This window comes from Pholis gunnellus (assembly GCF_910591455.1).
Source record: "Pholis gunnellus genome assembly, chromosome: 22".
Lineage (NCBI taxonomy): Eukaryota > Metazoa > Chordata > Actinopteri > Perciformes > Pholidae > Pholis > Pholis gunnellus.
The window spans coordinates 6,677,425-6,799,320 of record NC_136549.1 but is presented as its reverse complement, the minus strand read 5'-3'; the positions used below and the strand labels follow the sequence as shown (position 1 = coordinate 6,799,320).

At 44.7% G+C, this 121,896-nt stretch overlaps 4 protein-coding genes across 4 annotated transcripts; 1 reads left to right on the top strand and 3 right to left on the bottom strand.

Moving 5' to 3' along the window:
* Positions 1–252: 252 nt before the first annotated feature.
* Positions 253–29,048, bottom strand: LOC306714078 (kinesin-like protein KIF21A). Its single transcript, XM_079184023.1, is given in 36 exon segments — positions 253–2,762; positions 2,897–3,108; positions 3,269–3,439; positions 3,542–3,659; positions 3,752–3,910; positions 3,998–4,087; positions 4,199–4,283; positions 4,366–4,493; positions 4,668–4,700; positions 4,860–5,033; positions 5,227–5,441; positions 5,662–5,716; positions 5,862–5,919; positions 6,823–6,988; positions 7,608–7,709; positions 8,931–9,125; positions 9,266–9,410; positions 9,504–9,518; positions 9,520–9,653; positions 9,787–9,855; positions 9,960–10,067; positions 10,178–10,377; positions 10,486–10,674; positions 10,790–10,901; positions 10,997–11,054; positions 12,266–12,472; positions 12,603–12,666; positions 13,398–13,587; positions 13,691–13,886; positions 14,155–14,270; positions 14,559–14,723; positions 14,894–15,028; positions 15,271–15,420; positions 16,477–16,659; positions 17,817–18,039; positions 28,783–29,048. Coding segments are annotated over 36 exon segments (4,722 nt in total). The 5' UTR covers positions 28,827–29,048; the 3' UTR covers positions 253–2,704.
* Positions 29,049–29,917: 869 nt separating this feature from the next.
* abcd2 (ATP-binding cassette, sub-family D (ALD), member 2) lies at positions 29,918–45,616 on the bottom strand. The gene is made up of 10 exons (XM_079183848.1): positions 44,533–45,616; positions 43,844–44,024; positions 43,323–43,444; positions 39,058–39,220; positions 38,253–38,347; positions 37,390–37,535; positions 36,021–36,166; positions 34,838–34,922; positions 34,477–34,602; positions 29,918–34,251 (listed from the first exon to the last, which is right to left on the bottom strand). Exons 1-10 carry the CDS (start codon positions 45,475–45,477, stop codon positions 34,047–34,049), a joined length of 2,214 nt encoding a protein of 737 aa, XP_079039974.1. The 5' UTR covers positions 45,478–45,616; the 3' UTR covers positions 29,918–34,046.
* Positions 45,617–52,802: 7,186 nt separating this feature from the next.
* Positions 52,803–103,294, bottom strand: LOC306713739 (proton myo-inositol cotransporter-like; the record flags this gene model as incomplete). Its single annotated transcript, XM_079183555.1, has 10 exons — positions 52,803–53,029; positions 53,950–54,102; positions 54,297–54,415; positions 54,576–54,701; positions 56,899–57,019; positions 57,116–57,279; positions 72,321–72,429; positions 93,242–93,447; positions 94,841–95,000; positions 102,712–103,294. 10 exons carry the CDS (start codon positions 103,292–103,294, stop codon positions 52,803–52,805), a joined length of 1,968 nt encoding a protein of 655 aa, XP_079039681.1.
* Positions 103,295–107,269: 3,975 nt separating this feature from the next.
* LOC306713849 (mucin-19) lies at positions 107,270–117,155 on the top strand (the record flags this gene model as incomplete). The annotated part of the gene is given in 23 exon segments (XM_079183688.1): positions 107,270–107,318; positions 108,539–108,764; positions 109,691–109,820; positions 109,943–110,006; positions 111,264–111,389; positions 111,497–111,617; positions 111,757–111,892; positions 112,150–112,219; positions 112,375–112,512; positions 112,685–112,834; positions 113,433–113,527; positions 113,625–113,757; positions 114,118–114,364; positions 114,555–114,595; positions 114,738–114,826; positions 115,117–115,271; positions 115,384–115,522; positions 115,705–115,809; positions 115,939–116,133; positions 116,515–116,587; positions 116,671–116,837; positions 117,023–117,130; positions 117,132–117,155. Coding segments are annotated over 23 exon segments (2,781 nt in total).
* Positions 117,156–121,896: the final 4,741 nt, after the last annotated feature.

Below are 121,896 nucleotides of genomic sequence, written 5' to 3'. Positions count from 1 at the left end.
GTCTATGATTAATACATGGTTACAGAAGATGAAAAATAAAGACAGTACTTGCAAAACCATCTATTTAAAAATTTATTTTCACACTGCACCTGATATTCAACCATTTCAAATTGTGCACAAGAGAATCAGCAGGAAGAAAACAGTCGTATTTGATTATTCTAATCCAACCCTGTCTATTTACACAAGTACTTTTACCGTCAAATTTCAACTACAACTAGAAGGATGATTAATTACAATGAACAATTGTAAGCAGCCTATCTGATTCATTGTAAATTAGGAAAACTTACAGCTCGTAGTTTTTTTTTTTTAATCTCTTAATTTAGCAATTCAGGGTTAAGTCATGAGAACCAATTTCTGTAACCAATCTATTTCACTTAGCAGAGTATTTAACTACGTTTTGAGACAATGGGGAAATACTGAGTTAAAAGTTGCAAACAAATATGTATTGTATTCAGTGCATTTATTTGAGTCCCGTTTACTTTTCCTTGCTAACATACAACACCCAAACCAGAGCAAGAAGTGTTTTTAATAGATTTAAAAGGATATTTTTAACAAGGGACAGTCCACATTTATCATGTAGTGATTCTACAGTCACTATCCACAGTTTAGAATTTGCTGCAGGCACCGGCAATACACCTCCGATTATGCAGAAACCCACCGCTTCTGTTCCGCGCAGTGCTAAGATAGGAGAGGCATTAGACGGTAATTGGTGAAAAATCTCTTGATTGATAAGGAAGACACGACAGCAACATCAAAAAATCAAATAAAACAATAAATAAATAGCAGTATTTTAGACTCACATTTAAAAAGATTGAATGTTTGATGTGTTTGTGTGTGTGTCTCATGTGTGATCGGAAACATATAGATGCCGCAACTAAGCTGCACACTCGCTCAGCAGTGACGGCTTTGTGCGATGAAAAGGTGAGAAGACCTTTGTTCGTTACTAGGAAGAAGTGTGTCCCAGTTCCATAAAATATACTCCGGAAACAAAAGGTAAACTCTGCACTAACGTTGAAGGTGCACAGTTTTTTGCAGTTACAAGAAATGAATTCATTTGGTAGATACAGGAAATCACAGGCAGCACACTTCACAGGACCCTCCGGCCTCGTCGTCGCACTCAATTTGGCCATGGGACAAAAAAAAAAACCTTCACAGCAAAAACCCTTTGGACGGGAAAAAAAACGAAATAAAAATCAATCTTTGGAAGAGCTGTACGACAAAAGAAGACACTACCGAACAGCAAGCTTTTCAAAAGTGTGTTCTGTGTCTCGTCTTCCAGCCTCACTGACCTCATATTCATGGCTCCAGAGCTAAGTCGACCGATTTAGGGGAAGACTAAAGGCACCGCTACGGCCCAAGAAGAGAGAAAGCTCTTACTGTTACGGTCTTCACTTCAACCGAAGTAAAATACGTTGTACCACACATTTTTTACAGAGACATAATATTGGTCAGCAGTTGATTTAATGAACACTGACTGAAACACAAGAACTAAATACTGAAATTTGAAGGGGAAATGTGAAAGGAGCCTGTCAACGGAGCGCGGTGCGTGTTTATTCAGAGGGCTTTCCTGGTTTACTTTTTGGGGTTTCGCTCAATTGCTGGATGCCTATGGGATCATTTTGATATTATTTGATCCCATAGACACTTAGCGATTGAGGCCAGGTAGCCTAATATTTGCTGTTAGACATAACTTCAGACAACACCAAACGCATGAAAAAGGTCTGTCCTAAGGCATTCATTAGCTCTCTCTTAACTCTGAGAAAAACGAGGACAATTTCCAAGAACTACTGCAGCTTCTCTCCTAAACCGAATCACACATATTTAGGCTATTCTATGTGATCTTCTTTTGATAACTGACCTAATAACTAGTGTAATATGTTTTCACTTCCATTCACTGAGCCTCCCCCGAAACCCAGAGGAGGCCCCGCCTCCCATTCTGAAAAACCTCTGCGCTGTGAGGTTTGGCAGTAAAAGCTGAAGAATAAGACCATACGCAGTTTCAGTAGTTATTTGGTCCTTGCTTACAGTGAACACACACACCCACACACACACACACACACACTGACCCAAAATGAGCTGGAGAGCAATGACACAACACATCACACATAATGTGAACACACAGGATGGACTCACAGTTATTGCTGGTGAGCAGGAGAGAGAGATCCAATGTCTTGTTTTGGGACACAGACTCTTTCAGCAATCAACAATTGGTGCAAGGAAGCAAAGCCCTTCACCAAAACCTGTTTGTTTTTTTTCTCAGCAGCTTGGGGTAAAATTCACTTTAAGCTTATGCATAGAAGGTATCCATGTTGTCGAGCGCTGAGCTGACGAGAGGAATGTTGAAAGCACAGGAGAGACTTCCTGGATCGATTGAGACAGAGGTCCATGTTTGTACTTTGATTCTGCACTTCAAGAGAGGCTGTCCACCGCAGCTGCTGGTGCAGTCGGCAGAGCTCGACAGGAGACTCGAGAGGCTCCACTTTTGATTCGTCTTGACCATAAAATACCATCTTGAAAGGCCGAGAGCTGTCGCATCTAATTAGGCTTCCCCTGAAACTGATCCCAGTGGAGCAGTCAGTGAAGGATTCAGTGTTGTTTAAGGATTCTTCTTCAGTGGGACCCACACTTTGGGCTCCCATCCAACACTTCGTCAAGTCATGTAGGCCAGTAAGACGGTCCTCCATTCCACATCCGGAAGCAAGCGTCAGTGGACTCCTTCCTCCAGAGAACCTTTGGCTTCCCAAATCTTCACTGTGCGGTCACTGCCAAAAAACAACAACACATGTACACAATTCATAATCCCATTTCAGTGTGTTTCATGAAATCGCTTCACTGCACACTTGACAGTAATGGGGGAAAAGCATCAGAATTCAGACGAGCACGTTTTGTGACTCACTCTGAGGCGGTGAACAGTTGGCCGCCGTTAGTGGCCAGGCCGTTGATGGGACTGTCGTGTCCCCGGACCTCGCCGAGGGGCGCCAGCGAGTCGGCGTGCCAGAGGCGCAGCAGCCCTCCTCTGCATCCGCTGAGGAGCACCGGGGAGCCCGGCCACTGGCCTGGCATCACGCCCAGAGCGCTCACCCAGTCCGCCTGGACACTGACAGACTGCTAGAGGAAACGACAGTTAGATTTATTCTGGTATCTCACGTCACACTCTAGTTTTTAGAAACTTTTTTTTTTTCCCCCAAAAGTTTTTCCAGCTCATGTAAATTGAAATCTGGTCGGGCATAAAAGCCTCTGGCTCCACTATGGTATGCGGTCAGCGTACCTGAAGCAGCCGTTTACTGCCGAGGTCCCACTTCTTGATGTGATAGTCTCTGGAGCCGCTGTAGAAAACATCCCCGTGCACGGCCAGAGACTCCACGCCGTCCTGATGGGCGGGTTCGAACGTCTGGCTGGAGCTGATGCTACCCTGAGCACCTTCTGCCACCTCGAACATCTGGGGGAAAAAAAAACCGCGTATAACGGCCGAGCATTTTTATTCTCGTAGTTTGTGGCGTAAACACACAGAAATGGGGACGCCGATTTCAGTTCCTCTTACTTTAACGTGATGGTCTTTGGAGCCAGTGAGGACGACGTCCTGCCCGTGACCTAATTTGTCAACGGTCAGACACATTACAGGTCCCAAATGGCCAGTGAGCTTCCCCGTGGATACAAATCTAGCGAAGGAAAGGAAAGGAGAATGAGTTCTGTTTCAGTCTGCTTTGTAAAAAAAAAAGAAAGAAAACTCTTATCTGTGCTTTGGACTCACTTGCGGAGGTCCCACATGCGCACAGCATTGCCAGCGGCGGCGTAGAGGAAGGAGCCGGAGGGGTTGAGGGCGATCTGGTTGATCTGACTCTCTCCTGGTGGGATGGACAAACTCCGGACAGACGAGCAGATGTCCCCTGAACCCACCTGGCCTGACGACCTGAGTGCAAAAATACGGCCTTTTTTAGGGGCATTGTACTGAAAACAATGGAAGCTGCAAAGACATCAGAAGAACAAATGAACTCACGTGAGCGTGCGGATACACTTGGCAGAGTCTCGTATGTCCCACACTTTGATGTAAGCAGTGGAAACGGTGAAGACGAGACTTGAAGTGTACCTGAAATAAAAACAACAAAAACAAGGAAAGATGACTTGCGTGCCACTATGTACTGCTACTAAATACTCCTATTACTGCTGCTGAATTTGTACTATTGCTGTCTTCTAGTACCTGACTGAGACCACACTGCTGGGATGATCTGCCAGAGACATGATCTCCTGACCCGTCACCAAGTTCCAGACTTTACACGTACGGTCTGACAACACGAAACCCATGTTAGAGAATAGAAAAATACAATTTTAAGATTTTCTGAGTTGCAAACAATTAGTTTTTTCTACCTTTGGATCCCGTGAAGAGCAGATCATCCGTGGCATCCACGCAGAGAACAGGCTTGGTGTGGCCCTCTGCTACGTAGACACACTGAAGTTTGGCCCCGCGGCTGTTCTTCAAAGGGTTGATCACACCTCTACAATACACACGACATGATGAAAGATATACCGAGTGACTGGTGCTACTACAGTGGATGTGATACACGGAAATAACAGGGTTGGAACTAGAGGTACTTTTTCAGTTTGTATTTGAAAAGAAGAGGCTCAATGGACTAAAACAGACTTGTGGGACACATTAAGAGGAGCATCACCTGTGGCCTTCAAATACAGGTGACTCCTCCAACCTGAATGAGGAAACAAAGTAACAAAGGAAAATGTAAAAATCATTTCAAAAAGCATATTATAATATTTGACTGTCTTTCAAGGGGGTCTTCAGCACTAACACAGCTGAAATGACAATTCCAAGTTTAAAGAAAAGTCTATTGATGATGCTTTTCACTTACAGCGGTTTGTGGTCGCTGCCTTTAGTTTTAGCCTCTGCCGTGCTGAGCGGAGGCGTGTGTGTGGGTGCTGGGATGTGCGTCGCCGTGGCGCCTTTCTCCTGCACCCTCCTGCGGCTGAGGGGCGAGCGCTCGGGGGGCCTTCTCTCCGTTCCTGTGGGTGACCTGGTTCCACAACTGCAGACGGTAAGCAATGGAAGAGTAACACTTCAGCAGGGTGGAAATGTGGATTCAACAATCTCCAATACTATACACGACAAGGACAAAAAGAATGTATCCGTGATAATGATCCCCCGCCAAAATAAAAATGGCAGACAAAGAGAATTATCTTGAGGTATCCGCTGAGAAAAGTTGTGCCCAAAACACTTACATGCCAGCTGGCCTGGCAGACAGCGCAGATGGGGAGACGGTTTGCTCGCGGTCAGGGATTTGAGCAAGTGTTTGACCCTGGATGTCTGTCGACCCTTCCAGGCGCTCCAAGAGGGGCAGCAGAGGGGCCGAGAAGTCTCCGGTGGGGGACTCGCAGGACGGGTCCCCGCTGCCGGCATACAGCAGCTCCATCTGGGTGGTGGTGCGTCTGCGAGCCTGAGGGAGGAGAACGGTTTGGCAGACTCACAAGTCAATGGACCGGTTTGTGATTATTTCAAGCCCTATAAATAGCTAACGTGGAATGGAAGAAGTTGTACTTGTAGGAAGTAGAATAGGATGTCAAAACAGGACAATGGACTTGAACAGCGTATTGGACATGGCTCTACTAATACACTTTGTTTTACAGGTTATCACATGACCATAAACAGTACAGTACCTTGCTTCTGGGTCTGGTTTCACCACACAACTTCATGAGATCTGATGCCAGTGTGCTGAAAAATGGACAGAAAAGACCCATTTATTGTAAAAGTTAAACATGACACACTACTCATTTTTTCTGCACATGTGGTTTGAGCATTAACAAGTGCTGTTGGACTGTGAATGTGAACAGAAGGCCCACTGTGTGTCTGTATTTACCTGCCCTCCGCAGCCGGACTGGTGGTGGACTCGTCACTGCTGCTGCCGTCTCCATTCTCTGCGAAAAATCAAGATTTCTCACTTAATTGGCAAAGCATGGCAAGCATGTGCAGTACATCTCCTCACAAACTGTATTTTCAAGGAATTTTGCAGAAGACAACGTCCTAAATATTACAGCACGACAACAATTAAGGCTTCAGCAGCTCATGACAAGGTCAGGGGTTGTTTAGTTTTAGATAAAAGGAGGGACAGAAGGGTGTTATTAGTTAATGCGACTGGAAGCTACAGTGTTGGGAGTGTTTTGGAAGGTACGAACACAAAGACAAAAGGCAGACACACAAACTGCCGCGTACACTTTGTCTCTCGGTCTTGCAGCAGCGTTGGATCTTTACTGCCGTTTAGGTTTTAGTGATCTGAGTAAGTGGGACTTGCTAGCAGGTGATGTAACGAGGGGAAACTTGACACAACATGCACGTCACAAGTTATTTCAACTGGGTTAGTGTTTTAAAAAGGAGGACTGATGCACACTACAGGATGTCTTAATGTAGTTTAGAAATATAATTATCAAAAGCACATTAAACTAATTTTAGTTTAATTCCATATTTGCCTTTAATTTGGGTAAATCTTGTAGTGTGCATGTGCCACGCTCTCTCAATCACAGTCACATTGCTACGCAACTCAGACGTACTCACCCGGTGAGAGGTAACCTAACTCTGAGTTCACACCGACACAACAGAGAAAAACAAACGAACCAAATCAAAATCAAACCCAAAGATGAGGAAAAAAAAGAGGGGCTACTCTTTATTTTACAGGCCAGGATTTTTTATATTTCAAGCATCAATTGTCTTCGCACGGCCTACAAAATAAAATGTAGCCATAATGGTGAAAGAGGAAAAAAAGAAGGTTGATTGTGATTGGCATGCTCGGACCGGGGGAAAGGATTTCGTTGCCGTTTCCCTACCTTGCAGAGCGCTGCCCAGCAGAGCGTCCAGCTCCGGGTTGATCTCCGCTTTCTCCTTTAGCATGTGGAAGAGCAGCTGGTTCTGGGTGGCGCTGTTGATCTCTGTCTGCTTCAAAGTGCCCTCCATCACCTTCATCTGGGAATCCTTCTGGGCCGCCAGCAGACCCTGACACATGACGACACAGAGGTTGGCGGAGGCTATAGGAGCAGCATCTTCTCAAGCAGGCAGACCTAACGCACGCTCCGCATCTCTACGCCGTTGTAATTACTCCAGCCTCTTTATTTGTTCTATCCGTCTTCTGGGTTGAATGCATTACCTCACCGAACCAATTAGGTTGCATCACAGCTAATCACATCTTATCTAATTGAAACTTAATTTAATCAAGTTTTTCCATCTAAAGTTCTCATTGAATTCAATTGTATAAAAAGGAGCCACGGCTACAAAAGCAGAGGAATTGTGTACAAGTTGCCACCAACAAACCAACAGTATACACCAGCAATCACAATGCTATCAAAGTCATGCAGTCCATTTATTTAGACAGATATGGGCATCATATACAAATATAAGGAATGCTTGATGTCTTATTTGATCTGTGCTGGGGTGGGGTTGCATAATACATCATATAAAGGTCAAAGTGAAGGGTTCGTATCAGGTTAAATAAGTTATACCTAAATATAAAATACAGGGACCGGACTTCACCTGTTGTGAGGGAGTGAATGCAAACAAAGACACACTGATGACATCAAGACTGAAATAGCATTACGTCAGCGAGCGCGGTAGGTACCTTACTGATGGCCATATTCATGAAATGATCCAGAAGGAAGCGGGCTTCTGATAAATTACAGGAGCTGATCACAGCGGTAACGTCCACCGTGTCTCCTTCCTCCTGTAGCAGAACAAAAACACGTTCAATTAAAGGGCAAGCGAGTCAGACGAGAAGATTGATGGATTCTTATATCTGTTTTATATCAGATATAAGAATACATCAATATATACAATATGTATATTTTAAAATTACATCTCCCAAAAATAACACAATATAGCTTTGGCTATATGCTAATAGCCTAAACAGCCAAACAATGTCAGCTCGGTTAGTTTCATGAGATAATTGCTCAGAGAATCATACCTAACTGCACTTATTAAAGGACGGTCAGTTAGCTTTAATAGGACATTTTGCATCCTAAAACTGTAATTCGCTGTACAATGACTTCCTGTTTACATCGGAGGCTTTTGCCTTGGCGGCAGCGCTACCAATATACCCCATTTACACATTACTAAAGTCTTTACGAGCCAACTCTTACGTTTTAATGGTGCAGCCCAGTTTAGTAACGCACGGTAGTTTGAAACCAGCTAATAAGTTAGCAACACAATCCTAAACCTGTACCAGTTCAACAGTTTTCTGTCACCAAGGCCTGCGCCCACAGGTATTGAACATATCCACTTCCACATCATTATAGCAGCGCTCCCAAAGCTAACACTGTAGCCCTCGGGCTTTACAGCGGCTACATAATTGCACGGTTTTGGCACCAGTGACAGCTGCCACAGGGTTTTGGAAGGCACTTTCCACCCTGTTGTAACCTCTGATTGCTCGTTGTTGTAACCTCCGATTGCTCGTTCTTTAAGCTCAATAATCATTCATTTGAAACGTTTTCTGGAGCGCCGCGAGAGTGGCCGTGTCGCCTGAACCTGTGGGGGCCCATACGGAGCGAAAAGCTCCTCGAATAACACTTGTAAACTGCATTTATGAACGGCTGTTTTGGTATGACTCCGCTATGTTTTGGGCTGTTTTAATGGGCTGCACTGCCGGCGGCTCTTGTTTTATTGAGCCATTGTTTCTCCGACAACATAGGCGCCTGATGCTTATTTGTCTAAAATGCTCTGGGAGCCGTCAGTAGTACTGAACTGTGCAATTATTTCTAAATTGTTTGCCTGAGGGCTCCAGTCCAGTACAAGCATATACTAGCTAATGAGGTAGTGATACACGTCACTGTGGTCCCCTGTATCCTGACTTTTCCTTCAATTATTAGGCATCTAAACTGCAGGCATCGTGACCCCCCCCCCTCCCCAATGAATGAATAAGATGCCTGGGAGTCCCCCACCACCTCACCTTGGCCTCCTCCATCTGCATGATGTTGGCCTGGCACTCGGCGATGCTGTCGTTTATGTAGTCGATGTTGGCGCTCAGAGACTCCAGCTCCTCGCTCAGGGAGGCCAGGGAGCGGTCGGCGTCGGCGCCCTCCACCGCCACCTTTTCTCTCTTCCTGGACACTCGCTCCCTCCGCCGGGTCAGCTCCTCCCGTTGCTAATGTGGTTGGCGAGGAGTTTAGGGAGAGGGAATTGAGAGAGGAGATTTATTTTACAGGATCGGAAAAAAAACACAATTTCTTCTCTTCTTGCTTCATTTTTCCGCGACCGTCTTGAATCGGACGGCCTCATGCGTACCTTCAGCAGCCTGTTCATATCCGTCTCCATGTTGGAGATGGTCATCCTCTGCATGATGATGTCGGTGACACGTCTCTCCAGTGACTGCCATTTGGCCCTGGCAGTCCTGTTGAGGTAGGTGCTTCCCATCCGCACCGGGGAACTCCTGAGGGGAGAGGCAAGGCCCTCTTAAAAACTGTTCAAACACGCACTCAAAACTGTGCAATACACCACGCATGAACGCGCTCAGATGCCGCACCTGGCTCCATTGGCCGGGGATGCTCCAGGTGTCTGCGGCCTTCCTGGGGGGGGCGGCTCTATAAGACGACTCCTGGGGAGGCTCAGGGAAGCTCACCTTCCTGCTCACCTTCCCAGACACGGGCCTCACCTGCCGCCTGAGGGCTGTCACCTGATTAAAGGTTCACAAAAGAGTCATTTTGCGTACAAGGGTGAAACAATGGCGGAAGCGCAGTCCCAGCGATATTCTCCGTACCCCCCCCCCCCCCCCCCCCCCCCCCCCTCCCCACGTGGCTGTGTCTCACCTCTTCGTTCTTCCTGCGAAGAATCAACTCCTGTTGTCTTTTCTGGGCCTCCATCTGCCTCAGTTGGTGCTGTAAGAAGAATTGAATGTTAGGAAATGTGACTAGATGTTTGCTTGTGTGTAAAATAAAACCGAACAAAAAGGTACAATGATGCACGTCTCCGTCCCTCTCACCTCGGCTTTGCGCTGGTCTTTCTTCAGAGAGGCAATCTCCCGGTTCCTCCTGCACTCTGAGGCTCTGTTTCTCTCCTGCTGCTCCTTCATCTGACGCATCAGCACCACCTGGTGGAAGACAAATAATACGACACATCAGGAGAAAAATCGGCACCGCCACAAGACTAGAGTGAAGGTGGAAACGAAATTTTGAAAAAAAACAGAACCTATTCCTTTACCTTGGTCTTCTTCATCTCGGTCACGTCCAGCTGGAGCTTCTTGAGCTGCTTCTCGTACTGCGTCTGGTTCTTCAGCAGGCGGGCGTGCTGCTTCTGAGCTGACTGGAGCTTCTGCAGCTCTTTGTTCATGGAGCTCAGCTTCCTCTCGTACTCCGTTTTGACCTTCTTCGCCTTCTCCTCCGTACCCGACTCCACTGACCCTGGAGACGAGCAAGGGAACGATGAAGATTCCTTTATCCCATCCGCTTCAGAGACGTATTTAGGTACCAGTTTCTGAAGTCAAGTGTCTGTTTGCACGCGTCTCTTACCCATGTTATGCAGCACCTTGTCCCGCTCCAGCTGCGTGTCTCGGATCTTGTTGTGCAGCATCGTCAGCTTCTGCTCGTACTGCTGCTTGAGAGTGTGCAGACGCCGCTGGCTGTTCTCCAGCTCGTCTATCAGCTTCTGCTTGATGGCGATCTCGCAGGTGATGTTGGCCAGGTCGGCCTGGACGTTTTCTGCCCAGCACAAAACACGTCGTTAAGAGCCTGATGCCTCTTCCACGTTATCCCCCCTACTGTGGCTCCAGAAAAGAAGCTGCACATAACACGGCTCGTCTAAAGCTCATTTTACCTTTCTCCTCCAGTTCTTCGGAGTCGGAGTCGTCGGAGGTCTCGTCTCCCGCCATGTCAAAGTCCTCCTCCTCTCCATCTGCTTCCTCTCCATCTTCGTGGTCGCTGCCCTCCTGGTCAACATAAAGAAAGATGCATGAAATAAACAAGAAAAACACTCTTAGAAATGTGTCATCTTTAAATAGCGATCTTAAAAGTTATTCTCCACCTCTGCCTCCTCGTTGCCCCGCTCGTGGTCGTTGTCTGGGCCTTCCTCTTTGATAACGCTGAAAGAGGAAAAAGAACTTATTCTGTGGGTCGGATCTGGAATCAACAGTTACGAAGGAGGATGTGTGAAGTGCACATGCAAATGATTGTACACTCGATCAGATCAGGAGCACATGTGGGGGGTGAGTGTGTTAATGAACGATTTCACTGTGATTGCATGGGTGGAGACATTAATGACACACTGGGAAAGACAATTTGATGAACTGATCACTACTAAGAACATTACAAGCTGATTTCATTTAAATTAGGGTTGCCACACACGGTTAAGATTTGTTGACCAAATTCCTACATCTAAACAAATTAGTTTTTTTTCAAATCAATCCAGATTTTTTACTATCAAACTCCATTTCTTTCCTCCTTTTTGTTTTGTTTAAGTTATGATATGATCTGATCAACATCTTGCCGTGTGCAGTGAAAAGGAAAAACAGAACAGAGGGGTTAAGAGGAAGAGCTGGTTAAAATATTTGTTTCCCTCCAGGAGTGTAAACCGCCTGTAGGTGCAGAAGAAATTAGTGATTAGTGTCTTTGGGAACTTTGGGTTTGGGGCGCAGGTTAACAATCAGCTGAAATCCTTTCAATTACTTGCTGCTTTTCAATCGGAGCACAAAAGTACTCGATTTGCACCGCTGGTAATTGAACTGATTTCAGATCCGACCAAATCCTGGGTGGGTTGTAGCGAACCTGGTGTGTTCAACCTCTTGGTGGTGATGCTCCTCACATCGCCTTAGTCTTCAGAGAGAGAGAGGGAGGGAGGGACGGGAGGATGGGGGTGAGGATGGTGAGGGGGGGGGGGGGGGGGGGGGGGGGGGCAGACAGGCCGCAGAAGTCGGGGCAAGTGAGGAGAATATTACAAGATGGGAGAAAAGACAGAGAGTGAGAGAGCAGCAAGAATGGCCGGGGCGAGTGCAGAGACTCTCACAAACGCAGTGTGTTCGAATGATGAACGCTGCTGGTGGAGATGACAAAGACAGATTCCACGTAACAAATCTGGCTACAAAACGGCGACCAGATCACAAATGAAACACCTCGGCTCTAATGTGCAAAGATCAGTGTGCTGCAGCGACACCCAGCCATCATCGGTAATAGCCGTCACTATCATCTTGTCTAAATCCAGCCAGGGTGTAAACTGCCAATGCAGGGAGCATTGATCCATACACTGATTTTCATCATCTCAAAAAAAACAAACAAGTGTGTCAGACCCACACGATACCTTTTCTTCTTCTTCCTCTCCTTCCTCTTGAGTTTCTCCAGGCTTTTCTTGGCCATCTCGATGACGTCGCTGGCCTCCTTCTCGGGGACGAGGAGGCTCTGGGAGAAGGAGGCGCTGGGGCCGCCGTACAGCGAGGAGCGCGTCGAGGCCCGAGACAAACTCTTCCTCAGATTCTCATTCACGGCCTCGCTTTCCAGAAGTTTAGCTCTAAGGAGCGGAGGACGGTCAAGTGTTATATTTCCGTCACACAGCACGAACACTTGTGTTTTTTACCTGTTGGTTAAATAATAAAGCCAGAATACTAATACTTCATATAAATAATGCGGTGACCACATACCTGAGCTCCTCGATTTCCTTGATGTAGTTCTGAATCATGTTCCCGATCTCCTCACTGCCTTCACCTACAAGCAGAAGAAGGCTTTAAAGTGTAGTTACATTTTACATTTGTTACATACAATACCTCCCCTAAAAAGCTACTCTTTATTTGTACACTTCTGTGACACTTTCAAATCATTAGGTCAAAATTTGTATTTGTCCAATACTAAAAAAACAACAACTGTAAAACTAACAACATTCCAACCAGGCTCCGTTGTACTTCTTGTGTTAAGTGCTAATTAGCTAGCGCTGTCATTGTGAGCATATTAGCATACTGACATTAGCATTCAGCTCAAAGCCCCGCTGTAGAGCAGCTAGCATGGCTATATATTCTTTTTAAACCAGTAAACAAATTGGATATCTACTCTTTTTATACATTAAAACGATATATATATATATACATTTTTATAATATCTGATAAAAGAAAAGTTGTGTATTGTGTATGTGTAAGAACTTGTATGCTAATCTGAGCAGCTAACCATAAATACATTCTGAAGTGATTAGTTAGGAAGTAGCATTAGCTTTCAAACTGTCTTGACGTCAGAGAAACCTGGTTTTAAGTGTACACTGACACAAACAGTCCTAACATACCACTTTTATAATATATTATAATAATGGGTGTACACTTTTGTTTTTTGACTGATATTCAGGGAGATTCTTGAAATGCATAAAAAAAAAAACATACATATGAATACGGTTCGTGTTTTCTTTTTTTTTTAACTGTGATAATTTAGCTAATTTAGTTTTTTTTGCCCACCTGCTTTGGCCAGCACCTGGTTGGCCTGGTCACTGAGGATCTGTGTGAGTCTGGCTCTCTGGGCGTCGATGGTCTCCTGCATGGCCTTCACTCTCACCCTCAGGTTGTTGTTCTCCGTTTGCAGCATGGAGTTCTCGTGGACCAAGTCGTTGATGCCCTCCATGCCATCTTCACCCACCATGCGCTTCCCCTGAACATCAGACATCACACTCATCTTCCGCACAGATGTTATCCCCTCTATTCATTTCATTGTTCCATCTACCAGGCTCACTCCTTTCCCTCTGCCCTCTTACCGTCTTGTACTCCATCAGCTCCATCTGCAGTCGTGCTATCTCCATCCTCAGGGTGCTGATCTGCTGGCTGGCTTTGTCCTGGTTCACCATCACCTTGTTCTTGATGTTTCGGGCTCTGTTGGCGTACTTCAGAGCGTTCAAGGTCTCCATGAAGTCCCGGTCCGACGGGCTGATGCAGGCGATCATCACCGTTTGACTGGAGAACGCACAAATGAAGAACAGTTGCAATGACTAATCTGTCAAACTAAAACTCTGTTTTCATGCCATGTTTGGTGTACTGAAGGACAAGTTTAGCCTCTGCATGTTTTAACACAGACTAGTGAGGATTATTTCATATTTAAAGCAGCACTGGAGTTCACTGACTTCAAAGCAGGTAAATCAACTTTTGCAGCATTTAAATACTGGTTTGTCATCCATTGTCAAAGCCACACATCCGCATCTGCGGGCAGACAGAGTTTACTAACCTGTTGCCACCCAGTGAGTCCTGCAGCAGCCGGGTCAGTTTGGAGTCCCTGTAAGGCACGTGAGTGGAGCGCTTACTCCTGTCCCCCAGAGCGCTGATGACGTTTCCCAAAGCAAGCTGAGGAGACACGGGGAGAAATAACAAGCGAGTGACTTAATGAAATAGGAAGTAAACAACACTCTTTTGAGTACTTTTGGAAAAACACATGTGCAGTACATGTTGTAGTCCACCTGGGGGCTCTGTTGCTCCACAAAATCCTCTGACACTGCCGAACGTTGACATGCACAGTCGTAGAATAACAGATTCTGCTTTGCATCATCACCACAATCACATTTCTATGGCTGCATGAATACAACACATGACTGTGAGCTACGAGCTGCAGACGTGTGCTCTTAGCGTCCTCACCAGCCCACAGTTGATGGAGATGCCCTCTTTAGCTCGGTCTCCCGTCGCTCCGGTTCTCTTCAGTCTCTCAGAACCGGCCAGGTCCACGAAGTGGAACTTGGCCGTCAGCGTTTCGAACTCGTTGATCTCTGTGTCGTTGGCTAGACAGTTGTCTGATACGTTCTCCTGGAAGAGAAAGAACGGAGCGTAAAAAAAAAAAAAGAAGAATACATTGCAGCTGATGGTCATTTCAGCGGCGGGCACAGGCCGGGCACTGTGTGTGTGTGTGTGTGTGTGTGTGTGTGTGTGTGTGTGTGTGTGTGTGTGTGTGTGTGTGTGTGTGGTTGGGTACGCACGTCGTTGTCGGGAGAGCACACTCGAACTTGGCACAGGTGGATGGTGAAGATGGCGTGGGAGCGCGAACTCTGTGCGTTCATCTGAGTGCTGGCGGTGGTTCGGGACAGAGCGCCCAGCTTCAGACACTGAATCATCTGTTGGAGGAGAGACACATAGGGAACAGATTGCAGGTCGTTGGATGATGATGATAATATAGGATCTGTACAGCGAAGTGAATTGAGTTCATAGATGTATGAAAACATGTGGAAATACAGCCGGAACTACTGTACGTCTGATGCTTTTATATCATAATGGTGGTTTTTCCTTCTAAGTAAATGAAGCTAAAATGCTGGGCAAAGATGGGGTGGGTGCAAAAAAGAAAAGTGTTGTAGCCGACCTCAGCCTCAGAGGTGACGGTGCGGGTGGTGACCCCCACGGTGTAGATGCCTCCGTTGGCGTCCTCGTGGATCTTGATGTTGGATCTCTGCCTCCTGGCCTCGATGTCTCGGGTCGAGTCGAACAAGTCCAGCACCTCCTCGTTGTACAACTGCAGAGAATGGAGAGAACACAGATAATACACGTATTATTGCCATACATCCCCGGACCCTGGACACATTTTTTGAGTACCAGTTCGGTGACTTAGACACGTCGGACGCAAATCGCTGCTGTCCTCACAGTGAATTACTGTACATAGTCTGCATACAATCAGTGTTTCCCAGAGGATTTTTTGTGAGACTACGGTGGGTGGACCTCGTACGCTTTATGAATGAAACGGTGGTGGGACAAATTAGACTATGATGGGTCACAGTGGAAAACACTGCACATTCGCATTACGGTGTGTCATTTTGCATACATGCAGCAGTCAGACAGACAAAGAATTAGGATTTTCCAGTCAATAGAATATCCCTCAAGGAAGCAGAAATATCTGAGCGACAGAGAAATACTTTCTGCAGCAACTTCTAGGTCCACACAGCGTGGCACGACTGACATTAAAAGCTATTGTTTGGGCTAAATCGCCATTGGTTCGCCATTATTTATTAGTAAAGCTTATTGGCAAGAGAAGAAACAATCATCCCATGTCTCTCAATGAGCTCAGCTACATGTCTTGTCCATTACTTTACTTTGAAATTGCGTACTTTGATGTCTAAAAATGCGTGCCTGCTACACAAATTGCGTACAGGTTGGCAGGTCTTCTTCCCAGACTCATCTCCCCCCCCTCCTCCTCCTCAGCTGCTTCTTCACCAGCTGCCGGCATCCACCCGTTGGCGGTTAAAAATAAAGCCAGGAGCTGACCACAAGGACGGACTAACGACAGTTTAATGGCTGTAGGGTCATCTGGACGCTTTCACAACCCTAAAACCCCCCCCCCCCCCCCGACACCCTCTGCTGACATTTGACCTCTGGCTGTCTGCATGCTCTCGTTACGTCTAACTAATGGACCTCAGGCGGACTGGATGCTTTCAATGAAGAGTTTAGACTGAGTGCTGATAATTGCCCCTTAGTTTGAGACATAAAACCCCATCTCTGGGTTCATCCTGTGAATGTCAGCCTCTGTGTGTGTGTGTGTGTGTGTGTGTGTGTGTGTGTGTGTGTGTTCCTGCACCTCCAGGAACTGTGCGTTGATCTTGAACTCGGGAACAGGCCGGCCCTGCTCGGTGGCAGCCTGTCTGCGCTCCTCGATCCCCCTGAACAGGTGGGCGACGGCCCGGGGAATGATACCCAGCTCCTCCTCCTCGATGTTGACGTCGAAGCCGGTTCCCATGGTGTAGGTCTTTCCCGAACCCGTCTGGGCGCCGGGGGAGGAGACAGAGAGACATCAGTCACTTTACCAAAATGAGGATAAAAGTCTATTTCTGCTCTCATCGTGTGAACGTTTTTTGCATATTTCAGCAATATGTGGGTTCTTAGCTGTGTCACTCAAGCATTCGATCTGGAGCCCGTCTCTGGGCCTCAGAGGCTGGGGTGCAGCTCTGAGTAGTTTCTCTAACATATGGGGAGCGGGTCAGAGGGGATGGGGGGGTGGTCGCCGTGGCGACAAAAGCAGGAATGCAACATTGAGCTCAAATTCACGCGTCACCCCTCTCCTTCCTGACCAAATGCCTGAAAGAGACCCTGACAGGACCGTGTGTGTGATATATGAGGAAGTGTGTGTGTGTGTGTCTGTGTGTGTGTGCGAGACAAAGACAGCGTTTGTGTGTACGTCGGTTGTATCCTACGAGACCACACCTGTGTGTCTACTGCATTCGTGCGCACGCTCTCCTGCGTGCGTGCACGTGGCCTCCACTGCGCGCCGTGAAAGGCCCTTTGACGGGAGCACAAGGGCCGCAGGAACAATGTGAGGAGAGAAGAATGAAGAGGAGCGGAGGGGGGGGGAGATCAAGAGGAGGGAAAGTTGCGGCCGGAGGACGCCGCGGGAGAGACAAATGAAAAGCAGGTCGCTCGCTCGCTCGCTCTCTTTCTCTCTTTCTCGATGTATTTGATTCATTCTGCGTGAGATGCAATAAAGGCTAATAGAAACGTTTGTATCTGATAGGCTTTGGTGTTGATGCAGCTGCTTTTGCTTCCTTCTATTGCCAGTTGTTATTATTCAGTTTCTGCGTTAATAGATTATTAAAAGACAGACATTTTTTGGGGGGGGAGGGGGAGATTGATGCCAATCTCACATTTGTCTGCTCTGTATGAAGCTAGAGACCGTAGTTTAGCACACAAACATAACAAAATCTCAATTATGTTTTGACTTTGCGGTTTATTATTTCCCTGCTCTGGAAAGCTGCGGCGGCGAGAGCAGGTCACAACACGTCAGCTGATTGAGAGAACCGCCGCAGCTTGCGAGGCCACGTTCACTCCCTCGATCGTCCTCCGGTGATACGAAATTAAAATCAGCTTCATATCACATGCTGCCATAAATCTAGCCCCCCCCCCAGGGAACCCTGGTGACATCACCTGTCCGTATGCAAAGACAGTGGCGTTGTATCCCTCCAGGCAGCCCTCGATGAGACTCTCGGTGCAGTGCGTGTAGATGCTTTCCTGCTGGGTGTCCACATCAAAGACGTGGTCGTAGGTGAAGGCCTTGTCCTTGCCCAGGAACACCTGCGGCTCCCCGGGCATCACGTACGTACAGATGTGGCAGCCCTCGATCTTCTCTTTGGCCAGCTGAGGACGGATCCTGGTGGAAGGAGAAGGAGGAGACAAGAGGATGCGAGATGTTTTTAACTGCCCACCGTAACTCAAGATTTCAGCTCCGCAGGGGAAAGAAAAGTCAAGCACAGAAGCCCTTTCAAGGACATTTCCTAAATCGATTTCAAAACCTTTACAGCCTAAGTTACGCTTTTTAAATTCATGAACTGTTCAGATTCTTCGAGGCCCTTTGCAGCTCTGGTCTGTGGATGTGTGTGAGGAGGCAGAGCGGAGCTCTCTGTTCATGCATCTAAAGCCCGATCAAGACTTTTTCTTACGTTGTTTCACAGGTTTGCTGGAAAAAAAATGTAGCCGAGTAAAAGATTTTCACTGAGCTGCAAGCAGATGAGTGCTGCTACTGTGCAGTGTGTGTGCGTGTGTGTGTGTGTGTGAACGTGAAGGACCACGCAGTGCCAACACACCCTCCAGCAGCCACACAGTACAGTGTCCTCACTGTTCAAGAGAGAGAGAGAGAGAGAAAGCTCCGTGTAAACAGTCCCACCCTGGATTTCATTAGGGAATCACTCCATTTACCTTCGCGCAAATAAACACACTGTTATTACATCGTTTCCTCCCATGATGCACCTCTGCCTCTCGTCACTGAAGTCACTGTCCACCTGAAGAGGAAGCGGGAATATCGGAGGGAATTACCATGAAAAAATAATAATAACCAAGACACCTGAGCATCTCAGCACAGTATTGACATAAATGTCTGCTCCTGTTGCGCTCTGCTGGCAGGCATTACATCTGAGAGAGTGTGTGTGTGACACTTTGCATTCTGTGTGCTGTAGTCCTACAGCTGTAAGACTGAAGATGGCCGTTCACATGAGGAAACAGGGTCGGTGCATTTATTCTACAAAAGCAGCGCGGGGCCTAGTCAGTGTACACGCACGCACGCACGCACGCACGCACGCACGCACGCACGCACGCACGCACGCTCTCTCCCAGCCTGCAGCACAATGGCTGCCAAACTTTTTTTTGTTTAGCAACAGAAACTGTACACCTGCAGCGCGTTAGCTTAGCGTCAGCTTTGTGTGATGGGCAGTGGAATTGCCCATTTATACAATGAACGATGGATGTGATGAAAGCAGATGAAAGCAGTCAAAATGTGGATATACGATCCCACAATTGCAGCGCAATGATTGTGCTCTGTGGTGACTCATTGTGTTTATGATATCTAGCTTAGACAATGACGAACTCTCCTGAAAGTCAAGACGAGGAAATCACATCACAATAAACTCAGAATGTCGGGGAAATACTACCATTGGTAAAATAAATAAATAAATAAATAAATAAATAAATAGGTAGCATTTCACCGTGTTCAAATCTGTCCATTTTGGGCCAATAAGCGCATTTTAATGAATGGATTATTTGACATCACATGAATGGATTGTAATATTATATCACATTTTTCTTAATTCAGGGAATGAAACTCCTAGAAATAAGCTGACCCAACGTTTTTCATCAGTGAAATCCTTGGAATAATTACAATTTTGAGTGAGCAACAACTTGCATATTTCCTTTCCTTTCCTTGCTCGGCTGCTTTTAGCCTCGTTATTGTCGGAAATATCGGGTTAATAATATTTGCTGCTAAATCCTCCGCTGTGTTGACCAGCTAGTCGCTAATTTCTGTTGTTTGGACATGATTAGTTATAAGAGCTTTTTTTTTGCTGCCTGTTGCATCTGGAAACGATGATGATGATGAAAGCAGCGAGCGTAAACTCAAAACATTAAAGTTGCGGGTCTTAAAACCAAAACAATGAGCTGAAAGACGCTAAAAAGCTCCATAGAGCTGATGGGAACTACAGAGTCAGGTGATCTTTCTCCGCATGTTCCTCATTATGAGCGTCCTCTTTCAGATTTACACAAACGTGAAATATGAATTAGAGCAGCTTTAACTTTTACAAGAGTGCTGATTAATAAAACGGTACATAACAGAGGCTTTGTTTTTCGCCCGTGGAGCTGACGTGACTGTAACAGACAGTGTGGTTCGGTCATCTGGCTGTGATTTGATGGTAGGGTGGTTTAGGGGCCTTACAGGAGGAGAGAATCTGCATTAATCCCTTTGGCCACCTTCCCAAAACCTGACAGAGAGCCATTACTGTAATCCAGCGCAACAATGGAGGCACTCACTGCTGCTTACATTAAGGGCATTAAGTCCCCGTGTCATCGCTCACTTCGGCAACTCCAAAGACACGTAACGCGATGCCGATTTCTAACATGAGATGTCAAATTCAGAGAGAAAAATTCATTTTGGGTCATAGAAAGTCAATGGTTGCTCGTTCCACAGGAAAAAAAAACAACCAAAAGTGTGTATAACTGTGGCTCCATTTAGAATAAGTCTTCTGATTGTGTTCATCTCCACAGTGGGACACAATGTTTGTTTTGTGGGACATCCCCGGGGTCCTCCATACATAGAGGGGGCAGACGGGTGGGCCGAAAGAGGAAAATGAATGGCTGAGAAAATGTTGAGAGATAAAGAGAAAGAAAGAGACGACACATAGTGGTTACAGCCCAGACAAAACACCGATGGCAATCTTCACATTAGGAGGCCGACCACAGTCCCTCCCGTCAAACAGACCCATCATCTGTCTGCGTGGCGACGGTCTTTCATGTAACACGGCCAATCAGACAGAACTGGTTCAGCTCTCAGAAACTCTATTTATTGTTGTTTTCCTCAAGGTACACCAAAGAAACCAGACACTGAGGAAGATTTCAATCTTCGGCTTCACGTCATAATCTTGCAAAATCCCACATTACTCTAAATTACATTGTTTTTTTCCTACAGCTCTCGTGCGGGACAGTACTTCTTAAAAAAAAAAGGTACAGAGGCTGCGCTTATGGAACGGACACACTTTCACCGAAATGCTAATGTTAGCATGCTAACATTCTCGCAACGGGCCCCCGGGGACTGAGCTGGGATTTGACGCTTTTTCGGGTGTAGGACGCCGATCTTGCACCGGGACAGGTGGACAGATTCCGAGCACCAAAATGAATGAAAGTCAATGGCTGTCAAAAATGGTTTGTAATGTGTGTAACAGATCTCAAATAAATAAAGCACGTCTTCGCCTTCACATTAAGGATGTTTGAGCACAACGCACCTCTATTTTCAGTATGTTTTTTGAACGCGTGTGTGTGTTAGTTATTCACAACTAATATTAAGTTCTGGCATCACGCGTCTGGGCTAACTGTAAACAGGTGAAGGGTAAGCTAAGGTGTGTTATTAGTGTGGCTGACTCGAGCTGTGATTGCGATCTGGCAGGCTTCACTCTGAAGGTTCAACCCAAAACACTCTTTTCCTCCTGGCGGGATGAGGGCTCTGCCCTTCAGCGCTGTGGAGACTTACAGCGCTAATCCAGCTTCTAGAGTGACACACGCAGGCTCCTCTCAGGCGCTTACGCCAGGAAATTCAACTCCGCCACTTCCTAAATGTGCACAGTCACACACTCTTAATACACACACACACACACACACACACACACACACACACACACACACACACACACACACACACACACACACACACACACACACACACACACACACAGACACACACACGGGCATGCACGCGCACATAGATGGGCATGCCTCAACACTTTCGTACTCTTGTACTTGCAACGTCAACGTTTTGGGGTGTTGTCCACTGAACGATAATTAGGGTATTAGTTGTTTAATTGCATCGTGCGGTCGATTAATCATCTGGTTTAATTAAAATAATCGGTTTGTGATTGTAGCCCTGCTTCATATTTTGTATATTGATCCTCTTTCCTGTATAAGATACATTTGTGTTGTATATAGAAGTGAGATTTTAAAGTAAAAAGCGTGGTACAGTGTCAAGAAACTATTATTACCAAGTATTAATCCCCACAGGCACACACACACACACACACACAGAGATCAGGGGCCCCCGGGGCCCAGTGAAAACCTTTGTGTATTAACTGCTCAACACAGTGATCGGCTATGACAGTTTCAGCCGGTTTGAGGGAAAGCTGAGAAGAAAAATACTAAGAAGGTCCAGAGTGGAGAGGATTAGAGGGATACGCTTACAGAGAGGGAGTTTTGGAGTATTTGCCACCAGGCACTTTGCTTTACAACATAAAGATCCGCGTTGCTTTAGCTCATCTTTATAGGACCTCGATGGATGGTACAGGAGGTGGCCGAACACTTACAGCAGCACAACTATTTGAGTAGTTTACATTTGGAGAAAATGCTAATCAGTTTTTATCCAGAGTGGCAAACGATGACTAAGCATGTACGGGTGTTATTCCCATACAAACACAGATATGGAGACAAACTGAGCAGCTCTTAAAGCACAGCTCAGTGAGAGATGGTGACTACAGCTTAGAGTGAGGAAATATAGTTCACTGAACCTTTCTAAGAGATGAAAGGGGAAAGCACACACCCATACTGTATAGTCCACCTACACCTATTCACACACACACAATATTACTGTACAGACACACACACACACACACACACACACACACACACACACACACACAGGGGCTTTGTCAGCCTCTCCCCATGTGACAGGCCCTGTTAGACTCCTGCTCTCAGTCTCATTACAGCGATTACAGCGACAGCCTGAGAAACAGTGGGCTCCTCGTGCACACACACACACACACACACACACGCACGCACGCTTAACCAGAGAAAACCCAGACATCATACGCCGTCGGCCTTGATTTTGGAGGTGTCGTACTGTGGGACTTTAGAGGGGAGTTAAACTGATGAAAAGTCTCCACCAGATCTCCACACGCTGCAAAACACTAAAACACACAACTACGCACACAAGAACAAAAGTCTCGGATCATTTTGGGTCCTGGTCCTGGCAATAAGAATGGATATACAACATTAAAATACATATGAATACCCGTCTGTTGACCTACAGTAATGATCAACTCTATTGAATGAGGAGATGACGATATAAAAAGGAGATGAGTCGGTCCGTCAGCACCGTGCCGCTGATCTCATCCTTCCTGAAACACAGGCAATCAAATCACCTGCTGACGTCACCGCCGCTGACCGTCGGCCAATCAAATCGCTCCCCAGGGATGCCGATTGCCGACCACTCGTCCGCGTCATCGCCGGCAACAACAAAGCCCGGCGTTTCACTCGTTCCCGACAACCAAATCTTAATCCTCTGTAATCTAATTGTTGGTTTAGTGTGGAGGGTCAAAGGTCATGCGACGCTGGCACCGGCGGCACAGAGTGACTCAGCAGAAACGGGGGAGGAACATCTGAGCCCACGAGGCAGCAGACAGCAGGACTCCTCTCTGCACATCTCACCCTGCTACCGGCACGCTGACTCATCAGCTGACCTCATCTCCTGGAGCCACATGTTTTTGGAATATTTCCACATTGGCCTAAATTGGCATTTAAGGACCAGATCACCCTATTAGTCACACAAAATATGTAAGGATTTATATATTTAAATTAGTATAAATGTGTAATATTTCATAATGAAATGTATTTATTATATATACACATTATATTTATTTATTTATTTTTAACACTTGCAGCATCTGGCCATATGTTTTGTAAGATACGCGTCTTTGATTATTTCTTGTCAATTTAAACTTGTAAAAAAATTACAAATGACTTTTAAGATAGATTAAGCTTAAGACTCAAATTTGGCCCGAGTTAAAACAAGACGTGTCCACACAAGTTGTCCCAAAATCACACACACACTTCCCCTAATATCTTCTTTGTTAGGTGCCTCCTCTTACATGCGTGTAAAAGTAAAAAAAGGGGGAATAATAATAAAGGGACACTGACATTCACCTGGGAAAATGTCACAAAGTGAGAGTTTAACAAGCGATGTTCAAGTGTTTCAATGAAACTAAAAAGTTTCAATAACAACTGAGGCTAAGCAGCTGAAGAATGTCTGCCAGTGTTTTGATGAAGATACGAGTGGACCGTAGTCTTCTGAGGTGCCTTAACTGTGGACGGGTGCTGTCCAACAGAGGTTAATGAAGGACAACCCCCCCCCCCCCCCCACACACACACACACACACACACACACAAACAAAGACAGCAATCCTTCTTTTAGTCATAAAAGGACTCTGTAAGGACTCTGTTGAAAAGCTTCACTCTATTCGTACCACTGTAAGAACGCCTTCGGGTACACCGTCATGACATCCTTATATAACACACACACACGCACGCACGCACACACACACACACACACACACACCTCTTTTACAGAACATCGGGCAGCAGGTGCACTTTTATATTTGTATTTGTCCGTTGACCGCCGTCTAATGGCCGCCCGGAGCAAAGAGGATAAGTGAGGAGACACAGAAATGATGGAGATAAGAGCCAGAGAGCAGCCCTCACGGCCACAATGAGAGACTATCCCGTCGTACCTCACTAACGTACTCAGCGGGACAGTGTTTCCATTGTCTGGCAGCTGCTCTTGACATCAAGAGCCGATCCATTGCATCACTCGGGTTCAGCGTACTTCTGCGAGCACCAAGCTCAAACAAGTCCTCAACCTGTAAGAGGCGGAGTGCAGGCAAATCACGATGAAGGATGCGTCACGTGAGAGATATCAGAGATAAGAAGCAATCCTGAAGAAGATTGAAAATGAAATATGCAACAAATTAACTATCGCAGCACTTCAACTGACTGCTGAGCCAGACTCCTCTGATCCACTGAACATGAATAACAACTAACATAGTCTAAGCATCAACTTAAAGCACTCTGAGTCAAGAACAAAAGGCTTCACTACTTCAGAATTAAGGATGAGTATATTTTTTACATTGTGTGTCGACCAATATGGACGTGCACTGTTGCTCTTACAGTGGACTCCCCGTTCATTTTCTGACCAGGACGCAGCCTTGACATCTATCCGGTCAGGCGAGAGAAACTCCCACAGGTTAACAGGAAGTGATGAAGACGTACGACAAAGACCTTGAATCGGTCTTTTCTGTCAGACTCCAGCGTGAATAACAGCCGGGCAGTGATGTCACAGAGGGCATCTGGGAACGAGGCCATGGAAAAATGGTCAAGGGGTCAAAGAGAGTGTTCTGCTGAGTCAGGGCCCCCCCTTCTCGTTCTCTTGTTTAGATGGCGGACTGACCATTCACTGGGCCATCGCCGCACGCCCCGAAACCTTGAAACAGGACGCGCCGGTTACCGTGGTGACAGCTTAAAAACAAGCTGCCACTGGGGGGGGAATTCTGACGAGGTCACTGATCACAGCGCTGACTGCTTCCTGGGTCAAAGGTCGCTGGGCAGGAAGGAGGGAGAGGTCGACGGTGGCAGAGGATGGCGGCTGTCAGGGGAGGGCGTATGAGGATAACACACACACACACACACACACACACACACACACACACACACACACACACACACACACACACACACACACACACACACACACACACACACACACACACACACACACACACACACACACACACACACACACACACACACACGGACAGTTCAGCCCACTCATGGCACACTTGGGACTTTAGATGAAACAGAAAAGCAGTGGAAAATTAGGGGAGGATGGCAAAAAAAAAACAAGTTTCGCGTCATGACAGGAAGTGTAAAAAGCATGGTTTTAAAATACAGTTACACTAATTATAATTCAAATCTTTTATTAGTAAAAAGAAAAAAGAAAATGCATGTTGAATTAACCGTCGCCTGGTTAGACAGAAGTTATTGAATAACTCAGCAAGAGCAATTTCACATGACAGCAGCTGGCAGATGGCTTGCATGAGTTGGTCGACATGAATATTCATCACGAATATGCTCGGACCGACACGGGTTAATGCACACACACACACACACACACACACACACACATATATGTATATGAGCACACACAATGCTTTTGTATCATGGCAGCAGGCGCACAGCCTTTTGCCCTCAAACACAAAGGGTCAAGAAGGTGGGACTTGTGTGTCTGACGGACACCTGAGACGAGCCAATAGCAGTCAGACAGTCTGGCCGTGAGTGAAGGAGTAAAAGCTGGTGACTGCGTCCTGATTCACTAACCTGCAGCATATGTGATGCCGAAGTGTACGCGTCTAATTAAAGAGGAAGAGTTCCCCAATTCAACAGGACGAAACCAGAGTCCTCGCCGCTTCATTGAATGAATTATTTAAAGCAGCACTTTGAGGATATTGACATGCCAATAAGACGCACGAGCGGCTCCTTCAGGCAAAGTCTGCGACATGACTCACTTCCTGGATAAATCGTTAACTTCCTGTATTGAGTATGGGACGCAATAAACATATGGGTTGTTACGTAAGGAAAGAGGTCTGGAACACATTCAGGGGACAACCCAGAGAACATTAACTGTGAGTGTGTGTGTGTGTGTGTGTGTGTGTGTGTGTGTGTGTGCTGAATCGTCCAACAATGTGCTACTGAAGTGACCCATCTGTACGCCGTCAGGCGCGTTAATCGTCAAAACCACAGATGCCATCGCAGCAATAATCTCACTGAAGAGCCATCAGGAGGCAAGTACACTTCTAAAGAGTAAATAGACTTTTGAGTTACATCATCTTTCCAGTAATAAATCTAAATGACACCAAAAACACAAAACAAAAAGTCCCAGAAACACCTTTCCCTCTGTTCAGGCCCCAGACACCAGTTCTTTCTTCTTCTGCCTGGAAAAAAAAAAAAAAAGAAGGAGAAAGAAGCATTTCATAGCTCTGGAGGGGATTAGGAACTTGCTAACAGACAGCATTAGCCTCACAGGCTGAGGCAGGTACTGGTTGGCAACCTGCTAGCTGATTACCACAAACACACACACACACACACACGCGCACACACACACACACACACAGGCAGCTAACTAAACTATTAAGAGAGCCTTTCAGATGCTTTGAAGTTCAAGTCCACCACACGCTCCAAGTAATTACGGCGTTGCCCCGGCAATTAATCGAGCTGCAACAACACCAACGCCAAGCTGCCGCCTGATGTTCGAAGAGACGAAATCTTGAGATCTAATCTGACGAGAAAGGCGTGACCGACTTCCAGAGATCAGCAAGTGAATATCGATGAAACCTAAAAGTAACAGGAGTTTCTCCCTTAAGGGCCCGTGTCTTCATCGGCTTGATGGAGCAAGTGTGTGTGCACAAACAGCTGCAGGTTACAGCCACACCCGTACCCAGCTGAGCACAGATACAGCACATGTGCATGATCACAGGGCAGGTACATGTGAGTAAATGCTCCCCTTTCGTACTGCAGGTCGTGCCTTTAGTCTTGGCGTTCATGCCCGGCTCCCTGCTGCGGCCTTTCTAGGACACCTGAGTCGGAAAAATGTCATTGTTTGTGTTATCAGCTCCACCTGAGCTGCTCTTACTTTAAGTCCAAATGTCTGCTGTGGAAACAGTCCACACACACACACACACACACAGTACTGGCAGATTAGGCAGCTCTGAGGGCTGATGAAGGGTAAAGGTCTCAGTGACAGGAAGCGGATCACCTTGTTTGTGTGTGTGTGTGTGTGTGTGTGTGTGTGTGTGTGGTGGTGGGTTGGGGTGGGTGGGGGTGTGTGTGTGTGTGTGTGTGTGTGTGTGTGTGTGTGTGTGAAATAAGGGACGAGTGACGGAGCACTTTCAGGCGCCACAGCTGACCTCAGCAGAGGCTCTGAACTGCTGACTCTGCCTCCGATCGGACCCTGACTCGGGAGTAAAAGGTGTTCGCCGCGGCAAAAAAACAAGCATTGATCGTAGTTCTGTGGTATCGCACGATGAGACTGTGACGAGATCAATAGAGGAGAGGAAGGGAGACAAAAGAATAAAACCAGTGAACAGTCGACTGGAGATCAATGGGACTAAAGGTGAAACCCAGCTGGCAAACAAGACAACAGAGCTCTGCAAATAATGAATGAAGCCTGAGCTTTCTAAGAAGATACAATAGCAGGTAGTTTCCACTCAAACACACACCTTTCTGTAGCCGTGTGTGTGTGTGTGTGTGTTGCAAAACTTTTCTCCAGCAAAGCAGAAAAGCAACTAATCAAGGACGCAAGACGCATTAAATCTTATTGATGAGACTCTGCGGCACCCAAGGACCAGAGTGCATGATGGGATATACTGACAGATATATTGTTATTATCTATGACAGAGAGAGAGAACACGAGACTCCTGGGTCAAAGTCTGAATGCACAACAAGCCGGGGCAGCGCGAGGGAAGAGAAAGGTGATATGGGAACAAGCTTTTGTCCCCTCTCTCTCTCTCTCTCTCTCTCTCTTCCACTGATCCAGTTCACATGACGTTTCAGGTTGTCTTTCCAACACACACACACACAAAGAAAAATCACCTGCCCCCGAGTTTAAAATGCCTGAAAACCAATGAGATCAAATGCAGTAAACACATCTTGTATTAACCTGTATGTGGCAACCAACGGAATTATACCCTATATTAAAAACATGTCAGACTCTGTTGTGCTGCCTGTAGGTGACACCACTGTCAGGGGGAGAGTTGCAGGCTTTCTCTTGGCCTAATCCCCTCAGACGTGAGGTCTTCATTCATAAATCCACTACGCATGCAAGTGCAGGTATTAACAAGACAAGCTCGTGTGATCCTGAGCCACTGGTCTGTATGCGCTGTGAGAACAATGCAATGGGCATTAAAGTGCACGGGAGTGGAGGTGAAGGATGGCTGAACGAGAGAATAAAAAGCAGGGACGACACGTGCATGGTTGTGTAGCAGGTGTGAGCATCTTTGGAAAGATGGAGGGAGGGGGGGGGGGGGGGGGTCTGCAGCCTTACCTCAGGGCGACGCGCACCGAGCTCTCATCCGGCCCGCCGCTCATGGTGTCGCCGGGTGGATCGTCCGTTCGCTCCGCTTATAAATAGCTTGATTTTCCCTTTTTCTTTATCCTCTTACGAGACAAGAGGAGCGCCGTGGTCCGCCCTCTTCTCCCTCCTTCCCCGGGAAAGCGCCTCTGTGTTGAGCTCTCACAGCCCCCTCCTCGCCATGTTTTATGAGATGGAGCAGCTATTTGTGGTCAGGTTTTTCTTTTTGTGTTCCATATTCGCCGGGGAAATGTGCTTCGGGATCCGCCGGTGGTCACCTCTCCAGAGGCATCGTCTCTGCCGCTGTACCCGGAGCTGGGATCCACTTGGCGTGCGGCTCTCGAGACGGAGGACGTCACCAAACTCCTCCCCCTTCTCCTGAGCTATACCAATCCGATGGAGGGGGGGGGGGGGGACTCACTACTCAAGGGAATAAATAACAATAATAGTAGTAATAGACATGGATGGATACTATTTGGATATTTTTCTGTGAGGGAAATATCATATTCTTTAATAAACAATGTTTTCAACTTCAGACCTTTTTGAATTTTTCCTCCAGGATTTTTTGTCAGTTCTTTGTTTTGTAATTCAATCTATTTTTTTATTTAACATCAGATATTTCAAGGACAATATGCAGCCTGTTCCTTTAAGAATTATGTCCGGTCTACTGCCACAGATTATAATTTGGAGCCATAAAAAAAGTCCATTACAGTTTGAACGTCCTTCTGATATTTCCAATTCAAATGACAAGATGACGCACTGAAGGTGTATGCAAATAAAGGAACGTGGCTGCCACCTTGTGGTCAATTACTGTTATTGCACTTTAGGGCTCATTGATGTAAGGTGTCTTCTTCACCAGCAGATGGCTTCACTTACTCAATTGCTGTGTCACAATTGAATACTAGATACTATTTGTATGCAATATGCTACCGTTTTTAAGCGTTAGTATGCACAAAAAAAAGTAAAAATGGATGTTAAACATTCAGATGTGCTAAAAGCCTGTAGCTCCTCTTGAGTTCATTTATTTGAAGGGACTGAAACCTAAAATGGTGTAAATTCTGATGGTGAACAAACACACAAGGCCCATTTCTTTCGAGGTTGCACTGTATTGTTTTTATTAACAAGAAAATACATCTTCATCTTTCAACATAAAGTGACCTTAGCACATGATTTTTTTTTTTATACAGATGACCTTTATGCCGATGTACCTCTCTTGGTTCTAAGGTTAAAGAATACGGATTCCTACACATGCACAATGAGATCCAAAGAAAGGAAGTTTTAGAAGTTAAAAATATAAAATAGTTATATGTCTGGGAGTTTTGATTGCGAACTGTAATCCTGTAAGTGATTACAAAGTGTAGTAATCCCTGGCTTTGAGAACTACTGTACTCGTGGTCACATTTTCCTTCTTATTATCCCAGTTCACACACCACATGTACAGTAAATCCCAATTCACACACCACCACGTGGCTCTGATAAAATAATGTCACATGCACGGTCAACACAATTATAAAAATGATCAATTATCGAACCAGAGGGGAACCTGTATGACCCGGCCACATGTATTCATTGTCTTCATAACCGTCACAAGAGATGCTTTATCATACATAATGGATACATTCAATTGATTACTTACAAAAGGGAATCTAGGAGGGGAACCTTTCAGTATCAAAGTTGTGTCAGTTAGGGTGTCGTTACAGTACGCAGCGGGGTATAGCCACCGAAGGCCTAACTTCACTGCTGAGAAAGCTATCTGAACTGGTTCCTGAACGGGGTAAGAAATAATGAGGTGCCATGTTAAAAGATCTTTATCTTGAGGTTAGCCCAGAACCACCTTCAGACACGAAAAAGACAACTATGTTTTGGGAATATTGTACCTGCAATAACTATTTCTGGCCACCTGGGGGCAGCAGAAACTAGCTTTACACTAACAAGCTAGCATAAACTGTATGCTAACTAGTTGATATTGCTAACGTGTTAGCAAACAATGGCCTGTCTTATGTGCAGCCTATGTTCTCCACGCATCCAGCTGACACAGAGCAACATTAGCATTCCTTTTGAAGTCGTGTAAATCCAATATTGACTGTTTTAGCACTTCTTTGTTTACCAACCAACTCCTGAGGCAAATATCTGTCTATTTAGCTTGTAGCCTCATGTTTGACTAGCATGTTCAAGTTTGCTGTGCTAGGCAGGTACCGACCTTGAATAATCATTAAAGAGAACAAGCAGTACCCAAATATCCTTATTACGCAACTCAAGCCAGAAGAAAATAGATTAAAAAAAAATAAATGTTGACAGAAAAAAATAACGATCTAAGCTATACTGAAGCGTGGAGCATGCTGGGAAAATGGCACCTCGTCATTCATTATCCAATCCTTTCAAAGACGAACTAGTAGTATTTCTGACTCTTTTCTTTAACTATTAAAGCTACGGTCATGCCTATGGATGTCAGACACCGTCTGCTCATGAGCTGACCTCACTAGACAGACAGACTCGTGTGTCATTCAGTGGCTCGTCCGGCCTCCTGTCAACCGAGTCTGACTGACTAGGAGAACTTATGTCAGGTCACAAACTCCAGTGCTGAACGCTGTTGCAAAGGGCCTGCCAGTGTGATGCTCTCTTGCGAGGCGAATAAAAGCAAAAATATATTGTTTTTTGCAGTCCAGATTATAACAAGACCATCAGAGAGCATTCCTGTTATTATTACCCCTTAAGATATTAAAGGGGTGCGTTCAAATTTCCATTTAGTTCTTTTTTTCAGTCACATTTTGGGGGGGGGGGGATAAAATCTATATTTGTCCTTCTGTAACTTAGCAGCCGTCATCCTGAGCAGAGCAGGGCTGCTTCCAAATGGACATGAGTCCTTCTTGAACTGTACACTAAAAGCCATAAAAGGGGGAGGTTGCAAACATCTCAATGGGGGCAAAGATGTTGCACTTTGGATGCAGCCCCAGCTCAGACTAACAAAAAAAAGGCCTGAGGGAGACGTGCACGGGACTATTTACATCACGGGTTCCACAACAAAGCAGTTGACGCAGGTGCATCTACCTAAAACCGGTACTCATTTACTCATTTCTCTGCAGACAATAACAAAAGGCAAAGGGTGTGGTTTCAAACACAGCAGCGCACTTGTTTGTACTCTGCGGATGATGTGACTGATTGTCCGTTCTGTGCCGACACAGTCGAGGTGGCGCGTTAACCAAACAGAGGCGTAATAATAAAATAGTGGTGTTCCCAAAAAAAAAAAAGAAAGAAAGTGAGATGACTTCGATATCACAGCGTGCCAGTCGCTGAAGCTTCAGATTGAGTCCTGCGTGTGGTGCAAATACATTCAGATTCCACACATTTAATTGCAATTTTTTGGGTGCTTTTTGCTTTTAAAATGCAGTGATAATTTGTATTTCTTGGTATCTTTAGCCTGGAACCTTAGAAATTAAACTCCATAAACCATAATCCTTTCTTCTGTTTCACTCAGTACAATCTGGGCGGCTAAACTGCAGAGTTTACTTTTCCTCAGACTCTTTATGCGGGACACAGTGAGCTCACACACACACACACACACACACACACACACACACACACACACACACACACACACACACACACACACACACACACACACACACACACAGGTCTGTGAAAGCAGCCACAACCACAGCGTAGAACCACCACATGAGAACACACAGTACAGAAGTACTTTTGTTGATCAGAACAAAAACGATGCTCATGTAACAAACCGCGGATTTCACAGTATCACAACTCCGGACGAGTTGCTGGAAACTAACACGTGGGCTAAATGAGGGAAAACCAATCAAATTCATTCCATTCCTGCACGTTCCTGCAGCCAAAGATGTATGCCGCAGTTAGTGACGAGGCAACCGACGTGCTCAAGTGGCCAAAAATGAACTTCTAACTGTACTGCTACTGAATATTAGCCCTATGTTGTCATACACTAATTAAATGAAACCCAGTGACGTGTTAGCCCATTGTCCTGTAGCACCCTGCCATGATGTGTACCCAAACAGGCTCAAAAAGGACCCACAGAGCACTGCTGACAAAGCAGACTCCCAGCAGGCATCTGGCACGCACAGCAGACGCACGAGTGTGTTTTGTGTCAACACAGAGGAGGGGGAAGGGGGGGAGGGGGGGGGGGGGGGGGGGGGGGGGGGCCTTCACCAGGTGGCCGACGCGTGTACTTGTGTCCGGCAGTTCCATAGTCTGAATGGCTACCTGTTCACCCATGTGCAGTACACGTGGGACTATTTATAGACCGGACTGGCGGGGTCAGCTTGCTCTCGGCTCCTCTTCTTTTGAAGAGCGCCTCCGTAGCTAATTGTGTTTGTCTAATAAACCAGAAAGCTATAATTCTGGAGTCAGAGCCGCGTCGCTAAGTCGCTCTAATAATAGACCCGGGCGGTGGGCTCCGTGTTTTTCTTCTTTGCCGTCTGCAACTGAGCCCACGTCTGTGGTTCAGGGTCCTAACGAGGGCTGAGATGAGGTATAAGCAGAGGGATTGTACTGCGACTAGACACACAGAACCAAACAAAGGCATATCGTGACATCAGGGGGAAAAAAATAGTCTCTTTTGACCTCTCAAAAAAAACGAAGAGGTAACATTGAGTTCAGTAAAAACTAAAATCGATTGCGAAAATTATGACAAATGTGGATCCTGCACAACCCAGTACACCGGGTGTGGAATACTGCTGCGGACATCGTTAAGTGTTTCTACATTTAAAAGTTTTCCAGCGAAATAAATGCAGCCGTCACGTGATTTCACTGTGAGCTGCCACAACAAATGGAAACAGCCCTCTAAAAGCAGATTAAAGTGCTATAAAACAAAACAAAAACAAATAAATTATCTCGGTTAATTTAGATTTTTCTTTTCTTTTCTTAATAAATGACGTGCGCTAAAAACCAAACTTTAAAAAGAAAAGAAAAAACCTACGACCGAGCAATGCGCCCCGATGTGCGCAAGAAGAGGGGATAATACTGGTGAATCCACTTCACTCTCCTCCCCTCCCTCCACCTCTCAAAAGGAGGGATGAAAAGAAGAGGGAGAGGAGGGGAGGAGAGCTGAAAGACGGGGCATGAAGAGCCTCTCCTGCTTCAACAGGAGAGGCTCGGAGCGAGAGAGGAAAATCTAAACAAGCAAAAGAAAAGAAACTAAGCCTGAAGATAAAACCAACAAACCCCTACAGATTTCTTATTCTTTCATTGCCTCCCCCCCCCCTCCCCTCTCACTCCTCGGCTGTTTTGAGGACAGAGTCGTCTCCCAGGATCTTGCAGAGCTCGTTGAGGCGATGCTGCATCTCGGGGATGCCGGCCAGCTGGGTCTCCAGCCGCTGCTTCTCCTCGGTGAGGGTGAGACGTGTCGCCGTGTCCAGCTGCTCGAAGCGCCAGCCTCCCTCCCCGTCGAACTGGAGCAGGTGGGTGTGGTACTTCCTGGAGGAGGGGAGGGGGGGGGGGGGGGGCGAAGAAGAAAGACTTGAGGTGTGGAGAGAGGGACCGGCGTGTGCGCACATCGAGTGTACAACTTTACGGTGGGTCGACTCGTAGGAAAACTCTTAATTCACAAAAAAAAAGCTGCATTTCTCTCATTTCTGGAAGAAAATGTAACACAATTTGTCTTTCATTGAGTGGACTAGAAAGATGTGCGGCGTGTCTTACCACAGGGAGGGTCTGTGTGTGATGGAGAGCAGAGAGATGCCGGCGTCCTTAGCGGCCTGGAAAATCTTCCCCTCCACGTCGATGCTCACAGCGCTGGTACACTCATCCAGCAGCGCATACATAGGCCTGGTAAACACGGGGGGGGGGGCATTGTTTTAATAAGTGCTAACCATCTAGTGAGTGACTAATGAGATTATGGTTAATTAGCGAGATCATCCACGTGTGCAAAGTCAGAAAATTAGCGTGTTAGCATGCTAACTAGAAATAAACACGGCAGGCTTGAATGTCAAATCTCAACCCTGGTGGTCGGGCGCCGGACGGCGGATTCGGATGGGGGGGGGGACTGTCAGTTTGGTCTTACTTGTGGTAGAACATGCGCGCCATGCCCATCCTCTGCTTCTCGCCTCCTGACAACACGTCCTTCCAGTCCAGCTCAGCATCCCAGCCTGAACACAAAAGAAGACGTTACCCAACCGTGAGAAACACTTGCTGCCGACGCGTTCCCTTTAAAAAGACGGTGGATAAAAGATGTTGAGAGCAACTATTGCCATGTCCATATGAGGGCGAAGACGTCCGAACCAGTATTTTAGAGCATGATGGGAAAACTCTGGAAGACATTAGGTCTCTTACATAAACAGCATGAACAATCGAAATGTTAACAGACAGGTTATACAAACTGCTTCTATGCAGCCGTCATACCAACAGTGATTACAAAAGAGAGGAGCAGCATGAGAGGCATGATGTTTTCTTAAAGGTTTAACCAGTCTAGGTGCAGACAGACGGACAACCTTTCTGGGTGGCATTTTATTTTTGCTTTCAAAGACTGAACAGGAAATTGTTTGCAGCTATATTGCATGCGTGGCAACATCCACGACGGGCGATCCCGTGACTGCGAGCTCGATCAAGACCTTTTTCCCCCACAGTGCAGCCATTCATACGTTAAAACCCACCGGTGTGCAGCTCTAAGCTTCGTGGAGCCGTCGGCTCACAACAATAGGCCTGTTTGTTTGGTAATGACAGGAGAGCGGCTGCCAATTAACCACACACTCGAGTTCAGGCAATACGAGTAATGCCCGAGTGTTACGCATCAAGACTCTGGCCTTTGCGCAGACGTAACCTCGTCTGTTTGATCTCAGAAACACAGTAGCACACACTCAACAAATTGTGCAGGGGGGAAAGGTTTTGCAAGCATTTTATTGATTTCAAAGTCAAAATTTAGAACCGTAACACTGGAGGAAGAAGACAAAACCTGACCCGCTGTCAAAGTACTCAACTCTGACATGTCGGATGGTTTTGTCTAGTGATTGTGTCTAGCTGATTGTTAGTTTGGTCAATTTTGACTAGTTTATGGTCATTTTGTCCGCATAATTCTTAATTTGCCTGATGGTTATTTTTACTAGACGATGTTTGGTGCTTCATTGGTCTAGTTATCTTGTCTGAAGGTTTAGGAAAGTGTTACCCGAGCTATTTTTGTATTTTCTAAATTCTTCAGCCTCCTATTGTCCCTCAGAACACTCAGTGAGGCGTCTCCAGTACCGTCCTACCTCCTTCTCTGGTGACGATGTGGTAGAGGTTGACTATGTCCAAGATGGTGTCCAGGTCCTTGTCACCGAGGCCTCTGGCAGCCATGTCCTCCACCGAGTCCGGGTAGATCACCTGGTCCCGCAGGGAACCCATGGACATGTATGGCCTGGAGACACACACACACACACACACACACACACACACACACACACACACACACACACACACACACACACACACACACACACACACACACACACACACACACACACACACACACACACACACACACACACACACACCTTATCCACTGAGTGTTTCCTTTCAAACCCCTCATTTCATTAAGTGCTCCACACAGCTGACAACGTGTGTGTGTGTGTGTGTGTGTGTACAAAAGGGTACATGTTTAGGAACAAGAACTGAGAGAGAAAGACACCCATTACACTCCTGATGCATCTATTGTAGACGGTGTGTTGGATTCTCTTACAGCTGCCAGGTGGCCGTCTCGTCCCGTGTATAAAATATTCACCGCTCTGCAGGAGGGAGTGCGCTGAGTCAGCGGCTCCGAGCGACCGTGGGTAAGATTACATTTAATGGTTTGTCTAAGGTGGGTTCAGTTTGGTCCTCCTGCTACATTAAGGGGAGGATCAATCGCTCATCTTAACCTCTTAAGAGCAATCGACGCCACGATCGCCCCTTGTGTGTCGTCAAAAGATGTTGCGTTTCAACGCTTTATGTTATTTATGGCTGCAATTCACAATTATTTTCACCCATCGAGTTGGTCCATAAAATGTCAGCGTAGTGAAACCAGCTAACAGTCCAAGACCTAAAGATATTAAGCTTACGTTCGTATAAATTAAGAAAAGCAACTTGAAAAGCAAGATGTTTGTTTTTTATCCTTTTTAAGAAATGACTCAAAAGAGAAATTGATTTTTTAAAATGGGTGCCAAATTAATATTCTGCTGCCTGTAATACCAGGTACTTTTTTTATTCCTAAAAAGGTCAATCGTGACTTTATTCGAGCTACCTTTCAGATCAAATCACTGGAGCAAGAGATGCACGGTGGGGACACATGGCTGATTCTGGTGCACTGGTGATGCTCAACTTAATGCCAAATGACGGGAAAAGTACAACAAAGAAATGATTGTAATTGAAAGTACTTGAAGCCTGGTCTGGGCGGTAAATATTTCACTGTGGCCAGAGCTCTGGTTTCTCTTTGTCGGCCCCCCCCCCACACACACACGCAGGTCTTGTTACAAGGTTTAGATTACTTGTAGGGCTCACCATTACAATAGTTAAACTGTACAGTTGTTTTATTACAACTAACAGCTGTGGGCTATTTATATATTTAAAAAAAAAAGTAAAGTGTGTGTGTGTGTGTGTATATACCTCTGAGGAATGTAGAACATATGTTGGGGAGAAGGTTTGTACAGGCGGCCGCCGTAGACGGGCCACAAGCCGCTGAGGATCCTGAACAGAGAGCTTTTCCCACAGCCGTTAGGCCCCGTGATCAACAGGTGCATGCCCTCCTCCACCTGAAATAAAGAGGGACTCTGTTAATCTCCTTTAGCTTGAAGTCAGATCATACTGTTGGGAGGTATCCGAAATATATTTACATATATATTTACACTGTGAGGAAAAAAGGAGCGAGCAGCTCGAACCGAAACCCTTTACATATAGTCTGAAACTTTTTGGGCATTAGCACAGACTCAACAGATTTCACTGCTATCTACCAGCTCAATGTCACCAGCTGTATAAACCTCAGATGAGCGCTCACAACCAGACGGGTGCAGTCTCGACTGAGGTCTGATAGCATGACTTTAAAAAGCCATACTCTCTCGAATTAATCACAACGGAAATGTTAAAAAAAACAACGCAATTTCACTGTTTTGTCAGCGTTGGTCTGTAATTGTAAGCGCCACAATACCCTCCCAGCCAAAAGGTGAGGTGGAGCAAGACATCGTTAAAACCCAAAGGATGCATCTGCTTCCTAACGAGACCACAGAGGACTCTTCAGAAATGTTAATAAACTCCACATAGACCGAAACGACCCTCGGGGAGTCTGACAACGCCTGCAAATGCATCATGGGTAATGTTAAGTAGAGTTTGGTGCTAGAGATTAAATGACCACGTTGGTCGCTCTTTTTTTTTTTTAATCTGTTAGTCGATTTCAATAAGAAAAAGAGTGCAGCTGTGAAGCGACACGCTCAGAATACAGAGGACCAGAAGAGACGAGGGTGGAGCCGTCTCACCCTAACGTTCAGGCAAGACACTACCACGTCCCCACTCGGCGTGATAATTGGGACGTTCTCGCACACGATGCCCTTGTCCACGTCTATCACGTGACCTGAACAGAGAAGAGAGAGAAAGACACAGAGAGGGGAGAAAAAAAAAAGAATGGCGGTGAATGGAGAGCTGAAGTTGAGGATTAGACTCCGTTGATCCATAAGCGTGGATAGAGATGAGATAATACTACAGAGTAGGAATTATGAGGTTAAAAACAAAATCTCTTTACCACTTCACTTATCGCTTAGCTGAACTGTGCTCTCTAACGGGAGTTTCGCTCTGGGGTCAAATGGACATTTACGCAAGGATATATGTGCAATGACTCCAACCTTTGACCTCGATACTGTTGACGGCATGTAATATCAGATCTAGGAATTTCTGCTTATGCAAGTTGCCCCAGAAAGAGGGTTTGGCTTATTGCGTCAACTTTGGACAGAAAGTGTATCTTAAAACTGTTGCTAATGTTGGCGTAATGACTGATACCACTATAGGGTATCGCATAAAAAAAGAACATTGTGGATAGAGGGGTTGAAAATAACCGGTGGATGTCATGTGGAGTTATTAAAATTCAAACAATGCGATGTGACTAACTAACCAAAGCCACTAGCTCGCCCCCTGCTCCAGACAGCAGAAGTGCTAAAAGTTTGCCGTGTGTGTGTGTGTGTGTGTGTGTGTGTGTGTGTGTGTGTGTGTGTGGTGTGACGACCTATTTCTCTCTTTCGGTTGGTGTTCACACAGGAGGAGGTTTGGGGTACAGCAGATCAGGCCTACCCTTTATCTCCAGCGGTCCGTCTATGTGCATCTCAGGCTTGCTCTTCTTCTCTGCCTCCTTCTCGGTTGATAGAGAGGAGCGCTTGTAAACGCCCTTCTGGACGTCCTCAAATACCACGAACATGTTGTGGACCCGTGCGGTGTAGCCCGCCAGCTCTGTGACCTGTTCCGACAAACACAAAAGGGTAAAAGGTTATTACGGGGTAAAGTCAGAGCAATATCAACGCAACCCGAGAGAGGGCCAGATTAGGATACAGGTCACAGTCATGTGCTGATAAAACACTCACTGACTGACTGAGTGTGTGTTAAAGCAGTAGATTAGATCTACTCATTTGAATAGTCATTACAATATGACAAAGAAAGAAATATATATATATATATATATATATATATATATATATATATATATATATACACACATATTGAGTTACCTGTGATACCTAAACATTATATGTTGCCATTGAGAGAGTTTGTGAAAACTAGCTAGCAAGCGAGCAGACAAGTTAGCAGTTAGCTTAAGGCAATGGATAAATGTTTAATATCGATAGCTAAAAGTAAGCTAAATAGTTAGCTAAGCTTGATGGACAAACTGTTGAAATAACAAAAAAATAATGAAAAGTGGTTGAAATAGTTAGCTAAAGTCACATATATAAGTCAAATATATATTTTAAAAAGAGTTAGCTTAAAAGCATGGATAGCTAAATGGTTGAAATAGTTAGCTTAAAGTAAGGATTAAAAAAAAAATAGTTAGCTAATAATAATGGATAGCTAAATGGTTGAAATAGTTAGCGTAATGTAACGGATATATTGCTGAAACAGTTAGCTAAAAGTAATGAAAAAATGGTTTGAATAGCTAACTAAAAGTAATGTGTAGTTAAAAAGGATGGCTAAATGATAGAGTTAACAGTTGAAATAGTTTAGAAATAATGGATAAATAGTTCAAATGACTAAACGTAATGGGTCAATTAAATCCAAAAGGGACCACTGCGTTAGAGTGTGTAAGTTCATGCAGGACAATGTTTAATAGTGTGGTACTGTGTATACTATTACTCTTGGTTCAGTTGTAATCTCTCAGAGTTGCGAGTTCTTCTGTTTGTTTGCAGTTTGCACATTGACACACACACTGATGTGAAAGAGCTGCTGTACATAATGTGTGATGGTCTTTGAGAGATGGGTGAATGAAAACAGTATATTCAGAATTACACACATTATGATGAAAAATATAATCACATTTATAATAAGTAAAAGTAAAGATAGCACATAATGAAGTAAACACAGGATGAACACAAAATGCATTATGGTATGAAAAGAAAAAGGAGCTCAACAGATTTTATTTTATCTTTATCAGCAACCGACGAGACTCAGATGAGGGAAAAATGAAATAAAGAGGGAAAGAAATCAGCCTCTTGCTTCAGCGTTAGCGCTGTACCCTGCGGCGAGACAATGCAGGCTGTTGACACAGCTTGATTACATGAATCAACAAACACCAATTCTGAGAATTCCTGGACACCAGGTGGGGCTTTACAGATGTGACTGGCTCAGAGAAGAAAGACAGAAAACCACAAACGAAATGAAACGTGTCCAAAAAGGGAGGGAGGGACGGGCGAGAGGGAAGAGCGGAGGACCGATTGTGTTTTCTCATAAATTGCAGTATTCTATGCAGAACCGTTCTTATTTCTATTATTCAGCGTGGATCTGAAGACTCAAAAAGAAGTGATGTCACACGTCTTTGTTCGTCTCTTATCTCCGAAAATATCTCGACAGCTGCTGAAAGTAACTGATCATCACTTAGATAATCATATATTTTATCATTGATAGCTACTTCACATATGCATGTAAACTAAAGAGATTTATAGAGACGGCAGCCTGATTTACAACTCCGACACACCATCCCCATCACTACTCTGTCTACTGCGTAACTTTACTTTACTATTGTCCAAACACAGAATAGAGTCATTTAATTACTACTCTGAAATGACTGGGATCCGTCGTTGATAGCATCCAACCAGACCTGACCTAAAGAGTTTGAGTGCATGCTGCAGAGGAAAGTGAGAAAGAGATGCAGAAGTGCAGGCTGAAAGAGCAACAGATGGAAGATTATTCACAGCTAGGCTAAGCCCCAAGGGAGGGAAGGAGCTCTGGACAATCAACACACACACACACACACACACACACAGCAGGATTCACTGCTGGCTGACCTACAGTGTGGCAGTAGATTCAATCCTGAAGAATTGGTGCCTATTAAAAAGGATTCCGTGTTCATCTTTTTCCCATTTTTTATCAATCTAAGGCGAGCTAACACATGTCAGAGGACCAACTTCACCCAAATCATTACCTCTGAATTACACTCCAGTGAATGAATTTATGAACGGATTCGACCTGCCTCCTCCCGAACTGATAATATTCTTAAGACAAACATAAGCTGCTCTTTAAACAGCTTTTGTAGTAAGAGTCTTACAAAGCTTTTTGTTGAACAATCGTGAGTAAATTGTACGAAATATCCAGATAAATACTGGATTTTGACACCCCCTTTGCAATTGTTGATTTCCAACTGTTAACATAAAAAGAAAAAAAGGAAACGAAAACAACAATAACCACAGAAAGCTAATAGCGAGAGCTCAATTCTAGCCGGGGGACAGAACAGGCCTTTGAAGAACAAAAAGCTAATCTGAGTCTTCAAGATGAGTAACAAACAAGTGAAGTCATAGAGCCATCTGATCTCACACACACACACACACACACACACACACACACACACACACACACACACACACACACACACACACACACACACACACACACACACAGTGTTTGGAGGCGTGTGCAGGGCATGCAGCTTGAGGAATGTGCGCCTTTCCCAATGCCTGTTAAATTGCACACTCACACATCTCTAGGCCCTGCGTGCTGAGGCTTGCTAGCTGCCGCACATGTGACGACGACGACGACAACAACAACACTGCACTGCACTCAACGCACACCCAGAACGGCGCACACCCAGAACGGAGCCCGAAACGCAGGCTAAAACTTGTATCCTCCAGGGACGTGCTTCGAGCCAGAGAAACGACAAACGCTCTGCCACAGAAATGATCGCCTGTGCGAGAGAGTGTGTGTGTGTGTCTGGCCCTGTGCATTCTGGTGGGGAGTAGTGGTACGAGGTTTTTGAGAAAAGAGACGTGCCCTGTAAGGTCACCTGATGCTTGCTCAAACACCACATATGTCACTGAGGACATTACTGACTAGCTCGAATTAAGTACATCCCAAAACACGGAAACCAGCTGTGCTGCAACACAGTGTGCTGCAACCAAATCCTCTTATGGACCACAACATGCAGAGAGAGAGAGAGAGAGAGAGAGAGAATGCATGAATGAGTCTTGCCATGTTTTCTTTGGGGGGGGGGGGGGATTAAAATGCAACGAGAGATCAGGGATTTGGCCCTCGATGAACGAGGCCTTTCATTCGGCGATTTCTTTTGCTTTTTCCAGTCGGGACTCAAACTAATTCCAGTGCATGCACGGTGAGCGTCACACAAGGGAACGCAGAGAGAGAGAGAGAAAGAGAGAGAGAGATACAGTACACATCTGCCAATCACTCGGCCAAGCTGTGCATTCATCCGGCCCGCCCATCTGCTGGACCGCTTCTCCATTCAACCCGCCGAGCCAATGAAGTGACCCGACCTCAAATTCCATTGAAATTATACTGCCCTGTTTTATCCGATTAAAGCCTACAACTCAAAAGATATTTAAAGACATTAAAGAAGCTACAACCAGTGAACATTCCTGCTAAAAGAATAATGACTTCATGATTGACTGATTATCGACAGATCAACTCATTGTTTTCATCTCCAAACAAGCGTGCAAGACGCATGGGAGGACAAGGTCCTTTATAGTTTTACAACATCGACATTCAAACGGTGTCGAGCGGCATAATAAAAAGGTTAATAGATCTGATTCAGATGACTCAGCATTACCTTGTTTCTCAACTGCGAGATGCAGGGCAAGATCGCAAGGTATTTCTATTCGCTATGGGTTTGTTTTGTAGCACTTAAGTGTCAATCAAGTGCATTTGCAGAAACTAACCGTTTTCATTTTTGAATGACTTTTGTGTCGCTAACAAGTATGGAAGTGTTAGTGTGTTGAAGTGAAAAGAGGGAGATCCTCCTCGGCACAGACAAGAGAGAGAGATCACATTGTATTAAACTGGAAAAAAAAAAAAAAAAAAAGACGCCGCGCTCCTGCAAAGTGACATGAACTCCAGCCTGTCCTCACCTCTTTGTAGGAGGACATGATCCTCTCGATGGCGTCGGCGCCTGAGGCCAAGAGGTTGCGGGCGGTGGTGAAAGCCTCCGTCCTCTCGCTCACCATCACGTGCGTGCGCCCGTCTGCCGTCTCTAGCGGGAGACAAAGGGGACACGGGGGGGGAAGAGAATGAGACAACAGATTGCAATTCTGCATCTCTGTCCAGTGGGCCCATCGACCCATGACTCTCACTCCCAATGCCTACCAGCATTAGAATGCCATGGAAATAAGTTATTTAAATATCAGCAGTGACACTGGGAACACGGCACGGCAGTAGTGCTCACAACAAACAAAAAGGGGATGGAGTTGTAGCTTTATTCTAGGTTCTCACACACGCATATCAGCCCCCTGCTTGAGGAGGAAGCTGTGTGGTTTCTGGAGATGCTAATGAACCCTGGGTGTGCACTGTGAAATGTGCGAGTGACAGGATGACGCAAACTACTGTGAGTGCACAGTTTTGGGCACGGGGCACATCTCGAGGCCTCGCTTACTGTTGTCGGCGAAGCCCGTAGCCGTGATGATCGGCACGGCCACCATGACGAGCCCGCAGCAGCTCCACACGTACTTCATGAGGAACTGCTCGACCATGATGTACCACAAACGCTTGGACAGGATCAGGTTCATCTGGTCCGCCAGAGCCCGGTAGCACTTCTGCAGCTGACGCATCTCCACCTGCGAAAAAAAAAAAAGGACAAAAACATGTCACAACACACAGGCAGCACAGAGTCACTTCCTGCCTTCCTCTGATGCAAGGTTGTTTTGGGGATGTGACCCTTCAGTTAAGGTGAACCTATATAGACTAAAGTCCTCACCAACTGGCCTGATTGTGTGCGATTATCAATCTGATTACACTCGCGTATAGGTGTTATGGCCCTATACACACTTTGTGATTGGATGTGGGCGCAATCAAGATAATCTCATATCTCATGTTTATAGCTGGATTTCACTTGTGGAAGTGCGAAGGTTGGAAAGGAGTGTAAAGAAAACTAAACAGTCATATTTGTCTAATACGGTTAACCCACATGTAGTCTGACATTAATGATATATTAATGGACAATCTACTCATGTGGTTGCATTCTGTACTGGTCACAATTACCACCACGTTGTTGCCTGTAACATTGCTGCACGCTTGCCACAAACAAATGCAACCTCAACACTCTCCACATCCAGCCACTCATACCTTGTGTCCCCGGTAGAAAGCTATTTCCTCGGCGTTGGCAATGATCCTGGAGTGCACATAGCGCAGGTAGCCTTTCCTGTGAGCCTCCTCCGCCACCAGCTTGCCAAATTTGGGCGAGCAGGCGCGCAGGACCTTAGCCGTGATGAAGACCACCAGGCCGGCCAGCAGGGTCGGCCCGCTGGCGTTGGCCCCCCTGGACCTGGCGGTCTGTATCAGCGTGTAGGAGGTCAGCACCACGTCCAGGATCGGCTTGGTGAGGTTGGAGTAGAGGTGGGCCACCGACTGGGAGAACATCATCACGTCCTCGGTGAGAGACTGGTCCGGGTTGGCGAGCCTCCCGTCCATGTTGCTGACTCTGTAGTAGGTCTGGTCGGTGAAGTAGGTCCGGTAGGCATGGTCCACCAGCCGGGTGCGGAAGGCCAGAGCCAGCTTGCACTCCAGGTACCGGATGACGCTGTTGACGAACGTGGCCGGGATGGCGATGAGGAGCCATTTCATCAGCTGGAAGATGAAGCTCCTGGGATCCTTCTCCACTATCGTTTTGACAATCTTCCCGTCCAAGCTGGCCACGTAAATGGACAGAAACGTCCTCGATATCAGCGCTACCGAATGCAGGGAGAGCAACCCGAGCTCTTTGGACACGAGCTTGGGAAAGAGGATTTTACCAAGTTCGAGGATCTGCTTGAAGAATTCCGCATTTAACCCCGGGGACGGCTTCTTGTGACCCGCAGCACATGTCTGTGTTTTTACCAAACAGGTGGAGCCGTTCTCCGCCTTCGAACCCCGGCGATTGTTCCCGGGGTCTTTGTTTTTGCCGAGCTTCCTGCAGAGGATGGGGTACAGTGTTTTGACGCCGTACGCGGCAGCCGCGAGAAACACGGCTCGCTTCGCCGCAGTCGTGCGGTCCCATTTTACTTTGGACGCCGCATCGAGGATGTTGGACATTTTGTCAAACGTTAGTCGTCCCTGCTGACAATCCTGACACTACCCATCCCCCAAACCCGACTCACCGCGTCGACATAAATAGAGAGACGGACTTCTGGTGGTTGGATTGATATGAAGCGAGCCCGATACATGTACCGCTACATCCTGCTCCTTTTCTCTACCATGGTCAAGCACGACACACTACACTAAGTGTACTTCCGGTTTGTACTTGTCAAAATAAAACTCAAGGTCAACTCTCCCTACAGCAGGAGGATACATGAGCCGTGCAGTCAAATTTGTGGTTTTATTTTGTTAAGTTAATTTGCCTAACTTCCGGACTTACTGTAGCTTTTTCGGCTCAGCGGTTCTTATTTCCGCCTCTGATCATTGGCCTTTTCTCATTGGTCGCGCCCCCGGCACAGGACGACGATTGGCTACTTGATGGACGTGACAAAGTAGTCTGTAATCTACTGTAATTTATGATATGATAACATATATCATACAGTGATTTTGTAACCGGGAAAAAATATATTGTTGGAAGCAACATTGACTACTGATATATTTTACACAAGTTAAGTTAAAAGACGAGCGTTAAGACCATGCATACACATTTATGAACTTTTACAAGTGGCGCGTGAAAGGATAGTGGTTGTTCCTCGCGCATCTCTTTATATTTCTAGTACGAGCTTAGTTACTAACTTATCTAGCAAAACCATTAAGCTAACTGCCCGCTAACGTTACCAATGCTCTGTGAGGGAGTTGTTTTCACCACCCTGAAGCTTCCATCACTGACAGTTACACTCGTTGGGGATGAACTGGGTCGGGGGTTCACGGTAAGAGTGTTACTGTTTAGTTAATGTCGTTAGTTGACGTGCTAATGTTAACGTTAGCTAAACTATTCAACGTTAACTTTGTAACGACCTTTCATTTTTCATTGCAGGAACCGGTTCGCGGTGAAAAATGATGCGAAGAAACAAAGGGTGACAGCTAAATAAAATGTCCATAATTTAAAACACAACATATATTAACTACTAATATACTGCTAGCTAACTGCTCTGGTGTTGCTGTTTTTTTCCCCTCCAGGAGTTCTTTGAAAAGAGAAAAATGCAACAAAAATTGAAAAACTTGGGATTGGCTCTGCCAGCATCCCCTCGAGGAACGAGCTCCGGTAGTATGGACCTCGTGACTTTGTTCATCGTCAACCAGATCGCTGCTAAGAAAGAAATGAAAGGTGAGAAGTCCAAACTAGACTTTTACATTATAAGTCAACGGTTATGGTTACCAAACATCAAACGAAAGAATCAGTTCTCTCCCTCTCCCTTATACTGTCTTTATGACAAACAAATACAATGTCTGAAAGCTGGTCAACATTATGTCTCAGACTCAAAATGTACATTAAAATAAATAAATTGCCTGTGTCTTATATGTGATTACAAATGATATCAGTCAACAATGTTTGTGTTTTTACAGATCCTCCAAAAGTGGCGGTTCTTGGCAGCTATAAAGAAAGATGTAAGCTGAAGAGAAGTGAGCCCCTGGTGCTCCCGATGAGCCCCTGCTCTCCATCACAGCTGAGTCTTGTTGAGGGCCAGCCTCAGTACAGGTATGAGCTGGAGGATGGTTTGTATTGTCACATCTGATTTTGTCAGCACTGACTTCAAAACATGGTGTTCAAGTGCTGAACCCTCCGGCCTGTGAATCAATGGTGCAATAAGTCGTTTTTAGCCATATAAAGCCAGTATCTTGCAGCCCAAACATTATCCATCACCTCAAGACTGAATGCATTACCAACATTCGTTGTGTATATTCTGTGTCAATATCTAGTGCTCAAGGACAGAGAAAAAGAAAGCATGTTATTTCTCAAGGCTTCAAGTGCGGGCAGGTTAGTCACTTTTCCAGCTATTGCTCTTCTTCTTCTTCTTCTTCTTCTTCTGTAAACGCCCCGTCTGTGTCAATAGATGGATAGATGTAATCTGCTGTAAGGACCCTCTGGTTAAATAGTCACTCACTCGTCTGTCCCCTAGCTGTCACCAGTGCTGGAGTCGGCTTTCTCAGACAACAGCTCGTCGGACTACCTGCCTCCCATGACCGACCCCCTCAGCCCCTTCTCCTCCACCTCTTCAGCTTCATCAGGCCAAGGTGGTGTTGCAAAAAAAGTATTTTATAGATCGTACTCTCTAAATTGAATTACACACAATTAATCCGCATGAAATCTGTCAATTTAGGCCAAATCAAACTGGTCTCCTCAGGAATGTTCCCCCCGCAGCAGAGAAGCCAGAAGCAGGCACCGCCACCCCCCCACTGCTCCATTCCACCGTGGGACAGCGCAGTGCTGGGCCAGACCAAGGTATGGAAAAGACTATATTGTTATTAGTATATCTCACATTAATATAATCACATTATGCACACAGACATGGGGACATTTAACTCCACATGTAGCTTCATAGGCCTCACTTACTATGTACAATGTGCAAACTACAATCAATCTGCATTCAAGAAGTTTACGATCAGCTGCATGTGAAATAGCGTCACGAGCTAACTACGAGCTCCTATGAGGGGTTGAGCGTTAAAATGGGACTGCGTCTTCCCAAATACGGTGCTACTTTAACATCCAAGCTGATTTTATTCCTCTAGTTCCAGCCGTTCTCCCAGCCCAGAGGTATGACGGACCCTATCCCCTGGTCCTGTGGATCAAACCCAGCCCTCTACCACCTGAAGACCCCCACAGCGGCCCGAGTCCTGTTCAGAAGTCCCGGGCCAGAGTGAGAACGACGACTAGAATTCAAATGAACTATTTCCTCTCTTGTCATTCTTTATAAGCGCCCAACGCTGTGTGTGTGTGCGTGTGTGTGTGCGTGTGTGTGTTATCACAGCAACACAGAGGCCTGGGGCCAAGCGAGCCACGACGTGGCCTTCTCTCTCAACCAATTAGAGGACACGGAGCCCACGCTGGGGTTCGCTCTCAACCAGTCAGACACCGAGCAGCAGTTTGAGGGGGACGTCTTTAGGGGCTTCAGCGCTGAAGTGTGTGAAAGAGAAGGTCAATGCTTTTTTTTTTTTTTTTTTTTTTTACACAACCGAGAGCGACCTTCTTCTTGTTGAGGTTGACATGACGCTTTGATTTCAGCGTCTCATTTTGGGAGAGGAACATCAAAGATATATCTCAAAGAGGAAACAGCAGCCGCATCTTCAGCACCACAGTAGGTGTCAAACACACAGTCAAACATCAGTGACATGTAATAGCTTTGTTTTTATGTCGTCCTTTTCCTTCTTCTTCTTCGCTGTCAGAACTGTCCCTGACTCGCAGTGCATGGAAGTGGAGGGAAGCGGCCACATACACGTGAGTGTGTTGAGTCAGCCTTTTAACGCCATCAGGTGGTCGAGTTTGTAACTGAAATAAAAATATAAAAGATACAAATATGCTGGTCAGTTAAGAAAAATGTCAACCTTGTTCTCCCATCGCCATGAGTTGTTGCATGGAGCTTCGAACCATAAATGTTCATTCACCCTGATGGAGGAATATATTACTTCTGAAGGGGGCCGTTTGCAGTTCTACATGTTAATTCTGTTTCATTCACAGCTCTCCAACTGCACCGACGGGAGCTTTTGTAAGTTTCTTAAGCATCTCCAATTAAGCAACCCATTTATTGTGTGTGTGCCGGAGAAAAGACAAGGAATTGAATAGATGTGTTGTTTTTTTCTCTCTTTTTCTCACTCCCGCAGCATGTCTCCAACACGACGACGGCCCCATGAATGGCTGTGAATACTCGCCAAGCTACTCCTGTAGCGGAGGTTACCTCAGTTCAGACTCAAATGACGTGAGTTGAGCTACACTGAATTGTTTTTGACTAAACTCAAGAGTGTGACTAGCAGACAGTCCTCTCAGTCATTTCTGAACACTGCTTGGGTTTCCCTTTTCTAACTCTATTTTAGGATGAAGAATGCTGTCAGCCACTTCCTCAGGCTGCCTCCTCACATATGGACCAGGCCTTTCGTGCCGATAGCCTCCACTCATACACGGGCTCCCGGGGGAATCCCATACAAAGGCACAGCAAACCCAGGCCTCTCACCCCGCTCCTGAATCCCAGAAGGAACACCGGAGATGATCAGGAAGTCATGGAGGACGCCGTGTTCCAAGTTCAAGCTTTTGGGGGTAACAGCCAACAGACGGGAAGCAACACTCCTCTGGCTCAGACTCAGAGGTCAGAGCTGTGCGCCTGCAAGAAAACATCCGACGACACCCGAGACGCGGGAACCCAAACTGTCGACACCCTCGAGAGGCGCGACGCCTCGACTCAGTGCGGCGTCGTTGCCCTAGATGCCGCTGCGTTCAACTCCTGCCTGCCACCTGTCGACGTGTCAGTGCAGCATCCGGCCACAGGGAGGCAAACTGACACTGCTGCAGAGCCGAGCGCTCGCACACCTCCGTCAGACCGGTGGAGGAGTGGAGAGAAGCACAAGAAGCAGCAGTCCGGTTCCCTGTCAGGCAGCAGCTTTACAAACAAATGCACCGACGGCAGAGCGACCCTGCAGAGACACACGAACCCCTTTCTAGATGCTCTGAGCATGACCGACGGCAGAGGTACAAGAGGAAAGGGAAAGACGGTGTCACTGCACGTGTGAATTAAGACTAAAGATTCATATTTACATACAAATTCCTCTTGACAAATACAGAAAGGAACCGGGGTTTAGTTTGTTGACCGCGCATGTTGTGTTGATTCTGATTAAGGAAAGGAGACGAGAGAGGGCAGAGGTGAGAGAGGGCAGCAGGAAAATGGCCGTCTGATGAAAGGCCTCTCAAAGGAAGCGACGGAGGCGGTCCCATCCAGCACCAGGGCCTCCAACGGACTCCAAGAAGAGGCTGCCGCACTTCAGGAAATAGCTGACATCTTGCTCCTGCTCAAACAGAGGAAGGAAGTAACCGAGTAAGGAAGCGAATGGAGGAAATAAGCAGGAACTCTTTCATGCCTGTTCGGTGCATGTTGTTTTGTTTTTGCTTATATTTAATAGTTATAAACCACATGAAATATTCAAAGTGTTTGTTCAAAGTCAAATAAAGCCATGAAAGCGTGACTGATTCATACGTTTATTTCTTTCTCCATATACATATTCAAGTGTTAAGATGTCATCAAGATATCCACTTGTTTTTTTTATATATATATAATATAAACTCTAGCAAAACATATACAGCTTGAACGATAATCAAATTTACTATACAGCACTCGTTTTTTTTTTTTATTGGTATTTTTGTAGTTCCTCGTAAACTGTAGAAACACACAGAAGTCGGTTCACATAGAAAAAGAAATTTCACCAGAAGTACACATTGAACGTCCCCCCCGAACCGCGGCAGAGGACCGTGTTAACACAACTGGATGTCAACAGCTGAAACAATCAGGCTAAATATTTTGGTCAACACAAGTATAATTACACAATCTGTGTTACGGCGCTTCGTCTGTCTGTGTGTGTGTGTGTGTGTCTGTGTATGTGTGTTTTTACCTGTAATAATACTTTCAGTACAAAACTAGTTTGCGTGGTTTAAAGACGGCTCATCTTCGGTCAAACGAATATCTAACATAAAACAATATCTTCACATTTTAAATTATACTCAGCTACTTTTCAACAACAACTTTTTGACGGGTCACGGAAACATGTCATTGCATTGTGCCACGGCATTTGATGAACAGCTTCTTATTTGAAAAGTTTATTAAAAAGAGGTATCGTATCTTATTAATTCATGATGGGTTCGGACCCACGTGTCAAAAAAATAAATAAATGATGGAACTTCACCCGTTCACTGGACACAGTAACAGCGCAGCCTGTTGATGCACGATTTACCTGTTTTTGATTTTAATACACAAAGTTACTCCATAGTCTACTTCCAAACAGTTTTTTTTTTTTTTGCTACACAGAAACCTATGTGTATTCGACTAACGAGGAGTAACCGCACACAATTAAGTTTACAAAACAACATTGGCAAACTACGCTAAAGCCAACTCCTCGACGTTTGACACGAGAACCACGTAAATGATATGCTCTGCTATTTGTACATAAGGCTATGGAGGAAGACAAAAATACATGAAATTATAGTAAAAAAAATATATATATAACATTCAGCACAGGTGAAATGCAAATATCTACAAAAAAAACCAAACAAATCTATGTAAATCTAATTATTATAACATGATGCAATACATCCATTTCAGGGATTTGGACTGAAAAGCGGCCATTAGGGACCTTCACAATACACAGGCACTAATATGATCATGTCTAGGATAGAAAGACGTACTGAGGATACGAGTCAGGTCTCGATATAAAACCAGTCTACCACGGTCTTTGCTGGACATCACATGTTTATAACATGGGGCCATAGTGTAGGTTTTGACTTTGTGACATGAGACGGTACTCTTCCACAGAATCGCAAGACCGAGACAACGCTGAAGCAATACTTTGTCGCTAAATAATATTTCAATAAATAAATAAATAGAAACAGAACTTTCCTTTCAGTGCTACTAAATTGAAGAGTGGTTTCGTTTAGGCACCAACTGACAATACCAGTTTTCTGAACTTGGGACAATATACTGTACATCTCTGGTGTTTGCTTTTCATAAAAATATACCACAAACAACGACTGCCATCAGATGAGGAACTGACATTAGTGCGCTACGCTACAAGCTTCAGCAACATGTAACTGAGATGTGTTTCACATAGAAAGGCATAATGGTACTATGGATCGACAACAGAAAGGTTCGTGGGTTCAGGACGACATTTACCGTTTTTAAATGGAGCTCTCGATGGAAACGTGTCCTGACCTAATGGTGGAGGATGGCTGAGTTTGACTTTTTATACTATACGTACAACATCGTATATAAAAAATCATAAATTATAGTCAACAAATGTACAAAATATTAGGAACATCTTACTGACACTGAGCTGCAGCCTCTTCGTCGGTGGACTTCATGAGAGAGGAATATTTTGTACATGCAATGTGTGTTCAACAGTCGGGTTTCCTGTCCATATGTGTGGCAAAGCCAACGCTTAAGCCTTTTGTAATTTAGACATTTTGGAGTGCATGGTTGAAAATTCAGCTGTGGACTAAAGCAGGTTTGACTCCAGACTCAGTTAATTCAGAGAACAGGCCGACATGTCATTGACTTGTCATCGATTACTGAATTGGAAGTGAACACACTCACTTCCTGCTCCAAGCAAAAAGGCCTTTGAAACTGTGATTCCTAACCCACCAGTGGCTGCTCAGCTCACACATAATAAAAATAAAAAGTAAAATTTGACATTACACTCTGCATGTTTAAGTAATCCCCCGAAGCTAACCAAAACCCTCGACCCTCCCCCTAGTCCACGTCGGATGCGTCGTTGTCCGATAGATGGTAGTTTGAACCTTTGACTCGGATGTATTCCACCTGCCTTCCCTCGTCCGAATCCGAGACGCCGCAGGAGCAGAGCTGGTTATCGAACAGCGCTTCGATCTCCTCCAGGCGGCGGCCTTTGGTCTCCGGCAGGCAGCCGTAGATGAAGAAGAAGCCCAGCAGAGCCAGGCTGGAGTAGAGGAAGAAAGCTCCTGGGAAAGGGCGGAATGAAAAGAACACGCCGTTACAGAGACACGTCCGCCCACAAACACAAGAAACAACGCTGGCGCTTGCTTTCCAGCAGAGTTCTTCTTTTTATAACATACCTTCGTTTTCATTCATCTGCAAGGAAAAGAAACACTGGTGGTGATCCGGAGGGCAGAGGAAATGTGTTGTTTGTGTGCCGACGAATGAAAGTGTTTTACAAGGTTGAATTATTACTTTCAGGTTCCTGGTCACCATACAATGACTTTAAAGAAGAAGGAACAAATGGCATCACTACAAAGAGAGATGGATCAACAAGTGTTCATACAGAGACACAGTGACAGAGGGTTTAATGAGATTTCCTGACCGCTGTGATCTCTATTTTCTCCTTGTCAAAGCAGAATGGCATTTCAACGTGCATTACGCTAAATACCGTTGCCATTTCTATTACAACGTCATTGTGTTTTTTTGTTTTTTTTTACATCGACTCCGTTCTTTTCGTACGATTCTAATAAACCGGAACACAGATCGATCGTTAACCCGCTGCATCTCAGGAAGCCTCCGCAACCGCCACTGATGGATTGATCGCCAGCGCCACGAAAAAGGTCACTCCCTTCCTGTCTGAGGAGAAACCTGCTGTTGAGACACCCTGATGAGGAGGTACGGATGAAGAAAATCAATCAGCCGTTAACCGCCTTGCTGGTTTTGACATATGGCGAGGATGTATGTTGCGCATGTTGCACAAGATCGGCTGAGAGGTTTGCATATATACGACAGAGCCGGATGACGACTGACAGCATTGATTCGTGGTGGTAAGTGATTGAAATTACATGAGCTCAGTTTGAGAGTATCTACTTCTCTTTTTTATCCACTAAAAAAAAAAAAAAGCTCTAATTGGTTCAAAGCGGTCTGCAACCCAGACACTAACCGTAGTAGGTGAAGTACTGCGCCAGGTGCAGGAAGGTGAGCGACACCAGGACGTTGAAGGTCCAGTTGACTCCGGCTGCGCAGGCGTTGCCCGTGCTCCTCGCCCACAGAGGGTAGATCTCAGAGTTGATGGTCCACGGCATTGGGCCCATCCCTGAGAGAGATTAAGAGAGAATGGAGACGCGTTTAAAAAACTGGAGGCTCAGTGGAGAGGTCGAGTATGTCATGTGGAAGAGCCTCTTACTGGACGTTACGGTGAGAGTGTTGCTTACGGGGAGATTGATTTTAAATTTAAAATAGCAATGTGAATTCAATGTGATTTTAGTGACACTGGAACGACAGGTGTACCTGGAGCGAAAGCAGCCAGGTAGAGGACCAGACCCAGTAAGACCAGCCAGGAGTAGGAGGTGGGACAGTAGTTGTAGGCCCAGTAGGTCTGATCTTTCATCAAGCTGGAGTTGGAGCATCTGGAAGAAGCAGGCACAAACTCATTGGCTTATGCTCATCACTCCTGACATTGGCCATCAATTCAACGTATCATTTCGTATTGAACCAAAACTCTAAAAATGCACATTCGGGACCATTGTGTCACCAAAACGTCCTGAACACGCTTGCCTTGTGACTCACCTGCCCCACGCTGCTCGCTCGGTGGAGGCCTTATCGACTGGCACACAGGAGGAGGCGAGGAGCGCCGAGGCGTTCTCACGGTAACAGAAGCCGCACCCGGGGTCCAGCATGCACGGCTCGCACAGCCTGCAGGCCCAAACGGCAGACACATTAGCTGTAATGTCCCTGAACACAAATCGATCGCACCGCGACGGTGGCTCTTCCGAGTCACACATTCCTTCGCTTCTAACAGACATACATTTAAAAGTATAGAACCGAGTTGCACTCCAACTCTGAATGTACACTTATCCGCCCGTGCTCCTTCACTGCTGTAACGGAAAGCTGCATTCCGCCCCCTCTAATTGAGACTTGCCTCATTACCCAAATGAAATGAACGAACAGACCGTTCCCCACATGCAGGAAGTGATACATCAAAATTAAGAGCACAATACAAATGGTGTGGGATTAACCGTCATTACATCTCTATTATATCTTTGTCTTGTGCCATAGTCGGTAATGTGATGGGCAGTCCACGTTGTGGGAGCCTCACAAGGGCACGTCGCAGCTCCGTTTGTTGTTGTTGTTGTTGTGACCCTGATGGAAGTGCATGAAATGTGTGTCTTGTTTCGGAGGTCTATTTTTTGCAGGCTGCCGCCTCCCTGTGTGCAGGGCACCTTGCTCGGATTTCACACTGAGGTCGGCTGGATGGAAATAAAACCGTGTATTAGTACCGGAGGGAAGCAGAGGTAAATAGTGAGGGAAGGTGCGGCGAGACGTGCAATGATGCCGTACATAATATTGGTCTTTTTTTATTTAAATATCATAAGTAATGTTATTATGCGTTCGCAAAGTTTTGGAGTTTTCTCTGTGATAATAAAAAAGGGTGCAAAACCTGTAATAAGATCTGTTAAACTTCGGCGATCTGACTAATTTCCCTTTCTAAATCAGAATAAAATAATAAAATATGTGTTTGTCTATATTAATTTAAACTGCCCTGTGTGGAAGCTGGCCGTAGATGCTTCTATAGCAGAGTTTAGGGTAACACTAGCAGCTTCTCTTCATAAGATTTTGGAAAGTTTAAACCCCATCACACTTGACTAATTAGCCATACAATACAAAAACAATGCCACTTATCCACTCCCATGTCTTCTAGCATGGCATCATGTATGCATCCGTCAACTGCAGGGTCAATTATTAAATCTAAAAAAAGGTCACAAATCAAAGAGATGGCGTCATTTCCCAGGCCAGTAACCTGCGGTCAAACCCCGCTGGAGGCTCCTTAAGAACACACACACACCCAAAACGAGACGTCCCACCCACAGAGAGTGCGAGAGGCCCGCGGTGGCTCTGGTGCTCTGGTCAGCTCGTATCGGAGTAAAGTGAACTCAATGAAGCCACTACAGTGCGGTAAAAGCACTCATCTCGTCAAATTACCTCCGTGTTCGTGTGTGTGGGTGCCCGGACAGCGAGTCCATTAGGCGTTGTTTGTTGTTATGATGAAAGAACGTCAATACACACGAGCCTCGTCTTGTGTGAGTGAGAGTAAATTGGGACACAAAAAGGCATCTGATCTCTGACTCGCACAAAGAAAAAAAAAAAAAACCCCACACAGCCTTCTGTCTGAGAGCGCGTGTTTGCCCTTCGTGGCGACAATGAAGTGAATTGTAGCCGATTCAGTCCTAAGGATCGGAGGCTTATTGAGGCTCAAGGACATGAACAATATTAACTCAGCATCTTCGCAGGGTTGTCACAATGACGACCCGTTGTTTTATCTTGTTATTAATAAATCAGTCAGAGGAAACACAGCTTTAACGTTGGCTCTTAAATAATGTACGACCGTCCCGGTGGGTGAAAGGGCTCGAATCTGACCTGGATTTATGTATACGCTGGCATTCATTGCCAGCTCGGCATCTGTATTAATGTATGTGTGAAAACTTGCAATATCTTTGCCGCAAAACATCCTTTTAAGACGCATTTTATCCTCTGAAGCTCCCCACCTCGGAGTGTGCTCTCCTGGATTTGATATTCTGACACTGCAAAGTGTTGAGTGCTTTTACAAAGAGCAGACGTGCTCTCGGGGTGAACGGGGGTCTTGCCATAGCTCTCTGCTTTCTTCTATACTCGTGCATAATGATGAACCCCAGTGAAGAGCTTCTGGAGAGGGGAATAAAACAGCAAATTGCTAATTGGGGTGCTAGTTAGCAGTAGGAGTAATTAGTAATGAGGGAGTTATTATTTTTGCTCATGGTTTGTAATAAAGGGAGATGATGAGAGTTCATTGTCTCCATTGTAGCTAAATGAATGCTACTTGAAACCAAACTGAACTCCACGAGTAAGTACTTACTGGTATTTGGAGCAGGTGGAGTTGGCCATAGATGGGTCTAATGGGTGGAAGGTGACAGGAGGACTGTGCTGGGCCGTCATCAGGAAACCGATGGCCAGCAGACTCAAACTCAAACATGTCCCTGTCCAGAGAATTAGAACACATAAACGTGCAAGACAATGACCTTTGGGGGTCTTCAGATGTCACGAGCCGACGGGGACATTTTGAAGGACTTTACCTACGATACTGCCCAAGGTGAGCTTCCTGCGCCCCACTCTCTCCACCAGCCACACTCCCAGCAGGGTGAACAGGAAGTTGGTGAAGGTGGTGAGCCCGGCCAGCCAGATGGCCAGCCTGTCGTCCCGCACTCCCGACATCTGCAGGATGGTGGCGCTGTAGTACCTGTGGGACACAAAGACAAAGTTAAAACAATGATTTGTCCCAGTCTAATACACCAGATAGACAGCCAAAGACAAAGCAAAATGAAAGGATCATTGTGGTTTATTACAACTTGACGATTGAGACCATAAACTCATGTTTACTAAAGGTAATAAATCCGTATTACATACAGTAATAATACACAAGTCTCAAAACGATATTCTGAAAAATGAATATATAAGACATCATTATTCGAGAGAAGGCAAGAAACCAACCACAATCTCTCATCTTGAGAGCCAAACACTCATCCACCAATCACAGCCTCTCTACTTGAGTACCAGCCACTCATGTAGAAACAGTTAGCGATCGGCTATAAATAGTCTGTCACCAGTCACTTTCAATGCCCCCCCCCCTCTCTCATCCTCTCCCCTGGTCTCATACAGTATAATTATACTTGCAACTCTGGCACCATGTTGCTCCACGTAGGCAGATTACCTCCAATCATCATCAACGAGGCTCTAAAACAGACTGCGGTCAACAGCTGCAAGGGGGTCCGCATCCAACTTCAATTATGATATTGTGTAACTGAGATGGAGGGCCAAAAAAAAAAACATGACGGCTGCACAAGAACACATGCACCTGCGAGGACTCTGTTCAAGGCGGTAAAAAGTTACAGGCGGCTTTATTATCCATGTGCAAACTTATATATATCAGCAAACGCATGTGCCGAATGGACACAAATACATGCACGTGGACACACACACACACACACACACACACACAGAAGAAATGAGTTGATTTTTGGAGCAGCAGCGGGTGTAAAAGCACTATTTGTTCTCACCAGTGCAGCCTGCTGTGTTCCATCTCTAGCCCTGCATCTTACTGATTACAGCACACACACACACACACACACACACACACACACACACACACACACACACACACACACACACGCACACACACACACACAGTTCAATACTGTGAGTAAAAGCCTACAAAAACAAAAAAGAACATCTTGTGTTAAAAGCCTCTCAGATATGACTTTAAAAGCCCCCCAACAGACACTCAAGGGGTGCCTGTCTAGTCCTGATAACTCTGTATGTTCATCCTGTGATCCCTGGGTCCTCCTGAGAAAAATGTTAAATTGTTTGCCGTTAGCAGGACAAAAGACAGCCTTGAAAAAGATTTATGCAGTGTCCGTTCTGATTCCTCGCGTCTCCTCGCAGATCTGCGGAGAGCATCAGGTTTTGCTTACGAGCGTTTGCTTCATTTTTTGGGGGGTTTTGTTGCTCGTCATCGCACAGCGTCGAGGGAGAAACTGTCGGACAAGAGATCAATGCATAAAGAAGTGCTGCTGCTCAGTAGTCTCATGACCCCCCCCCCCCCCGGACGAGAATGCATCATTTTAATGGGTACACACAGAACATTGTGCTTAAGACAGAGCTCGGTATTTATTTTGGCATGTCGTTAAAACTCTCCAAGATGGCATGTTGTTCATTTCTGGGAGTCAGTGTTGTTTGTATTTTCCTTGCTCAATAATTTGTACTTTAATGAGCTATTTATTTGGGAATGGAATGTGACTGACAGTGAAGTGTGTTTTATGTTGGAAATGCATTTTAATTAAGGCGACAAACTGGCAATAGGTCAAACCTTTTGCGTAGTTTGTTTTTTTCTGGTATTTCTCTCCATGACATTGATAACATTCTTGATCTTTAGGATTCTTTTGTCTTTTTGCAGTGCTGCAAGCCTAAATGGGCCAGATTCAAACTGTCACCCCTGATAGAAAGCGACACCTCTCAGTCTGAAACACCCACCACCACTCACAGAGTGACAGGAAACCCTCCGAGGCAGTCAAACAGGACCTGGATGAAAAATACCTCTGAGGTTGTCCGATATGTCCAAAAATATATATTCTTAGTCTTCTTTTTTGATCTTCGAAGACTCAGAGCAGACTTCAATAAAAGAATAATAAAAAAAAATCATAATTCACAACTACTGAGAAAAAGTAAGGTTATTAAACAGTAACAATTGATGGAAAACTAGCTTTAATAAGAGGGAGTCTGAGGGGGGGTCAGAGGTGAGTCAGGATTGGATTTGGTCCAATTACCTGGACCTCTGGGAGCCTGCAGTGATTTCATAAGCTGCACTGAGTGAAGGAAAATGAAGAACATGCTAAAATTATGCAGCAACTCTGTGGCTTTAAATTCTGAGCTTAAACTAAAGAGAACAACCCATAATATTTAGGAAATGGTCCAACACTAAATCCATCGAGATCCAGGTCGGTTTCATTCTGAAAGAAAAATAATTACCGTTGAAGCATGTTAAATAGTGTTAGAGGGTTCAGTTGATACTGCATTTGGTTGGAATGAAAATCTGAGAGACAGATGCACTATATATATATATATATATCAATATATCAGTCACAACTGCACGTGGGTTAAAAACACTCCACATATTCTGCTTTGCGTGTTGAATAGACCTCATTAAGAACGCTCATTATCGAGAGCCATTTGCAGCGAGAAGAATAAGCTTTCAATCCTCGCTCGTCCGTCATTACACACAGCCGATGACAACGTGCTCAAAGACCAAACCACAGTGCGCTGGTAATGATCCATGATTATCAGGCTGTTTTGAAGTCATTTTAGTTTGACCTCCATTGAGTTGTTGTCTTCCTCTGTATAGATACAAAGCATTAAGAGAGGTTGAGGGGAGTTTCACACTCACAATGAGCAACGGAGATGTCACCTTCCTCTGTCCCACACACAGACACAAACACCCACCCACCGTCTTCTTTTACATAAGACACCCTGCGGAGCGGCGGCGCGAAGCCAACACGGGAAGGTGTGATCTGGCCCTGACCCCAGATCTGAAAATGGAAACCTGGATCCACACTCCTGTCACGCTTCCATTCCAAACCTCCCATTCAGCACATTAATGGAGAGCGACAACGTGGACGTCAGCCGGGGAGACAGATGCAGCGGGAGAGAGAGAGAGAGAGAGAGAGAGAGAGAGCGAGAGAGAGAGAGAGAGAGAGAGAGAGAGAGACTACACATTTCACGGGTACGTTTATGTATTTAGTTCTTGTATCGCATGTCACCAACTTGTCAGGTAGTAATTTCCTCCTATCGCCAGCTAAAAGTGGAATAAATCCAATCCCTGAAACCAGACTCTGCAAATATATTGCAGGTCCTTTTGAGAGAAGTCATTCAATTTTCTTTCTGCCAGCGTCTACTGTCAATTTCCACTGAATACAGGCCTGACTGCCGTTTCCCCAATAAGCTAATTGACGTAGATAATGGTCAATATTTCCGCTCGACTCCATCTCCCTCTCGCACTTGATCGCGCCCCGCTGTTCTTCGCCCGTTTCACATGGGTGGCGATGAGAGGACGCCGCTGACTCATGGTTGACATTTACTGACACATTACTGGATCCGCTGACTCTTGGGAGTTCACGGCATGCGGTCCGAAAGGGCCCACACTGGTGGCTTAGCTTTCTTTTTTTAGCTACAAATCCCACATTTCTGAAAAACCATTTGCAAGGTGTTCCCACGTTTCCAATCCGATTTGCCACCGTTCAGACAGACTGCTTTCAGTTCATTCCAGAGCAATATGAAAGGGGCTTGCGCCGACAGGAACAAATTGAGGAGCTATGACAATGTGGGTTTGTGGCGAGGACAAACCCACACGTGGTAAAAGATCCCAAAATGTCCACGCGAACATCCTCGCAGAAAGTATAGCCGAGGCTTCTGGCTGTAGAAAGTGTGTGACTTTGATATCAGAGGTCCGTCTGCAAAAAGTCAAACCTCAGGTTTAGCTTAAATGTAACTTTAGAGACAGCAGACCAGACAAAGCTCATATCAGTTATTATTGGAACATCATGAAGCCTTTTGTTCAGGTATTATCGCTACGTCGTCAGGTAATCAAACCTGGAAGGTAAACAATAAGTCTTTATTAAAAAATGATTTGCCAAAACACACCAAATTATACGGTACTTGAAAACCGACCAAAACCCTCTCTTTTCAAGTCCAGAGGAAAAACAAAAGGGAGCTACCTGATTGACAGAGGAGGACATGACGCTGCTGGAGACGTTGATGATGAGCGATGACAAACCTATACGTGAGAGAGTGTGAAGGAGAACTAATGGGAAGGCTTCCCTCGTCTAGAAGACAGAACGCTCTAACAGAGTGCGACCTATTGACGGAGCGCTGATCTCATTATGAAACTTAATAGTATAGATTTAGAGGCGGTAAGGCAACAAAGGGAGAGAGCGAGAGAGGGAGATTGAGCGAGCAAACAAGTGTAAGTGTGTGCGTTAGTGGGCCAAGCGGCGAGTGGGTGTGAATGAACGAGCCAGTGACCAAGTAAGTGACTGAGTAAGAGACTAAAGGTGTGAGAGAGGAGAAACAGAAGGAGGCAGGGAGGGGGGGGGGGGAGAGAGCAGGAAGTGAGTGAGAAAAAGGATGGAAAGGTGAGAGGAGGAAGGAATGGTTCACAGAATATAGAGGAGGAGGGATGCGGGTGTGAAAACGAGAACAAATGGACAGACAGGAAAAGATGTGTCTGCGGAGACAGAGAGACAGAGATCCTCACGGGAACTGGCCCATTTTTCAAATGAATGCATGCGAACACAGAGCAGCATCACTTTTATGCTCTGGAACAAGAAACGAGTAGCCCAAATAGCTACACTGCAGATTGGATGTTCTGAATCAGAACTACACACACACACACACACGTCTGCAGATGTCTGGCATCATTACAGACTAAAAACACACTGCCCGGCTGACCTCCATGAAGTGGCTAAAAATCACTCATACGTCACCAAGAAACACAGGGCAACACTTCTGCAGCAGTTACGGCAATCAGTACGTATACCACTGCGAATAAAATTCATTTTAAGGGGTTCAAAAAAAGTAAATAAGGGCCGTGGGACCTGAACGTCTAAGGTCATCCACACAAGTGTTTTTGTTTATTGGTCCTGATTAAACCTCTTCTCAGAACTCTGTGTGTGTGTGTGTGTGTGTGTGTGTGTGTACACTCGGTTTGATTTCCTTCTCTGTGCTTTGTTGCACCTGTTAGGGTGGACCAAATTACAGCTTAAAGGCCGGATGTAAAAACAGCAAAACTTTGCATGTAAGTAGCGCTAATTTACGCAACAAGTTCAATTTAGGCAAATTTAATCTCTCTTTGAAAAATCATGTGGTATGTGGTAGATTTGAGTGTGTGGTGCATCAAGAAATGCCCCCATGTATACTACATTAGCAAGACTTTCGGGGTACGAGACATGAGCCCCGAAATGCATTGCATTTCTTCAAACTGTGCAATGGTTAAAATAATCAACCTGTTGGATAAAATAACTTTCGAAAGATGGCAAGTGACATTAAGGTCCAGTTCTAAGAAAAAAAAGTGGGAGCTAACATATATATAACGTAATGTAGGAAATATTAAAATCCAAATATTGAATAACTTTCATTCAGCGGTGGCTTGGACCGGTAACGTTGTGATCGATGCAGTCAGTCTTCTGGTAATGGCAATGAGACAAGTATGTGATCTCCAACTATATTTAGGCCCTGCACTCGGACACAGCTGTTTCAATATCCTCACTGATTGCGCCTCTGCTCAGGCTGAAGTTGGCTAAAGGCCTCCTCACAGCACAACTTCTACTTTTGTCTTTGTAGGAAAAGCACAGGTGTTACTGATAACACTAACGAGGGCTCTGTTCCGTTCTCTCACGGATCTCAAGTGGCCCCGGTGACCCACGAAAGCAACGCAGCTCAATGGAATTCAGCCGCCATTAATTTTGCTAATTTACACCTGTGCTTCTCCTACCCCGACAAGTCAAAACGTCTTCCGCAGAACAAGGACAAAAGGTGTGAGTTGCCCCGCCCTAAAGGGAGCAAACTGAACCAGCAGAGCTAACAAAGGACCGAGGTTGACGTCAACCACGCACAGTGTGTCCACGCCCAAAGTCCTGAGAAGATGTCTAATCAGGAAACACAAGTGAAAACACCTGTGTGGGTGACTACAAGAAAACGAGCGTCAGTCTACCAGGCGTTTTGCTGTAATTTCTCCTTGTTATACATAGCTTCCTGTAATATACAAGCCCTCTGCTAAAGTGTGTACGATACACATTGTAAGTGCCGCTCCATCCGGAGAGTAAGCATGCTTCACAAAATGACATCTTGCTATTAAGCAAATGAGGTGTTTGCGCTGAAGTGAGGGGTAATGTGTTCCTGTGTGCATTTGATTAGAAGAGAAAATTTGAATATTTCTCATTATAGAGGATCTCGCTGCGACTCCATTGGAGACGGTGGAGGAGGTTGGCATGGTTAAGCTACTTATGAATACTTTAAAACACATACACACACACACACACACACACACACACACACACACACACACACACACACACACAGGAACACATAAAAAACAACTGTAGATTTTGGCATTTCTCTCAACATACATACACATACACACACACACACACACACACACACACACACACACGACCGAGTGGGCTCTGCCAGCTACTTGCTGTCTTGCCAGCAGTGTGACCATGTAAAAACTGGCGTTTCGTGACATTTCCAACATGACATTTGTCTGCGGGACCATCTGTGAGGGCCAACTGGCCCGCGTCAACGACAAAACACCCAACTGCCCACCGACAACAACTCGCACTCATCGTATCATATTCTATCACATTATCATCTTTATTTATCATGCAATAGATACATGGTATAAAACACCATAATGTTTGGTTTCTCAAGGCATTTGTGGGGTCTTTTATTTTTTGTCCTTTTTTTTAACAATTTATAACATATCACAAGTTGAATGAACAGACAGTAGCAGTGTTTCCATTCAATTCCCAAGCTAATCTTAAGTAAACAAATGCGTCTCCATTGACTAGACTGGAGCAAATAATCGACAGCGTAGTTTGGTCAGAAGTTGGCGCTGTAGGCTACACGTGGATGTAATCAGCCAGTAAACAAGAGTAGAAGAAACAAAACAATGTCGCCTTGGCCATCTGACAAATAAACAAGAGGTAAATAGATAGATGTCTTCAGGAATATGTTTTAATTGTTCTTTCATATCAGCTAGTACTAGAAACGAAGACGTTTCAGGCGTTTTGCTGGCTGTAAAGAAGAAGCAGGTACGAAAGGTACTTCCGACAGAAGTTGAAAAATGTCACCTTGACCACAGATATCCGACCAAAATATCTCCTGTTGGACTTTTCGCCAACTACTTCACTGCAGCAACATGCAGCCTAATAATTTATTACTCTAACATGACAGGAATACTTTTCTCTCAAATGATGCCTGACCTTGTCATACTGCTTGTTACAGAATGTACCAAAGGAACCGCAGAAAAACAACCACTGAACGAACACATGGTTTTTCTAACTGTTTCTTGTTCCCGTTTTCTGTCTTCCTACATACATCTATCTCACCCTCCCTCTGCCTGTCATCGGCCCTGACCCCCCTCCACACCTTCCTCCGCTTCATCACCATCAATGTCATTTTTCTTTCCTCTGTCCTACCCTATCTGTCTCTTTTGCCCCCCCCCCACCTCTCCGGCTCAATTCGTCTCTCTCCGTCCTCCTTCCCCTCTCTCCCCCTGCCGCTTTGTCAACACAGTCCGCTGACCCGCCCCAGACGAGATCCAAACAAACACACAGCCGTCCCCACCAGCCCATGCTGACCTTTTACATGCCAGATGATGTGGCTAATTCAATCGAAACGATGCCGTGGCTAATGGGGAGGGGGTGATATCTAATTGACCCACTGCTGTACCGCATTTCCCCACATTTACGAGCGGACAGAACGGAGTGGGAAAGGTGGAGAGATTGGAAGAAAAATAGTCGAGAAAGAAGCGCCGTCAAAGGATCCATCTATTTATCTATCTATGTGATCTATGAACCCCATCCATCCTTTCATCCATTGGCAGGCAGTCAGGCGGAGAGGCATTCAGGGACACCAACTCACGCTGGCAGAAAGACAAGCAGACCAGACGCACCACCTGACACTCTCTCTGGTTCCTGGGAGATGTATTATTGACAAATACATCTCTCATCACAAAGGCTTCCGCTGACCGGAGTGTGTGTGAGTGTGTGTGTGTGTGTGTGTGTGTGTGTGTGTGTGTGTGTGTGTGTGTGTGTGTGTGTGTGAGTGAGGGCAGGGAGGCACGGATTAGCGTTAGGTGTGTGACCATGTGCATGTACTCGCATACCTGTCAAGATATTCTGCAGTGTTCAGTTCAGATCATGTCTGTGGTCATAACAAAAACAAGCTCCGTAGGAGGTCGACTGTTCCTGCAGGTTTTTCATCAATAACCACATAAATCAAAACATACCATAGACTAGGTAAATATATTATAGATATATATATTTACATATTGTATGAGATTGATTGAGATGTTCTATGTTTTATTCTTTTGTAACGACTTGATTCCTGTTGCTAGCCAGGTCATCGTTGCCTTATCTGGTAAATAAAGGTCAAATATATAAACAAAAAATATAAATATAACGTCACTATTTTTGTGAACTTTATTGAGCATATTCTGCATGCTCTTTTCGGCCCAGATGTCAAGCAAACATTGGTTTTCCCACTTGTCGTTTACTTGTTTCCATCTCAAATGCCCGCGCACCCAGCCCGTGGGTTTGATTAAAATGGACTAAATGTTGACTGTTTATATAGCGACTGAGTTATATTAAATAGAAAATGTTGAGTTTAGTGAAGGGAGGGCTAAAATCATGTTTTCCTGACTTGGTTGTGACCATACTATTCTGCAAAATCCAGCTGAAATCATGTTTTTTTTTATGGTCAAAAAATCATTTGATAAAAAAAAAAAAAAAGTTACATAAGTTTAATAAACTGCTTTTTCCTGCTGCTACACCAAGTCTGTTCTCTAAATATTACACCGAAAAGTCAATCAAAAGCGGTGATGCCCAAGTGACACATCTGTAACTAACTAACTAAAGGGAGTGATTTCACCCACATCTCTGCCAATTACTTCTAATTGGATTCGGTGGTTGTGTGTTTTACTGGAATAATCGCTGCCGAACCAAAAGTGTGGACGAAGATCCTCCGAACCTGTCTGCATAAATGCATGTGATTAGACCGCACACTGCCACCGCCGAGGAAACTCATTTGCATGCAAGTATGTGTGACGTGGACCTGCACCAAGTGTGCAGCTGAACAAGCACTGATCATCCCACCCGCCATCTTTGAGGGAGTTCGCTGTTAATTAATGGTGGAAACGAGTGGCTTGATTCAACTTCAGCTGTTTGATTTGGATGAGCATGGTTGTCAGTCACGTTGAGCATGAGAAGAGGAAAGAAAGAAAGAAAGGAGAGCTCAGCAGGGACACCGTGTGATGAAGCCACCACGGTGGATTAACACCTCTCCCATGAAAGTGGAGTGGCTCCATCGCCCCCCCCCCCCCCCCCCCCCCCCTCCTCGCTCCACTTTCAGCCTCTCTTGTCACAATGTTCTCTTTGTGACAGTCCGCCAGCCTCTCTGCCACCCAATTAAAAGCACACGTGAACTACGCACAGGGATCAAGAATAGAACCATTTAATTAAATAAAACGTTGGACCAAATTCGTATGATTTTGTTGCGGACAAAAATAAATGTAAGTAGAAAGACTAAACACCCAAAAGTCTCGTAAGTGACGTCATAACCCTCTCTCTCTGAAGCTACACGATGCCTGCGTGTTCCGTACCAGGATGTACTCACACGAACGACGGCGTTCTTCCCGCCTCTCGGCTGAGAAAGCGAGTCGCCGTGTTGGTGTCGGCGGCGTACATCGTGCAAAGACGAGAGATGTGCAATTGAAATATTTGTCTCACGCCGTTGACTATTGTACATATTTCTCCAAAATAAGGTCCAATTTGGGACTTTGCCTCCCTTTGGACATTACATGAATGTGGAAGCCTCAAATGTTTCGATGTTCCCCGGAACGAACAGAGACTCAACATTGTATCCAGGTCGCACCAAACATCCGTGGCTCGGTACGGTACAGGGAGACACACTGAGCTATTTTGATTGAATGTTGGATGGAACAAATTCCTGTGAGATCACAGTGACATATCCAGAGTCCTCTCAGTTATCTGCAAGTGTGTTTGACAGACTGGGATTTAGACATACATACGTTTCTCAGGAGCAGCGAGTGACTCAGGGCTGAGAATGCAGACCTGTGGGAAACAGATTAACTAACTCTATCAAATGGTTTGTTCGTTGGTCAAGGTTTTACTGGTTGCGTTGGCAGTTTGATTCTAACTTCTAACTTTCCCTTATTCCCTTGCTGACGGCCAGAGGGGCTCACTCACTTCGAGCGCATGGCGTCAAAAGGAACAATGTGTAAAGATGAACTCAAAAGTAGCCTTTGTCTGAGCATATTCGACTTCTCGAAAAAAAAAAGAAATCTGTGAACTCCATCAATCCGCTCCTGTCAAGTTCCCAACTGTAGAGAACAGACGGGTAGAGCAGAGCGACAGACAATATGTGCTTGCTAGTTTGAATTGCAACTTTTTTTTTGCTGCCAGTCTGCCAGTTTACTCTCGCCGCCCTTTTTTTTGCGTTAGCTGAGGAAAAAGGAGCTGGGGACCGGGAGAGCGGGGCTCGTCGCTAAGCCCTGCTGATTCCCCGTCTCCCCAGACCTCCTTTGTATCTCACCGGCTAATAGGGCTGGCCTGGCAGCTTCACACGGGGAACTAAAAAGGCAGCTGGTAAACAGACAGGCTGGCAAAGTATACAGAGGTAAGAAGCACACAGGATGAGCGACAATGCTGGGAAAAAAACACACAACGCTGCCCATAATAACAAAAGCATACATGGATGGGAGAAATCAAGAAAACAATCAAATATATCAAATTACTATCATGCTATAAGATTTGAAGGGACTGGTGTCTTATTTTCCCCTCATCTGGTTGACCAGACACTCTCAAAGATTGTGTCTAGAATCGTTATCTTTCTTTGCTTAATTTATTTATTTATTTTCCCAGCAGTTTGAGGACATGATGTACTCTGAACATGCGGATAATTAGAATTTAGTATAAAAGTCCTCTGTTATCACACCTGTCACACCTGTAGGTGCTCCCTTCATCCCTGCGGCCCGCCTCCACAGCAGCACCTGGTCGCCTACTGGTGTCCTGGGTCATCATCTGAAATTGTCTGTCTGCTGGTTCAAGCCTGTATTGATTGCAAGCTCCCTCAGAAGAACCGGGCCGGTCTCTGCTGTTTTGTATTCTGATCCGGATCCTGGCGATACGCAACACTACCGTGACGTGATGACGTTTCGTCGAATAGTATTTTTTATAATTTCCTTGTGAATCGCAGTTCTGAATTGCACAACCTGAGTACTATATCTTTCACATAGCTAGAGCCAAAAATGACCAACACACAAACACATCCTGGATAAATTACATAACAGACTTAAACCCTCGAGTAAATGCAGCCTGGAAGGATTTAAAAACGACCAAACCCCCTCCACTGTCCTCGTTAAAGCCCGCATCCATGGTCAGGCTGCACAGGTGTTTTCACTTATTTCCCCCCCGATTGAACTTGTCTGATCCATCAACGTCACACGACAACTCCTGACAGTTGTTTGTCTGCCGAGTTGGTCCTGTGAGAGTTAGAAATAGTGTCCATTAACAATATAACACGACAGTATATACTCCTAACCTTCAATCTATCTGACCAAATGAGAATGTGTCTGTGTAGGTGTGCAGTTCTCTTAAAGAACGAAATAAAGTCACAGATCTCCGCCAGGTGTGTCTGCAGTGACCACATGCTTCAATGTATGATTGCATGAACTCAACCCACCATTGGCTGACCACCGTCTAGACCAGGGGGGGGGCAATTATTTTTCCCAGGGGGCCACATGAGAAACAGGGACTGTTGTGGAGGGCCGGACCAATAGACTGAACTCAATCCTGCTCTATATTATTCCAGCTCTTTATAAAAAGCAGCACATTGAATGGTTTTGATAAGCTGCGAGTGGTAAGAGTAAATGTTATGATCAGTGGTGGAATATAACTAAGTATATTTGCTTAAGTACTGTACTTATGTACAAATTCAAGGTACTATACTTGAGTATTTCCATTTTGTTCAACTTTGTACTTTTTACTTCGCTACATTTGTCTGTCAGCTTTAGTTGCTTTGCACATCCCCCACAGGAGTTAAAATGAGCTCCACCTTAAACAGCTGCAGCAGGAATAATGATCCAAACAAATATACACATGTAATAACCATATATAATAGTAAAACACTAAAACGAACATCTTCTGAGCTTTTGCAGCTTAGCTAGCAAAGCCTCAGATGTCCGTCAATTTACGTACTTTAGAAAAAAACATTTATTTTAGTTTTAGTACTAGTTCCCCATTGACGTCCCGCGGGCTGGTCCCACAGGTCTGGTCTAGACCAGTGGGCTGCAAAACACACTTCAAACTCAAAAACAAGCGACGATGAATGGGCAATCATTGGCTGTTATTTGATAGCAAACTGTCGGTTGACAGACTCACAAGTGCACACTCACTCACTCACTCACTTACTCAATCACTCACTTACTCACTTACTCACGGACGGCCGCACCTGCACACACGCGAACAAATCCCCTGCATGATTTCCCTGGCGTGGATAATAAACTACTGCTCTGATACATCTCTAGCGCACTTGGACGTGTACAAAATGTTTCCTTCCAGGAAGTGGTGCGAAGGAAACAACTCAAACTGAGACATTATCCTCAGGAATTGATTGTCAAACAGGATGAGGTCTTTAATGTCGATTTTGAAGGACGCAATTATCCCCAAAGGAAGCCACAGCGGGTGTTTTTGCGAATAAAAAAGGGCAGTCAGATTTCAATTTGTAAACCTGAGACACATTTTGAATGCCAGGTGACAGACATCACACAATCTAAACACCATCTTGATCAAATATGCGCGAATGCTTTGTGTAGCACGCAGATAAAGCGGCATGGCAGACCTTTTCAGAAAGACACGCAAGTCAGAGAGACAAGGAAGGCGGACGGGGAAAGTTGTGACGGATTAAGTTTGTCCCCCTGCGCTGTTCATACTGTTGGCAACAGGAGATGGAGACGAATGTACAGTAAGAGAGAACAGACCTCCAGTGAGAGAGATGGAAACGTATTTATAGAGATTTGTGACCGATCCAGTGTGTTACAACCACAGCTGAATGTCACACACATGCAAACGTCCATACAACACACACACACACACACGTGAGCACACTTCAAACGCACGCGGAAGCGCACAGTCTCACGTTTCACGCACGCGGACTCGCACACAAAACACGCCTATCCTCCCATCGCGCTCTCGCCTCCGACGGTTGCTAAGCAACAGCACACATCTTGTTTACAGAGCAAGTAATATAGTTGATCTCCGAGGGGAGAGGAGACAGAGACAGATGACACAATCTCCTCCGATGGAGAGATACGAAAAGAATAAAAGGGGAAAGGTGGACCGTCCCTTCGCAGGCAAGCGAGCAGTGATGCAACGGGGCCACTGCTCCCCCCCCCCCCCCCGGTGTATCGCGTGTTATGAAAGATGAGAGAAATGTTTTATGCTTTAATACTGTGCTGCTAATCCAAACACATCCGTCAGGATCTCTCTGGCGTTGAAAGGGACGGCTGGTGACACGCAGATTCACCCGTCATGTATCATCCTTGTTTAGGTTTAACGCCGAGGGCCAAAGAGATGAAAACCCATTTGAACGTCCCTTGTCAATGGCAATGTGATCGAGGAGGAAGATGAGTGACGAAGTCACCAAGCACCCAAGTGGCACATGTACGTTTTCTGTGGCGTCAAGTATGATACAATAGATTACTATTGCCAATGTTTTATATATGTACTTGATGGTTATGCTCCCGTTACTAAGAGTTCAGCCTGAAAACAGCCCGGCAGCAAAAACTGCAAGATGCTGCTGCTTCATAATAAAGCTACTATGACAACATGTTGTGTTGATTTTGGCGGTCCCTGTGGACAAAAGCACCAGAGTCCCTTTACAAAAAATTCCAATTTCACTTGCAGCGGTGTGACAGTCCGACCCGCTCAGTCCTGGTCCTGACAAGCATTAAGAGTAACTGTATAGAAACAGACAATCTTCTCGCCGATGGTCTCGTTTACTTGTAGGTCACATAGAGGCATCGGTATTGAATTGAGACCGTTTCACAACCAGTTAAAAGTTCCTCACAGTAACTTTTAAGGTACAAATGAAAACAGCGGACCACACTCCAGTTCGGTGGATGAGAGCAACTGATCCACGAGGTGCTAAATAGAACACTACGCAGCAGTTAACGAGATTTAACGACGCTGGAAAGTTATCACGGCAGCAATCAGTTCATCTACCATAATAATTACAGGTCAAAAGTGGCTGAACATGCGCTTAAAAGTTCAACTTTTTTTGCTGGTGTCATTAAAAAGGGATGAGTGGGCAAAAAGATTCACCAGCAGCTCATCAGGGTTTTTTTGCTATACCCGTCCTTCCAGGTAAGTAGTTTGCACACCACAGTATGCCACAGGTCGGCTTTCTGTGGACTACTGATAACCTGGTCTCTGCCCTCATTAGTTATTTAACATCCTGAGCTAAATTCTCACTCCTGATGGACATTTTCAGTTGGCCTTGGTGAGGTTCCTCCGGTGCAAGTGAACTGAACTAAATCAGTAAATGCGAGACAATACTTCAGACATGCTTGTTGCGCATGTGTCCTCGAGCAACAACCCTCTCCAACTGCACTACTGACTTGTGGCACTCAGCGTGTATCTGTCTGGGTACATAGTACGGTTAATTGGTCAACTTGCATAGCACCAGAGCAGTTTATTTAGCTGGTCTGACATAGAGGCAGGACTTCAAAAGGGAGGATGTGTGTGTGTACTTAGACTTCACTTACTAGTCTAGGGATACTAAGATGAGCATGGTTTGAATTGATAGATTTAACTCCTAAACCGCTGCATACTTATTAAGTGTCTCAATATGCCTCTCATTACACGCTGGCCACTGCAGACTCTGTACTGGACGACTGAGGGTCAAATTGTGGCGGACGGTTTCACTCACATGACCGTGTTGATTCCGGAAAGCTGCTGGAACATCTGAAGACCGCAGCCCACCAGGAGGGCTCGCCGAGTGGGGGGGTAGGTCAGCATCCTCCAAATCACGGGGCCTTCTGCGGACACAAGCAAAAGGCACAGCCGAAGTGAATTCTTCTGCAAAAATGACACGAAGGCACTAAGAGAGGTTCATTCCAAAAACCAGCCAACCACCATAACAAGAACCAAACCGCAGAGAACAGTAGTGTTGATGTTTCATGTTAATATAGTACATATGGGTCCGTTTGCCAATTATTACTTTGAAACTTATTTCACGTTTTAACTTGCTTTTGCATGAAATGGATGAAGTGCTAGAAAGAACACAACAAACTCTAAAGAAAAAGTTCACTTTTCCTGCAGAGAGTTAGAGACGATCAATCCTTCTCTGATGTCTGGACTTTAAATACTATGCTACCACCAGAAGCTGCGTAGCTTAGCATAAGACTCCAGGAAGACGCTGCTCCTTGCCAAGAAATATTTTAGCACATAAAACCTTAACTTGTTGCTTTTACACTTTTTTTTGTTTGTACAGATTAAACAAATAAGATATGATTGGTGTTGATTGGTGAGCCTTAGAGGGGCTGGTAGGCGGATTTAGTTACCTTCAGATGCTAGCAGTACTATCCATTTCTCCCTTTTTGCAGTCTTTGTGCTAAGCTAAGCTAAGCTAAGTGGCTGCTGGCGGCACCTTGATATTCAGCGTACAGACATCAGACAAGTGGTATCGATTTTCTCATTAAACCCTTGGATAGAAAGGAAATTAGCATATTTCCCACAATGTTGAACCATTTATTAAACACAAGCAGCAACACATTTACTTTAATGAGAATTATCAAGAAACACCAGAATATCCAGTATGTTGGTATTTCAGAAGTACACAGATAAATTACAAATCGAAAGAACTAAGTTGGAGCTTCTGTGACAGCAACCGTCTGCCCTCCTGACATTTCTTTGCACACGTCACTGAGGCTTTGTTAGCTCCAGGGATGCTGCTCTGTCACTTTGACCTCTGACCTCCCCTACGGTGGTGCTGCTCCAAAAAGTGTAAAAAGAAATGTCTCTCTTGAGGATCAGCGTAGCACAGTAGCTGCCTTTATTTCTCTCCTCCTATTCTTCAGATGGTGGATATCTCAGTTTGGGATGAAACAAATATTTGAGTCCCAATTGGCTCAGCAAATAGAGTGCACACTGTGATCTCTAGCACACACACACACACACACACACACACAGGCAGACCCCTCCTTGGGGAGGAGAAGTCTTAATGGGATGACAGAGCGGCTGGACAGGCACGAAGCTGTCGGATAAAGAGGGAGACGCACACAGTGCCAAGAGATCAGACAAACAAGCCTGAACACACACACAGGTAGGACCGTGTGCCACTGTGTGGCTGTGCAAACACAAGCACATATAGACATATCATAAAAAAAAAGGCTACACATATGAAATGACACACACACACACACACACACAGGCTGATTATTTGGGAGCAGCTGTGTGTGGGAGGACTCTGGGCCAGTGAACATCTCCTTTAGCAGTTTGACGAGCAGACCAGAGTCTGTAAAGGAGGCTCCCGCTGACACACAAACACACTCGAGCTTTGCTTTTCCACGGCCGACTTCTCAAAGGAGCGTTACCGTCTTTGATTCCCCCTCGATTCTGAAATGCTGAAAGAGGCTTTTTAACTTTCAGCGAAAACCCCCTCCGCATTTTCTTCTCCGCAGAAGCCACTTCTCGTCAATTTCAAGAGAAGCAGTTTTCAAAGACCACTCTGAGGCATCCTGATACATAACTTAAGTCTCAATTTCACACCTGAACCACATAAACAGATTCTGCACATTTTCTTTTTTATGTTCATGTTCTGAAACTAGCAATCATTAGATGGAAAGTTTTAGCCTTATCTGCTACATGGACTCAGCTTCATCTTTCTATTTCGGCTAATTCAAGACAATTTATATGTAATTATACCATCTGTTCCACGAAAAACAGAAGAGTTTGTTTACTGACTGCTCCCCAACTCTGACGGCACACAGAAAAGTGCCTCAACGTTAGCATGGATCGGAAAACAGGGAGAAAATCCATAATACATATGTGGATCATATCACAGTTTACGGCTCAATTATATGCAGCGCTTCCAATCAGGGACTGTAATCTAATTAGTGTTGCGTCACAGAGCGACACAAATAGAATAGAGTTCTCGAATGGCAGCCAAGACATCGGTAAAGCCTTTGTGTTGATAGCGTGTTTATTACTGACAGCCACTGTGTTACCATCCGCTAACTTGACATAATTGTGCCGTTGTAGCTATAGTGAAGAAATGATGGCTTTGGTTTGCGGGCGCTAAAGTTAAATATAGCCAAATAAGGTCAGCTTTCTTGACATTCTTTCTTTAACCGTCAACTGTTGTTTAAATGTATGCTTTAGCCTGCTTGGTCTACAAATATTTTTGAAAAATAGTGCTAAAAAACGCAAATAATAGAGGCTTGTTTTAGAAAATTACAAGTACTTTGGGGTCTTTGTCAACAAGCTACTGTAAGTCTCCGTTTCAGCTTTAATGTGAAGCATGGTTCTAAGCCCAGACAGCGAAGAGGAAGTGATGCGTTTATGGGCTGAGCCATTTCCATGGCGCTAACATGGTGGAGTTTGATTGGTTGATCCCTGGAGACCAGAGCAGAGGACCGTTATCTGATTAGCTGGGAGGGGAAATCAGGATTCATGGGCCGGAGTCAACTACGGAGAGAGTGGAGACCTGATGGCTGCCCGAAGGAGAGCTAAATTTACTCGGCCGAACACACACAGCCATGGAAACACACACATAAACACATTCAGATACAATCAATCAAACAGACACAGTGTCTTACTCCCTATTGCTTGCCTTGGAGGTTAACAATACAGTACATATGTGCTTCTTTCAACAAAAAGTTAGAATGCAAATAGACACATTTACACCCATTTGTACAGTATACGCCCAGAGACGCAGTTTTTAAATACACGCACAAACACATACACAAAGGCTCACAAAACACACATCTTCATTTCCTCGGCTGAACACCAACCAGCTGTAATTCAATCAGATGACATATTGATGAAGAAAGATGGCAATGGAAAACAAGCCAGTCGGCAAACCAGCGAGACACAAGCCCGGTGATTAGGTCTCGCAGCGCCGCTGTGATTGCACGTCATTGAGCCTCTCGCACCATATCTGCCTCGTTTTCATTCAGTCTATACTGCAACACCGCTATTACCTTTAAACTTCAAGCCTGATACGTTCAGGCGTGGATGAAAGTCAGAACACACCACCTCTCATGAGGGATGAGCACTGAATTTGATATTAAAACCTAGATGTAGGCAGCACACACACACACACACACACACACACAACTCACTACAAAGGCATGACTCTCTTTTCTTAAGTCAATCTACCCACACGAGCTCTGTGATCATCCCTCCGCCATCGCTACCTGAACGGAGGCCCCTTTGATTTGACGTCTTATCAGCATTCATTCCTGGAAATGCTGATAGCCTTCCTTTAAGACCATACGACCACGATTTGTTTGCAAAGTGAGCAAGGGAAGCCCGGGATGTGTTTTTAATGAGAGCCAGGTCTGCCCCCCCCCCCCCTTCCTCTTCTTCTTCTCTTTTGATTTTCACTGAAGAATCCGCCAATTAGCTCTCTTCCTCGGCTACCTGCTTTCACACCCCGACATCTCTCACACAACAACCCCCCCCCCACACACACACCCTCCATGGCCAATTAGAGCGCCCGTTTGCCACCGTTGGTCCTGTCAGATGTTCCCTTTTTTTTTTCTTCAAACACGTGCCACAGGCTTAATGGAATATACAGCGGCTCGCTTTCCAGGAACATCGGCGAGCAACCATCCGCAAGGCTCACGGTTAATGATTAGCGAAGCCCTTTGTAAATCAGTGATGTAGATATGGGTCAATGCGGGGAGGAGAAGCCGGAGTTGAACAATGGGCAATCAAGGAAACAAAGGAGACCCAATGACCCGGTGGATGGAGGCACCGCAGGAATTATGGAGATAGAAGTCAGTCTATAGGAGAATAGCTCTTTCTATCCGTCCAATCACTGTGTCGTCAGAGAGGAAGTGTTAAAGCGGGCTTCACTTACATAACCGGGAGGGCTGCAATCAAGGACCGAAGCCTGAGCAGGCAATCTGCAGCCCTCCCACTTAAACCCCCACCTCCCCTCTAATTATTTCTCCCCCCTATACCTCCCCTCTTCTCTCCCTTCTCACCTCTCCTCTCCTCAGCTTCCTCATCAGATCATGACACCTCACATCATACTTACACAGTCAGGACAGGTCAGGACTAATGGAGAATAAGAGGTTCGGTCTGTGACTGCAACGGATGTTTTTGGAAGCGCTGCGCAGCCCGTCTGGTGTCACTAAACAACAAGGTAACGGATGGCAAGGCAAGCAGGGGTTACTATGTTAAAATAATGCGAAATTAAAAAAGAAACTATTGCTTTAAGCTGAACAGACGTTTTGCTTCTCAAAGCTTCTCACACTTTCATTTACAGTAACAGATAGAACCTACAGTGACTCAGTTATTCCTCATAATGGTGTTTACATAAAAAATAATGTAAATGTTCTGCTTTATGGCCCGGTTTGGACGGTTGAGACGGATGATTGCATTGCCCTCTGGAGTGATGAAACCATTATGTTCAAAGTGGCCACTTATGTACTTTGTACGGACTGTAGACTGAGCCAGTAAAGATTTCTTTTAAATGACTGTTTTACTGAACTGAAGCGAGGTTATAGCACCGTGAACTGCCGTCCTCCAGCTCCTCATAATTACTCCCTGCTTTTCAGAGAAACGGTTTTCTCCTGTTTCTTGTGTTTGTCTTTCTAATTAGCATACTTGCGCTTGAGGAAGCCTTTATTTCTGTATTCTTTGCATCTTCGGTTGGCCCACTCTGACGTCAAGCGGAGGCATGTTGAGAGGAAGAAAATCAAATCAGCTGAGGAAGATGTGAGAGAGGCTGTGTTCACTTGAGATAAGCGGGTCGCCCCCCCGGAACCTCCACGTGAAGCTGATGGACGGCGCGCGGGCCCGTTGTTCGGATAACGCCACGGAGAAGCTATATGTTTTTCAGGGAACACGGATCTTGATTGGTGCATTTTTATGGAGAATCGCTGGAGAATCGCTCTGGACCTGTAGCGTTGGGGGGGGGGGGGGGGGGGGGGGGGGGGGGGGGGTTGGGGGGGGGGGGACACGGCATTTTAAGTGGAGCCGATCAAATCTTGTCAGCGTCTGCAGATGCAGGGGAGCAGCTGTGTTTATCTAAGGGCACCGAGGGGCCGGCGGTTGCCAGGAGCACCAGACAGCCGCATTGGATGGATAGATGGATGGATGAGTGGACTAACACACACACACACACACATACACACACACATATACTGACTGACAGGACTAAATATACAAGAATGACACTGCAGCTTACATTTAATTCAACATTAATTTGTATTAGCAACATTATGGAAGCATGCAGCAGTAGAATTGCCACTTCATACTTTCACCAAAGTAAAATATTCACAGAAATTTACAATAATGAGCAGATATAGCAGGTTTAAAAATGATATCTTTACAGCCCTATACAATATATTTTCTCTTGATCAACGCATGATGTTGAAAACAATATCAGATCTGCACAGCCACAGTTATTTCTGAATAAATAATAACACAAAAAATCCCCAAAATCTCTTGCTTTTTTTTAACGTTTCGGACAAAGTATTCTACTTCCCCTTCTCTTGTGTCAAACATTTATCAGAAGGGGGATACTTCCTCAAAACCTGGCCCTTAAATTACCCAAAATGCAACTCGAGCACCGACAGTTCATTCAGAGATTTGGGTGTATTTTGCTAATGCAGTGCACTAGTGGGCTCCTACAGAGGTCTGGTCAGCGAACTTCATTCTAACTACATCCAAACAATAATTTTTCATACTTGGCCAAAATGCCAAAATGCCAAAAAGAGGCGGCGCCTGATGTTGTGGAAAAACGGAGGTAAGTGTAAACAGCAGAGGGAGAACACTTTGAATCAAGGAGAGTTGCTGTCTCAAAGCTGCGGCGGCTCGGTGTGAGTGTCAACAAAAGCAGCTAATCGTATCAAAGGAATCGATCAATAGAGCGCGGGAGGCTGCCTGTTAGTCTGCCATGTTGTTTCTGTCCATTTCTGTAGCCGGGTGGATAAGCAAAGACGACCACACAAAGGCAGGGAGCAGTAAAAGGTTCATCCACTTTGGTTTGAGAAGTGCTGAGGATTCACCGCCTGTTTATCAGAATCAGAACGTGCCCACCATGAGCTACCTGAAGTTGAGAGGGGTACACGACAGAGAGGCGCATGCATTTTTTAAAACCCTCATCTGATTTTACCAACTGAGATTTCTATTATTCAGCGGTTAGGCATCTTTCCGCGCAGACACTCCGTCCGTCATTAAAGTGAGAAGTAACACAGCGAAGCGGTTCCGAGGAAAAACCCGCTTTTCATTTTTCGCCAACAGAAGTTATTTCCCGGCTCCCCTCGATGACAGCTCGGTGGGTAAACTCCGGCTATCCAGCACTCCCTGCATGTTCAAACAAATGTTATGCAACAATCCGCTGCTCTTGCCAGCTTGACCCAAAACGGGTGGGTAGTTAGTCCTGAGGGATATGAGTAAAGAAGAGGAAAAGAAATGTGTGTGTGTGTGTGTGTGACAGAGAGAGAAACGACAGAGCTCGATGGCCTAAGGGAAACAGGCAGAAATACACACAAACACACAGAAACTGTGCACGCACATTTTCCATTTCATATCTCATTATTCTGCAGTAGAAACTATTTTTCTGGACACACACACACACTGTGATATGCATTTCATAATAGCTCCATAACACATGGAAGACACACCATTGTGGGAAAAGAAAAAACTGCCTTTGAACTAAATATACACACAAATTACACATTCAAATACTGTGTTCCTCTTTTCACACATCCTGTCTTATCTGGGGATTTTCTTCCACAGTCTGAGCCAACTGCTGCGCCGCCGCCTGAAATTCATTATCACATATTTGAGTAAAGAAATAATGCAACTGGCCTGCCTGTGCCCTCCCCCCAAAAAAACTACTGTGTGAAAGAGGCTGATTCAATATCCATCTAGCCATGCAGGGCTTGTGACAGGCGCAGAGGGGGAAATCATGATAGATCTGCCATCGCACAACTCTCCTCGCTCAATTATTAATAAGCTGCTTAAAACCTACAGGGGAGCGGCTCGGAGAAAGACGCTCTTTTTTTGTTCTCTAGTTGTTCACCGTTGCTGTTCCTCACACAGTGACCCACACGAAACTCATTACAGTTAGTTTGAAGACTGCTGACAAGTGGTGTTGGTTATCTTTTTAAACTGCACAGTTTGCAGTTTCGGGGGCGGAGCTTCGCCCTCGCTGCTCCGCTGGGAGCCAACACCGCCAACCACCGTGCTGCTGGAGGCCCGGGAACCCATATTGGTGGGTCTGCCAAAGGGAACGGGGGGCACGGGAGAACCAGAACCCGGGGACCATGCGAGGCAGACTGTCAGAACTTGCTGCAGTAAAATGAGAGAATAAAAAATAAAAAAAGGGTTCTGGTGGTCGGACACCGCCACTTTTTGTTCCTCGTAGTAGCTTTAATCAGACAAACTCATGGGTGGCTTTTTATGTCTCTGCGTGCAGTTTGACTCCACTGAGATCGGTGAATCCAATCAGGACATTTCTGGGCTAAGAAGCAAAAAAATGTATCTCAAAATATCAAATTATCCCTTTTAAATGGACAGAAACTCAAACAGGGTTGAAGCCCTGCTGTATTCTCCACTTCTCCCCACCCCACTATCACTCAATACATCACAAATGTATATCCGTGACAGAACGCACATATGGACTTGGACTTAAAGCACTTCACATGTCAACATCCAACCAATCGCACACAAATGCATGCAGACGCTGCCATACAATGTGCCAACCCGCCCATCGGGATCGAAACAACTTAGGGTTCAGTATCTTGCTCAAGAGCACCCCGATGTGCGGACTGGAGGAGCGATCTCAGGGGACGATCCTTCCACCTCCTGAGCCACGGCCGCCCAAACACGTCTGCCCACCTCCAGCCAAAACACACATCTCACACACAGAGTTTACTGTCCGAGCAGCTGAGTAAAGCCACTCACTGCCTGCACTCTGCTGGACTTGGTTCTCCATCTAATCACCAGAGATGGAAGACGAGAACATCAAGCGATATTATACATCCTTTCATGTACCATTATATATTTTTTTTGCAAAGCATGAATGAAATTGGATTTCAGCGCTCTGCTTCAACTAGTATCCTTGTATCCTTAATTTGTCTCCTAATAGTAGTACTTACACTAATACGTTTTGGGTTAACACTGTATGCTGTGCTTTTATTATTTGGCATCTTTGTAGCACTGCACTTCCATGTAAATAATTCAGAATACAAGTGAATAAAAACCAAATTGAATATTGTCGAAATGATAGGTGGAGGATGCTGTCTTACGTTCAGTTCTACACCCCCCCCCCCCCCCCCCCCCCCCCCCGTTGTATGATTGCTCTCAACTGAAGTCGAGAGTCAATCACCAAAGAGACGGCACACATTTTGAATGCTGCCAGCGGGTCCAATCTGTGTAGAAGACGAGCAACACCCAACCCGACTCACAAAGCCGAGTGATTGGAGACATCAGCGTTCCTCATTGGTAAAAGAGTCTGTTAAGCAGCGGGGGAGAAAGCTGCCATCTGCATTTCAAAAGGTGCAGAGATGACATTCATGTCTGTCGGGTGGCGTGACTTGTGATCTGAATCTGACCTGGTTCTCTCAGAGAGTCAGAGTCGGTTTGATTGGTCCTATATGAGAGGCGAGGAGAGGAAAGGAAAAGAAAGGAAAGGAAAGACGTTGGCAAGAAAGGGAAGGGAAAAGGAGGGAATGAGAGGAGAGGAGAGGACAGGTATGGAGAAAGAAAACAAAGGGAAGTAGAGGAGAGGAAAGGAAAGGAAAAGAGCGAAATAGAGAAAAAGACAAAAGAGGAAAGGAAAAAAGAAAGGATGATGAAGGAGAGGGGAGGAAAGAAAATGGGAAGTGAGATTAGAGGAAAGAAAAAGACACGAGGGGAAAGAAAGAAAGAAAGAAAGAAAGAAAGGTAAAGGAAGGGAGTTGAGAGGAAGACAAGGAGGGGAAAGGAAACAAGAGGAAAGAGAGGGAAAGGGAAGGAATTAGCTACCGTCATAAGGTTGGGGGTTAAGAAGAAGAGGTGAGAGGAGAGGCACGGGGGAGAGAGAACCTGTTGTCATGGGAAACAGCAGCTGGCTGGCTGTCATCTATATTTAACCTGCTGCTGTTTCAACGTCACGGCATCTTAATGTGCTTTTTTACTTCAGATAATTCAGACAGCATCTACAGATGTCATAAACAGCACCAGAGAAGCTCTAAATCAGCATCCACAACAGCCGCAGGCTGCAAAAAGTAATGTCACTGCCGAAAGAAAAATGGACCTTTCTTCTTAAATATAGCAAAAAGCTGAGAACAACTTTGACGCGAGGCGTTTCACGCTCAAGACGCGACGTCAGTGACACAGCAGCTAGCACAGGTTTAGCGGCATCTCACGTCTGTTTTGGAACTGTTCGCCGGGAGGCAATAAGGAGTTTAGTGGCGAGAGAACTTTTTCACATTCGATCTCGTCAAAATCTTTTTAAACACGGTCTCCTCTCTGAGTCACACGTCTCCTCTTGTCTAGAGCGGCCGTGAGACACACTGAGTGGGTTTAATGAACAATTGGGACTACACGGCGGTTTCACAAAGAGAGCTAAAGGACAATTAAGTCAACAAATCAATGCCTGATTGATGCGTTCAAGCAAAGTAAATATTCAGACAAAGCGACAAATAGATTAAAAAAAAAAAAGGATTGTGTTGAGATTCAAGAGGAAACACCATGAAAAATGAGTTTCAGTGGAAAGATACAAGCTGCAGCAGCAAGACAGAGAGTGAATGAAGCTTTCGAACTTCTTATCGTACCTCGGAAGTGCTGGCTCGGTGATTCGAGAAGGCCCGAGGCATTTAAATGAGGAACAAGGAAAGAAATGTGTGTTGAAGAGACGGCGGAATCCGAAAGAGGTTTGTCTCCTGAAGGCACCTGACCCCCCCTATCATTGGTTTGGTGGTATCTGTTGGAGTTGTTATCTGCACGTCTTTCTCTATGCAGCCTCTGTTTTCCAGCTAAAGGGAAGCTCTACGCCGCCATATTTTGTCTTTTAACTTCCTGTCTACACCGGAAAAAGGGAATGTGGCCCGTTGTGTAGGTTGCAATCTGCTGCTTGTGATCACCTGCATTTTTAGCAAATGTGTAACACTTTTACAACCTAACATATGGTGTTAAGATGGTGTGAGAGACCTCCGTCCATGTCCATTATATATATATATATATATATATATTAGTGGTGACACGATTCTACAAATCCTCAATTCAATTTGACTTTCAATTTTGAGGTCACGGTTCGACGACAACAGCTTCGGCTTCTCAGGGAACTGAATGCGCCAGGAAGTCCTTGTCATTAACCACATGCTTTACCGTACAAAGCGATGTCGACACACAATCGATTCTAAGTGGAGAGAGCAGGTAACAACAAGTATTGCTCGAAGCAGCTGAAATGAACCAGTCTAAAGGAGAAAATGCTATGAATGTGCCTTCATGGGTGGTTCCAGCCTTCGCAGCTTACATTCACAAACCTGTGAGACACACAGACACACGCACACACACACACAGACACACACACACACACACACACACACACACAACCTCATCCATCTAACGATTCCCATTGGCTAGTAATAAAATCTCTCGAGCCAGTCTGCTGGTAATCAACCTACTGAGTTATTGAGATTCATGACGTCCCATCTGCACACCTGCATTAATGCAAATGACAAGGGTCCTCCTGAGGGGCACACACACACACACACACACACACACACACACACACACACACATACAGAACCAAGAGAGAGAGAGAGAGAGAGAGAGAGAGAGAGAGAGAGAGAGTCAGAGAGGCTTGGGGCAAACAGAAAACATAGGCACCGTTACCTATATCATCTGAGTTTCTCATTTCGCTGTTTCCCATTAAAACCTATTTGGATAATAGTTCTGCCAAAGATAATTTACTGACCTCATAAACCTGCATTCACGGATGGAACATTTGAGTCATAACCATTACTGTGCTTGTTAATTTCACTCAGGTCTCATTGGGGCCCCTGTACCCAAAAGATACCAGTTGAATGTATTTTAATTAAATAAAGCATATCTGGATGAGTCACAGAGTCCGTTGCTGTCACTGCGCGTGTTTACTTGGAATAGCATCTTCAGAAGAACATTACTGTGTGTTCTAGTAGCCTTCATTTGCAATCACATTGTTCCCCCCCGAGATTCAAATAAGTGAATGTGGAGATAAGTGAATGTGGAGCCCATTTAAAAATCTCCTTTTGTTGATCCTCCATTGTGGGTTGACATTAGCGACGGCAATTCAAGGGCTGATAAATTGCAGTACATTGGAAGTACTCCTCAAAAAGGATGTTGAACTTGAAATCTTTTCTTCTTGGTTCTCTTTGAGCGGTGAAAACGTTGTTTTACTATATAAATTATTTATGTACTTCAGTGAGTATATTAAAGGAATAGTTCAACAGTTTGGGAAATACGCTTATACGCTTTGGTGCCACGGGTTGGATGAAAAGATCGATACAACTCTCGTGTCTTTCTGTTAAACACGTAGCCAGGAGACGGATAGCTTAGCTTAGCATATAGACCTTTATTTTTCTCCTCGTGACGTTGTGGTTTCTTCCTTGTTGTAATGCAAAAGGGTCAAGACATCAAACTTATACCTTCATTTTCTTTTTGTCAAACTAATATTTGTATTTAAAAAAAAAAAACAATTGCCAGAGACTTCCATTCTCTATGTATAATCAGCAACTTAACTCTGCCTATTGACTTTCAAATTAGTGCGCTAATTTCTTAGCTCTCCTCAGAACTTCTTAGCTCGCCTTCCTCTGCTGAAAATAAAACACTCCCCATCCCCAACGTCTATCGAGTGTATCGATTTTTCCAACAAAAAGCACCGTGGACACCTACAAACGCCCGCTAATGCGCAGAAGATCAATTCAATTCTGCAGCGGCTGAATAGTCACTTGACGATTAGCAACGGCAATAAAAAATTGAATCGGGAGTTGAATACATTCATACTTTGTGTTTGTGGACTCACAAGTAGGCCCCGAAAGAAACCAATTACTGAAGTAAAGAGAAAGTCAATCCCCTAATCTCCCCTCTCTGCTTTCATCAGGAGCAGCTCGCCCTGCTTTGCATCCTCTGCTAATGCATCCTCCATAATAATTTCCCATTTGGGACTTTGGTCTCATTTCCCTGCACTCCACCCAGCAACCCCCGCACCCCCCCCCCCCCCCCCCCCCCCCCATCGGCTCATTGTTTAAAACCGACACGGCAACACGGGGGCAGAAACGGTGTCGTTTCTAATAACCGGATTCCAAAATATTTGTTTGTATTACCCTTGTGAGCGTACTCGTCAAGTGGTCTCTGTGGGTTTGTCCGTGCACACGCACGAGAGGCGGAAATGAAAAGCACCAGAGCAGAAAGCGTGTTCATGAGACAACGCATCGAGCAGGTTCCGATCGGACAGCTACTTTGAAACCAGTTGAATTTAACAAATAAAGCCTCGAAACCTTTCATTCAATTCCAATTTTACCAGTAATGAAATCTACAAACAGGACGAGTCTTGCATTTAAGCTACCGAAGAGGCTGTTTGTTGACTCCAAACGCATCTTCCTCAACGCCCCGGGCTCATTATGATTTCCTGGTGGAGTTAAACAGACCCAGAGCTGCAGTGAAGTTTCATAAAATGTTCAAATATGCTGAATTATTAATGATCAGTGGGAGAAATAGCGCTGCGATGGAGGTAGACGCTAAAACTCCCTCAGACATCGATCAAGTGTGTGCGCAACGGGTTTGTAGCCGTGTGTTTATGAGAATAAACAGGAGTTATAATGGCATGAAATGAATCATTTAGAAATGCTCTGCCGGAACATAAATGCAGCACACTTTTTGCTGTTGGTAAACAAAGTGTGCCATTCAATTACCTGGCAACAGACGAGCATGAGTCAAACAGAACAGCAGGTTAAAGAGTAGATTGCTTTGGAGCACAAACAATTTGTAACTCAATTCCCGACACCTCGACTTCAAATCAGTCTGAACTTTCTCGCTTTTACAGCTTTCATATGAAGCCGTGTTCATTTTTTACACAATAGAGCCACTCATCTTGATTAATATTGTGTTTGCCTGGTGATTGTAATGTGCTAAATTGATGTCAAAAGTGCTTGACATTGAGCAATTTCTCTCGTCTCTCCTTTTCAAATCAAAACAGATTCATCCACACTGGATGAGCAGACTGTAAGCACACTTTATTTAAAGGGGTACTGCACCCCAAATCTTTAGCTGCACTAATTCATATTTCCATATTACCAATGGACCAAAGGGCTACATGTAGTATGAAAGGGGATGCCCTCAGTGAAGAGCCCATAGAGAATTATCACCCAACTCTGCAGTTCCCCCTCAGCGAAGCTTTTTTAGCGTCTTTCAGCTCGTTGTTTTGGTTCTACGGTCAGCAACTTCACTGTTTTGGTTCACTGCTGCCTCCTGAAAGCTCTAATAAACCCGCTGTACACAACCTACCCAGCACCACACGGAGGACGGACAAAGTCAGCGACTATAGCTGGTGAACACAGCGGAGCATTTGACGGGTAAAGAGACAGATATTCCCCGAGGGAGTTGGTGAAGACCAAAACGAAGCTAATCGCAGAGGACTTACATTTTTTATAGGTGGACAGAAACAGGACTCCAAATTAGTGTTAAAGTACTCCTAAAATGGCCCAAAAATAAATACAATACTGCTTTTTATTTGAAACACTCCCCAAATGAAAAGATCGCTGTAAAAAGTCTCAATCTTCCTGCGCCACACTGTTGAGGTTGCTATATGTTTAGCTCCTGCTATCTCACTCAATAGACCTTTTCCCAGGGTCCTCGTAATATACATGCTTGACTGTGATAGCTTGCTGGAACTGAGCCATCGTTAATGTTGTAATTTACACCTGTGCTTTAGTGGCATATTAGTCAATAGTCTGGGCTAATGGACAAACAACGTTTTTTTTACAGCAACCTTTTGAAGTCTAAAGAGAGACGCACTCAGAAAGTGTTTCATATTCAGGAAACAGAAATAAAAAAGAGCCATCTGTTTGACATAGAATCTAAATCACCCTAGCCTAGTGAGTGCTGTAATCACCAATAATCCTCTCTCCAAAACGAAAACAAAATGTATCTTTCTTTGGCTTTTCCTTTCACGTCGGTTGCTGCAGAGTACAATTTAAAAAGCTGTAGTCGCTTTGTACTGCCACATCGCTCAGAGTCCATCCATGACCTTTGTTTTTGTAAGGTTACATCTGAGTCTGCTCAGCGCGGCTCGGAACGAGACTTGTTGTGAACAAGCCCTCCGAAGAGATCAATGTGTTCAATACGACGCTCTCTGAAGTCTCTCATGAAGAATGGCAATGTAATGGCCGACAGAATTGGCCTGCGATATTGCCTCTCCATCATAATTGCCGCCTAAACACCTCTATTTTTCGCTTCACTTTCTCTTTATCTTTGACCTCTCCTCCCCCTCCCCCCCCCCCCCCCCCCCCCCCCCCCCCCCCCCTCGTCTCCTCCTCTCACCCCTTCGCACCTCTCAGGCTGCAAAGACGGCAATCAGAGCTCGTTGACTTGGGGCTGACAACGCATCATCGTCACATAAGTGAGCGTAAGTTTTCAAAAGATGAAGTAGCTGCTGAGAGCTTCCATATCCTTCTTCCTACACGAGCGTAATATTTAAGTACCAACAACAGGTCAAAAATATCATTTATTGGAAGCAACCAGCTTGAAGACAAGGACCTAAAAAAAAAAAACATTCAAACACAATTTATTTAAAGATAATGAATTCAATATAGTTCAATTCAATAGTTTCTTAGTTTCCATAATATTGTATTATCTAGTATATCCTATATAGCACACCGTTTATTTTTGGAGATTGTATTGCATATAAAAGTTTCCTTAAATAGGAAGTTGACAGGAGTTAATGCTAGTGACATGATGCTGGCTTTATCGTTATTATCAGCTTTTCTTCTGCACCTTTAGAACGTGTAAAGTGTGTGTGAGCGTGACACAGAGGGGGTGAGAAGGAGGTTGACACGCACTACAATCACAGTTGCGTCCGAGGTGAGAGGAAAAGGGGAAGTGCGAAGTGTTGTTTCCATGGCAACCGACATGTCAGCGAAGGGCCACGAAGCATCTATGTTTTTCCCAGGTGAGAAAACATTCAGACACACTCACCAGCGTTAAGGCCAAGACCACTAAACCGAGACCAAGTCATGCCCGAGACCAGACCAGTGCGGGTCGATAACATGTACTGGCACCGGAGAACACCCACAGAACACAAATGATGATTGCTCTTCATTCACCTCTCTTATTGAAATATATACTGTATATATGTATATGTGTAAGTGTTTCATAAGAAATGTTTCCATCAAATATTCAAAAGATTTTATGTGTTTGGAATTTTCCTTTGTTTCCTACGAGCAGTCACAGGCTGAATAAAAAAGGCAGCCGATTCCGAGACGAGACCTTGGTCTCGAGTACTACAACACTGACACTCACAAATACAAACACACACACACACACACATACACACACTGAGTACTCTAATGGGCAAAGAAGAAAAAGTGATGGAACACCTGCTATTCTTAAAACTCACATCACGGCCTTCCCATTGCCTCGCAATCTTTAAAGTTGATCACGGTACTGTTTACACACACAGCATTACAAAGCATGTATGAAAAGACCCTCACACTGACCTCTCTGTATCGTGTTGGAGAGAGAGGATCACTTGGACTTGGTCATTCTTTTCTTTCTTTTTTTTTATGGGACCAAATCTTTCTATTGAGGGCCCCGTTTCTCAAAAGCATCTGAATGATTGTGAAGTTCATCTTACTAAACCTTTAAGCTGAAGAGGTGTTTCCTAAAAGCCTCCTAATTTAAGACACTCTTAAGGCAGATTAACGAGTGCCTCCTACTCACTCACAGGAGTCTAAAGGAGCTCCGGTACCTGCAGGAGGAACTGCGTTTGTATTGATTTTGTTCTATTTCAAAGTCCATACTTCATCGTGACCACTGATGTTCTCTGTTAAGTGACACTTTATGTAAAAATATTCATCTGCAACTTACGGTAAACGTCTATATTCAGATAGCCCTGTAAGGCAGCATCAATCCCCAGTTGCTTTCTCTGCTATGTATAAGAAGGTCCTGCTCCTGGAGGTGTGTATTTGCTGAATAAATAGCTTTGAACCTTCCTTCTCCATCTTTCTGTCTACCAATCCCTCTGTCCTCTCTGTCTGTCTGTCTGTCTGTCTGTCTGGTAGCTAGGCGACAGCAGGTCTCCAGGTCACACGCAAATTGCAAACAGCGGTGCAGGTGTGAAAGGATGTGGCAGAGATGGGGGCCCCACATTAAAAGATTGTTCACTTTGGGTTAAGTGGCGAGGCACTTTGAGACCAAACGTAATCGTTGAAGAACTACGCTGAATTTGGAAGGACGAGGGGAGACGTGAGCAACGCCGAGCTTCTGTTCTGCTGAAAGGTCAAAGTGTAGATATAAAGAGGAAATCATGTTGTGTCATGTATTTTCTGCCCTTTCTGCCTGATTCCCCACAAAGTTCCATCTGTTAGAAGTTTTAAAAACCTCCTAATGTTAGTCTGGGACTTCAAGATTTTTGCTAAGCGAGTTGACAAAATAAAAAAAAAGTGTCTTACATGCCCCCTATTAAACTTAAAGGTGCCGAATTCACAGCATTAATAATGCATCAAACAACTCATTGTAATGTAAAGCTATAGTGAAGTAAAGTCTCCCTGAGCAGAGGATGAAGCCACTCTCTGTGAGCCTCTCTGTTGGACGCCGCTCTGAACCGCGCTGATACGACCGTTACCGCTAATAACGCCGTCCCGACCTACGGCTTCGTCACGGAAGCGCAGCGCCCCCCCCCTCCGGTCCCCACCCCACCCTGGGTAAAAACGCAGTTAGCTCTGTCAGCGCCGTTGCCGTTGTTTGCGCCGTATGTGCTATTAGCACCGGTAGCTGCTAGCCGCCGGCTCGGCCGCCGCCATTTTGAGAGCTGTGCGGAGGCAATAGATGTGCTTTGAATTCTGTTACTCTACAAATGCACGTTCATTTACATCCAGTGATGGGTCTTTACAAAGTTGATTCTATAATGTATGTAGATATTATTGATGTTTCTGAGCTTTCTTCTAACCTCCACATATGCTGCTATTAATGGTAGCTCTGGGCATTCTTTATAGGTTTTAGAAACCTGTTCCCCCAATTGCTGCTACCCATTCTGGATTGAGCTGACATGGTGTATAACTATTCTAGTAATTCAAACATTTTTACCTTTAAATGGTATTTGCAGTATTTTGAAATGACAGATTCTGACAATGTTTTGAAATGCCGGAAGGAATAAATCATCTTTTGGTTTATTCTAAACTAGCATTTGTCTTACTTTAAATCCATTTGCTCTTACATGTAATGTTCGCTTTTTTATTTCGAATGAATATCTTGGCAACAAATCTGTTATTGTTTTTCTTTGCTTTGTCATGTTCGGTGTATTTTCTCTGCTTGTTTTGTTTGTATGTACTATTCAATAGACGAAGGTCAACTGGAATGATTTGTCATGAGACGAAGCATCTCAAGAGGTCTCCTCAGAGAACAGAGAACTGCCAAAAATATTGACATCTGTTGAGTTTAAGACATGCTCGTGGATCTGGCCTTGATCAGAGAGCAAGTGAATTTACAGCCAGATCACAACCACAAATCCTTCTGATGTTATTTTAGATAATCGAGCAGCATAAACCTTTGGCAATTAGGCTGCAGAGTGCACAAGCTATTCGAAATGAGAAGGAACAGCCAGCCAGTGTGAAGTTTTAGTGCAAAGTAAAGAGTGTTTGGAAAGAGGAAAGTGAGTTGATTAGAAAGCCGTGACCATAGAACTCATTTGGTAATAATGTGCAGATTCAATCTTCCAGATCCGTCCTCATTCTAACCCAAACCCAATGAAAGGAAACCAGAAACCACTTCAATGTTCTGCCATGCTAATCGGAGTTACAGAGAAGTCCAAACTTGAAACAAACTCAAGCGAAGACGACAACATTCCTAAAAGTCTGTACATCGGGTCCATTACTGTATTTCACGTTGAATCACAGTGTTAAACACCGGCGACAAGATAACAAGCGGGCGGTGAGAGAAGCCTTCCCGCTTTGCCTACGGTCGCACGCAGCCACCGATCACGACTTCAGCGGTGAGCTACAGTGAGGCGGAAGAGACGTTGAAATGGACAAAAAGGAAAACTGCTGGACCCACAAGAGGGACATGTGATTACGTGCGTGTGATAAAGTCTCCTCTTCAGGCCGCATGGACCCGGGGGATCTATGGACGCCACTCCTTCCAGAGACATGGTGTTCTCTGTTGTCACGGTTGATTAGTTGCAGGATCAATCCAATTTCCTCTCCTACCCCCCCCCCCCCCTTTTTTTTAAACTCTTTTTCTCAGCCTTTTGCCCACTTGTCCTCTCCTGCCTGTTAATCGACTCTCCTATCTCCACTCTCTTTACCTCCATTACTCTCCTGGCTCTGCTCATCGCAGACAGGCCGAGACAAACAAGCACACAAAGTTTTAAGAAAACTTCAAACCAGACACTTTGATGTTCACCGCAGGCGTGGACGTTGTTGCCGTAGTATTGCATCCAAATTTGTACATGCTTGTATAATCGAAGATGCATTTGGTTCAGGGGTTGTGTGCTGTGAAGGCAGAAGTGGTCATTTCAAACGTCCTCTCAGGCTTGACTTTACTTCAGAGAAGAAATTCTACATTTTGGCAACATTCCACCTAAAAGGTTTTAAAGGAATTCAGAAATACCTGATATTTGAAGCTGATTTCAAAACTTCCTTTTCCAATCAAAGATACTTGAAAAGGTTGAAAACATTTTTAATGTTTATATCCGGTTTCCAAGCACAGCTCCGCAGTACTCAAAGTCACAAATTAGCTGCCCCTGCCCCTCTTTCTCATGGTGTACCACATGGATCAGTGCTATATTTAATTTTCCTTGTTCATGTTTCCTCTAAACCTGATTTTTCCCTGTTACACTTACACGATCTGATGCCCCGTTTGACTGCCTAAACCGTATCAAGCATTGGATGGCTAGTAACTCATTCAAACTTAAATAAATGCTGCTGTTACGTCACTTTTAAGCAGCACCACTTTTTAGAGGTTTCTAGACAATAATCCTCCACATGTTTGATCAACCTCCACAATACAGAGTTTAGATTTCTACGTTATTGTGAATGCAACGCTCTGATATAGCTTCTGTTACATCCAGGATCTGTTAAGGATTTAACATGTTGTTTGCTCTGTTGTTATTTGGATGTCTTATTTAATATCCGGTCGCGGGACAAATACCGTTGACAATTTGCCTTTTGGCTAACACATGAAATTAAAATGACAACAGTTTTGATAGAACACTTCCAGCAATAGGGGAAGTAACTGTTTTTTGGGATAAGATTCAAATTCAGATCGTAGCAGCAATAATGACACCGTATGGTCTTAGTGTGTGAATGTGCATAATGTCGCTCTTTTGTAGATTTAATTGCGTTTCACTCTTTCAAACAGATGGCAGATAAGGGGTATGATGAAATGTGGGTAGAAACAACTGTGTGTTTGTTTAACTTGTACTGTTTTGGAAGCAGGGATTGAAAAGAGATTATCGGTAGAGTAAAGATTTGCCAGATCAGACCGGACTGTATCACACCTTTGAAAAAAAGAGAATATTTCACGATTGTCTCGAGCTGGGTTATGAAACAGCAATATTAGCTTCTATAGCTCAGTTACAACCTCGTTCACTACTGTCTGCTTACGCTGGCAAAGCCTCGCAGCAAACATCAGCATCCCAGCGGCCGAGCAAAGGTCAAACCGCACAATAATTGACCGTGAAATAAGTATTTTCTATCTGCTCCGTCACATTTACCTGCTCCACTTTTCTGTTTGTTTGCCCTTCTACCAAAGATCTCTATTTACAGTGCTGATTCACCTTGATGAAACCCGCGCGACCGCCAAAGGATTCAACCTACGTCCGCTTCGCGAAAGCTTCAACAATATCACCGCTCTTCGCATCGGATGCCGCGCTGAGGAAGCGCTCACCGCCGCACGTGACTACAGCGTCAACGAAAGACGCCGCAGGGGAGCAGACGGACAAAAAGGTCGACAGGACGTCACGAGAAATAAGACGCCACAAACACTTTGATTGGCGGGTCGCCATCATCGCCCTGGGAGTCAAGGGAATCGCAACAGAGCGACAGAGCGACACATGGTCGCGTCAGTGGGAAGGACTTCATCGCACAGCAGGGGGGCGGCACGAACGCTGTAATCAGCCTCACCGAGGAGGACGTCAGAGTGAGTGAAAGGGCTCAGGGTCGTGACTCAGCTGTGAGGTGCTAATAACACCCAGCACAAGAGTCTGCTAGTCCCCTTTCAAACATGTTTGGTCTCTAAGAAAGTCTGTGTAAAGGTGCTTTGCTGAACAACCTCACATTTTACTGATACACCACAATGACTAATATGTACTTAATTTGACCTTGTGTGTATCTTCTGTGCCTTCAGATCCAAGCACGGGCAAGAGCAGCGTTAATGAACGCATGCTGCTCTCTTTCCCTAATCCTCCCTCCCTTTATCCCCCGTTACCTCCTCCGCTGTCCTCCTCCTCGTCGATGCTGTTCTTGATGCTGTCGTACTCCTCGTCGATGTTCTGGTTGCCTCGGATCTGACTGAGCACGCGGCGGGCCTTCTGGGTCAGCCCGCGCTGGATCAGCCAGCGAGGGCTCTCCGGCAGGAACAGGAATCCCATGAACTGGAGCACGGCGGGGAGCACCGACAGACCCAACATGTACCTGGAGAGGGAGGAAACGAATTAAAAGCTTGGCATGTCTTGCAATTTCCAATTCCATTGACATTAGTCACAGAAATTGGTTGAACTAGAAGTACCGCCTCGCGGTTGTATGCCTTCGCTGGCCAGTCAAGTTGCAGTTTACATCCACGTCTGTCCAAAAATGTCACTTCATCATTTTCTGTCCTGGTGGATGTTTGGGCCAAATTTGAAGAAATTCCCTCAAGGTGTTCCCGAGATGTCGTGGGAACGGACCGGATGGACATACAGACAACCCGAAAACATAACGCCTCCAGCCACGGCTGACGCCGATGCGGAGGCGTTAAAAAAGTAGCCAATACATTAAGCTTATGTGGAGATATTTTATTTTGCCAGCAAAGTTTTAGTTCATTAAAATTAAACTCTGGGGAAAATGTCAAGGCTTTTATTCTGCTACTTATAATAACCGTACATTACATTCACATTTCAGCATTTAACTCTGACCCTGAATGAAACAGATGGAGTGTTGGAGTGGACGAAATACTACATTAGTGCTGCACATATAAACCTACACTTAAACTTGCACAGCATTTTCAACGCGCTGATTTCTAACGCCACGACAGAGTACCTTTGGGTACATCGGGTGAAGGGGTTGTTCGACAAATCCAGAGTATTATGCGGCGAAGGCAAAGAATCAAAAAAGACTGCGATAATGATGACGTTAGAGAGCTTTATCTTTAGAGGAAGAAGAAGTGGAGAAGCAGCTCAAAACTCCAAAAAGTGGGGAAAAATAATTCTTACTGAAATAAACAACCTGACGTATATTGCTTTTCTTCTCTTGCGCAGGCAAAGACGTCAATCCGACAACAGTCATACTCGAAACTCAATAAACGTCTCTCAAAAAGCCATTATCGTGTATGAATCACAGCAATCTAGGTGCTTCTAAACGATCGCCGCAGTCTCCATCAGAGACGTGGCTGAGGCAAATCCTTGCGAAAAAGGACGATTCTAATCTAACACACATTCAAACACTCTGGAGGCTGTAAACCTGCATTCAGTGTGACAGCGGGAGAAGATGCACACAGAGGCAGAAAAGACTGAGAAGGAGGACAAAGAGAGAGGCACACTGTATCTTTCAAACAGCACAGCTGCTTTCCACAAATGTTAGGGGCTGACCTGTGCATGTGTTGACATTTGGAACGAGGGTTTTGTGCCAGCCCGACTTTTTCTGGCATTTGATACGAAAAAGACGCTAATATCCTATCTGACTATGTGACCATCGATCACAGAGGGAGATGGGGCTCCTTTGAAAAGTACCTCAAGTGTATTTATGCAGACCTATCTGTCCCTTTATCCGTCTAAATTGCAACTTAATACATCGTCTGTGTGTGCGTGAGGTGCGTGTCTCCGCGTCTGACCTCCACCCGTCGCGCTGCAGGTAGCTGAAGGCGCCGTCGACGAGGCTGGCGGTGAACTGTCCGCCGGTGATGAAGAGGGTGTTCACCGTCACCAGCTGACCCCTGAGGTGGGGCGGAGAGGCCTCAGCGATGTACACCGGCACTGTCATAGAGGCAATACCTACATAGAGAGAGAGAGAGAGAGAGAGAGAGAGAGGCAACGTTTAGCAGGAGATTCTTCGAAGCAAGGTGACTCAGATTGAGCCTTTTTCAGTAGATGCTCCTTGGTCTCAAAGTAAATGCTGGCTTGTATGAAAAGGATCTATTTGTATGACTTAAATGAAAAATGTACCACATATGAACCCATTGGGGCAGGTTTATAAGCTGAACCATCACAAATAACCCGCACTAACATTAACCAATCAGCCTAAACAATATCTCAAATAAAATATAGGATAAAAAGCAATATTAACTCCTTTTATCCTCAAAATCACAGCCACACTATGGGCTCTGTGGGGTTGTACTTGAGCTGGACGCTAACCTCTGCATGCTAACATGCTCTCAATGACAAAGCTCACATGTTTAGCAGGTATGTTTACCATGCAAACAATCCTCTTAGTTTAGCGTGCTATCATGCTAACATTTGCTAATTAGCACTAAACACATAACACAGGAGAGGACGGTGGGAATGTCATTTAGTTTCGCTGGAATTTTGATCACAAACCACAGCGAGAAACCCCGATGGTGGTGCGACGTAGAAAAGTTTAGCCCATCACCGAAGTTATTTCAGTTGAGAATATTGTCAATATGAACTCAATTTTAATTGTCATTTTAAAGTCTTTTACAAAGCTTTTACATTTAATCATGATTACTAATTAAAACCATTACAATCATTTCTACTGTCTGTAGTGAATTCAAACGACAGTGACCTTTGACCCTGACATCAACAACAGCAGCAATGGCGTCATGTGGACATGATGTGAACCCATCTCGGTAATGGGCACTAGTCTAATCTGGAAAACATCCATTCGTACACACACACACACACACACACACACACACACACACACACACACTCGCACACACACACACACACACACACACACAGCGTGTGTTTTCCTCGGATGTATCTGACAAGGTGCCATGAGACCGCAGCTTTCCGCAGCTGGCTCCCGATAAGCTCTATTAATAGTCTGCCACTGCTTTCTACACACACACACACACACACACACACACCCCATCCTCACCTCTCCTTCTCCCTCCCCTCCCTCCTGCCACCACCCTGCCCTCGACGGCCGCCATGGCTACGCGGCTACCTGTTGCTATGGCAACCCACTTGCTGGGAAACGCAGTCTCCGAGCGGGCACCACACTGTGGCAGCTCTGGGAAGGGAAATCGATAATCGAGTGCAAGAAGTATTTTCTTACAAGGTCCCCACAGAAGAGAGCGATTTGAGAAAGGGAACCGCCACCGTCAACATGTCAGAGCACAGTTAAGATTTCTTTAAGGAGTTCACAAGATCAGAACATGAACTGAAAAAAAGACAGATGTTTTTTTCCCCACTGCGTACAATTCAAGGAGTTTACAGTAATGGTTCAAAGCCGTGCGGTCAAGTCTCCGCCTGGTCTACTGTTCAGTGTTGAGTAATCAGAGGAGAGATGCCAGGGCTGCACAGCTCTCCAGCCGGCTGTTACAACCGGAGATATCGGTCGTCTCTTACATCTACAAATTGATTTCTTCTCCGTGCGAACACACCCTGAGGATTTAGAGTCTCTATCTAAGTTATGGCTTGAAAAAAAAAAAAAAAGATTATCATCAGAGGGTGGAAATCCGAGATCTAGATCACCACCCAAATCTAATCAACTGCTCTTTGGCATGAAGCCTGTCTGCTCCGGCTAATTTGATGGAAATCCATTCATGAGCTTTTTGAGGGATGCTGCTGAAAGACAGACATGAGAAAAAAAGACCTAATCTATGTTATAGGTTACAACAGAGCCAGGACTTTCAAGACGACTGATTTCAGCAGTAAATGCAGTGTTTTGTTATATGTACACAGCCCCGAGGCCTCATTATAACACGGGACATAATTCCCCCTTCTCCAGACACAACCACCTGTTAACACATAACTGAAGTTCCACACTGTACCATCTCCTGGGCGACTAAGCATATACTCTTTCTGCTGAAAAGCGCAGCAAGATGGCTCTGTGGACCTTCCCCTAGCATTTGTTCCTCAAACATTACATGCCATACTAGGATGTTGAATGCAGTTCAATCCAGCATGCTTGAAAATGAGATGTAATATATCAGAAAACATATTAAGTATCATGACTCAACAGGTAAACAGAGCAGCGGACAGATTGCATGCCAAATCTACAGAGAGACGGAAAAAACACCAAAACAAAGCATGAAATCTGTTTTTCGCTCCGTTCTGTCTGACAGCTACATTCCGACTGTGTTATGTTTGCACTGTAGCTTTGTAGACTCAGATGACATTATGCAGATGCACACACACACGGACATATGCGCCCATTGTAACAAACAAGTCCCAAAGTCCTCATCTGCTGTAATGCCTCTATCTGTATTCACCTCATACAGCCGGGCCTCTTCATCCTCCCTCTGGCTAGTTCCCCCTCCGTGTTTCCCGTGTTGTGCGTCTCGGCCATATGCAACACCAGCTTGTGTCGGCCCAAGCCAAGGCCGCCGCCATCACGCAGCCCATATGCCTGTGAGTTGAGCTCCTACAGCTGATGTTGATGTATTCACTGAGGAACGCATCATTTCCATTTCACATCCCGCCGCATTTGGTTCACGGAGAAAATATGTTAGCGCCCGTTAGAGCTAATGCCATTAAAGGCCAGTAAAAAGGTCAAATACTGGACATTTCATTGACCGTCTGAAATTAAGTTTGTTTGGGTTTTTTTGGCTGAGTTTTTGTCTTGCGTTGGCTTTTAAAATGCAGAATGTATTCATGTTAAAGCTGCTAATATTATCCTTTGCATCAAGGAAAGTTCCAGTATTTTTCGCCTATTGAAATAGTATCATGCTTTGTATGAAACAATAAGTGACAAATGTTTGCCATCACGTCAAATGCATTAGCAAAGAATAGCTTATCCTGCAGGCTCTTGAGACCAAAATTCTGATTACTTATGTCAAACCAAGTTTATTTGGAAAGCTTTAAGCTTTGTTTTCAAGACCTCCTGTTTCTAAAGCATATAAAAACAAATTGACCTCCTTTGAATAATCCACAGACAGGTACAGAGAGCTTTTATCAGTGAAATCAGTGAAATCGCACGTGAAAAATTCAGAGGTGCACAACCAAACGCATCTTTATGGCGCGCGCCTCGCGTCGGCTTCACTCGGGCGAGTGTAAACTACGCTTTAGTTCAGCTTGTGCTGGTTTGCCCCAATATAAGCTGTTCAGCCGGAGCCATGTTTCCCAAATCTCTACAGCGAGGGTGGCGAGAACAGAGTTAGCAAATAACAGATTCAGGTGGCTACTGTCTGTCTTTACTTGTTGGTGGGACTCAAAGAGAAGTGTTTGAAGGGATTTGTATGAATCACGTTATTGTAAAGTACATTTGGAAAGCTTCTCAAGTATTCATATCCCTTTGAAGTTCTCCACTGGAGCTGAAGCTACACTGAAAACAAGCAAAATTACTTAAACCAAAAGGTCGGGTTTCTTCACTTGCTTGACTGTGAAATCTCTAACAAACACATTCTCAGTGTGCTCCCTTTCTCATTAATGAGCTCTCTTTCAGCACCAGCGGACAGCTCCCAGCACTCCCTTCTCCACACAGACACACACACACACACACAAACACACACACACCCTCATAAAGTCATCGTCTGGCCACGCTCAGCCTCTGGGCAGCGCGGCCTAGTTAAACAAAGAATCTGTCTGAAGGCAGCCGCCGGGCACGTAGTACAAATCTCGGGCCCGACTCACTTGATCAGAGACCGAGGAGGAGCTACTCCACCAGGCCTTCCATCACTGCATCACTGCGACGTGGTGAAGAGACAGGCAGGACATTTTCCGCTACTAAGCAGCTGGTTGTGGTGGAGGAAGCTAATTACAGGCTAATGGAGCATCCTTGAAAACGCGTAGATGAAGCAAAACCTCCCCCAGATAACGCTGTTGTTGACTTTCAAGTGGGTAAGTGGTGTGAGTGGTGATTAAATCCAGTGGTAAAAGCAGGAGAGGTTGTGTCCTTTGTTAATTCAATTCAATAAGTGTGCCTAGTTTGACATCGGACTTGGACTGGAGTTGTTTATTATGTAACTCCACTTTAGAGATTAGTCACATGTGGGACTGTGTTCTTATGAAACCACATGGGGGAGAGAGAAAAACCTCAAAATTCACAAATGTTAAGCCCAAAACAACACATTTCTTGAACACTTGACATTTTAGTGATGTGATTTCCACAAAACAACAGTAATATGGGCATAAACAAACAACTGGATAAGTCTATACAGAGCTTCCACCTGGTTAGGCTGAGAATTGTGGACTTAATTATGTAAACCAACCAATTAGGTGTCAAACCGGTAATAATTAAATGCTATCACAATCTAATTAACTGCGCCGTTTTTATGCAGACCCTTCATCCGCTGTCTCCAAGGATTCAACATTTGCAACTGATAATTTAGCCAGAAAACATGATTATACATACACACACACACACACTGCGAGGGTGTGGGCTTATGTTTGTGCGTTTGTGTATGTGTGAGGGAATGGATTATGACTAACGAGGGCTGAAGGCATCAGAGCGGATTTCTTTTCAGAGAAATATTTCATGGCTCCTTTTCAACCCTTTATATCTAACAAGAGGAGCACAGAGAGAATCCGCTATTTTAGAGGGAGACTCTCGAGGTACCACTAGGAACTACAGGTCAAGGGTCACATGACAGATTGGAAACGGCCAAAGTTGTCAGTGGGCTAATTGTCGGTAGCTTCGCTAGTTTGTCCTTTAAAATATCGTAAAACTCCCGACAGAAAAGCGAATAAGTAAAGCAGTAAACTTGACTTTTAAACCAACCTGCCTCTTTTTTTGTACTGTTTTACTTCTTTGACAAGTTTAAAAACCTCTTTAAAAAAAAGAAGCAACAACAGCTTGCATGGCTAACATGCTAGGTCGGCTATCCCTGGCAGGTCTCTCAAGAGTCTAGTTCAAGATGAAAATGCTATGCTTGATTAAAAAAAGAACTCTCCTTACACGTCACAAACAAACACAACCAAGATAGCAAACCAGAGCGGATTTCTCCTCCGTGATTGAAACATCTTTCTACAAATATCCTGTGCAGCGCCAAAAACCTCTTAATTTGATGGGATAGACAAGGATTTACTCCCTAACTTGGCATTGTCAAACAGTCTGGTTCAATACTGTCTGTTTTGCGCAGACTACCAACAGCTCGTATCAGAAAACAGTCCCCGTGCTCAGGCAAAGGTCAGATCAACAACAAGCATCCGGGCGCAGATGAACCAGACGCTCATGGGTAGACATACAGAGAGGAAGGGCTTGGCGGTGTATGGCCTTTCCTGGTTTGACGAACAGCTCCGGTGACCTTTACGGCGAGTTCAGAAATGTTATTGCAATTGGCTTTCCTGAGAAGCGACGGTCACGTTAGTGTGTGTGTGTGTGTGTGTGTGTGTGTGTGTGTGTGTGTGTGTGTGCAGGCCGAAATAATTGCGTGCAATTAAAAATGGCGCCTTATTAGTGTCTCCGGCAGCTAATTGTGGTGCCAGGAAGTGTTTCATTAACTATCAGGGCCGGCTCGTGCACGCTCGTGTAATGAAGATGACCGTATGGGAAAACATCGTGATGGCAGAGGGGGGAGGGGCTACTCATAATATAGCAGCTGAAATGACCCCGGTGATTAGATTCTCCATATTAGCAGTCAGAGCTTGTGTATGTAAATGAAGCGTGTAGCTGCTGCAGAAACCCAGTGGTTGGGGACTTTTTCCCACTAAATATGATATATACAAGACTGGGAGCATTTCTATTGCTTCCACGTGGCTCTCAACATGGTGATCATGGTGTCAACATGCACTAAATGCTCCGAATATCAAATTTAGCATCTTTAAGTACGTTTCCAGTGGCAGAATATAACCGATGTCTATCTCCAATAGCGACAGGTATGCACATATTTCAAAGAGTAAAAGGAAAGGCTTTATGAGTTTGCACACAGGGTATCTGAAGATATTACGGCTCATTTTGGACCGTTCACAAGGCTCCGAGGCTCGTTATTAATCTCTGATTTGATTCGTTCTCGTCCAGTGAGAAAAGCCTTTTCCACATGACTTGTAAGTTACCCAAGCTATTTCCATCACAGGGAACATGAAGCGTCATTTTAGTTTCGTCAACGTCTTTAGTTGTCGTTTCATTGCACCCGAGTTGAGTGCTTTGCATCAGCACTTCCTGTCAATCACCTGAAGTTGCTAAAAATCAAAACAAACTTTACTGTAACATCCAGGCTTTCTTACGTTGGATGTCTTTTATAACCAAAATAACAAACTCACACTGCATCTGACGCGCATTGAAAAATACTTGGAAATGCAAATCAGAGAAGTATTTCCCTATTTCCTATTTGCCATTTATCCAGCGGTGTTTCCCACCTGTTGGAAGATTAACCAAGAAACATTCATCCTCTGCAGACTCCTGATGCCCGATGAAAAAAACAAAACGCTTCCTATAGTATGGTTGATTTATATGCCACACGACAAGAATCTAAATTACAGCCATTTATCACAAGAGGAATTACAAATGGTACTAAAATGGGTCTGATGCCAAATCTTGATTCAAACATCAATAATGAGTTTGTAGAGCTCCTCTCTGTAGTCAGCTGTGTTTATTAAAGAATTAAGCCTCCCCTCCTTTTCCCAGTGGTTGACTGAGGAGAGAAAATGCTCTGCAATTCCTCCACGTTATCACTTACTACTCTCAGAGGAGGTGGCGTACGAGGTGCCATCGACGTGGCGCTCAGCCTGGAAAGCCAGTTTTAACAGTCCTTTTCTGCGGAGGATGTGAGTCATGAGTAACAGCAACCACTATAAATAATTTGGGGTACATTGAATTCGGATCAAAAGGCGCTTTGCAGCGTGCGGAGAGCAGAAGGAGGAACAGGCGAGAGAGAGGGATGATTCAAGAGAGGAGAAAGAGGGCGAAGAATATTCATGCAGGGAAGGAAGAAGTAGAAAGGGAATGTGCAAAGGTATTATCCTAGGGGAGGAAGCTGGGATGGGGCCAATCAGATCAATGTATCTCTGACATCAGTGTGTGATGGAGACAACCTCACTGACACCAAACGTCTCCTGTGTGCTTTGAGGTTCGTCTTGGCTCTCCTTTTGGGCATGCTGTGATAATATCCCCCTTTTTTATTCATCACTCAGAGTTAGCTTTTCTCCAATCACTTAATGGCACCCAACTAAATCTAATAACAGATCTTAATGATGATAATAATGAAGACAGCAAGTTGTCTTAACAGCCAGTGGCATGCAGCCTGAGGGAGGGCCACGCTGTGTAATTAGAAGCGGTGGGTAATTGCAAATATGACACCTGAGGCAGGGAGAGGCAGAAATAAGAAGGACAACCCATTACATGTGGGAGGAAATGGTAAGCTGAGACCTGTGACCTTAGGGGGCAATTAGGCCAATTATGACCTCTGAACTTTATGATGGCGAGCAAGTGCAGGGTAAATGCTGACACAGAAATCAATAACATATCACTTTAGCATTAGTGCCCCCTGAGGGGTGAGACAATTGAACTGCTTTCCATTTAAAAACAATTGTGTCAACATCAAAGTTATGTGGAGGCCGAAACCTAATCTGTTGGGTTCAAATGCAATGAATTCAATGCTGGACTGAAGGGAACGGAGAGCGTGTTGAACACATGTCTTACCGAGCCCCACGCCGACGATGAGCCTCCCCGCCAGGAGAACCTCCTTGCCGGGGGCGGTGCTCATCACGACCCCCCCGACGGCGAAGAAGAAGCTGGCCAGCAGGATGCACACTCGGCGCCCGAAGAGCCCGTTGAGGAAGCCGCCCAGCAGGGCGGAGAGGGCGGCCGCGGCCACAGTACTTGATATGAGCACCTCCTGCCACAGGGCGCTCAGGTCCAGCTCCCTCTTCAGCAGGAGCATCGCCCCGGAGATCACCCCGGTGTCGTAGCCGAACAAGAACCCCCCCAGGGCGGAGAACGCGGCCAGCACGTAGACGAAGCCGGGCGTGACATCCTGCTGGAACTGCTTGCGCGCAGCCCTCTCCAGGTCCCCGGTTGTTGTGGAGGAGGAGGAGGAGGCGGGTGCCGCCGGCGCGCCCGCGGTGGAAGCCCCGGCGGAGGCGCCCTGGCTGCTGATGCTGGCGCTGGACGGAGCCTTGATGAGACTCCGCTCTCCTCCGTCGCTCACTTTCTTCCTCCGCTCGCCCATCAGGTTGCTCATGCTACGGAGATTGTAGTCATGGGCGACCTGCTTTCGCGACATATGGGAAACACAACACAGGACGGGGCTGCTTAGTTGTATTTGATGCTGCAAAAAATAAAAATAAAAAAATAAAGCAAACAAAAACACACTTTACTAATTGACCCACCCCACCCCGCTCAGTTTGGAGTTACTGCCGCGCGAGCTATCCACGATCACTCCCCCCCCTCAAAATACAAAGTTGTTTTCCAGCCTGGTCTGTATCAGTGCATCACATCCCCGTGGTCCTGATGGGAGAGTTGAGGAAGAGTGGGGAGGAAAGGTAAGATAGGAGGAGTGTAGTGGAGCGGTTCGTCACCGCTAGCGTCGGCATGACGCAAATAAATATTGTTGTGGAAGCACGATGCTGGAGTGGAGCGTTTATGGCGGAGATGTACTGTAGTCTACTACAACTCAATTCAGTCATGGAGATTATATAGATTACTGAAAACAGTTAGCAATACAGAACACTAATAAATCGCTATGGAAATATAGGGCAACTAGGAAGTGCATGTCGACTCAGTTGACGCACATTTATTAGGTACATGCAAAATCTAAATTCTAACAAAGTAAAACAAATGCTACAGGTACGTTTAGATAGAAATACGTACAACACATAAATTAAATTACAGGTACTTAAATATGAAATATATATCCTTAACAATGAATCGCATTTCACATTGGCTTCAGTCACCATCATTTCACAGACGAGCTGCTGCCTCAGGCATAATAGGAAAACGGCTGCTCTCTGCAGGTGTAACTCTAGTATTACAGGTCCATGATCCTGCAATTCAGGGGCGTCAAACTCAATCACAGAGAGGGCCACAATTAAAATGTGGGACTACGTTGAGGGCCAAATAGGGTCAACATTTAATAAACAGGATAGAAGGGATATTGGAGAAGGTGCAAAAATAAATAGGCTACATTATTGTATGCATATCAGAGCCAGACGTTTGGCATCTTCTCTTAGCTGCCAGTTCATTCAGGTCTGGGCTTAGGTTCTGTGCTGTGGAAACCCTCAAGATGGAGTGAAGGTGTGCATCAGTGAGACGACTCCTGTGTGGGTTTTTGTTCATCTTCATCACAGAGAAAAAGCTGCTCACACAGGTAGCCTATGTGCTTCCAAACATGCAGAGCATTTTGAGCAGCATGTAGGCGGAGTTGAGGCAAGGTTTCGGGCCTTGAAGCTTGGAAACTGTGCAGCGCCCACAGAGTCATACTTTGCCTTGAGGTGTGGCATTACACTGGAGGTCTGTCAGCTGCATTTGGTTGTGCACGGGTGCTCTTTCCACGTCAACTGCAAAAACGGATTGCTGAGCAGTTCAGTACATTTCCGAGCCGCAAAGTCGGCAAATAGCCGAGTGAACTCTGCGCCAAGTGTGTCAGCAATATGCGCAGTCGGGAACACGGCGGTGGAGACACGGTTTGGAAACACGGAAAGTGACCTAGGTTTCCTTGCTGCATCTGAGTCTCCCACAGGCGCAGCTTGGCTTGGAAAGCTCTCACTGCATCATACATATCTGTGATCATACATGATCACACACGTCTGTGATCACACGCCCCCCCGTCCCTGAAGCTGGAGGTTTAGCTCTGTGGTGTGGCGGGCCAGTTATGATAGACATATATGATATTCTCTCGCGGGCTGGATATAATTGTACCGAGGGCCGCGTTTGGCCCGCGTGCCTTGAGTTTGACATGTCTGCTAGATTGACTTTACTCAACGCAAACACACAGACGGGGGGGGACGTGACACACGCTGACAGGCCCAAATCCACGTTGACTATCCAACCAAAGAGCGAAGACATTTCGTTTAAGAACATAGAATACAATGAAACCCCAACACATATTTACACGCCAGAGGCTGAAACCAGTGACCCTTTGACGAGTTTGCCTAAAAGATTACCTGAATGATTGATTGGTCATCAAACCAGTTCCCAAAGCCCAAGCTCTTGTCTTAGCATTGCTTGCTTTGTCAAACCGATTGGCCCGCAATTGTTTAAAATATGTTTAGTTGACCATCACATACGACGGAAGGGGGGCAGCTAATCCTCACAACAAAGAGGCTGGAACAAGTCATTGTGTTTGTCATTGTCAAGACGTCTGCCCTCATCCAAACCGAAGACAATGTCTAACTCCCTTTTTTGAAGCTGAAGGCGGAAACAAAATGTCTCCATGAGCCCCGATGTAAACCCTCGTCTGTCTTGTTCTCGGATCTGCCTCTTTCACAATCCCCAAACCATTATCATCGCTTGCCTTCTCCATTTATTGATCACGGCTTCAAACGCAGGGAAAGTAATCCGAGTGAACATGCTGCATGGCCGCAGCCTGACATGGTTGTAAATGCATTCGTGTGTGGAGGGGGGGGATCAATATGTGGACAGCGGTGTCCCACAAAATGGAGGATCCGTACGGAATGATAATGGGCTTCACGATGGAGCCCATTAGAGAAGGAGGGCAAGAATGGGACATGCTGATACGCATAATGGTGTACATGGTTTCCTGGTGAAAACATGGTGGTCTCTTCTCGGGAAATTAACCTTCTGATTCCAGCTGAGTGGCAGGGCCTAAGGGTGGCGATACGATTCTGTCACCCGTCTAAACACTTGACAACTACTGGCCAGATTCTCTTAAGATTAGACTTGGATCACAGTGAGAATTCTAGCGACCTGATCTTTCCACTATAGCAGCAACATACGCTAACATTTCCACATGAAATAAAACACTACAACAACAAAAAACTCAATCTACAGTATTACTCATCTTATGGACGGTAACCACAGTTCTGTTAACTTGATATAACTTGGTGATGCTTTAGAGAGATTTACAGGCACGACGCCCCACAAGACACAGTGTGAGAGGTTAAGAATGGACACATTGCAGGAGAAAGCATAGACGCAGACGGCGGTGAAGGTCGGTGTCTTATCCCCGAAACCGTTGGAAGGGATTTTTGGACGCCTTTCCTCGCTGTGTCCTTCCATTATGACATGCTGAATACATGTTGTGTTGGGAGTGCAGCAACGCTGCTGAGAAAAGTAGCACAGGCGAAAAACCAACCTGACTTATGTGCAAAGACCGGTCTGCAACATGTGGAGATGATGATGTCGTAAAACCAGTTCCAATGGAGGAAACGGAGCAGTATGTTGACCTATAGACCTTTATTTTTTACAGCAGGCATTTGTTTACATATAATTGTACCGTAGCAGGAACAGCACAAGTGTACTTAAACATCAATTAAAAAAAATATGTATACCAAATGTTCCAATATTTTGGTAATATCATAGGTCTAAATCTCTGCCTACTGATGTGTTGCTAAGCCATTATTCTTTTGACACCTCAGTGATTTAAAGCATTTTATCTCAGTTTGCTCTAAGTATAATCATTGAATGAAAAGAAATCTGAGTAGCTGCAGAACACGTCTTTAAACGTCATGTGGAACTCTCCCTGAGCTCTGAAGTTAGAAAATAACTAACTACATCCTGGTTCATGCACGCAAGCCTCATTTCTCATGTTGTCATTGATCCATTTGTCCTTTCTTAACCCGGCAAAAAGTATTGTCTGGTTCACCAGAGCCAAAAGAAATATTGAGTTTTAAGGGAATAAATGAACCGACTTACGTTTCAAACTCTCTTAAGCAGTTGATATTCAGTCGTCCACACTGTGATTGTGCTCTGACGTCTTTCTAATCAGTTTCCACAAATTTCCACGGTAGTGAGTATCAGAGGTATTGTTGTTGTTGAAAACAGATTGGTTTCAATTGTGAATGCAACATGATATGCAGGATATGCTTTATATTAAGATTCTTTCCTGCAAACTACCAACTAGGTTATTGTTTAACCTGATGTCTTTTTTCTATTTCTAGTTTCCTGGTATATTGTGTGCATGAGTACGGGGCGGGCGGCTCCAGCTGTGTGTGGATTGACACTGCACATATAAGCCCTGTGGGGGGCTGTTTGTGCACTTGTTCTTGGTTCCACCTGCTCTCCTGCAGCATCAGGCAGCATGACCCCTCAGCGATGGATGCTGGCGTTCTGCTTTTCACTGACTTCAGGTACCATGATGCAATTGTTAATTTAATCATTGAATTGGAATGATTGTTTTTATTTACTGTACTTAAGTATTTCAATTGCATGCTACTTTATATTTCTATTATACTATCAAAAATGCATTTTTAGTCCATGACATTTATTCGTCAGCTTCCGTGACTAGTTACTTTACAAATTTTGAATAAGCACACAAAACACATGATAGGCTCGGAAAATAAGATACACTGTTTAAATCAGTCAGTGCCAATCAATAATCCAATAAAGTAATAAATCAATTAGTTAACACTGACAGGAGCAATTGCTCCCAATTGTGAGTACTTTTACTTCTGGTACTCTAAAGTACAGGTAGCTGAAAATAATTTGACTTAAAGTCGAAGTAGATGATAATACTTTTACTTACGTGACATTTTCAATTTCGGGCTTTCAGAATTTAATATTGTGCTATTGCTACTTTTACTTTTACTACCACTGATATGCATTACATATCTAAATACTGTATCTGGTATAATATTAACAACCCTATTAGTAAGTATTTGTGTTGTTATTCATAATTCATAATTTGTCATTATAATTAATGTTTACTTGCATTTCTCTCGTAGTTCTTGGCACAGGGGAATTGGTCACAACAACAGACACTCGGACATGTGAGTACAAATCAATCAATGCTTGATATCGATTCGTTTATTATACAGATTACTTTTTAACATCATTGCACATGTCATAAGTACTGGATATATTGTTTGAAATGTTTCTGAAACATATGCGGTTTCATTGTTTTGCTATTGAATTTAATTTCTCTGAAACATACTGATATATTGTGTTATTGTTCCTTTTGTAAAAAAAAAGAATAAAAAGGTTTATTTTATGATATTATATTCAATTTCAAACAAATTCCACTGCACGTTGCACTGTGTATCATCATGTATGTGGCAAATAAACATGATTTATATATATATATATGTATATGTAGACTTAAAATAAAAGTTGAGCATTTGGCTTATTGATTTTTAAATGGTACTCTTAAAAATCATATTATACATTATACTACTACAACAAGTCAATTGACATATTCCTGACATTAGGTAAGGAAAACAGAATACATTTTGACGGTACCATTTTAAACCTTAAATTCAACATAACAAAGTAATTTCATTGACTTTTCTGCTTCATTTCTGACCTCACTTATGTCTTCATTGTCTGGCATTAATCTTTAAATTGTGATCAGACACCTGCAGGACATTAGGCAGCGGAGTCGTCCAGACTTTCAGCGGTTCAACTTTCTACGTTCGGTCCAACTGCCCGTTCACGCTCACACGCTTCACCCACAACCGGGTTGGATGTGATGTCACCATACGGCGAGGTGACAGCGGGCTGTTGGTCCAAGTCGAGATCATCATCAACAAAGTCAGGACAGTCGTGCAGAACGGAAGCGTCCTGGTGGAGGAGAAAAGGTTCGGGCCCAACCCAAACCCCCCCTCATACCGTTTCATTACAGAGAGCTGCAGCCACACAGAACACCAATTATTGACTAACACTAATTATGAATGCAAAAAAAATCCAATCCAATCATAGTGTTTTGCCAAAACTCACAAATCATTGACTTAAATTGACATTCATACTCAATTGCCACACAACCAGGTGTTTTATATTACATCATTCATGCCACCAATGTTAGTTGATTATTAGCTTTGAGTCTGGGAAACTGTATTATCAATTGTTTGTTTAATGAAAACATTAGTTAAGTCAAGTGGTTATATTCCGCAAGGTCACTTATGGACTGATTTCTGGGAGGAGGAAGCTGTAATACTTCACCAGTTTTATCATTATATTCAAATCAAAGTTGAGGAAGTGAGAAGACTTAGTGAAAAGTAAAAACAAACACCTGTCTTACGCCAGGTGGTGATCTTAAATGTGTCCGACAAAGAGGAAATGTATATACAAAGAGTTTATTCAATTATTTTGTATTTATTTGTATTTGTTTGAAAATGTACAAGTGCAGCTGAAACAATTAGTCGATTGAAAAAAAATTAATTGGCAACTATTGTGATAATTCTTACATTCATTCTTCATGCAAAGAACATTTCATGGTTCGAGCTCATATGAGGATTTTCTGCTTTTCCTTTAGATTTTTTTAATACTTGTGATTGATTAGATTGATTAAACTTTTCTGCATTGCTTACTTTTACTTTGAATACTTTAATTACATTTTCCTGATTGTACCTACATACGTTTACTGAAGTGACATTTTTACACGAGTATTTTTACAGTGCGGTACTTTTACTTACATATAGGATCTGAACAGTGTGCAAAATACCCGGTGGCATCGGGGATTCCCCGTCCAACAGTTCATTAACTGTAAATGTGTGTTTGCTGACAGCGTCTCCCTTCCATACGACCACACCTACCAGCATATCTTTCAGTACGGCATCTACACTCGACTGACGAGCTCGCTGCTTCCTCTGTCTGTCACATGGCGCAATGTACCTGGAGGAATAGACACTGTGTGGGTGAGTTGACATAATACTGTAGACACAACACACTTAAGAGCATAATCAATATCTTAAGTTAATTGGAACATTCAACACTAACCTCACTCACTGAAGCCCATTTGTTTAAACTTGTTGTCAAGGTGGACCTGGAGCAGGAGCTGAGCACCGACATGTCTGGATTGTGTGGAAAACACAACGTCTCAGGTATGATGGTTAATTGAGAGCAGGTTGTGGTTGTGGTTGTAATAGCCTGTACTTTGACATTCGCTTGCACACAGTTTGCTCTAAGAATGTACAATTTTCATGACTTCAGGCAACAGGCAGCAGTTGATCACAGAGAGCGTGCTCGCTGAGGACACATGTCAAACCCGAGATCCTGTGTCCGCCAGTAATCCAGTGAGTTAACAGTTGTAACGGCTGACTGACCTCAAACACAACCACGTTGATGCTGTGATGATGCTAGATTCCAGTCTGCTATTGGTAGTGCTGTGCTCTATGTACTTTCTTTGGGTTTTTTTCACTCATTGATCTCATTGAAAAGGGTTTGAATTTATTGACGCTATACCGACTTTTAATTATAGTGACTTTATAGGATGTCATGGCAGTTTTTAAATATTGAGTCATAAACGTCTTGCTGCTCATTTTTGTTGTTGGAAGGCAATCCATTCAGCTGTGCTTAATCATAAAATGAGGGTGAACACGCCTCACTTAATTTTCACAATAATAATGACGATAATAATACCAATACCAATAATTATTCACGCCATTTGTAGAGCACCTTTCATGCAAGAAATGCAGCACAACATGCTTTACAATAAAAAGGAAATACACCGTGCCACAATAAACAGAAAACGAGATGGAAAATAAACAGGCTTGATAAAATGAGATGAAAATAAGAAATAAGATGAAATATGCATAACAAAAGGGTTGAGAATAAAACCCACAGAATCATTTAAAATAACATTAAGATCAGTACCCATATTGTCAGCATTCACTTACATCAATAAGCACAGCAGCAGCATCTCCCTTCTCCTCTACTCTGTTCTTTTCTGCACCAGTGGTGGAGATTTGAACTTTGAAGACGAAGACTCACAAGTACACTCGCTCTATACAATATGTCCTAGCTCCGGATGTTCAAGTGGTTTCTCTGATGATATTTGTAGTTATGCAGAACGTTCTTCTCCTACACCTTGGATTGCCTGAGAGCCAGGACGTCTGACTATATCCAACTCTGTGAAGAGAACATTTACGGCTGTGAAACAAACCAATACATCATCTGTTCGTTCTTCAAAGAAGTTGTACAACAGTGTGACAGGAGAAGCATTGCCTGGCGGCAATGGAGAGCTCTAACCAAATGTGGTAGGAGCTCTTTAAAACTAGGTTTTAAAAATATTTGGCATGTTAGGACACTCTTTTGATGGACACCTGATGTGATTGCCTTGTTTCTGTGGTTTAATGCAGAGGAACCGAGTTGTCCAGGAGATCTGGTTTATTTGGATCAGGGTCCAGCCTTTGTTCCCAGTTGCTCCAACCCAAACCCCACGCTCTCCGACCAGGAACTCACCAGCACCTGTCTCTGCCCATATGGTGAAAAAGCACTATCTGTCTTTGTGATGTAGCTCTTCACATGTTTCATTGCTTGTTTTGCTTCCCATGAGCCTAATAATAAAAAGGTATACACATTTGTGTTTTAGGTAAAGTCCTTAATGATCGCGCGTCTGGCCATCACTGTGTCAGTGTGTCCAGCTGCTCCTGTGAGTTTGCTGGCAAGAACTACATAAGCGGAGACGTACGAAGCACCAAGTGTCAGTCATGGTAATACAATTCAAGCTTCATTTCAGACTCACAAGAAGGTCCCTAGCAATAAGAATGGGCGGGAAAACTGTTTTGATACTTCTTTTTTCGGGATAAATAAAATGAACTAGTTTTTAATTGAGGTTTTATCTTCACACAGTGTGTGTGGCAGAGGGAGATGGCAATGCTCAGAGAACCTCTGCCCCACAAGATGTCTCATTGAAGGCCAGTTTGTGACAACATTCGATGGCAAACAATATGGCATCCCTGGCAAATGTAAATATGTGGCTTCACAGGTAAATTATTCCCACTACCTCAACATGTAACATTAACCCGCGTAGTCTGTATATGATACTAACTGCTCTTTTTATTTTAAGGGTCTCAACTGGGCAATAATGATCGTGTTTTCTGAAAAGACACCCTCTGTGACTACAGTTATATTTCAGCTTTTTCAGGTACAAGCAGTCTTTGAGGGTTACGTTTAAAACAACATGTCATGCAACAGTAGTGAGCGGTCATGGAATATAAATACCCTTCTTTTTTGGTTTTGCAGGACACGTATATATTCTCACAGAACATGGTTACATTTGGAGGGGAGAAGATCACTGAACTTCATGAGTCGGGTAAAAAAAAAGAAAATGGGAAGAAATGTTGTTCATTGCATCAATTGACTGGACCTTAATTTGCATGTGTGATGTGTCGAGTAGTCTAGTAATTCATCCATAATGGCTCATTTACCCACCCACCCATTCACATACAAAATTCCATCTCCTGTCAGATCATGCTGTGGTTTTCTGGCAGTCCTCCATGTACGTCCAGGTCCACACGTCCTTTGGTATGAAGTTCCAAGTCCAGATGTCTCCTGAAATCCAGCTGTACATCACCGCACCCAGAAACCAGACTGGCATGATCTCAGGTAAGGATCTCAGTCTACAAACAAGCCCAAATATATTCACTTTGGGATTCACATTCATTATGACTTTAAGCTCTCAAGACCAAAATAATAAAAACAATAAATACAAAAACACTATATATTTTTTGTGGCACGATCCAATTTGATTTGTAATCATAGCCAGTATGTCTTTCAGGTCTTTGTGGCAACTGCAACAATGACACCACAGATGACTTCACCACCAGCTGCGGGATCATCGAGAACTCGGCTCAACCGTTCACTAAGTCCTGGAGTGTGGGTGGCTGTGCAGTGAACATACCCAGGACCTGCTTCAACACTGACAATGGTACCAATTTATAATATAAATGTGCTTCAAAAATGTTGGAAATGGTTTCTGTTTGAATGTCTGTCCTTCGATTTCCTCGAGAACCGCTCGTCCGATCGACGAAACGCTTGTATGTCGCTGAGGACCGCAGGGAGTCCAGTGTCAAGTGCGAGCTCTTGAGATCTACTGGACATAATCTATTAGTAGTGCATTATGTACACAGTGTGTAGTGTATACTGTAGCATTGTTAGGGGATGCAACTATGTCATGGCGGTTGTATTTTCACCCAGGATAAGGAAGCGCAGTGTCGAGTGTGACGTTTTTTTGATGAACGGCTCTCGAGAAAGTTGCAAGCAGCAACACCAGAGGCCCAGCAATAGGCCCGTTTTGAGGAGGCCCGTTTTTGTAGGGGCACTGCACTAGTGTGTATAAATTCATACTCAATATTTTATTTCTCTGCCTATCAGGGATGAGAAGTTTTGTTTAAAAATAGACTTAAAATTATAACATTTTTCAATTAAAACACTTAAATTTGCTCGCTATAGCTTGATATGATACAAATACTCAACCTAGAAGGAAAAGCAAACATGTTTAATCATTTCAATATGTATTTTTGCAGAGATATATGCTGAGAGAAAGTGCTCTGTGTTGAACAACCCAAATGGGATATTTGCTAAGTGCCACGGTCATATCCCAACTGATCACTACCACACGGTAACAAGACTTTTGCCCAAAACTAAATCCGTAATATGTTTTGGAGTTTTCCGCAAATTAACATATCAACGTGTGATTGTTTTTTATTTATTTCCAGGCTTGCGTCCAAAGAACATGTAACTGTGGCAGCAGTCTGACTCAGTGCTTGTGTGTTGCTCTGGGCAGCTATGCCAAAGCCTGCGCCAGTCTGGGTGTTGTAATTGGTGACTGGAGGAAAGCCACGAACTGCAGTAAGTTCAGTTTTGATAAATATACAATGTATTCTGTCTAAATCCTCCCACTTTATTGTTCAAAGTCCACTGAAAAGAGCCAATGGAGTGATGTCCAACAAAAGCCTAAATCAAATCAATTCTGTTGCTGGCAATTTATGAGATTGCTGTTGACTTTTGTGATAATAATAAAAGGATGATTAAAAACCTTTCAGACCCCAGATGTTTACAACAGTAAATGTAAAGGCTTTATACAGACTATAGGTTGAATCAACTGCTGTGTTACAACCGCCAAGAGTGTAAATTTATGTTAAAGAAAAATGTCACATTTTAGTTCATGTCGAACACAAAATCAGTGGAACATTTATTGTTGTGTCCCAGCTCTGAAATGTCAGAAGAACCAAGAATTCTCCTACAACATGCAAGCCTGCAACCACACATGCCGTTCTCTGTCTGGCCCTGATGACCGTCTCTGTGGGCTGGACGACGATCCTGTGGAGGGCTGTGGCTGTCCGGAGGGAACTCACCTCAACCAAGGGCAAGTCTGTACCCCGAAGGCAGAGTGTGATTGTTACTACTCCAAAGGTTCTATGGCCCCGGGGTCCGCTGTTATCGACGGACGAACGTGGTGAGCTGATCATCTGAGTATTTACAGCCATTTAAAATGTTTATACCATTTATGGCTATTTCCCACTGTCTCCCCTAACCAAGTCTTCCCAATGCCGTTATAGTGTGCCTAATTGTGTTGTCTCTACCTTTGATGTACATATACTTAAGCAAAACTGTGTTGTATCTCAAAGCAAGTGTGTCTATTGCAGCGTCTGCGAGGATGGAGAACTGCGCTGCTCTCAGGATTGTGGTAAATATATATTCTTCGATCATAATCATATCAAATTCACCCAGAATGTTAGCAACAAAAAAAGTATTGTCTTCAAAAGAAGAAAGAAGAGAAAAGTAAAACTTAATAATGTGTCAAACTGTCTGAAATATAATTCACACAGGGTGCAGAAATGGGAAGGTTTGTGTTCATTGCTCTGAGGACCCAGTTAACACGGCTCAGAAAACCTGTGACTATATCAGCAAACCAACGGTGGGTCGACTGATTATATGTTTGTGTCCATGGCTTGCTTATTCATTTCTTTATATTCATTCTTCAATTAAAAGCAGTGGCTGACTAATTACCCGTTAAAACTGATGAATAAGATGGCTATTTGTTATTATTAGCATTAGGGAGACATATTTCTGTCGGTAATGTGAATTTCTACATAACCTTCCTGTCAATGAATCACATCCATAACATTACCCCTTTGTCCAAGTACAGGTTTCTATTATTGTCACATTACATCTATTACATTTCCTAATGCTAAGATATTTTCGCAGGGAGCCGGTATGACCTGTGAGAGCGGCTGTTACTGCCCACATGACCAGTATGAGGATCACCATGGAAACTGTGTTCCTCTGAACAACTGCACCTGTGTGTACAGTGGCAGAATATTCGGTGCGGGACAGCGCGTCAAAACCAACTGTAAAACATGGTAACACCTCCTCCTTTCCCCTACTTGCCTGTTCAAAAGGTCCCATCTAAAAGCTTAATAAAGCCGCGATGAAGAGGCTGACTAACAGGTTGACATCACTCTCTGTTAACAGTATCTGTGGTCAGGGTCAGTGGCACTGCAAAGACGAGCCTTGCTCGGGGCAGTGTCAAGTTTACGGAAACGGACACTACCAGACCTTTGACTCCAAACGGTACCGCTTTGCTGGACAGTGTCAGTACACACTTGTAGAGGTGAGACCAATGTAGGAATGAATCCACAGCTCACATGTTTCTTTGCTGAAGCTTTGTAGGCCTCCAATGCATCGCCTTCAAAGGGACACAGTACATCACCCAAATACTAAAGGGCTTTTTTGTTTTTAAATAGACTGTAGTTTTGCCATATTTCGTTAACTTTTAAACTCTTATTGCTTTAGGATGCCTGTGGAAATAGAAACGGCACCTTCTCTGTCAGAGTGGAGAGTGTCCCCTGCTGTGATGAGGCGCTCACCTGCTCTCGCTCCATCATCCTCGACCTGCAGGTGGATGGCCGTTTGTGTGATTGAATTTCACAGATAAATGTTTGTCAAGTCAGTAAAAGTCGAGTAACTTGTTCATCAACATTTGAAACTATTCTTATACTATGAGTTGTGCTTGTGTTGACCTAAAAGGACAAAGTCACCCTGACACTGAGCGACATGAAGGTGACCAGACGCCTCCATGAAGGCTGGACTCCGCAGGAAGATTCTCTTTACTCCACACACACTTTGGGACTCTACATCGTAATCTCAGTGCCAAGCAGAGGGATAACTCTCATCTGGGACAAACACACCCGGATCACCATAGAGCTGCATGCATACTGGAGGGTGAGTGATGAGGACTTTGAAATATCGTACTTTATATACATCATTTGTCACTTTGATCCTCAGACTAAATAGAATAAATAGGAGACGCTTCTAGATTTGAAAGCCACATTTTGTACAATTGCTTGTCTTCTTTCTTTATTTCTCAACTTTGTACTGATTTATTTATTTAACCAGCTCAAGTCAACTCAGATTTATATCAAAACCACTATGTATTGGAATTTGAACATTTCCAAATTTTGGTAGTATCAGAAAAGACACTTACATTTTATTTAAGCATTGGTCATAACTAATAGCTACATCCTCCCTAAGAGTCAGCAGTTACTTTCATTTTTAGTGTACTTTCAGAACTTTTTAATGACTTTGTAACCATCTCTCCTTCAGAAACAAGTTTGCGGCCTCTGTGGGAATTTTGACTCCAATGAGATGAATGACCTACTGATAAGTGGCTCAGCAGGTAAACTGATTTTCTTTTTGTTTGATAAACGACTTTTACTTTTGTCATGGTTGGTCAAAATAACACCCAAATGTTCCTACTAGTGTCCAGTCCCCTGGCATTTGGCAACAGCTGGAAAGCCGCCACACCTCCTTGCTCTGATGTGACCACTGAGATATTTCCATGTGAACGCAACTCCTACTGCTCAGCCTGGGCCCAGCGGCGCTGTATGATCCTCACAGGAGACACATTCAATGGATGCCACTTAAAAGTATGCATGTTACATATTTAGCTTGGCACAAACACCAGGGTCAGGGGTGAGACTCATGTGCAGGTCTTTAATTGCTATATATTTGGGATTTCCTTATCAGTAAACTATTTACAGTCAAGGACCCTCACAGAGAGCCCTTACATGTGTGAATACAAACTCTATTCTGGTTGTTTTACGATCCCCAGGTGGATCCAGAGCCCTACTACCATGCCTGTGTGCAGGAGTCCTGCTCCTGTGAGTTTGAAGGGAAGTTCCTTGGCTTCTGCACAGCTGTGGCCGCCTACGCAGAGGCCTGCAGCGACCAGGATGTGTGTGTGAAATGGAGGACACCTGATTTGTGTCGTAAGTTAAGACCCTTTTTTCCCCTCACTAATAAAACTTGAACTTTGGCACTGTGACATTTTAGAATAACTTATAAAGAGAACATAGATAATCACTAATCACTGGTCAGTTCTCAAACTCACTTTGTTATTGGGCTGCTATGCTAATCTGTCTATCACTTGTTTCAGTTTACTTTCTTGCTAGAGTTGAATAATACGACACATTTAATATTACAGACAATTTAAAAGTATCTTGAGTGTTATTTCACTGCTTAGAATTTCACAAACTTTATACATATTATATAATGTTCTATTAATAGTTTAATGTTTCTTAGTCACTATGCAGAGGACTGACGCTGTGTAAGACACGTACATAAAGTAATCAATCATTATAGTCAACAATCAATATAACGAAAAGTGTTTCAATCAGTATTGGATGTTTGCAAAACATAAACGACAATGCTATAAAAGTTTAACCTGTGATAATTTAAACCTCAGCGGTCTACTGTGACTACTACAACGAGCAGGGGCAGTGCAGCTGGCACTATGAAGCCTGTGGTCAGATGCTGACCTGCGGCAAAGACAACTACATCACTCACAAGCTGGAAGGTAACCAGACTTTCTCAGTTGTGTCCAAATATAACAGCTAAATTCAATTCTTAATCATCTGTTAGTGAGATGAAAATTTAAAATAATGTGTTAATGTTACTCAGGTTGTCTATAAATCTGGCAGTATTGCAAACAAACCTGGTCTTCTAATGAAATCCTCACAATCTAGATCGAATCAAATGGGTTTTTTTCTAGTCAAAATCATTTGCACCCATAAAATAAACATTTTGTTTACTATTGGAAAAGGCTGCTACCCTAGATGTTCAAAGGAGGAGCCATACTATGATGAAAATACTGGTGAATGCACTAAATTGAGAAACTGCACCTGTTATTTTAATGACACTGTCATTCAACCTCGGGCAGTGGTAATGATACAGTCTATTGAGTGGTAAGTTGGTTCATTCTTTTTTTTTGTCATTTAAATCTTTATTCATTTAAACATATTAACATAATACATAGTTAGGCCATTCTTAATATATATAGACTGTTTCTAAATATGTAAATGTCCAGGGTAACCATAATATTAATTTAATTATTCATTACATTGACAACTGGATGTTTCTTACTCTCCTATGTAATTATTTTCAGCCACTGTGACAATGGAGCAATACACTGCTGTAAGTGTTGATTATATTCATGAACCACTACATCTATTTCATGTGTCTATTACCAGTTACACAAAACTATTAATTAGTTTTTGAGGCACTTAGCTTTTTAAATGGTTTAGAGTATATGTACCAAAACAGAAGTTGTTTTCAAAACACCAGACCTCAATTCCACCTCTACTCCGACAGCACCTCCACCCACCACCACACCTGCCACCACTCCAACATCAAGCACTCCCACTACTTCTAGTTTAACTACAGATGAAACATGGTCAACAGCGCCCCCCACCACCTCTTCAACAATGACGACCATTACCAACATCCCAACTACGACTGAAAGTTTCACAACTAAGCCTTCCACCACATCTACACCAACAACTACAACTTCCTTAACTACGGCTGAAACATGGTCAACAGCGCCCCCCACCACCTCTTCACCAATGACGACCATTAACGATATCTCAACTACGACTGAAAGTTTGACAACTGAGCCTTCCACCACATCTACACCAACAACTACAACTTCCTTAACTACAGATGAAACATGGTCAACAGCGCCCCCCACCACCTCTTCAACAATGACGACCATTACCAACATCCCAACTACGACTGAAAGTTTCACAACTAAGCCTTCCACCACATCTACACCAACAACTACAACTTCCTTAACTACAGATGAAACATGGTCAACAGCGCCCCCCACCACCTCTTCAACAATGACGACCATTACCAACATCCCAACTACAACTGAAAGTTTGACAACTGAGCTTTCCACCACATCTACACCAACAACTACAACCTCCTTAACTACGGCTGAAACATGGTCAACAGCGCCCCCCACCACCTCTTCAACAATGACGACCATTAACAATATCTCAACTACGACTGAAAGTTTGACAACTGAGCTTTCCACCACATCTACACCAACAACTATAACCTCCTTAACTACGGCTGAAACATGGTCAACAGCTCCCCCCACCACCTCTTCAACAATGACGACCATGACCAACATCCCAACTACGACTGAAAGTTTCACAACTGAGCCTTCCACCACATCTACACCAACAACTACAACTTCCTTAACTACGGCTGAAACATGGTCAACAGCGCCCCCCACCACCTCTTCACCAATGACGACCATTACCAACATCTCAACTACGACTGAAAGTTTGACAACTGAGCTTTCCACCACATCTACACCAACAACTACAACCTCCTTAACTACGGCTGAAACATGGTCAACAGCGCCCCCCACCACCTCTTCAACAATGACGACCATTAAGAATATCTCAACTACCACCGTCTCAGAAGCAACAACGTCTAAATCTACGACGATGCCACCAACAACATATACCACTGAGATTTCAGGCTCCACACCCAATAGTGCGTGCCATCTACTTGTTCTGCACATCATTCTGTTTTTCAGTTATCCTAGCAATCAGTTCCTTAAATTATTAAAATTATCTTTTAGTATTTTATTTGTTCACTGTCTTCAACTGTTTTGTGTTCATTAAAGCACCAGTGTGTGAGTGTACAGACCTGAAGATGAAAAAACGCTGGGATTGTGGTGAGATGTGGACAGAGGATTGCTTCCATAAGACCTGCGCAGGTGGGACGATAGAGTTGACTTCAGTGGTTTGCCCGGAGCATTCAATTCCCAACTGCCCCAGAGGCCAGGTCACAAAAGTCTCGGATGGATGCTGTGAAACGTGGAAGTGTGACTGTAAGTGTATCCTTGTCTGGATCAGGATAATGTGGTGCATTGACTGACCAACAAAGCCATTACTAGTGTGTGTTTTGTGTCCATATCTACTAAAATCCCCTCGTATCCTCCCTAGGTCGCTGTGAGGTATATGGGGACCCCCACTACATCTCTTTCCAAGGTGTAACCTTTGATTTCCTGGTCGAATGCAGCTACATCCTGGTGGAGGAGAGGTCACCCCGTCATAACCTCACCATTGCTGTGGAAACCAAAGACTGTGTAGAAAATCTCCGTGGCTCCTGTGTTAAAAGTGTCAGCGTGAAATATCAGAACAATACAGCTACACTCAGTATCCTTCCAGATTTGTCTATAGTACAGGTAGGATACAATACAACTCTATTTATTTATAATATGCCATGCCCTGCTGTACAATGTATTGGCTATTTGGCTACAAGGATGCTAATAATCATTTTCTGTGATAAAGGATGTTTTTATGAGGTTCTACTATATAAGGATACCATGCTCTATTAAATAATTAGACAGTTGGTTTGATGCTTATCTAATCTGCCAGATTGATACTGATCTAATCTGCCCTAGGCCACTCTGAACAACGTGACCATAGAGCCGCCATATGAGGAGCATGGGATTAGGTTTGACACCACGATGTACGAAGTGTCAATCTACCTCCCAGAGATCCGCTCTTATGTCTCCCTCAGTCCGGCCTATACCCTGGTGGTCAGTTTGGCCATGGAGCACTTCCTCAACAACACCCAGGGCCAATGTGGTGGGTAATGGATCGAAAGGCACTATCCACGGGTGTGGTTAAGTGCAGGTTGTATATCTATTTAAACAGTGGTTGTTTGTGTGTGGAGTGGATTTTCAGGTAATGCAAAAAAAACCCAACGTAATCTTGTCTGTTGCCTTACAACAATAGCCAACATGTTTCTAAATTGCCTTGTAGGCTAATTCAGTTTCCAAAGAAACTTGTTGACTGTGTTCCATTTTCCTTGGTCACATTTTACACCTACATTTTTTTGCCAGCCACCTTCTCTTTTTTTTGTATATGTGAATATTAGACACTAAATTGCACCTCTTTGTCTTTTCTCCAGGAGTATGTGGTGTTGGATCATGTATCCGTAAAGGAGGGCAGATGGAGGACGACAGCTGCTGTGATAAGACTGCTTATGACTGGTTGTACGACGACCCACTGAAACCAGCCTGTGCTTTTACACCAAGGGATGTACCTTGTCTCTCACTGACTACAGTACCCCCTACACCCCCCCCCTGCCCTGCGAGCCCTCTATGTGAGCTGCTCGACCACCCGTAAGCTCCACACACTAACACACACAGCTCCTCAGGGAATTGGCGGCAGAATTGAGAATTACTGTGTTTGTCACACTTTATGTTATACGCTCAAGGCACAATGCTTTGCCTTTACTTAAGAGCTACCTTTGTGACTAACGCAGACATGTTAACCATCCAGAGTCACCTGTAACACCTTAACAACCTCCAAGCAACCACCCAGACGTGACCCAGAAACCAGCTAGTACCACCCTAGCAACCCCATACCCCATATTTCAATGGTGTATAACCATGGCTGTCTGTCTGTCTTTGTCTCCTCAGAGCCTTTTCAAATTGCAGCCAGTATGTGGATTTGAACGTTAAAAAGAAGAACTGTGAGTTTGATTCATGCAGGAATGGTCCTTGCTCTTCACTAGAGCAAGCTGCTACTGAATGCATGAAGGCTGGCTTCTGTATTGACTGGAGAGCACTGACTGATGGAAACTGCAGTATGTATCTTTTATCATTTTTCTTATTCTCTG

Coding starts and splice junctions, on each gene's coding strand:
- abcd2 (XM_079183848.1), bottom strand. CDS start 45,477: ATGTCCAACATCCTCGATGCGGCGTCCAAAGTAAAATGGGACCGCACG. Junction 38,348..39,057: donor CGGACCGCTGGAGATAAAGG/GTAGGCCTGATC, acceptor TTCTCTGTTCAG/GTCACGTGATAGACGTGGAC. Junction 34,252..34,476: donor ACACACAGACCCTCCCTGTG/GTAAGACACGCC, acceptor CCCCTCCTCCAG/GAAGTACCACACCCACCTGC.